General features: G+C 36.9%; 1 protein-coding gene and 1 pseudogene across 6 annotated transcripts; one reads left to right on the plus strand and one right to left on the minus strand.

Annotated features, from left to right (window-relative positions):
- The first annotated feature begins 7002 nt into the window (after positions 1-7002).
- Positions 7003-11168, plus strand: LOC100934665 (annotated as a pseudogene).
- A 1618-nt stretch (positions 11169-12786) lies between these two features.
- On the minus strand, positions 12787-111372 carry LOC105749276 (urea transporter 1-like). 6 transcript variants are annotated; one of them, XM_031946006.1, is made up of 10 exons: positions 50845-51646; positions 50452-50557; positions 43861-44014; positions 42264-42453; positions 39139-39267; positions 37019-37205; positions 28605-28752; positions 28321-28455; positions 19318-19367; positions 12787-15864 (listed from the first exon to the last, which is right to left on the minus strand). In XM_031946006.1, the coding sequence occupies exons 3-10, from the start codon at positions 43994-43996 to the stop codon at positions 15691-15693; spliced, it is 1149 nt and encodes a 382-aa protein (XP_031801866.1). In that variant the 5' UTR covers positions 43997-44014; positions 50452-50557; positions 50845-51646; the 3' UTR covers positions 12787-15690. The 6 variants fall into 6 exon arrangements, with proteins under 6 accessions (XP_031801866.1, XP_031801864.1, XP_031801863.1 ...); XM_031946004.1 differs by having other exon boundaries at positions 43861-44017; XM_031946003.1 differs by lacking the exons at positions 50452-50557; positions 50845-51646 and adding an exon at positions 111197-111372 and having other exon boundaries at positions 43861-44017.
- Between the last annotated feature and the right edge of the window lie 32807 nt (positions 111373-144179).

Raw genomic sequence — 144179 nt, forward strand, 5'->3', positions numbered from 1 at the left:
TTCAGGATCTCCCTTGATGTCTGTGATTACTGGAAGAAACCATTGACTGTCAATTTACTGATTGCCAGATGATCTAATTAACAAATTGATTATCAGTTACTCAGAAACTATTTCTCTGGGTTTTCATTCATTTTACTGACCCAAAATTTCCTTCATGTGCCAATTAGCTGTCCTTAGTAGAAGAAAAAAAGAGCTTTCTAATTTAACATTTATGTTAGAAATCTTTAAAACTTGAAGTTATGAAAAGGCCTGTTCTTTATTTGTCTCATTTACAACTCACAGTTAGCATTGTTTGCAATGAAGAAACATTAGAAATTTTTCCACTACAAATAAGTGTAAAGACAAGATGCCCCTTCTTCCCAGTATTAGTTGATATAGTTTTAGAAATGTTAGTCTTTGATAAGACAAAAGGGAGGGGGAGGGGGGGGAAGCAAAAGTAAAACATTGACAAAGAAGGAATGTACTTATTATTAATCCCAATTTACGTGAAAATTATTAGGAAGGCACCTCAGATACTTTCTCTTTCTTTTAAAAAATGAAGTTTTCAATGAACAAAAAGTTCTTTTTACTTCTTCTCACTGCCCTCACACCCTGAAAAAAACAAACAAATAAACAAACAAAAACCAACAACTTCAAAGCCTGCAAACAGATATACATAATCAATCAAAACAAATTCTTACATTGATCATTTAAATAAAAAACTTCTCTGTCTCTTTGGTTCATCATTTCTGTCAGGGAGTAAGAAGCATGCTTTATCATCAGTCCTGGGGAATCATGTTTAATAATTACATTGATAAGAGTTCTTAAGACTTACAAAGTTATCTATCTTTAAAATGTTATTGTTTAAAAGTTCTATTTGGTTCACTCTGCATCAGTTCATATAAATCTATCCAGCTTTTTCTGAAACCATCCCTTTCATCATCTCTTATAAAAAATAGTATTCTGTCATAGTCATATACCATAATTTGTTCAGCTATTTCCCAAATGATAGGTACCTCCTCAATTTCCAGATCTTTGCAGCGACATGAAAGAGTTGTTATAAGTATGTACCTGTGGTTCTTTCCCTTCTGTTTTTTAATCTGTAGTGAATAGACCTATTAATGGTACTGCTAAGTGAAAAGACTAACATTTTGGGCACAGTTCCAAATTACTTTTCAGAATGATTGCACCATTTCACAGATCAACTAACAGTGCATGAAAGTGACTGTTTTTCTAACAGCCCCTCCAGTGATCATTTTCTGTTTTTGTCAACATTGCCAATCTGATGTATGTGAAGTGCAACTTCATAGTTAATTGAATCTTCATTTCTTTAATTATTAGCTCTGTGGAATATTTTTTCCCTGTAGCTATTGAAGGCTTGGATTTGGAGACTTTCTTTTTTATAACCCATTCTTTATTTTTCTCTTTTAAAATTTCATTTTTTAAAAATAATAGCTTTTTATTTTCAAAATGTATGCAAATATAATTTTCAATATTCCCTGTTGAAAAAACCTCGTGTTCCAAATTTTTCTTCCTCCCTTTCCCTACCCCCTCTTCTAGACAGTAAGTAATCCAACATATGTTAAACATGTGCAATTCTTCTAAACATATTTCCATATTTATCAATGCTTCACAAAACAAAATCAGATCAAAAAGGGAAAAAAATGAAGAAAAAACCCAAGCAAACAATAACCCAAAAGGTGAAAATATTATGTTGTAATCCACATTCAGTCCCCATAATACTCTTTCTTAGTGCAGAAGGCTCTCTCCATCATAAATCTATTGATTGGAGTTGGCCAGAATGACCTCATTGTTGAAAAGAGCCACATCCATCAGAATTGATCATCACATGATCTTGTTGTTGCTGTGTGCAATGTTCTCTTGGTTCTATTCTCTTAATTTAGCATCAGTTCATGTTAATCTCTCCAGGTCTTTCTGAAATCATCCTGCTGATCATTTTTTATAAAATAATAATATTGCATTATATTCACATGCCATAATTTATTCAGCCATTCTCCAACTGATGAGTATCCATTCATTTTCCAATTTCTTGCCACTACAAAAAAGGCTGCCACAAACATTTTTGCACACATAAATCCTTTTCCCTTTTTTATGATCTCTTTGGAATATAAGTCCAGTAGAAACAATGCTGGATCAAAGGGTATGCACAGTTTAACAGCCCTTTGGGTATAGTTCCAAATTGCTCTCCTGAATGTTTGGATCACTTCACAATTCCACCAACAATGTATCAGTATCCCAGTTTTCCCTCATTCCCTCCAACATTCATCATTATTTTTTCCTGTCATTTTAGCCAATCTGAGAGACACATAGGGGTACCTCAGAGTTGTCTTAATTTGCATTTTTCTAATCACTAGTGATTTAGAGTATTTTTTCATATGACTTGAATTGGCTTTAATTTCTTCTGAAAATTGTTTATATCCTTTAACCATTTATTAGTTGGAGAATGGCTTGCTTATAACACATTCTTGAATAAAATCTCTTTGATATTCTGATGAATGGTTATTCAATTTCACTTGTTCAATTTTCACTTGAAGATATCCAGTGATATGGAACTTAATGTCCCCTAAGGTTGCTCATTCAGCTCTTGACTCTTTTTCTATTACACAAGAGCTTAGTCTTCCTGGTTTATCCATTGCTTCTGATTCTGCCTTTGGGCCAAGCAAAAGATCTACTCCCTGTTTCATATATGGTACTTCAAATACTTAGAATTAGTTCTACTAAGTTGTATTTTCTTTAGCCTGAACATCTCCAGTTCTTTCAACCTATTCTTATATGGCATGATTTCAAAACCCTTCAGCTTCTTGGTCACCCTTTCTCTTTCCCCATACTCTGTAGTGAAAGAAATGGTTACTTATATTGTTGTGGCAAGATATAGAGACATGTTGAGAAATATGAATTTTTAATTGGAGAATTTATTAAAGTCGACTTTGACCACACAGGGATTTGCATCCAAAGCACATGGCCCTGAACAAAAGGCTAGAGGGCCTTTTATAGGGTCTAAAGAAACCAGCAAACAGGTTAGCCTGCTTCCTTATCTGACATATTGCAATTCTTTGTTAAGGGGATATATTAAAATCAGGGGCAGGGAGATGGAAGTCTTATATGAGATTTCTACTCCTAATGTTATGCAGAAGAGAAGGACACAAGGTAATTGGGGTTAAGTGACTTGCCCAGGGTCACACAACTAGGAAGTATTGAGTGTCTGAGGCCAGATTTGAATTGAGCCCTGACTTCAGGGCTGATGCTCTACCCACTGCACCACCTAGCTGTCCCGACAAGAGTCTTTTAAGGTGTACAAAAGGGATTATGGGGATTTCTAGGTCATTTTAAGTTCTCAAACCTAGTTTTCCTGGGAGATTAGGGTTATGGTTGTAACAATATTAATAACCAATTGTTGAATTGTCAAATTTTCTCCCTATTTCCTCATTCAGATATTAGCCTTTGTAGATTATTCAGCCAACCTTTAAAGGCCAAGGCTAATGATAAGGTGAAATATTGGGCAAGACCTACTCTACCGGATCAGATCTGATCAAAGTTAAAGAAATTCTAGTCTTGGTGAGTTGCTGAATTATAGACCATTGTGTTTTAGTCAGGTTTGAGTGGAAGTAGATTTCCCCCTTTTTTTCTAGATTATACAGAGGGTGGTCTGAGCAGAGATAAATCTCTTTATCCAAGATTGTGTGATCAGAATCACATCCTCTAGCCCCTCATTAGGATAAACACAACTAAATGAGAGAGTATTTATTCTCTCATTAATTTTAATAGCTCTTTATTGACAGAACATATGCATGTGTAATTTTTATAACATTGTCTCTTGCACTCACTTCTGTTCCAACTTTTCCCTTCCTTCCCTCCACCCTCTCCCCTAGATCGCAGGCAGTCCCATACATGTTAAACATGTTAAAGTATATCTTAAATGCAATATATGTGTACAGATCTGTACAGTTCTCTTGTTGCACAAGAAAACTCTGATTCAGAAGGTAAAAATAACCTGGAAAGAAAAACAAAAATGCAAGTAGTCCACATTCATTTCCCAGTGTTCCTTCTCTGGGTATAGCTGCTTCTGTCCATCATTGATCAATTGGAACTGACTGAGTTAGATCTCCTCTTTATCAAAAACATCCACTTCCATCAGAATACATCCTCATACAGTATCGTTGTTGAAGTATATAATGATCTCCTGGTTCTGCTCATTTCACTCAGCATCAGTTGATATGTCTCTCCATGCCTCTCTGTGTTCATCCTGCTGGTCATTTCTTACAGAACAATAGTATTCCATAATATTCATATACCACAATTTATTCAGCCATTCTCCAATTGATACGCATCCATTCAGTTTCCAGTTTCTGGCCACTACACAGAGGGCTGCCACAAACATTCTGGCACATACAGGTCCCTTTCCCTTCTTTACTATCTCTTTGGGATATAAGCCCAGTAGTAGCACTGTTGGATCAAAGGGTATGCACAGTTTGACAACTTTTTATCTCTCATTAATTGTTAACCAATCAGAGCTGATTGCCACCCTGTTGAGGACATCCACTCTTCCACAGGCATATAAGTATGCAGAAGTCTCCATGATCTCCACTGATTATCCTTTAATTATTCATTAGCCATAATTAATAAACTGAATACCCAGAAATTATATTTCTTGAACATTTCCTATATCACAATTACTTATAAATATTCTTCCTAAATTATAATGCCTAGAACTAAATCTAGTGCTCTAGATGTGGACTACCCAGAGCAGAGTACAGATGTGCTTCATTCTCTATAATTCTTTGTAATTTTTTAATGCCACTTGGCACAGTTCAGTTTTTTGATTGTGGTTGTGAGCTGTGGCTCAGAATTAAGTGATGTGCCCATGGTTATATAACTACTAAGTATCATAGTTGGGATTCTGTGTCAAAGAAGACCCTATTTTCCAAACTTTTGCTCTTCTCATGCATTAGAACTGACTCTTGGGTTTGTTGCAGGGTGTGTACTCAGCTTGGCAGTTTTAAGGAATGATTTGAGCATGAGGTGTAGTCTGTACACAATAGCCTTAAAAAATGAGAAAGATTTCACAAACACTAATAGCTTCTCTTAAAAGCTCATTATGTGTATATTACCCATGAGGTAATTTAATAGCCTTTGATGACTGGTGCACAAATCAAGAATGGAAAATATACACAGCTGCTGTTATTGCCTAGTGAACAAATATATACTGTTTTGCATTAACCTAGATATATAAATAATGTCTTATATTTGTATAGTTCTTTGTAACTTTCACACAAATATTCATGAAAATGGAGAAAGGAGCTAACAATATTTACATGATTTGCTTCACCTGGTTGCTGGGAGGATGACATGAAATAAATATGTAAAATACTTTGTAATAACTAGAATGTACCATTAGAATGTAAGCTCCTTGCATGAATGAATGAATATATGGGGGGAAACCATTTATTAAGCACTTAATGTGTGCAAAGCTCTGTGCTAAGTCCTCAATATACAAATTGAAAAGTAAGACAGTTTCTGTTTCAAGAGCAGTTATTCTAATGGGACAGTAACACATATGGAAGTTTTCAGCTTCAAGTTAGATGGAAAAATCTCGTGGTCCTCTGTTTGTTTCTATGTTTTTTATTTAAAGTTTCAATTCCATATTCTGTTCCTCTGTCCTTCCACCTCCACCCCCTCCCCTTTCTGAGACAGTAAACAAATGAACATAGCTTTTATGTGTGCAAGTTATGTAAAAAATTTCCATCAAGAACTTCTATTTTTGTATAACTTCATCTATAGCATCTATAAAGCAGCAGCCAGGCTTCATCTCCATCAGAACTGTTACACAGGATGATGGCTGCAGATAACAGTCTGTAAGTATTGCACTTCAATGTCTCTTTGGTTCAGAATCTTGGACTCTCCTCATCAGGGTCCAGGAGGTGGTGGAGATTTGACCTACATGAAGCCTCCTGTTACCTTTAGGAAATCTTGCTGGTATCCTTGAGGACAGAAGATGATTTTCACTTTTATCTTTGGGCTCCTTAACAGTTGAGTGAATGCACAACTGCCTCTTGCCATCGTAGTTTCCTTCAGGTCAAATCCTTTGAAATCATTTTTCATTTCTCTCTCTCTCTCTCTCTCTCTCTCTCTCTCTCTCTCTCTCTCTCTCTCTCTCTCTAATGCATATCTTATCATTCTTTATTTCAATAATTTGCATTTCAATCATACAATATTGAATATATTGTATTCCCTCCAGTAGAAGGGAAGCTCCCGGAAGGTAGAGACTGTCTCCCTTTAGTCATTGTATCCCCGGTATGTAGTAAGCATTTAATGCATGTTTATTGACTGATAGGCATAGTAGGTATTTTAGGTATTTAGGTATTTTCCCTATTTTATAGATAAATACATTTTAAACTGTGGATCATGGCTAAGTGACTTGCATGTAGCTCACACAGCTTTTTGGTAGCAGTCAGTACGAGAACTCAGACCTACTGACTCCTACATTTTTACCATAACACACTGTAGATAATGTATGACTACAGGGATCTATAATTTTGTCAATGTTGGTACTCTGTCTACTGACGTGTATTTGTCACCCTGGAACTTCTCTCAGTATGTAGGGCTTCTTCACCCTGGAATATCCATTATTCCCTGTAGCCTTCTCATTTTGTGACATTGGCCCTGCCCAGTCCCCTTATCCCATCGGTCAATTCCTTCCAGAATCTTCATTTTGGAAAGGGATCCTGGCAGGCCAACTTTCATTCCTTTCTCCTGGCTTTGCTTCTGACCTTTGGGACTTTATGATTCTATAAGTGTACTCTCCCCTCCAGCCTGTTTTTCATTTCCTGTTCTTGTATTGTCTTCCCATATTAGAATGTAAAGTTTTTGAGGGCAGTGATTAAATTTCTTTTTTGTTTGTATTTGTATTCCTAGCACATAGCATGGATGTGTAGCACACAGTAAGTGCTTAATAAATTCTTCCTTTCTTGCCTGACAAAGATCTAAATCTCTGTAATTTAGTAGATGTTCTTCAAAGGTTGTAGGGCTAAAAAATTTAGCACTTGCAGCCAACCTGGTGTTAAGTTTTTATGGACTTTAGTAGGTTGGTCTTTGGAGAAGGTGCCCTATAAAGGCAGTCCATCAGTGAACCACCTTTCAAAATTTCAGGTAATTAAGAGTATAAGCAAGTGGTTCTGCAATATCTCAGTCTTAGAGGAATAACATAAGAGTCCCTTCTGCTTCCCTGATATCCCCTAGCCGAAGACATTCTTAGGAATACCTAGAGACCTTGACTATATGTCAGAGATGGGCCTTTGGCCACTGGTTTTACTACCCTGTCAGATATTGGACCTGATTGGGAGGCTAATATCCACTGGATGATTAGCACTCTCCAATAGGCAAGAAGATTATAAAGGCCCAGATCAAGAAAAAACCAGGCTATAGATGATGATGAAGATTTGAATGCATAACTATGATGAGTTTAATGGTTATGCTGGAAGTCTTCTCTCACATGGTCCTTATGAAAAAGATGATGAGAAAGCAGGTGCTATTTATGCATCAGTGGATGAAAAGATAGATAAAAGAAGAAAAGAAAGGAGGGAACAGAGGGAGAAAGAAGAAATTGAAAAATACCATATGGAATGTCCATATGTTCTCAGATCTGAAAAGAAAATTGGCAGAAGTTAACAGAAGAAGAGTGGCCAAGTATTCCTGAAGTTGGTGATGCTAGAAACAAATGCCAGCAGAATGCATGATAGGAAAAACTTACTTTTGTTCCCTTGACAGGAGGGTCTTTGTTTAAATTTTTATAGACTAAAGGAAACCACACTTCATTTAATCTCTGACAAGCAAAATTTGGAGATCTTAATACACCTTACCCAGGTGGAATGATACCTGGGCTAATGATACCTGGAGCAGGTGAATGGGACATGAGGGAGATTGGCCAAAACAGGAACACCTTGATGGATATGTGATCGAGCCAGGTATCTGATTTGGAGAGTGGGCAGAATATGGTGGATCCCAACAGTAATGTCACCTATTTGAAATTCATGATTCCCACTCATGGAAGAGATATCATGGATATATTTTAAAAGTCTGTTTATTTCTAAAGTATATGAAAGAGACAAATCCCCATTTTCCTCCAGCATGTATTGCTTCAGCTCACCTGGAAGAGATCACTGGAAAACTACAAAGAAGTCAAAACCTCATTACAAAAGAAACAGAAATATGACCCAAGACTGAAGATGTATGTCTAGAAGCAGTCCATCTATAGCCTGGTAATATAGTCAAGCCTGGGGTAGCACAAACTCTTTATTACCTCCTGCAGTTTGTCCAGTAGAAACAGACATCTGAGCAAAAGAAGCATATATTCAGGAAAACGCTGGAATATGTACCAAACTCCCTTCTGTGGAAGGCAGCTGTGGAATTGGAAGAGCCAGAAGATGGTAGAATAATGCTAAGCCAACTTGTGCATACTGCCCCACTACTGTGGCGCTTTGGCTGGCTTTGGGGAAGATGGAGACCTATGAGAACACCAGTGAGGTCTTAAACACAGCATGTGAGAACATTCCCAGAGATCAGCACATCTGGATTATGACAGTGAAACTAGAGGAAGCCAATAGAAATACTCAGTGGTGATGAAAGTCATTAACAGAGCCAGGATGCTGAGGAGTGTAATAAAGCTGGGGGGTGGCCACCTGCCAGCTTGTAATGCATGCAGTTAGGCATGGAATTGTGATTGAGGAAGAAACTAGAACACTTACCTGCAGAGAGGATGCAGATAGTTGTGTTGCCCACAATGCACTGGCGTGTGCCCAAGCTATTTGTCTTCCCCTGGGAGTTTTCCCTAGTAAAAAGAGTGGGTGACTGTGAGTTGCTTACTTTGAGAACCATGGGACCAGACTGTAATGTTCTTGGTGGGTTTTCCTGAGGTCTCTGGACCAGCCTTCATTTCCGTTCAGTATCACCACGAGAATAGCCAGGGATAAAGTCCAAATTCTTTATTGCCTCTTTGCCTGGGGCTGGGCAGCTTTCTGGAGAACCTTCAGACCAGCCTTGGTCTCAGTGAGGGAAGTGCAGGAGCCCAGCCACCAGTGCTGTGAGATGGAGTGAATCTGTCTCTGAGTGTGTCCCAGCTTATTTGCTTTATTTTAATTATATTATCATAGGTGTGAATCTTGTAGAACTATATGAAGTACTAAGTTCATATACTGAACTAGAGAACTATTAATCACCATGCTAAACTAGATAACCATTGTCTTATCAGTTCCACTGACTTAAACACTTTGTAAGAATTCTTGTTTGAAGTACAAGAGTTTTGGCCCATAACATCAGACATCCTTTCAAAGGACTCCTACACAGAGCAGTTGCCCATTAGTCCGAGGCTGAGATACTCTGCCTCATGGGTACCAAGTCCAAGTGTTTGGTGGGAGATGCACCTACCTCAAGGAGACCTTGGATTTCTAGGACAACTTCAACAGTGAAAGGATCTGGTTAGTGTTGTGAAACCTGAATCGGGGATAATAAATATGAGTGGGTCTCACTATTTGTGAAATCTGTGAAATATGAATGGGTGCTAGGAATATTGCCACTACTTAGAATCTCTAGAAAGAAGTCTTGAAGCACCAGGAAGATTTCAACAAACTGGATGATGAAAGGGCAGACTGTGGAGCAGTGAGAATTGACTGAAATATCCAGAAAGCCCATCACTGGAGTCTGAAGAAGTGCCCCACACTACATGCTAATGGCTTTTACTTTTTTTTTAAATTAAAACTTTTTATTTTTCAAAACATATATGTGGACAATTCTTCAACATTAGCCCTTGCAAAACCCTGTGTTCCAGTTTCCCTCCCTTCCCCCATGCCCTCCCCTAGATGATAAATTGTCCAATATATGTTGAACATGGTAGAAATATATGTTAAATCCAATATATATATATATATATATATATATATATATATATATATATATTTATACAATTATTGTGCCACACAAGTGAAGCAAAATAAAATGCAAGCAAACAACAACAAAAAAGAGTGGAAATGCTATGTTGTGAACCACACTCAGTTCCCACAGTTCTCTCTCTGGGTGTAGATGGCTCTCTTCATTAATGAACAATTGGAACTAGTTTGAATCATCTCATTGTTGAAGAGAGCACCGTCCATCAGAATCAATCATCTTATTATCTCGTTGTTCTTGTGTACAATGATTTCCTGGTTCTGTTCATTTCACTCAGCATCAATTCATGTAAGTCTCTCCAGGCCTCTCTGTATTCATCCTGCTGGTCATTTCTTACAGAACAATAATATTCCATAATATTCATATACCACAATTTATCCAACCATTCTCCAATTGATGGGCATCCACTCAGTTTCCAGTTTCTGGACACTACAAAGAGGGTTGCCACAAACATTTTATCACATGTGGGTCCCTCTCCCTGCTTTAAAATCTCTTTGGTTTATAATCCCAGTAGAAACACTGCTGGATCAAAGGATATGCACAGTTTGATAACTTTTTGAGCATAGTTCCAAATTGCTCTCCAGAATGGTTGGATTCATTCATAACTCCACCAACAATGTATCAGTATCCCCTCTTTTACTTTACTTTTACTTTTACTTTAAAGATTATAGAAGGTCAGAAAACTAACCAGAACAAGAGTTGTTTTGGAGAAATCTCATTTGAAGAATTCAAAGAATCCAAATTTGTGGCATTCTAATCTATGAGGTTAAAATGCCAAACTAGACTGAAGAATATTGCCAAATATACTCATGGCAAAGTATAAAGAACTTCAGGAATATCCCAAACCGAGCATCCTCTGGTCAGAAACAATGTTCTTTGAGGCAAGATTCTAGAGGAAGACCAAGAGGGCATAGATGCCCTGAAGAAGTGCAAACATGTGCCCATGTCCTGTTAGCTATGACTAAAGTGTTCTGGAGTGAAGGGAAGGTCCCAAGGCCAGGGAATGGTTCCACTGAATAGTGAAGATTGACTCGGGCTTGGGGGTGCTTGGGCTTTCCCCTACAAATTTGAATTACAAGATACAGAGGAGTAGCAAGAAGAGATAAAGAAGTATTGTGAGAACCCTGCCACTGGGAACTTCAGTGTGAAGTGTCCAACTACATTGAGAATTGGGAGAAAAAGACTGGGGAATCCTTGTCTTTGTAGCAGCCCAAATTAAAAACACTTTTTAGTTGTTGCTGCAGATGCTTTCCAGAAGAATTGTGCATACCACGTGTACATAATACAGAGGACTTTCCTTAGCTAGCTAGATTATTGTATGCATTTGGGAGAAAAAACCCCAACAGTCTAGTACAGTGGTTCTTGTCTAGAGAATCTTGGGGATCTCTGAAACCCTTTTAGAGGGTCTACAAATTCAAAAATAGTTTTTATTTCCAATATGGTAAATGTCTATAAACATAATCCAGATAAACAAAAACTCTTTGGAGAGATCCTCAATAATTTTTAATAGGATAAAGATACTGAAAACAAAAGTTTGAGAACCACTGGTCTAGGACTAAGGGTTTTCCAGAACTGAGACCCTAAAGCCAAGGTCGTTTGAGTAGAGACCAGAGATAGAAACCCAGTGGTGGCAGCAGAGAAAAATGAAGCCGTCTAGCAACTAGCATGTGGTGCAGAAAGTTGTTGTTTGGTAATTTTGCACTTGGGTCCTACACTTCATGACCCCACTTGAAGTTTTCTTGGCAGAGCTACTGCAGTGCTTTGCATTTCTTTCCCCAGCTAATGTTACAGATGAGAAAACTGGGGCAAAAAGAGTTAAGTGATTTGCCCAGAGTCACAGAACTACTAAATGCTCTGAGGCCAGATTTGAACTTGGGAAGATTCAGCTCCAAGGCTTCAGGCCTGGCATTTTACTTACTGTGCCACCCACCTACCCCAGGCAACAGAGAAAACAGGGCATACAAGTATTCTGGCTTGTTCAGAGACATCACCAGAGGATGTTGGAAGCTCTCTAATGCCAGAGATATGTGTTTGCCTCTGAGCATATGTCTTGGCCACAGGTGTATCTGGCCATATATGTTGCCTTGATCACAAGGACTCCATGTGTGTTCTTTACACTTTAATGGTATCATAATTAGTCAACTGTCAATTTTGTCAATTATCTTGCTATACTGTTTAATTTGAACAATTATGTCTTCAGGTTGAATTTTAATCAAAAAATGGATTAAAAGTAAAGGTAGGGATCATGTGCAAAAAGGTGAAGAGTGCTATATAGAGTCTTAGAGTTACCTGAGGGCCTTAGAAGTTAAATGATTTACTCCTGATTACAAGATTAACATTAGAAATAGAATTTGAACTGATGTCTTCATATCCTGTTCTCTAGCCATTATACTATCCTTTCTTGCTCTTTCTCCTTTCCCAATTCCTTCTCTCACAAAGTAAGTTTTTGGTTTTGTGCCTCTGATGCATTTATTATGTAATCTTATGTTATACTTATTAAGTTTTTGTGTCTTATCTTCCTTGCCATAGAAAGTACTTAATAAATATGATTGGATAAATGAATATTACATCATATCATATTTATCTATCTATCCATCATCTATCTATGCATCCATCATCTTTTTCTTTTTCTTTAAAACAAGCACATGTGACTGAATTGTGACTATATATATCTTTTTTATTATAGCTTTTTATTTAGAAGATATATGCATGGGTAATTTTATAGCATTGACAATTGCCAAACCTTTTGTTCTAATTTTTCCCCTCCTTCCCCCCACCCCCTCTCCCAGGTGGCAGATTGACCAATACATGTTAAATATGTTAAAGTATAAATTAAATACAAAATAAATATACATGTGTGACTATATTTTTTATTGTTATGAGCTCACATAATACATATATGATAGAAAAATACACACAAGTGCTCTTCAGTGGAACAAAGATAAAAATATATACATGTTGTTAGAATAATACTCATTATGTAACAGGAAACAAGAAAATTAACACCACTTTAGCTTATTTTATTTACAGTGCTTTCAAATGATTATATTTACAATTGTGTGAAATCACTTCATGAGAAGTTGCTCTATTCAGAACAGAAACTCACCCACCACGGATCCGTTCTGAGCATGAATCATGCATGGATTAGCTCCATTGTTGTTTATTCACATATCGGAGCACAGATTTCAGAACCTGTACATTTTTTTTTCTTTATTGTTTGTTGCTATTGTGTTGTTCTTCCTGATTTCTAAGGCTTTTATTTCACAAATCTTCTGACACAATAAATGTCAATTCAAACACTGAAAATCTTTTTTTTCCATAGGAAGGTATACACTTAGAATGACTTACTAGAGAGTAGGGTCTGTATTTTATTCTCTTTCTTTGTATGCTTTGAACCTAGAACATAGTAGGCACATAATAAATGCTGGTTGAACTGAATTGCACTTGCAAATGAAAGAAGTCAAAAAGCCTTGATCAGAAGAACCTCCATATCAGAAAAATTGGTGTATTTTCCTGAGAGGAAAAATAGTTATGACCTATGATCTCTTGAGTCATTGAATAGAAGGTAAATTTCTTGAGAGCAGAGGCTGTCTTAGCATCTCTATCTCCTAGCATATCGCTTGGCACATATGCTTAATAATGCTTCTTAATTAACTGATTACCTTTCTGCTACCAGTCCATCACTTCAACATTTTTAAATATAATTTTCCATTATAAACTGTAAGTAAAAAAACATTATTTTCTAAAACTTCCCCATTGACAAATTAATAGTTTAGTAAAAATGTCATTCCATTTTGAGTATGCATTTTTGATGGCATGCATGAACTGTTTTATAATGACCAATAAGGGGTAAAAGCACCACCACATTTCCTTGCAGAACCTTCCAGACTGTAACCAAATGGGATCACTGAGCCAAGTGCAGATGCTCTGTCTTTAGCTGGATCACCATAACCTCCCCTTTTTGAAATTCTTTCTGAAGTGATGAGAGCTAAACTATGCATAAGTTATTCTAGTGCTTCCTTCCTTCCTTCCCCTTCCCTCCTCCTCTCTTCTTCTTCTTCTTTCTTTTTCTTTTCTTTTCTTTTGGTAAAGCAATACATTTTGTGCCTTCTAGTTGCTACCTGAGACCTTCTTGTGTTGAAAAGGAGGACGTGTCCCAAAGAGCATACATCCGCTGCTTTCATTGTTCCTGCATTCCCCTCCACTAGCTAGCTGAGATGTCAATCTGTACCATGCTAGTCAACAAAAATATAATTAACCAATTTAAATGGTCACTGGATGGCTTGATGCCGGCAGACAGCTCAATCAACCAGTCACAGTGATGGGATCATGCTCTATAACTATTTCAGGAATTCTTGATGCATATTCTAGCATATAGATCCAAATGTCATAGATGCTATCATCTACATTCTTTTTTTTTTTTTTTCTATCATCTACATTCTTTTGGAAGTTTAAACTCCTTTGGTTTCTTAAAGCATAATAGTATCATTCTACATAAATTAATGAGAAAATGCTTTTTGTAAAAGTTATTAACTTAATAGACTATTAATTCAACAAGTAACATCAACAAGTAATCATACCCCCTGGAAAAAGCCTGTCTGAAAATATTTTTAAAAATGTTGATCTGGAAAATGTGACTGTAAATTGCAAATAATTACCAACTTCCTTTTACTCTTATTCATGGTGTATTCAAAATGATTTTTATCAATTTAAAATAAATTGGCTCTGTCAAGTATTTCAAAGGCAAATTCAATCAATGTATAACTTTTCTATGAATTTAATGAGGTATTGAAGTTGGGAAGAGAAATTCATTCATTTTATTCTTTTCAAAATGATTTTATTCTCAGGAGATGGAGTTTTTGAAATCATTTCCAGATTCCAACAAGAGTGATAATACAGGAGAAACATTAATCCTATCCCATCTCCCTCCTACTCTGCTGTCTGTCCTGAGAGGGAAAACAACTCAAAGCTAAAGAGCCCTGAAATTGGGAGAATATAAAGCAACAATGCACAAAAGCTTGATTTCACTTTTTATAATTACATAGAGACTCTTTTAGGTGTAGTGACTATTCACTAGGCCATGCCCACAATATTAGACTTCATTGTGTAGCCAACATTGAATTTTTTAAGTACATTCCTTTCTATTTGAGATGACCTTTGGGTCTTCTGCTGCTTTGGGTTCTATTAACTAAAGGCTAGTTAGATACAGGACTTAATGTTATTAATACTGTTAATATTTTTTATGTATCTGTTAATTATAACCATCCTATCACACAGAGGTGCAATAACACATTCTGCATTCACTTCCTCTTATCTTTGAGTAAGTGGAGGCTGTTAAACCTATGACCAATACATCCTTTATTCTACAACTCTCCTCCAAATCAAGTATTTATAAAACTGCAGCCCCTTGCTCCTGGTCAGAGAATAGGTCTATTGGATTTTGAGCTGAAAGGGAACCTAGAGGTCTTTCTCATTTTACAGCTGAGAAAATTGAGACCCAGAGAGATGTAGTTTTGCTGCTCTAGGTTTAGATAAGCCTAAATTAAAAGGCATCTTATTGACCTTTAACAGAAAGCTACATGGAAGAGAAAAGGATGGATTTTTTTTTTTTATCAAGAACAAATAGTAGTAAATTGCTATATGGTTAGTTTAAAAGATTCTACGACAGTAGAAGATATTAATTTACAGATACTGCAAGTTGATGGTATTGTCTGGTTTAAAATCAGACAGATTGGCTTTGATTTGATCCTTCTGTCACAAAGGACTTTCTGCTAACTTTTTCTTTGCTGTCAGGTAGAAGGTGCGGTTTTCTTCACAGTAAGTCACCTTGTTCAGTGGCAATTTGTAGATCGAGTGATTCTTTGTTGTTACCAAAAGGAAGATGAGTGTGGCTAAGCAGAAGGGCCAGGTGCATGATGGCAACCCCAACTGGAAAAGAGGAAACAGGAAACAGGTAGCTTGAGTCTTTCTGGATTGCTGAAATGTTCTCCTCAGGGATCATCCCATCTAACTCCCTCAAATGAGTAGTTAATAAATTGAGGTTAAACAGCCTCAGGAAGGTCAAAGGACTTGCCTAAGATCACATGGATAGTAAGCATCAGTGATCAAATTTGAACCCAGGTCCTTGAACTCCAGCTTTAGAACTTCCACATATATTCTACTTGGTCCATTCCTCTCCCTGACCTTGTTCCCTCTCCCACCATATTCAGGAAGCTCCAGTGATTTCCTATTGCCTCTATTCCTTATGACCTCTAAGATAAAGTATAAATTCATCTGTTTATCATTTAAAATTTGGTTCTCCCAATTTGGTTCTAACCTAGTTTTCTAGATTCAATGTACATTGATACTTTCAAGAATTGTATTGTCTAGCCATTCTTACCTTCTTGCAATCTCCATACATAATATTGTCTCCTATGCTTCTCCTGGGTTAGTAGGAGATCTTGGTATAGAATGGCACACATACTTGGAACTCATTCTCTCTTTACCACTACCTCTTCCTTTAGAATTCTGAGTTTTCTTCAAAACTAAACTCAAACACTAATTCCTATTAGTTTTGTTATTGTTATTTAATTGATTAACCATCTCTGAATCTTTGTTTCCCTAGTTTTGGATTTCTTGGCAAAAATCCTAGAGTTGTTTCGTGTTTCCTTCTCATTTTATAGATAAGGAAATTGAGGCTAACAGGGCTAAATGGCTTGCCCATTGTCACATAGCTAGTGTCTGAGGCTAAATTTGAATTCAGGAAGGTGAATCTTCTTCATTCTAGAACCAGCATTCAATCCACTGCATACCTAGCAACCCCTAAACACCTATAGGAGGCCTTTCTTTTTTTTATTTTTAAATTTTTTTTCTAGTTATTCATGTATATTAACTTTTTAAAAATACACAATGCTTTATGAATTATGTTGGGAGGGAAAAATCAGAACAAAGGAAAAAATCATGAGAGAAAAAAACAGAAAAAAGAAATGAACATATCATATGTTGATTTACATTCATTCTTCATTGTTCTCTCTCGGGATGCAGATAATGTTTGCTATCATAAAGTTTATTGGAATTTCGTTAAATTACTGAACCGCTGAGAAGAACCAAGTCTTTCATAGTTGATCATCGCACAATCTTGTTTTTACTATGTACAATGTATTCCTGCTTCTACTTGTTTTGCTCAGCATTAGTTCATGTAAATCTTTCCAGGCCTTTTTATAATCAGTTCAGTCATCATTTTTTATAGGACAATAATATTCCATTACCTGAAACTAATTCACCACACTTATTCAGTCATTTCCCAGCTAATGGGCATCTACTCATTTTAGGAGGTCTTCCCTATTTGTTAATACTCTTTTCCTCCTAATTCCTTCAGCAGATATTAGTTTGCAGTAATTTTATATCTGTTTTATATTTGAGAAGCAACTTAGCCTAATATAGAAAGAGCTGCTCTTGTAGTTAGAGAGACCGTGTGTTCAAATCCTACTTCCCATCTAAATTGTATGTGTGACCACGTACAAGTCATTTAACTTTCCCATGCTTCTGACAGCTCTCCAAGATTCTACTTCGCAGAGTGGATGGCAATCTATATTCTTACACATCTAAAAAAAACTCTATTTTTCATAACCAGACCACTTTCCTATTGTTCCAGTTTTCTTATGCCTTCATCCCCTCTACAAATTCGGTATCCTTGATCCTGGCCTTGATGATATTTCTCAAACAAGACACTCTATATCTGTGCATTGTCATCGGCTGTCCTCTGTACCTGGAACTTATTTTCTCTTCTCAGCTCTGTCTCCTGGATTTCCTGGTTTCCTCCAAGTCTTAGCTAAAGTCTAACATTCTACAAGAAACCTGTCCTGTTCCTTCTTAATCTTAGTAACATCCCTCTTGGTTTACTCTCAATTTATCTTGTATGTGTATATGTGTATGTATATGTATGTACTGTTTTTTAAATAAAAGATTATTTTATTATAGTTTTTTTATTTACAAGACATATGCATGGATAATATGTGTGTACTCTTAATTTACCCTGTGTATGTTTATTTGTTTATGTGTCAATATAATCTCAATTTATCCTGTGTGTGCACGTGTATATACCCACCCATTTATAAATTCATAGGATGAATTGAGAATAAATCAAGAGATAAGACGTGTGTGTGTGTGTGTGTGTGTATACATCCATACATTTACATATACACAGGATAAATTGAGAGTAACTAAGAGGGAAGGCATATATATATATATATATATATATATATGTATATATATATATATATATCTTTATATGTCTGTATATTTGTGTTTAACCACATATTTATATAAACATAGGCTAAATTGAAAGATTAATACATATATACGCATGCAGGATAAATTGAGAGTATACATATGCACATATACATATATGTATATACATAAACATATGTATATATACACATGTATTATATATACATATATACACACACATAGATGCATAAGCACACACACACATACAATTTGTATATAGCGGTTTGTATGTTGTTTCTTTCCCATTAGACCATGAACTCCTTGAGACTTTACCTTAGCATTCCCAGTGCACAGTGCTCAGCACATAGCAAACTCTTAATTTGCTGATTAACTTGACATATTCTTTCTGCCCAGTAGAATGTAAGGAGTCCTTGAGGTCTTTTTTTTCCTTTTGTGGGTACATAATATAGTTGCTAGTACACAATAGATACTTTTAAAAATTATAGTACAAAATGTATCTCAAGGAGCCACAAAACAGAATGATCAAAGTGAGGTCTAGGGAAGAAGTTTGTTCTGAAAGTTGTAGGATAAGGAAAGGAAGAGGAGGAATGCAGCTGAAGAAGGAAGGGCAGGAAGGACATTCCAGACACAAGGCAATCATTTGTTCAGATGTAAAATTGGTTTCGCTGAAAACACACTGCTTATTTAATGATTAAGCCAGACCTGTGCTTAATAAATGTTTATTGATCAATTGACTGATATAAACAAAAGTCTGGAGGAAAGGGAAATGATTTTTTTTAAAGGGAGGCACTATTTTGGAGGATTTGGATGACTGTTTATTTTGTTCATTCTGCCTTTGTGCTCCTGAGTACCAAAGACTACCATTTGGTGTGACCAAAGTGGAATACATGGAGGGTAGCTACTGAGAGCTCAAAGTTTGCCTATCTAACTAGGAGGTGGATTTGTGGCATTTCATAGATAACCTGAAAAATGGCATATATCACAATGGCATATATCACCACATGACTTGTATTTTTGACAGTCTTGATTAAAAACTTATTAAGATAAAAATTTGCATCCTTGAATTTGATATAAACTGGTGTAGAGAAGTTTGAAAGAGCTTACAGTATTTATTCTAACACAATAGCAAAATTCAAATAAAGGCATACTTACCACAGCCATGATGTGTGTTAACGCTATGGCCAGATAAGCAGTAAACAGAGCTACAAAAGAAATAAAAAACAAATCTTGGTAAACAGTTTTTGTTCAAAGGAAGTGTGGCTGCTTTCTGGAAACCCAAACAGCAATCAGAATTCTTTCTTCTTTGGATTCCCTTCTCATTACATATATGCCTTTTTTTTTTTTTTTGGTTTTGGTTTTTGATAGAATTTTACAACCTGAAAGGAAAGCGGGAATAATCTATTCTACTTTTCAAACCTTTTACAGATAATGAAATTTAGGCTTAAAGAAATGAAGTGTCTTATCAATATCTTTTATTCCCACTCCTTTCCTGCTCCCACTGCAAAGCCTCATAAGGTTGTTGTTGTTCAATCCTTTTCAGTCATAATCTGACTCTTTGTGACTCCTATTTGGGATTTTCTTGGCAAAGATACTGGAGTGGTTTGCCATTTCCTTTTCCAGCTCATTTTACAGATGAGGAAACTGAGGCAAATGCGGTTAAGTGACTTGCTCAGAGTCACACAGCTAAGAAGTGTCTGACACCAGATTTGAATTCAGGAAGCCAAGTTTTTTCCTATTTTGCCGATTAGTTGCCTCAGAAAGCCCTATTATCAGCCCTCGTTATTACTTATCTAGATTATAACAATAACTTCCCATAGACCTTCTCATTTCCTCTTTTTTTCCCTAACAATCCATCTTTTATGCCACCTCCAGACAAATTTTCTTGTGCAGAAATCTATTTGCATTATTTCTTGCTTCAATGTTTAAGGAAGGTGAAATCACTTCAGCTAAAGGTATCAAATAAGGCTTCAAGGAAAAGCTGAGCTAAGCCTTAAAGAAAGAGAAATATTTCAATGCTCAGAGATGAGGAGGAGGTGTATTCTAGGCATATGGGATCAGATATTATCTCATCTTTATCTCCTTTTTCATTTCTATTTTACCTAATTTTATAGTCTTTAATTATTAATACCACAATACAATGTACATCACAATGTTGTTGTTTGTACTTCATTCTCGAAGAAGACCATGACATCAGGGAGGTGATTACATGATATGCAAATGAACTGGATTTAAGTGAGGAAGGGCTGTGCAAGATCACCTGCCTCACTTTCCCTTCCAGAGTCATGTGGGTCCAGTGGCCAAATATGGATCAGGACAATTGGGGATGGCTCTGGATGCAATGGGAGACCTTGGACTTTTTAAGCTAAGATGTTCAAAAAGTCTCAGATTGAGTGAAACAATGCCCAATCAGTGATTGATGGCAGGAATTGAGGCAAAGAATGGACCCAAATCCAAATAAATAAATAAATTTGAGAGGGTAAGACCCTCAGGGTTTCTGGTCAAAGCAAATATGACTGTTATTTACATTCAAAATTAATCAGTCAGGACCCAAACAATGACCATAATACATATAATTTATGAAGGAGTAAATATACATATAGGTAGGTGCAATGGACTGACTATGGGGCCTGTAATCAGGAACAGGAGTTCAAATCCAGCTTCTGCCACTTACTACCTGTGACCCTGGGTAACTCACTTAACCCTGTTTGCCTCAGTTTCCTCATCTGTAACTGGAAAAGGAAATGCCAAACCATTCCAGTATCTTTGCCAAGAAAATCCCAAATGGGGTCATGAAGAGTCGGTCATGACTGAAGTGACTGAACAACAAATATATATATTTTAAAGGTATATGCTCAAAAATGGTTACTCATTGCAATAAATGATGAAGAAAATTTGGAAGACTACTAATCTAATCTAATGTTATAACTCTAATATTATAGGTTAGAAAACTGAGACTCAGAGAGATTTAATAATTTGATTGATTTGATTTGACTTGATTAGTAAGAAGTAACAGATTTGGGATTTTAATTCCAGTTCTTGTGCCTTTAAATCTTCACTGTGACCACATAATCCCCGCCCCATCCCTGTCAAAAAAATCAAACTAAAAAGAAATGTTGGGAGTGGAAAACAAGATCTTCTGTTTACCAAATTGTTAAAGTTATTATGTGGAAGGATTAGATTTGTTTGACTTGGACTCATAAGGCAGAATGGTGAACAATTGGTAATAGAGATGGATTTTAGTTTGGTTTACAGAAAAACCTCTCACCCAAAGTGAGAAATAGGCTGCCTAAGGAGATAATGGGAAAGTTTTCAAGAGAAATATGGATAATGCTTGTGAAGGATGCTCTAGAAGGGGTTCCTGCTTAGGCACAGATTAAACTCAATGGCCTGTGAGATCCATTGTTAGGTTGACCTTCTGGGACTCTGATGATACCTATAAAATAGGAATAATGCTAATTTATATCACAGAGCTATCATGAGGATCAAAGTAACATTGGATTTAAATCCCAAAGTTTGTTACTAGACACTCATAAGAAAAGAGACAATTTCTCAACAATCAGATTATTATAATTGTTCTAATTCTCAATTTTCAGTCATCTCTGACTCTTAGTGACCCCATCTGGAGTTTTCTTAGCAAACATTCTGGAGTTGTTTGTTACTTCCTTTTCCAGCTCATTTTATGGATGAAGAAACAGTCACACAGCTACTAAGTATCTGAGGAAGTATTTGAACTCAGGTCTTCCTGACTTCAGATCCAGTAGTCTATCCACTGAATTATCCAGCTGCCCATAATAAATGTATTATTCATTCTTTATTTCTTTCATCCATTAAGATAGTATAAGTATCATTATCCACATTTTGCAGATGAGGAAGCTGAGGTTAGGTGCCATATTTGAATCCACACAGCTAGTATATAGCAGAGTCGCAATGTGGATTCTAGTCTTTTGATTCCAATGTTTTTCCCTAGTACATGAAGCTGTCCTAATATTTCATCTCACATTGGTCCTTCCTTTTAAAAGGCTCCTCTAACAGTGTTTTCCAAACTAGAATAAACTGTAATACACTTAGCATTTTCTTGAAAATCAACTAATTCTAGGAGATGAATCAGGCCAATGCCCTTATTTCATAGATAATCCAAAGAATAGAAATGACTTGCACATGATAATATAGCAAGTGAAGTCAGATTGCAGGATCATAGCAATCTTCATTTGGAAGTAGAAGGGATTGCAGAGATTGAGTCCAACTTCCTAATTTTACAAATGAGGAGACTGAGACCTTAAGACATTAAGTGGCTTACCTACAGTCATCTAGCTAGTAACTTTGTCAGAAGCAGGATCTAAACCGACTTCAGCTGGTATTTCCAAATCCAGGATTCTTTGCTTTTTCAGTGGTGTAATGGACACATTTTAAAATTTTGTTGGGATTATTAACATTTTTCCCATAACTTTCTTAACTCTAGACAATCAAATCATATGATCTATGATTATAATCAATGGTTTATCAAATGATAAACCATGCCCTGATTTTGTAGCATCTGCTGATTTCCAAAGTATAAATGCTTACTATGAACATTTAACAATTTGGCTACCTCAAGCCAGTACATACTCCAGCACACGCCTGATATGAATCATACTACTGGGTGGTGGAAAAGATGGGGATAGAATAGGAGATTGTGAATTATCCCCAGTATAAGGGAATCCTAGAAATTTATTCTGTTATTTTTGAGCAAAACAGAATAAATAGATCCTTTTAAAAAAGATTGCCACACTTAATAGATATTTTTTAATATAGACACATAGTTGTTATTTTAGAGTAAAAAAATATAACTAACTTAGAAAATTCTTACTGAAAATCAGTTTACCCAACAATGTTTTTCAGGACCAGTCTGGGACATACTCTTTTTATACCCTGTGTCTGTCATGATAACAACTGATCCTAATTAGGTGCTATTCTTTGATTATTTTTTAGGATAAACTAGAAGCATTCCCAATAGATCAAGGGTGAAATAAAGTTGTCCACTATCACTATTACTATTCAATATCGTATTAGAAATGCTAGCTTTAGCAATAAGAAAAGAAACACTAATCGAAGGAATTAGAAGGTAATGAGGAAACAAAATGATTATTTTTTAGGGACATTTGTTTTTCTCTCTAGCAAGACTGTAAATTTCCTGAGGTCAGGAGTGAACACAAAGTAACTTATGAGTTTCAATACACTTGTTTGCTTAGTTAAGAATGACCCTAAAGGCAAGCAGGAATCCTTAATCTGTAGCCAAACTAGATGCAGCCAAAAGTCAGATGTTTTTTCTAGAAGCTTAGGACAGCTAGAGTCTAGAGTCAGGAATTCCTGAATTCAATCTGACTCCTGGGCAAGTCACTTCATCCCGTTTGCCTCAATTTCCTCATCTGCAAAATGAGCTGGAGAAGGAAATAGCAAATTACTCCAGTGTTTTTGCCAAGAAAACCTCAAATGAGGTAACGAAGAGTCAGACCGGCGTAAAAACAACTGAACAACAATCCAAGCCTACAAATGGTTGGAGCTACAGTTCTAAGCCAGGGACCAGTTAGAGCCATCTAGGATTTCTGCTGTTGATGGACATTGTCCCTTCCAACAGGCTAACATGGACAAGGATCTCTCTAATACAAGCAGATGAAAATCACAACTGTGATAACCCAGATAATAAAAGCTGCCAAGCATTTTCACATTTTGCACTGATAAATAAAAATTAATAACTTAATTATGCCAGTTTGTATGTAAAAATAGACACGGAGCAGATAGTATTTAAGGGATTTTACCTAAGTTATCTGAAGTGACCTTCCCAGATAAAGGCAAGGAAAAATTCTATGCTGTCTTGGTTATTTGGTTATTTATTTACTTGCTTGACTGGAAATGGCAAGTCATTTTATCACTGTGAAATGGGCACTATGAAACTGGATGCAAAATTTTACTTGCTAAGAATGTGCCTTACCTCAAAGCTTATGTAAACAACCTTTGTATTATTTCCCACCTGTGACACCTTAAAATTATCCCTCCTGGATCATTATATACTTCAACAACAATACTATATGATGATCAATTCTGAGGGACGGGGCCCTCTTCAATAATGAGATGAACCAAATCAGTTCCAGTAGAATAATAATGAACTGAACCAGCTACACCCAGGGTAGCTGGGTACACTGTGGGAGATGACTATGAACCACTACATAGAATTCGAATCCTTCTATTTTTGTCCGCCTTTTGATTTCCTTCACAGACTAATTGTACACTATTTCAAAGTCCGATTCTTTTTGTACAGAAAAATAACGGTTTGGACATGTATACATATATTGTATTTAATTTGTACTTTAATATATTTAACATGTATTGGGTAACCTGCCATCTGGAGGAAGGGGTGGGGGGAAGAAAGGGAAAAATTGGAACAAAAGGTTTGGCAATTGTCAATGCTGTAAAATTACTCATGCATATAACTTGTAAATAAAAAGCTATTAAAAAATTATCCCTCCTATTTAGAGCTCTCTCTTCTTGATCTTTATACTCTCTCCCCTCTAAAAAGTGCCCCTCTTCTCCTTAGGATTTAGACATAACCACCTCCTCCCAGACCTCTTCCCCAATTGAATTATAAACCTTCCTTTCTAATCTCAAATGTTCTGGTTACTCCATGCTTTTTCATGACACTAGGCATCCATATACACTTTAACACTGCTTTGAGAATTTGTGAGGTGATAGGTATATATATTACCTAATAATGAGGCTCATAATATTAGCTAGCATTTATATTGTACTTTAAAGTTTGAATAAAAGACTTTATGTTGTCTCATCTGATCCTTACAACAATCTTGTACTAATGTTGTGTGTGTGAATATTAATCCTATTTTACTGATGGGAAAATGGGTCTCTCAGAGCTTAAGTGACATATAGCTTTTACTTCCATTGATATACACCGTAAGATAATATTTCATTAGTTACTGGTAAAGATATTTGTCACCTGGTAGCCATCCTTTTGGTGATGGAACTCTCAGAACGTATCTGGGTTGGCCCGTGGAATATAGCACTCAATCCAATCTCAGGTAGGATTGAGTAGGATAGGATCTTCAAGAACTCATTGTCCTTTGGCATAGATTTTGAGAATATAGGACTTGTGATTTCTAGCTAAGACTGTAGTAGACAGGATTAAGAGGAGTCAGAATGTCCCTAATTCCTCCAAATTTCTATAAAAGTACCAGAAATACAATAATGGTAAAGGGAACCAAAGAGAAATGGTTATAAATGCCTTCATCTAGTCCAGAATTTTACAAGATTTCAAGAAATCCTTAGAGACTCTGAGTTGGTAGGTGGAGGGCACAGCAGGACAAAGAACTAGACTTGAAGTCTTATAGAAGACTTGTTATCAGTGGAAAACACAACATCTATTGGAGCTTTTTTAGAGTTATTGCTAAGGATGGGAGGTGAAGTAACTCCTAAGTTCAGGACCAGGCAAAGAAAGAGGCCAGAGAATGAACGGGGATCAAAACTGAGACTGAGCCCAAATCCAGAAATTGCTGCCAAGAATGTAGCCTTGTTTTAGCCCTTGAATCCAGGAGCAAACAGGATCTGCTCACAAACTCAAGAATAATGGAAGGAACAGTGTCTGATTTTTATCAATTGTACAACTATAAAAATGTGACTTGATTTAGAATATGATTTGTGAGTTTCATGACTGTTTTCTTTGCAAAACTTAATGATATCTTTGAGATAATATAAATGTATATTATTCTTATAAAGATTTCATAGAGATGTAAAAATTGGCATATGGATCAGTTGTTACTGATTTTTTTTCTTGATGACTTTTTTTGGGGGAACTAATAACATCTGAGATTTTTCTAAGAATCTGATATATTTCCTTCTTTCAAGGATCTTGAGAATCAATGTTTCATTGTCTTCACATTTGTGAACAATTCAGATCTTGCCTGTGTCTATTTACCTGCCTTTACCACCTTTGTTTTCTTTAATTTCATTTCTATATACATTGGAGTTTTGATGTTAGAGCCCAACTCCACTGTCATTGAAGAAAATATTTTGTTATTAAAATCTTAATTGATCTTAGCTATTATGCAATTGTTGATTGTTTCTCCTAATGTAATGTTGTAGAGCAATCAGGGAAGTCTGGCTTAATTGTGTCTCATTCCAAAAGTGGTATAATGAAAAAGGCACTGACTCTAGAATCAAAGGACTTGAGTTCAAATCCCATCTTATATTTACTATCCATATGATCTTGAGCAAGTCACAAGTACTGTAGGCCTCAGTTTCCTTATCTGTAAAATGAGAGGAGTTGGACTAGATGATTTCTGAGGTCCCTTCCATCTTTACTCTGTGATTCTCTACTGCTTTAAATTTTATGATACCATTCATGATCTTCCACCATTTTCTTCCATGCAATTTTGCACCTGATGTTAAATTTGAAATAAGAGTTGACCAATGATACCATCTTTTAAATTTATTTTTTTGTTATTTTGGTTGGCAAGATCAAATGTTTCCTGGTTAGAGTGGCTTCTAGATTCTTTTGGTGTTTTGAAAATTACTTCTATGTTAAAATAAGTCGGTTTCCTTTTTGTAAGATGATGTTTGCTGCTTTCATGCTTCCTGACTTCCTTCTTGAAGAAAGTATCTATTCATGACATATAGGCATGTTTTCCCTGTGGTCTAGCAAGTTTTTGGAGTCTGGACTCTTTCCTCTACTTATCCTATGACATATTCTCCAAAACATTTCCCACTTCCTGTCATGTATGGAAGTCACCAAATAGAAGAATATGTTGATTTAATTTGGATGATCTTAACAAGGCAGTTGGGGCCATAATGCATAGAGTACCAGATGCAGTACTGTGTGGAGCCAGGAAGACTCATCTTCTTGAGTTCAAATCTGGCTTCAGACACATACTGGTTGTGTGACCCTGGGCAAATCACTTATAACTGTTTGCCTCAGTTTCCTCATCTATAAAATAAGCTAAGAAGGAAATGGCAAACCACTCCAGTATCTTTGCCAAGAAAATCCCAAATAGGATTACCTGGAATTGGACACAACTGAAATAGCTGAACAACAACAATCATTTCCTGTAGGGCAACTAAGATGGAAGTTGAATTTTTCAAAAGGATTTTGTGAGTTGCCAAGATAAAGTTAGTAGAGTAAATGAATTTATAGGATATAAAATTGTTGAGTCACAGAGTATGGGAGAATCCTAGCCTTTATTGGCCAGTGCTGCTTCCTGAGTTAAGTAGCTCCATTTTTATCCCAAAAATGTCTGGGTCTTGTCCTGTTATGTGGCCAGATACCATGATAATTAAAGGGAATGCTATCTTACATATACACATATATGTATACACACATATGCATATGTGTCTGTCTCTCTGTCTGTCTATATATCTATCTCCTTGTGCACCTTTCATCCATCTTCCAGTTTTTTTATTCCAAAGAGATAACCTTCTCAAGTCCTTCTCTATTCATAAAGCATGACCATTCTGCCTTAAACAGTATATCTAAATATAGCATACTATATGGAATATAACTTTGAGTGGCAGGATCCTTTCTGCTTGTGACTATTGACTCAAGTTAGTGGATGAAATAGTATATGACACTTAGTATGGTATCAGGAACCCTGAATTTAGCATTCTGTGATCAAGTTGCTCAGCTGCTCTTAGACAACGTTTGGACAAATCATTTTCCTCATCTCCAAAGTAAGGGATGACCCATTATGACCTGAAATTCTTTCCAGCTCTAGTCTTTAGTTTCCTTATTTCAAGAATGAGCAAATTAGGCTAGAAAATCTCTAAAGTCCCTTTTAGGTTTAAATCTATCATCCTAAGTCAGGAGTTTTAAACCTGGGGCCCATAAAGTTGTTTCTTAAAAAACATTCTTTTTTGGATAATTTTCCCAGCATACCTGGTTTCTTTTGTAATCAGGCATATTTTATTTTATGTACTTCAAAAACCGTTACCCTGAAGTGTCTATAGACTTCATCAGATTGCCAAAGGAATCCATGACACAAAAGGGTTAAGAATATTTGTCCTAAATCTTCTAGATTTCTAGATCTAGAAATGCTTCTAGATCAGTGTCATATAGTTATTTGGTCTTCTCCAACCCATAATTATTAACCCAACCCTGGAACTTCTTTAAATACATACCACAGGCAAGTGATAGGAGATGAGTTTGCCAAGTGAGAGCCATGAACATCCCTCCTATTGCAATGCAGGCCAGAGAGCTGTTGAAGCCCCATAATCCAAGGTAGATATTTTCGAATGGAGCTGAAAGAGTCAGTCCTATTACATAAGAGAGATGGTGTTACTGTCTATTTCAATAAGGAACCTAATATCCTGAAAGGAGCTGGAATAGTAGGACATTAATGAGAGTCCTATGTATCATCCACTTCACTCAAGAGACCCATCCCCACTAGAGATGGTGGGAGTACCTGCTATTATCCCCAGTATTGATCCAATCGCTGCATGCAAGCCCATGAGTGGGGAGGAGATGAGAATGGCAAACAGGAAAAGGCCACCAGTCCAAGGATTATCACAGCCGTAGATCTGACCAATTCCCACTGGAATGGCTTTGAGTAACTGTAAAATCAATCCCCCAACACACACACACATACACACACACAAAAACACAAGGTTACTATAAATAGCCTCAAGTGAATATTGCTAATAGCTATGGCTATTGAACCAAGTCCCACAGGACAGATGAGACAGAAGGAAACATCTAAGACAGAATTTTAGTTCCACAGTTGGGAAGTTATGTAATTTAACATTGTGGGCACTCCTTCCAATGACCCCAGTCATTATCCCAGACAAGATAATTTCATGAGTTGTTAAGATTGATAAAATATGACTTTTGCTAATATTAATAATAATTTTTATTATTACAAACTATTACCCACAAGTGCCCAAATATCACAGAATCTCAAAAACAATATTTTTAATAGATGTTGGGATGTCACATGATTAAATTCTCCAAGGTCCATAGGATAAAAAGTTTTCAAATAGTAGAGATCTACCACAGGAGACAATAATCATGTTGGAAGAGTAGGAGGTGCATCTCTTCTCTGAAATCCTGTATACTGCTGGGGTTGGACTGAGGATATCTATGGTGAACCTACCAAGAATAAACTTCCAAACCTACTATTTTTATTTAACTTAAGAAAAAATCCTATGCTTTAATTGGTATATTCAATGTTTAATTACATTGAATATAAAGAAATAATAATGGCATAGATTCTTGTCCCAAGACTACTTCTGTTTAAATCCTGACAAAAAGAAGGGAATAATAAATATTGCTAAAGACTTGAACTTAATCTAAAATCTCTATAAAATTGGAAGCAAATAATAGTTAAACTGATTCAGTAGAACTATGCTTACAATTCTCTTGTTGACTATAAATATTTGTCTAATGTTTTGGGACAGTTAGGTGATGTAATGGATAGAGAACCAGGTCTGAAGTTGGGAAGATTTGAGTTCAAATGTGGTCTTAAACACTTCCTAGCTGTGTGATCCTGGATAGTACATTTAACTCTGTGTGCCTCAGTTTCCTCGTCTGTAAAATGAGCTGGAGAAAGAAATGGCAAACCACTGCTATATTCTTGACAAGAAAACCCCAAATAGGGTCATGGAGAGTTAAATATGTCTCAATAAGTCTTTCTTCATGTCAGTCATCACTGGCAATCAGCACATAATATCCTTAAACACTCAGCTATATATGTATTTCCTGATTCTTTTTCCTATGTGGATCCAAGCGCCAATTTTTTTCACAGAACAGGCATAGGGTCTGATTTAACATAATAAAAGTTTATCCTTCACAATAGAACTATTGATGGGGATCAAGTGATTAATTTTCTTGTGATTATATTCCTGTTTGTCTTGGTAGTTAAATGGTTATATAAACACACTTTAAATTTCAAGATGACATGTATATGAACTTCACTAAATCTTTGTGTACTTTTAACTGTAATAAGTTAAGTCTACAACTATGATTGAAACAAATTCATGACATTTAAAAGTAAATTTATATTAGTTGGAAGCAATCTCATTACACAACTGCACACAACAAAGTCATATTTCAGATTCCATAATAGGGAGAAAATGGTTACAGTCAAAAGGAAGGTGATCCAGTTGTGTCTTGGAAAAAAGGCATAAATCCAGTTGTGAGAAAGAAATATGACTGACTGAGAAGTAGTATGCTACCATGGATAGAGCACGGAATTCTGAGTTAATTGAGTTTGAATCTCAAATAAGACACTTATTAATTATGTGATGCTGAGCAAGTTACTAAACACGTCTCAGCCTCTGTGTTCTCATTTGAAAAAATAGGAATGATAAGAATACTTCTAGAACCTTTCTCACAGTGTTCTATAAAGTGCTTTATCAATCTATTTATCAGGACTATTCAAGATGTTGTAAAAATCTTAATGCAGTTTTAAGTTTTAGTAGCTTAACTTACTTGAATAGGTCAGCATTGATTTATTCCAGTGACACACATTATCTTTTAAAGCAGTTTTATTCTTTTTTTTAATTTCATATTAATTTTGACTTTTGATCTAGCTAGGAAATCTTATTGTTTGTCTTTCATTTTCAAAGCGGACCAATGATATCACAGATGATATCTTGACTTGCACATGAATTGGATTTAAGTGAGACAGGGTTGCATAAAGTTGTCAGCTTCACTCTTCAAGAGTCATCCAAGTGCAGTGGCAAGATAAATCAGGACACCTGCTAATAGCCCAGGATGCAGTAAATAACTTTGGCATCTTTGATATCTGATCAGACTCTAATGCTCCACAGCACCTGCTTCACTTGCCTCCATGGCTGTTGCAACAAATTATTCTCATCCACCCATTCTGCCCAGGGGATGTCTTCCCATACTTGGGGGCAGATATCCCCTAACTCTCTAATGGGTTTGAGGCCTTAATCTAGTTTAGACCATCTGCCAAGAGAGGTTTCCTGGGCTGTGGTTACTGCATTATGCTATAGCTTCTTGGAGTCATAGGTGAGAGTTGGATGATAGATGGACACCAAAGGTGGATGAGCTGCCCTGATAAGGGCTTAGCAAATCATCACACCTGAATACCATATACATCCTAGTAGAAGCTTTAATAAGATAGATTATACACAAATAGATGATTCAGGAATGACTAATATTAATAAAGAATCATTTCCTATTACTTAAAATACCAACAATATAATTTTTTGTGAGTTTTTTTTTCAGTGACTCCCTTTCAGGGTCCCACAGTTCTCTCATCAAAGAAAATATTTATGATATATAGGCATATATTACCATCTTAACTTTATCTACTTTTGTAGTAAAATCACCAAGTATCAAAGTATATGTTGATTTAATTTGGAGGTTCAAGTTCTTCATAAAATCCACTTTGACAAAATGAGTAATATGAAAAATGTTTTGCGTGATTGCATCTATCATTTATCTAAAATCTATATCAAGTTGTTTTTTGTTTTAGAGAGAAGGAAGAGATGAAGAGGGAAAAATTGGAACTCAAATTTTTAAAAATTGTCCTTTCATGTAATTGGAGAAAAAATAAAATATCTTAAAAACTAAAATAAAATTAAATCCTTGGCAACTCGTTTCATAAGCTAAAATTAATCTCAATGTTCTACAAATTTACTTTAATGATCACTGAACTATGAGATAACCAAGTGAACCATTAAATTATGTTTCTTGTTGTCTTTTAGCATACAATAAAACTGACTTTTCTAATTCCTTTATTCTTCAGGACATTTTCCTACTTAATGATATCTTAAAATCCTACTGTTAGAGGCCAACTAGTCCATCTCTTTCATTTTAGAGATGAGAAAACAGAAGCCCAGAGAGATTGTGACTTGCCCAAGCAAGGTCAAGAAGAGATTAAAGTAGAACTTGGCTTCCAGCCCAGGTACTTTGATTCCAAATTCAACATTTTTCTTCCTTCTCCTCCTTTAAGCGAGGATACAAAGACTGATAGGATTCAGTGGTTGTTGGTCATTGGAGAATGAACTCACAATCAAAGTACAAAAGCCAAATTAAATTGTACAGATGGTTTAAAAGATATGTTCTTCTTAACATCCTTTGTCCCTTTACTGTCATTCTGCCTCTCTAAACACAGAAGCAAAAAGGGATTTCCAGGCCTGAGGGCCATTTGGTATTCTTCTTTCAAAGGCTGCCAGCATTAGAGAATTCATTACTGCATGGCCAGCTTACTGGTGAAGAGCCTTTATATACTGATCCTCAGAAAGTTAACTATGTTAGCATGCCTTTCTGGCAATATTAATAGTTAGCATTTATATGTGTGATAAGGTTTACATGAAACCTTTCTTGATTACCCCCAACCTCAAGAGTAGTAGTCATGCCCTTACCAAATTGCCTTTTATTGATTTATCTGTGAACACATTGGCTAGATACTTGAAATAATTTCATTTTGTCTTTGTATATCTAGTACCTAACACTGTACCTGGTTCATAGTAAGTGTTTTATGAATATCTATTGAGACTAAATCCAGTGCACTTTTCCAGATCTGATCATATGACTCCCCTACCTCAATCAATTCCATCTGCTTCACATTGCCACTAAATTAAAATAAAAACATTTCTAATTAGCTTTTTAAGATTGAGACAACTTGACCCTAATTTATCTTTATAGCCTTATTGGATATTATTCCCTTTTTTACACTTGTCAATTCAGTAAAACCCTCAAGACATGAACTTGCCCAGTCTCATTGTCTTTTCACGGTCTGTCTCCTATCTCTAGAATGCATTTCTTGTTTATTTCTGGCAGAATGTCTCCTTTCCTTTAAGCTATGGCTCAGGCATCATCTTCTGCCTAAAAACCTTTTCAATCTCTGCAACTGTCAGTGCCTTCCCTCTCAAACCACTTTGTATTGAACTGATTAGCATAATTATAATACATATATATGTATATGTGTAATAAATACACTTATATACACATATATGCTATATATATTAACTTCATATAATCTATCTATCTATGTATGTATTTGTAAGTATTTGCTATCTTTTTCATTCATTTGATTGTAAACTTATTGTGGGCAGGGATTATTTTATTCTTTGTACTTAAATCCCAGTGTTTGGCACATAATAGGCAACTAATGAGTGCTTATTGACTGATCAATTGGTTGTATTATGTTGGCCCCTAGGTGATTGATATGTCACTAGGTTCACAATCTCAGCCCTTACAGGTTGGAAGGACCTTCAAGAGCTCCTGTTTCTGCTGTTATGGCTTTCAATTGCTCAAGATTTTTTCCATGCTATAAAGGAATGGAGAGCATTTTAAGGAACTTTAAAAGTAAAATAATTAAGTAGCACAAGAAGTTTACTTATGTTTTATCAACATTACCTTTTATTGACTTATATGTGAGTGATAAACATATAAAATTAAAACTGTAAATTTGTACAAAGTGAAAGTTAGAGCAGTCCAAGGGCTCTTATTCCAGGTCAGTGAACTTAGAAAAAAATCTGATAATTATATTTCACTATAATTGGTTTCCTTTATAATCCTGTGTGTGTTTTTTTTAATTGTTTGATTCACTGAAGTACTATGAGAAAAGCACCATAATCTTCACCAGATTGCCAAAAGAGTCCATGAAATAAAGAAAAAAGTTAAGAACTACTGCTCTATTGTTGTACTCATTTTTTATCATGTGTAACACTTCTTGATCCCATTTGGAATTTTTTGGCAAAGATACCGGAGTGGTTTGTCATTTTCTTCTCCAGCTCATTTTATAGATGAGGAAACTGAGGCAAACAGGGCCACATTAGAGCTAGTAAATGTCTGAAGCTGAATTTGAACTCGAGTCCTTTTAATTCCAGGGCTGGCACTTTATCTGCTGAGCCACTATTGGTTTAGGTGATCTCTAAAGGTCTTTCTGGCTTTCATGCTCTTATTCTTTGCTTTACTAAAGCATTAGCAGAGATTGGTAAATCAGTGGGTGAAGGGATGGGAGGAACCTGAAGAATCTCATGGGTTTCTGAGAAATACATAAAGGCTGTATGAAATTATTCACAAGGATCACTTACCTCATCTCATTTACCACTGCATGCATATTGGGGATTATTAAATATTGCAAAAAATCAGCTTCAAAAATTATGGTAACTAACTTTTGATCTAATTGTAGCATTGTTTAAAATCACATTCAATTGGACAGCGGTTTAACTGACTTTTTCTTTTCCTTTTATCCCTCAGTTGTACTTAGTAGTACTTAATCTGATAAGGACATTTTGTGCCTAGAGATTCATTTTTATGTTTATTGCAAAGTGACTAGTTGGAAAATGAAAAATTCAACCCCATGGCTAGAAAATAGATTCATTTATTGCCAAAAAATTGGTTTGACAGAATTGTTTGTCTTTGGGCAAAATTTGCCCAAACTGACTCATTATTGAGCAAGATTGGACCTACTATAAAACTCTGTTCATTGCTGGTGCTGGCAAAAAATTGATAATCATAATCGATAAAGTCATAATCATAATAATGATTGCTTACATTTAGTGCATTAGATAAAAACATTTGTGGTTTATAGCGTGCTTAAAGTCCATCATCCAAATGCTTAAAGTCCATCATCTCATTTGAATCTTGCAAATAGCTTTCTCTGGGAAATACATAACAGTATAGTATGACATAACTGGGTTGAAGGTTAGGAGACCTGGATTAAGGAGGATATTCCTCCCATCTGAGTGAATTTAGAAAGGACAGAGAAAATTTTCTAGGCCTCAGTTTCCATATTTATAAAATATAAATAATTTCCATTTTTCCTACATTTGCACTTCATCTCTCCCTTAGCCTGCCCTCCATGGTCCAACACCCTATCTCCACCCTATTTCCTTTCCTTCCCAATGCACCTTTCCCTCTCAGGATCAAGGTCTTGGCTCCTTTAGGGGTAACAATTTGTCAAAGTGATATACTTATTAATATGAATGTGCTCACAGGAGAGGCTTAAAAGAAATCTTCTCTTTCTCCTCATGACTTTCCCTTTACTTCCCTTTTAACAAACATGTATGTATTTTAAAAGAGACCTTCAGGAAACAATGACTTTAAGAGTAAGAAATTCAGTTGAGAAGAGGAAAAAAAGGGCAATGTCACATCAGACCAGGAAGTGTTATTTCTGGGTTCAGAGAGTGCTTGTTTAAGTGATTGTTTTTCTTAAGGTTATCTTTTATAAATACCAATTTATGCATGTATTGTCAAGCTTGGCCCTGGATTCTTTGCCCAAGAGCTGCTATTAGCAATAGCTTTGACTGGAGATTGGGAGCTATATATATAAAAGGGAGTTTGTTTCCAATTTAGGATAGTGCCAATATCTGACCAGTTCCAGCTAAGGGCCTGGATTACTCTGAAGACATCCTGATCACCCAGGGAAGCCTTTAGACAGTTCTAGTTTTCTTTGAATCACTAATGCAAAGCTTTGAAGGCTCCCAGATTGGGATTATTTTATAAACCTGATTGTACCCATGGAATATTTCTTTTTCTTTCTTTTAATTTCCCCATACTTGTGAAATCCTCTTCTTTAATTTCCTTCAAGGTCAATAACAAAGGGGACAAGTAATCACTCATAACAGTCTGGATAATAGCTACTTGGGATCTTTAGCTGAAAATTCATCAAAACAGTTTTCATAATTTTTTTAAAAACAAACATTTGTGGGTTAAAAAGTCAAGTTTTCTCTGATTTCTTCTTATATCAAATTGTCTCTCCTTCGCAATTATCAAAATGATCTTAATCACATTTGCCAAATAAATACTAAGAAGAACCAGAATTGACACCCTTTGGTTCTACTTTCAATGATTTTCTCTTCTATTTCTCTTTTCCCTGTTTTCAAAACTCAGCGTACATATATATGGAGGCAGCTAAATGGCACAGTAGATAGATCTGTGAATCAGGAGGATCTAAGTTCAAATCTGGACTCAGACACTTACTAGCTGTATGACCTCAGTCAAATCATTTAAATTGTTTGCCTCAGTTTCCGTATCTACAAAATGGGCTTAATAATGGGACTTATCTTCCCAAGATTGTTGTAAGGATCAAATGAGATAATAATTATAAACATATATATATATATATATATATATATATATATATATATATAGTCCCTACTTATGTCCTAAGCATTATGACAAGCACTATCAATACTATCTCATTTGATCCTCATAACAGCTCTGCAAAGTAGTTATCATAATTCCATTTGAAGAAACTGAGACAGACAGAGATTAAATGAATCACCAAGGATCACTCAACTAAGAAGTCTCTGAAGTATGATTCAGATCTTCCTGTGTCCAGGGTCAATACTCAATTCCCTCTGCTGTTTACCTGTCTCCAGGTATATTTTTTGGGGGCTGGAAGAAAGAGAAAAGGGAAATAGAAGAAAAAAGGTGGATGGTCGATCTACTACGCCTGTGATATAGGGAATGAAGGAATAATAATTACTAAGATTCCTTTCAGCTCCAAAATTCATTTTTGTCAGGGATCAATTTTAATGACATTCTTCAAGTCAACGTTTAAGCAATCTGTAAAATATTTGCCTTTACAGGCAACTACCCTGAATATTATCCCTCTTTTTGTTGTTCAGATAGAGTTCCATAAAAAAGTTAGGTGTTAGCCTTGAGTCAATAGACTCACTTCATATTGAGCTCTAGCTCAAAGGGCTTTACAGGAGAACTTTGTTTTGAACCTGATTTTCAACATTTCTTAACAATGACAATTATGATGACTTTAAAGTGATAATAAGGCACCTTGAACATACAGGAGCTCCTATAGTCATGCACAAGAAAGCAACAGACCTCTCACTATATTTTGTATAAGGAAGAACTATGAAAAGGGAATGTGACTCTTACCTCAGGGACATTGATATGAGACCAGGTTACATTGGGAACTGATGTTGCAGGTAATTTGGTGGGAAAGAAAGGATTGAAGTGTCCAGTGGCTGCCAAGTACATTGATAATGCCATGTTGAAAGGCAGGGTGAGGACAGGGAGGTCCCACTTACAAAGCACTGAGCCCAATGCACTGGAAAAAATTGGACTGAAAAACAAAACAAAAATAACAAACCAGAAAGACCAACTTGAGAGTTACTGTATAGGCAGATTTGACTTTATTTGGTAAACTGCAAAGTTGTATGTAATATCAGTTTGACAGAGTTAGGATATATATATTATATATATATATGTATATGTGTGTGTGTGTATATATATATATATATATATATATATATAAATGCATTAGGAGAGCTACATTGAAAAAAATAATCCTGGGACAGCTAGGTGGTGCAGGGGATAGAGCACCAGCCCTGAAGTCAAGAGGACCTGAGTTCAAATTTGGTCTCAGACATTTAACACTTCCTAGCTGTGGGACCCTGGGCAAGTCACTTAACCCCAATTGCCTCAGCAAAATAATAATAATAATAACCCTGGTGATTCCTGTTGCACAATGAAAGATATTGCTATACAGAAAATCGTTCACCCCATGATTTAATTTGTTAATAATTTGGATTTTCATACATTGAAGTTGCATACAAAAAAGTAAACCTTTATTTTGAAAATGGGTTTCATGAAAAGCAGCATAAGTAGTGGCTACTGAGCGGCCTTTAGCATCCAGAAACTCTTAATCCAAGCCCCACCCTCGACACATGTTGGCCAAGTTTCCTGACCTCAGACAATTTTCTAAGATTATAAATTGTCCAGAGCATTCTCTGAAAATAAAATCCCAAGGCTGGATATTCTGCCCACATCCTCTCCCTGCTAAGTTTTTCTTTTAGTTATTTTTATCCTCTTTTTTGGATTGGTTAGAGATTGTAGTACATGTGCCTTTGAGTGACACAGGTTTCTCCTCTCCATAACATAATAAAAAATCAAGAGGAGATATCTTTGTAAGCATACAACATAGAAGAAAAGGAACTAGAATCAAGCAATTTTCTCAAAAAATTATCTCATAATAATTCATTGAATTACTGAAAAAAAAAAGCCTTGAAAATCTTAAACATTACGAAACATATGTTTTAAGGTCCTTGCCAACATGTGGAATTTTCCAATACTGAAAACTTCTATTTTAAAATCATAAGCATGAAGGAGAGAGGCAGCAAAGGGGTAGCAGGCAGAAGGCTAGAATTGGAATCAAGATGACCTGGGTTCTATCCCTCTTCTGACACTAACTACACTGGTCCCTTAAATTCTCTGAGTCTTGGGCAGTTCCCTGGCACTTACTTGGATATAGTCCCACTGATTTGTAGTTCTCACCACAAGCAAAATCACAGTTCTTCATGTCAGGATAAAGCAAGAACCTTGCTAATTTTGACATTAGATATGCAGATGAGTTTGGGAGACAGAGGACTTGAATTGACATTCTTATTTTTCAATCATCACAATTGTGTTTGAGTCTTTTTGATCCCATTTGAGGTTTTCTTGGCAAAGACACTGGAGTGGTTTGCCATTTCCTTCTCCAGCCCATTTTACAGATGACAAAACTGAGGCAATCAGGGTTAAGTGACTTGCCTAGGGTCACATAGCTAGGAAATGTCTGAGGCAATTTGAACTCAGGAAGATGAGTATTTTGCCATTTTCTTGTTATTAAAATGCTTCGAAAGGGAATAGAATATATTCAGCACTATTTGATATATATTCAGAATACATATAATAATGTAGGATGCTATCGCATAGGAATTTGAGTTTGTGTTTGGAGCTTAAAATTGGGTGACATTTTAGCATAAATAGCAGTTGAATTAACTAAATGTTTAACATATGACCTCAAATAGCCAGTTGTATTAAATGTTAATTTTTTTCAGTTGCATACATGTTCTTGCAATGCAAATAAAAAAAAATGTATTCCTAACACTGTAGGAAGTGTTGAGTGTCTGAGGTCAGCTTTGAAATCAGGTCCTCCTGACTTCAGGGCTGGTGTGATATCCATTGCACCACCCAGCTGTCCCAAACATGCATTTCTAAAATCAGGCTATACTCACCATGTCATGGACATGACAATCACAGGAAATAAGAGCCACCAATAATAGTCTCCCTTGTAGCAGAAAAGAGCCATGAGTATTCCCACCAATGTGGCATTATAGCCATGAAGTCCAGCTGCTATTGCTGACCTGCAGGAAAAAGGCACTATATGTGATGGGCTGTAACATGGAGGAACAGAGGTTAGACCCCAGAGATCAGAATTGCCCAGAGCGATGGACAAAAGCTAATGATCTAATTTGATGCAAGGACATCATTCTACCAGATATAACTTTCCTTTTGGGAGAAGCTCAGTAGTACAGAGAGAACCCTGCTTTGGGAGACAGAGGTCTTGGGTTAACATTCTTATTTTTCAATCATTACAGTTGTGTCACTCTTCATGATCCCATTTGAAGTTTTCTTGGCAAAGAAAGTGATTTGCTATTTCCTTTTCTAGATCATTTTACAGATTAAGAAACTGAGGCAAATAGGGTTAAGTGATTTAACTAGGACAAGATAGCAGAGTAAAAGCAAGAATTTACCCAACCTCTCACCTGAACTGCTCCAAATTCATTTAAATAATGATTCTAACCTAATTTTAGAGCATCAGAACAGACAAAAAGCAAAACTGGCTGAGAAAAATAATTTCTTAAAATTAGAATTGAGCAAATATGGAGTTATGTGAGTCATCTGGCATCATCCTCAAATTATTTGTATTTCATTATCAGTTTAGCAAAACAAGTTCTGGAGGACATAGGCTGTTTCTGTTTCTATTGGGGTATCCCTGGACTTAGCAAGCTGGGTACCAGCTCAAAACAAACCAAAATAAGTTTAATAAATACTTGCTGAATTGAACTGATCAGGTACATAAACATTTACAGGACACAAAAGCCTACAAAAGCAACTGATGTACTAATTATATATTTGTGTCTATTATTGAGGACCCTCAGAGCCTAGCCCCAAACCCTGCATTGCTACAATGACTAGTACAAAGAGATGGGAAATGGTAGGGTGCTTGTGAAAGGAAAGGGGGAGAAGAATAACAGATTGGACAGGCCCAGAATTGATACTTATGAAGTATTCAAAGACTGAGAGCACATGAGAGGTTAAGGGCATTCCCTCAATCTTATGGTTCTCAATCTTTTCACTCAGATAGGCAGAAAGATTGTTTGCTATGAGTAAATGAAGAAGAAATAGATTGGTGTTTGAAGAAGAGAAAAATTTGGATAGTCTTTTTGAATAACATGAAAGAGATCAACAGCATATGAATAAAAGAAATGTCATTCTGTAGTTGTAAATATCGAGCATATGTTCTTATCCTGGATATTCATGAAATGGTTTTTAAAAAAATATTTTGAAAGCCAATATGATTTTTCTTTGTAATCTAATGTAGGACATTCTATGCATTAAAAAGCATTGTTTAGAGAAGGGGCCATAGTGTTTTCACCTTTTTTTTCATTGTTTGCTTGCTTTTTGTTTTCTTTCTTGTTTTTTCTTTTTGATCCTATTTTTCTTGCGCAGTATGATAATTGTGGAAATATGGATTACTTGCTATCTAAGGGAGGGGGTAGGGGCAAGGGAGGGAGAAAAAATTTGGAACATAGATTTTTGCAAGGATGAATGTTGAAATCTATGCATATATTTTGAAAATAAAAAGCTAAAAAAATTAATTAAAAAAAAAAGAAAATCAAATCTCCCTTCTGATACTTATTTCCTGTATAAGGTTGAGGATTTCTCATGACCTCAGATTTTTCATTTATAAAATAAAGGGATTAGACTAAATGACCTTGGAGACCCCCTTCAACTTGATCCAGCAGATCCAACGTCTGATCCAGTGATATCTACATATAGGAGTCACAGAATCATTATTTATCACCTTCTTAGGAAGCGACCCTTAGAGCTCATTAATCCTGCCCATTCATTTTAGAGAATACATATGTCTATATATCTACATGTAAATGTAGGCAGAGTAGTATAGCAGATATAGAGCTGACCTTAATATCAGGGAGACCTGGGTACCAATCCTATTTCTGATGTTTATTTATTTTATTACTTATATTTATTATTTTATTTATTTATTGTATCTTTATTATTTATTACATTACTTTATTTACTGGGGCCCAGGACAAGACATAACTTCCTGGGCTTCAGTAATATCACTGAAAAAATGGAAGGGGATGAACTCGGTGGTCTTTGAAATCCCTTTAAGGTCTAGATCTATGCTTTTTACATATTTATATAAAGTGTGTATATGCTTTTTATATACATAAAAGCATGCCTTATAAACCTTATATTCTGATAATATACCCCAAATAACTCACCCTTTAAAGGCTAGGTAGTCAGGAGGTATAGTAGAAAAAGTAATAGCTCTGAAATCAAAGTCAAAATCTGGTTTTAAATCGAGCCTCCTCTATTTGTGTGATTGTGGACCAGTCATTTATCTCCCTCAGGTTCTTCACTTTAAAATAAAAGGGTTGGATCAGATGCTGTCTAAAAGAGCTGTTTGATTTACATATGCAATGCTATGAGATAATTCTCAGCCTTTCATGGTACAGACCAGCAAAGTGAGGTCTGGAGATGCTCAGGTCTGCACGATCAGTACATTTGGCCGCTAGGTGGCGCCATAGTGCATAGAGTGCTGGGTCTGGAGTGTGGGAATCCTCAACTTTCTGAGTTCAAGTGCTTCCCTTCTAGCTGTGACTCCGGGCAAGTCACTTAATCCTATTTGCCTCCATTTTCTCAAAGGTAAGATGAGCTGGAAAAGGAAATGGCAAAATGCTGCAGTGTCTCTGCCAAGGAAACCCCAAATGGGATCAAGAAGAGTCAGATAAGACTGGAAACAACGGAACAACAACAAATAGCAGTAGAACCTGGGTCTCCTGATTTGAAAAGATTAAAATTTTAAAAGCCTCAGAAATGTGAAAAGTTCCTATAATTTGGCTACAACACCCAATATCTCTGATAAGAGGGGAAATAGTACTTTGGGCCCCGATTAAGAAAGACAATGGGCTTTTGAAAGTAAAGAATCACTTCATTTGAGAATTCATTTGCCATCCCTCTTTCCTCATGGAATCCTTCTTTCCTCACCTGCACAAAGGTTAAGGGTTGTAGCAAACAAGATGGACAGAACCACGTGGACGATCCTTACCTGTCTTGCTTAAGCAGGAGGGCTGTGAGTGTAGACACTATATTTCCCAGGCAGCCTGTGAGAGTAAACCAGGGACTCTGGACCAGCAGCCCAATTAGGATTATGATCCCACTGATGGGGTTATTAATAAGCACCACTTGGGATATGCCTCGAAGAATCCAGTCAAGGAACTGAAGTATGATAGGTTTGTCTGAAAAGAAACCAGAAAATGGAAGATTAGTCATTGTTAAGTATCAAAAGTAATCTCAGTGGGACAATGAACTCTGATCATCTAGTCCAGCTTGTACTTAAATGGGAATTCCTCCTGTGATATCCCTAATAAGTGGTCAGTCACCCAGCCTCCTGGGACCTGGAACCACATTTTCCACTTGGTTATCAAAGTGATTTTAGGTGTGACCATGTCAGTTTTCTAGTTGATAAATTCCAGTGGCTCCCCATCACCTCCGGGATCAAATATAAAATCCTCTGTCATTCCAAGTTTTTCGTTACCTATCCGCTTCCTGTCTTCCCAGTTTTCTATCCTGTAATCCCATCCACAAATTCTGTGACTGGGTGACATTGGACTGCGAGGGATTCTTTTCATGATATATTCAATTTCTAGACCCTAAGTATTTTCACTGGCTGTCCCTCATAATCCATCTTGTCTCCTTGTTTTCCAGGCCTCCTTCAAGTCACAACTAAAATCTCGTCTGGGACAAGAAGCCTTTCCTGATTTCCCTTAATGCTAGTGCCTTCCTTCCCTCTGTAGCTTTTCATCAGATTTTGAGTTCCTCTAATGCAGGAACTCTTTTTTACTTTTCTTTGTAGCCACAGTGCTTAGTGTTTTTTCTGGCATATAGTAGGCTCCTAGTAAGGACAAGTAGATAATGCAGTGGATAGAGTACTTAGCCTGGAGCCAAGAAAAACTGAGTTCAAATCTGACCTCAAATACTTACTAGCTCTGTAACCTGGGGCAAGTCACTTAACCCTATCTGCCTTCATTTCTTCATCTGTAAAACAAGATAAAGAAATGGAACTCCAGTATCTTTGCCAAGAAAACCCCAAATGAGGTCATGAAGAACTGGACATGACTGAAAATGACTAAACAACAACTTATAGACTCAGCAGTGAAAGTTGAGTTAGGAGAGTTAAGGGAAGTCTGTGGTAGGGGTGAGGAGGGGAAGAGGTGAAGACATTCTTAATAATAATAATTCACGTTCATATAATACTTTTCAACACTTCTGGGAGGTAAGTAGAGGAAGCATTATTATTTTGTAAATGGATCCTTATAAAGATCATGCCTTTATAGGTAAGAAAATTGAGACTTTAAGATGAAGTCATTTATTTGGTGTCATTGGACCTTCCACTGAGATTATTTGTGTATGTGAAGGATTTAGATGGGAAGGAAAAGGGAGAGAATGGGGTGCTTACAGGAAAGAGGAAATAAAGGTTGAAGGGGAAAAAGAGAGAAATAATGATAGGGGAAGAAAGTGAGAGATGAAAAGGGATTAGGAGAATCATTGAATGTTTCTTTCTCAGATAAAATGGAGAAGCAGACCTAAATTCAAAGGCTGATAAAACCAGAGAACTATGTCCCACAGCAGATATAGATAGATACCTTTGAGCCAGTCTGCATATTCTCTCATATCTCCAGTGATATAGCCAATGGCTCTAGGAATGAACTTTCTCCTTCGCCATGATGCATCTCTTCCTTCTGAAGTGTCTAGCTTAATGACAGTGGGGTTATCCTCCATGGTTATTACTTGCCCTGGCTCCTTAAAGAAAGAGGAAAGTTTATTATTATTTCCATTTATAAATGCGTCTTTGGAAGATCAGCTTGTTTAGGGCTTGAAAAATGAGATGATGTTCAGGAAGGAAAGCACCACTATTTTCCTTTTGAAAGAGAAATGAAGTTGAAGAGGGTCCCTTAAATTTACACTGTCACCAAAGTCCCATTGATACATGGAGAAGAGCAGGCCTTCATTTAATTGTGTTATTTCTCATGTGCAGGATACCTGCTTGTACAATTTTGCTTGTACAATAAGGTATGTGCTTTCAAGGATAGGGATGAGTTGCCGTAACATTAATGCAATTTAGAGATGGATAAAAATGCAGAAAATAATTAAATTTTACCTCAACTAAGAAAGGAAGCTTTCTTAGTTTAAGTTTCTTTTTTTCCAGAAAGGTCTTTTCTAAACGAAAAAGATTTTTAAATATCCCAATGTATAAAACTCAGATTAATTTGCATGTGTTCATTAGTATTGAAATTGGATTGATTATTTTGCAAAAGTATTGACTGAGGGAACCAGAGATTCTGATCTCCCTTAAGATAGCTCAAAAATGATATAAATGGAAAATTTATTTAGATGCAAATTTTCAGGTATATGCTCCAATATGTAAAATAGGATACACTTGTACTATTCTAAAGAAAATCCCCTTCCCTGAAAGTCAAAAGGACAAGTGATTATTTGAACTTGTATTTGAGTTATCTAAACATTTTGTGGCTGTGACCATGGGGTGCTGTTTTTGTGGACTATTTGAGTCCATGAAATAACCCAATAGCATCTTATATCCAAAGAGTTTTGTAGATACAGAAGGAAAGAAAGTGGATAACATAGGCAAGAATAAAACAGGAATACAAATGGAATAATCATGGCAAGAATGCAAGAAGCCAATACCAAGAGCATAATTGCGATAAATATGACAGAAAAATATTAATAACAAATCCATGGAACCGCACAAAAGAGGAATGCCAAATATATCTAAGTATTCAAATGAAAACCCAATGACATAAAGAAAACAAATGTGCAAAGGATAATGCCTATAATATAATCAAAATAATCACACAGAAGGAAAACTTCAATGTCTTACCCAGGAGAAGTATGCAAAGGAGAAGAGCAAAATCATAACTAGGAAAATTATGCAAAAAGAATGGCAGTGCCAACCAAAATAAATGTGTATATACTGTATAATCAGGATAAGTGTGAAGAAGGGAATGGTAATAACATAATGAAAAATGGCTAAATGTGCAAAAGAGAATGCCTTAAATATGATCCCACTAAATGTAAAGGCGAATGCTAATAACATAAGCAAAAGAGAATACTGGTAATATAACCAACAATAATATTTTTAAAATGCCAACAAGCAAACCACAAAGGAACAAAAATGCCAATAACCTAGCCAAAATCAGCATGCAAAAAGAGAATTATATATCATCATCTCAATCAATGTCCAAAAAGATCGCCAATCACATACCAGGAGAACTAGGCAAAATGAGAATGCCAACACCATCCCCAGTCCTAGTGTGTAAGAAGAGCAGACCAAGGCCATAGCCACAATCAATATAGACGAGATGAAATATTATGACACAAAAAGGTAATATATAATAAGAACCAAGTGTTGGATAATAGCATTTTTTTTTTTAATGTTCAAGTGGGGAAAGGCAGATAGGATACAGAACTCTGATTTCCTAGCTGTTGGGAATTCCTTGTATGAAAACTTCCCTATGAATAGGCAACTCTTCTATAATTAAATTTTCAGCCTAGGCAGTTACTTAGGGAATGAGACACTAAATATCTTTTCCAGGATCACACAACTTGTACCGGGGCATATTTTGAACTCAGATTTTCCTGTCTCCAATGCTCAGGCTCAATCTTCTGCCATACTATCTCTCATGTTAAGGAAAAATCAATAACATGCAAAGAAATATGGACAAGAGCAGAATTGTAATTACTTTGAAATAACATAGACATGGTAAAAGAACTATAGGAAAATGCCCAAAGTACAAAACCACAATTAGACCAGTAGATAACATCAGGGTGTTACAGTGATGACAGTTTGATAGCAGAAAACCGAGGGCAAGAGCAGGACCAGTGCCTGGAGATAGACACCTTTTTTCATGGGTCAGGCTGGGAACAGGTGCTATTAATCAATGTCAATCTGTGAGATTTACTTTTAGATGCCCATCATTCCATTTACAAAAACATTTACTAACAAGAGAATTACTAAGGGGAAATTAATCCTTGAGATTGCTCACTATTATTTTTTTTGGTATTGATCTTTTGGCTTTGAATTTTCTTTTATTTTCAGTGGAGAGTTAAACATTTACACTTTGACTACAGGTAATTACTTGATGAGTTACAGATCAGGCACATTTTGCTTTGATAAAAGAATGAAACTGTAATTAGCCACTAGAATCTGAGTTTCTTTCATAAAGCTGATTTAAGTAGAATGAAAGCTGCTTGAGGGCCGAAATTATTTTTAAAGTCTTTTTTTTTTTTTTAGTACAATGCTATGGGTACATAGTAAGCATTTAATAGATTGTTATTCAACTGAATTGATTTTTAAAGGAAGATGGTCTTAGACTCAAATTCCCAGAAGACAAGATATGTATTTTTAAAATTTTGTTTGTTTTGTTTGTTTCAGGACAACTAATGTCAGTTGTTCTCCAGGCACAGGCACTTTGAAAGTGCCTTTTGATAATGCTTAAAGAATTAAGCTACTTGTTGTTACCATCAAATAAGAGTTCAAATGCTTGTTTTTATAAGTCACAGGGGAAAAAAAAAGAGAAGAGACAAGTCAAAATTCCTCTTTAGTAATCCTCTCCTCCTAGAGTATGTCCTTTACAGAACTGGAAAATTTTATGTAAGTCACAGTACTCTGATCAAGACAAAGGGGATCAATCTGGTAACCTGGTTTTCTGTGTATTCAGAATCTTAAAAGGGAAGGACAGGTAAAAGACAAAAGTCAGTGTAATTTGTCCACTGATTAAAAGGCCATTTAAATATATGGCATATTACAGAATAAATATATTCATTCTCTCAAACTTGGGGACTTAAAGAAAAAGCCCCCCAAACCTCTGCTATTTTGGAACTTTGGAAATTGAAGTATAAATGAAACCAGGTAAGAAAAACCTAGCCAAGAACAACTGTCCAAGTACAGAAGTAAAAATAAAAGTCAAATCATGTTATCTTTTCTTCAGCTTGACAGCTTGATATATATTAGATTTATTATTATTATTATTATTTGCTAAAGTTTGCCTCTGGGAAGGAGGCTTTTTTTCTTTCTTAAAGATAACTGCTGCTGTTCCAGAGTCTTACAGTTATTTCTTCTAGATAACTGGAGTATCACAGAGCAGGTTTATATTGCTCAGCCTTTTAAATGTTTTGGCTGTAGCTAAGATAGATTTCACCAATTTAAACAGAAATGTTCAATTTCTGGTTACCCAAGAAACTTTGTAATATCAGAATACTTGTTTTGTGGCTCTGTTAGTTCCTTTATTCCCCCTTTAATCTAGATACTAACTGGGCAATTGGAAAACATTACCTGAGTAACACCCAGTACCATTTGACCAATATTCTAGATTGCAATAACAGACATTATAATCTTAGCTAAATTGCCAAAGGCAAAAAAAAAATCAATATTACACAAGATTTGACTGCATTAGGAAGTTGAAAAGTAAGGGGAAAGGACAATACATGAAAATTCATTCACTGAGCCACCCTGATATTTATCATACACTCACTGTGTATAAGATACTGTGTACCAGTTATGATTCTATGATTTTCATTTGTAGTCTGATTTTCCTTCTTGGTGGCCAATGACTTGCAGACATTATTAAGTCAATCATTTTGTCCCCAGATGAGTTTCCTTAACTCGCTCGATGTGATTTATGTCCCAAATTTCCTGGCACGCATTTCTCAGCCTGCCCACCTCGTTTCCACTGGTTTTAGAGGGTGTGTTAGGTATTCAAAGACTGCACTGATATGGGTCAGTTTGAGCATTTTTCAGATATCAGCCAAGAACTCCCAGGAATTCCCCCATAAATACTGCCATAAGCCAGATCCCAAAGATCATCCACAGAAAGGGATTATTTTGAAATAGGCATACCTGTTCCTCCAGCCCATCCACAAGAAGTAAACTTAGATGTGTGCCTTGGGCTTCTGCCTCAAAAGTTTTGTTTCCAAAATTATTTGTCCAAAGAGAATTATGTGGGGTGTCACCAATGCCATTCAAAGTATGTCCATTCATCCTTCCTTTCCTCCATATGACAAGGGGTAAAAAATATGTAAATCAGGAAACATGCTCTCTGCTGAAATGTAGATGGAGCCCAGAATGCCAGGAATGAAGTAGAAATATTATAATCTTACGTTACCGGGTCTAAGAACCCCCTGATCAAATCATGTACAAGACCAAAAGATAATATGTCCTTATATTTTTTACCAACAAAATGCTGGTCATGAGAAGAGTTGTTTTACTCTGAGATCCTACCCTTCATTCTAACATAGCAAATCAAACGTCCAATGACAAAAGAACAGATTCTGATTCCAATATTATTTCATAGTTCTTTTTTGGTGAATTGTCAGTGAATTCAGGGACTTTTTTCGTTCTAGCACTGAAGATTAGATTTTATGCCTTGAAGGAAATAAAGCTAAATTGTCACATCTCCATTTTGTGGTCAAATGCAGATATATGAAAAGCAGGCAAAATTATGGTGATCTTTTTGGTCTACCAAAAAAAGTGGAAAAAAAAAAAAAAGGTTTCTTGGAGGTGAGAGACAATTGTTTTTTAATTATTATTATTTTTTTTTAGACAGCTTTTATTCACTGCCAAGATTCTCACCCTTAGGTTAAGGAAATCTTTCATTTGTAAACTAGCAAAAAGCTTAAATGAAATCTGTTGATAACATGCTTTAAACCATTCAATAAATAACAGATAATTTTTAGACACTTCCACAAGATATTGTTCCTTCCTCAAGAGTAACAATTCTAGATTATATTAGAAAACAATAAAAACTTAGCTTATAGGACAAAGTCTGTTAACTGGGAAAAGCAATGAGTAAAATGCCTAAAATCCTTTTTTTTTATCTTTGGAGAAGACTTCATTATGTTTAAGAATACCATCCTTCCTTAAGAAGTTCCAGAGTAAGCTCTTTAAATTCATCTGCTGGGTTGGTCTGGAACTGAAAAGCTTCAATATAGCGATTAAGACTAGCTTTCCCCCAATCAAATCTTTTTCACAATTCCATAGTACTGTATATTTGAAATCCATAAAGCTGAAGACTGAAATTTCTCAACTCTTGAAGCAAGTGTCACTTATAAGTTACAAAGTCAATTGATGAGTTTAAAATAAAATCTCCAGTTGCAAAATTAACATATAGTTGGTTTTTTTTCCTAAATGAGGGATATTCAAATATTCATGTTCTAGTATGAACAGAATTTCTGTCATTAAGATATGCATTTGGTACTTACAAATAGTCTTTAATTTGGGTATTCTCAGTTCTGATGCAGCAGATGGACCCCAATTCCCTTTAAAGCCAAAGGCTGGAATAAGAAAAATGAAATTGTTCCGTATTCCTCTCCCTAGTAAGTCCTTTTCTTTCAATGATCTATGAATCAAAATCTGAAAGTTTGCACATATGTGGAAGTACCATCAGATTTGTCCTTGCAAGTGACTTCAAATGTGATAGAACAATTCTTTCCATTCCATAGGCTTTTGTAAAACAAACTCTCTCGGCATGACAGAACTTGTAGAAAAAGACATAAATCCATAATTAGGAAGGCTAATACCCTGTGCCTCACTTATTCCCATTGAGTCATAGAAATGTAAAGTTTTCTATGCTGTTTAACTATTTCAAGAACATAAGCTTCTTTAGCCTGGATAATGTTATGAAATCCAGAAGAACCTGGAATCACTGTTTTAGGTTTGGAGAGGGAGGGAGGGAATTTCAGAAGTCATCAAAGTCATAAGATCATATGTAGTTTTATACTTGGAAAGATCTTTGGAGTCCACTTAGTTCACCCTCTTTATTTACTATAATAATAATATTTAGTATTGGTAATAGCACTGGAAAATCCCAAAAGTTCTTTATACATGTTATCTCATTTGATCCTCACAGCAAAGCTGGAAAGTAGGTGATTAACAAAGGGTGTCTCAAAAATGCGGTTTAAACTTTGATAATTTAGTCTTAGTCATTTTTAGCTCAATAGTTAAAACTACATTAAGTTTTTGGGAATATTCTGTCTTATTCCCATTTTACAGATGAGAAAACTTAGGCTGAGAGAGGGTGATTTACCCCTGGTGACAGAGCCAACATTTGAACTCTAATTCTGAAGCTGTATCGGCTGGTTGAGAAAACTGAAATTTAGACAATAAGGAATTTGTCCAAAATGACATAGACAGTTAATGGCAGAGCTGGGTCCAAACTCACCTCTTTGATTCCAAATTCAGTATTCCACGGAAGGACAATTTAGCAGTCAAAGGGATTCCCTTGTCACATATCCTCTGTCACTTTTGTGCAAAATTATTCTTCTACTCTGTGTTAACCAGAGAGGAAGTAAAATGCCTCAATGAACAACAACAGAACATTCAAAGTGTATTAAAGAAGTTGGTGGTTCGGGTTAAAAGAAAACAAAAACCCCCCAGAAACTTACTGGGTCCCTTGAACTTTGCCTTTAGAACTAGTCTATTTCATTTGGGCTTACGGAGAAACGGCAGTTTTTCAAAGAGGGGAGGAGGAAATAAATACATTCAGATAAATAATAATAGAAATTATCCAGTAAGAAGGAAAACTCAAAATAACAGACATTAAGAGGGTACTTACAAATTCTCTGGCTTCTTGTGGACAGAAGGCAGTGACTGATAAAAGACTTGAGCAGGATCTTTGAAAAGGAAGAGTCTAAGTAGCCGCAGATATGGTTGAGGAGGGAATCATCTAACCGTTTTTATATATCCCATACCCCACTCTGCATATAAATAGTGGCCAGTGTCTCCTCCCACTCCTGGCACAAGAGGTCAAGAAATGCTGAAGAACTAGTCATTTGACTTTTCCACTTTAAGCCTTGTCTTTGACTCCGTGCCAGACACTGGACCATCTTTTCTACAGGTTTCTAGGGTGTTTGTTCTGTTGGCTTTCTTTCTTTCCAAGTTTCATCTTTTCTTTCTCCAGACTGTTGTCTTAGAAATAGCCTCCCCCTGTCCCATGCCATCTCTTTCCCTTTCTTTTCCCCTCCCACCCCAAAGAGTTCCAGACTCTTGGTTTGTTTCCCTCTCACTGGACTCCAGCTGGGAAAAGGCCAACATGATGCCGTTTTAACCAGAAATTACTACTTGGATCAGTCTGCTCCCCAGATGGCTCCTGGACAGACAAGGCAATTTTCCTGTGTGTCATTTTCTCTATGACACACTTCTGGACCAATCCATTCATGAAAATCCAGAATTTGGGATGCAAAAGCTGAAAGTGTGCAAAATCAAGACCCTTTCATCAAAACAACGTCTCTGCTGGAAAAGCACAACCCCATAGTCTTCCAGCAGCACAGTCCTGTCTCAGGATAAACTGGTATGTTTGCAGAGCTTGGAAGCAAACATTTCTTAACCAGGTAAAATTGAAAGCAAAGTTGAAGCTCTCTCTTTTCCTCACCCCCCCACCCTTTTTTTTTTCCTTCTCCAGCTTCAAGATTGTGGCATTCTTCTTCATAACACAGACTTCTTGACCTCCTCAGTCACCTGGTCTATACTCCAGCTGTGGATCATGATGGGGACAGAATTAAAACAAACATGAAAAAGGTGCCTGTAGCACAGGCGGCTGCAACTCCTTTGGCCCCTGCTACCTCACCAGAGTCGAGACTGTGATAACCCTTGTCAGCCTCCAGCACCGGTATCACATCTGTACAGAGTAAACTCTCTTGCACCACCCACTGGACAATGGCCAGACTTGGTTTGAAACGTCCCGAAATGACAATAATCCCTGTCCAGCCGGCATCCTCTCAGGTGGATTAGAGGTCATGGATTAAGAACTGGATTTGGTATAACTGTATGGACATGTAGACATATATTGTATTTAACTTATATTTAATGTATTTAACATGTCCACCTGCCATCTGGGGGAAGGAGGGGAAAAAGGTGGAACAAAAGGTTTTGCAACTATCAATGCTGAAAAATTACCCATACATATATCTTGTAAATAAAAAGCTATAATTAAAAAAAAATTCCCATAAAAAAAAAAAAAGAACTGGATTTGGTTCAGCCTTTTCATTTTACAGTTAAGGAGACTGAGGTAGAGAGATGTGACCCCGAAGGTCACACAGGCAGCAACAGGAGGACCTCAGCTCTCTGTTTTTAAATGTAATAAGCTTTCTACTCTATCTTGGAGACTTAATGCTGTGCATTCCCAAAGCAGCTGGGGTGGTGGACAAGGAGAAGGTCAGGAACATCACTGAGAGACTGGGCAGCTGGGCGACAGGGAGCAGCAGTCACACTGTGCACCATGCTCTTCACTTCCAACGTTTTGATCCAAGTAAAAGATTCAAAAGAACATCCAGGACTGAAAATGGGAAGCATTCCTAAAATATGAAAAGAAAAGGAGCCTTGACAGGGACTACTGGATGTATGTGAAACCCACTTAGTAGAGTTACATTCTTATTTTCCTCCAGTTTTCTCACTGGTCATAATATAAGAAACCTGGTGATAACAGCATTTAATTCCAGAACCTGGGGTCCTGGAAAACCATCCAATGCTCTCGATAAGCATAGGAGGATGGTTGTCATAGTATATAGGAGAAATAGTGGAGGATAGTGAAGAGAGCTGAAGAGGCAGGAGTTAGGAGTCAGGAAGACCTAAAAGCAAGTAACTCAGAGACATATTGACGTGAGATTTGGGGCAAGTCACTAAACCTGGGCAATTCAGCATAAATGTAAGTTGTTGAGCACAAGCTGATCTGCATAGATAGGAGCCTCCAGACCTTTATATCAGTAAAATCACAGGTCCTGATCCAAAATATATACATGCATACGTGTGTGTGACCTTGCTCACAAACATCCAAGGACTAATAAGATAATTTCCTTCCCCCTTTAATTTGCTTAGTTGTTTTGGACTTCAGATAGATAATAGTAAAACATTTAAAAAGTACCTACTATGTGCCGGGAATTGTGCCAAGTGCCAGGGATAGAAATACACAGAACCAAGAAAGTTCTTGTCTTTAAGGAGATTATATTCTAACGAAGAAGAAATATAAAGGCAAGCTGGAATAGTCTAAAGGGAGAACAAATATAAATGGAAGCTTGAAAGTAGGGGATGGGACACGGCACGAAGAACTGGCATGGAAGCCTGGTTCTATTAAGGTAAGAGGCAGATTCACCTATCAGAACCCCGAATCCCTGACATGCACTCACCCACTCTTAAAACAGAATGAGACTCTTACTCACATTATTTGGCAGACAGCTCAGCCTGGTGGTCTGTATTCTTGACAAACGCTTTCTTCCTCTTCCTGCCCCAGCTCCTGAATCCTTCTAGCCTTTACCTTCTACTGTCACAGAGGCTTTAAAGACAGAAGCCTGCTGGTCAAGGGATCTATTCACCTTGGTTGCCCAGCTATCTCGATTCACATTTTTCCTCCTGTTTCGTCCGGGGCTTAGCCCCCTGGGCTACATTCTGGCCCAAGGAATTCCACCCTTAGTTCTAAGCCAAGTCTCTATCCTGGTTCTTAGATGTAACTGCCTGAGGCACTGCAGGTGTATCCTTGGATTTCATTGCCAGAGGAATACACAAAAATCTAGCAGGTTTTAGCATTCATGTTCCTATAGTCAAGCAGGGCTCAGATGGCCAACTTAAATCTTGCAGTCCTGGTTTGCTATTGGAAAGCTTTAGAACAAAGACTTGGAAGACAAGGGTAATTTCCTCAATGCCTGAACAGGAGAATGTTAGTCTGGGGACTCTGATTCAATCTGGCCGGCCGAGGGGAGAGGACCAATATTCCACCTGGCTCTCCTGCTCCTTCAGCCAGAAGCCCATTTGCAGGCTTTCATCCTGGGGAAGTCACACTATCAAAGCAAACACATATTCCTTGTTGTCCTAGAATATCACCCTACACGAACAGCCCTTTTCTGTCTTACCTCTTCTAACACTTTTATCCCCACTCCAATTCATATACATCTCCAGACACAATTTGTGGCTCCACTAATCCCTTCCACTCTTTGGAGAGACAGGTAAAGGTGGAGGTGGACAGAGGACTAGACCTGCAGTCAAGAAGACCTTCAGATACTTATTGACTGTGTGACCCTAGGTAAATTACTTAATCTGTTTGCCACAGTGAAACGGGTTTAATAACAGCATCTACCTTATTGGGTTGTTGTGAAGATCCATAGAGATAATATTTATATATTCGCTTCCACCTTCTATTCTACTATTAGGAAACTCTATTATAAAAAGAGTCCCCTGCTTCTTTTCCTCAGTTGCTTCTTTTTTCATTGTTATTATTGTTATTATTGCCTGTATCAGCCAAAGTCTGGCTTTGCCCTTAGGACATTATATTTCGGGATAGTTTATCTGAGGGAGTAGACCCACCTTCTTGGAGTGTGACAAAGAAGTTAACATAATCTTTACTTTGGAGAACTCTAAGCCATCTATCTCTCGATGGATTAGAAAGATGACCTCTGAATGCTTTTACAACTCAAAGAATCTATGCTTCTAAATGTTTAAGCGTATTCTAGGTTTGAGAATGAGCAAGGTTGGCCAGTCAACTCATGGTAAAATTTTCCACTTTCCACTTGCTGTGACCCGGGAGAGATTACTTCAGGGGTCCTCAAACTATGGCCCGCGGCCAGATGCAGCAGCTGAAGACATTTATCCCCCTCACCCAGGGCTATAAAGTTTCTTTATTTAAAAGCCCACAAAACAAAGTTTTTGTTTTTACTGTAGTCTGGCCCTCCAACAGTCTGAGGGACAGTGAAATGGCCCCCTATTTAAAAAGTTTGAGGACCCCTACTTTAAGATCATTAAGTAATTTTAAGCGATGCTCTAGTTGTAAATCCATAGACCTTTACTTTATGTCTCATTCTCCTCAACCACTAAGTATCATTTACCATTGATAACTAATTTTTTCTTTCTTCTTGAAAGTCTCTCCTTCTTTGGCTTTTATGTTGTTTGATCACTGACTTTTTGTGATCCGAGTTGAGGTTTTCTTGGCAAAGATTCACCATATAAGTGCTATATAAGTGGTTCACCATGTCCTTTTCCACTCGTTTTACAGATGAGGAAACTGAGGCAAACGGGGTGAAGTAACTTGCCTAGGGTCACACAGCTAGGAAGTGTCAGAAGCTGGATTTTAACTCATATCTTTATGATTCTGGGTTTGGTCTTCTATCCTATTCATTTGGTTTTTGGAGCCCCCTGCATTTCTGGTCCTCTTGCTACCTCCTTTCATCCCTTGTATCTCTTTCATGGGTTCTTCTTTTTGCCCCATAAATATAGATCCTTTCTTAAGGTTTTGTCTTTGATGTATTCTCTTCATATATTTTCTTCATCCAAGGCATCTTGCCCTCTGTCGACTTTAATGAATTCCTCAAAACAGATGATTTCCAAATCTTTTTTTCTATCACTCTTAAATGAGTTCTCATTTTCCATCCCCCTATCTACAAATGCTTATTGAATTTTTTTTAGATGTCATACTACTGACTTCAGACTCAACATGTTTGAATTAAATTAATGATCATTCTTCTACAAACCAGCTTCCTTTTCTTGTTTCTCTAATTTATGTCAGTAGTGCCATCATTCTTACCAGTCAGGCTAAAAATGTCAGAATTATCTTGAATTCCTTCCTTCTTTCCAGCTACTCATATCCTATTGGCTGCCAAGTCCTGAAAATTCTTCCTTTTCAATACTGTTTCTCTTAAATCTATTCCTTCCTGTCTATTCTCAATACAATCATCCTAGTGCACACTCTTATTATGTCATACCTGGACCAGATACATAGAATCATAAAGCTAAAAGGGACCTCTTGGAAATCCCCTCCACCACATTCTGGACACATGGACATTCCATGTCTCCTTGAAAATTTCCCATTATGTAGAGAACTCAGGATATGTTGAACTCATTCCATTTTCAAACAGCTTCAATTGTTAGGAAGCATTTAATTGGGCTTTCCCCCTGAAACTTATAGATACTGGTTCTTGTATTGCCCTCTCGAGTAATTCATAAATCTAATTGCTTTCTGGATGGCATACCTCAATATCATGTTCTTCCTTCTCTTCAGATCTACTCTACCCAGTTTCCTCAACAGTTTTCTCATATGGCATGGTTTTGGGTCTCACCTTCCTGGGTGGCCTCTGCCTCTTTGTTCATGTCTCTCTTACTAATTGAAACCTAGAAATAAGCACAATACCTTTGATGTGCTCAGACCAGGACTAAGTGTCATAGGCACCTCCCTCATTTTAGATATTATACTTTTATTGATGCAACCTAAGACCTCCGCTTTTTTTTTTTTAATGTACTAGTCTAATTCTTTCACTTTGATCTTAATATTTATACAATTGAATTTTTCAATTTGACTTCACATTTCTATCTATTCAATTTCATCTTAAATACACTCTGCCCATCATTCTAGCCTATTAAGATCTTTTTTGAATCCTCATGTTGTAATTCAAAATATTTGCTATACTTCTCAACTTCATGACATTTTAAAGTGTCAGCAAAGATTTTCCCTGTAATTTTTCTTTCTTTTAGACAGTTTTTTAAAGGGGAAAAAGGAAAAGAAATAATTATGAAAAACTATACACTACTGGGGGAAAAAATCCAATTGTATATGGAGTATTTTACATTTGTGCCTTCCATGTTTGCTAAATATCCAGTGGAGGTGTCTTTTATAGCTCTTTTTTGGGGGGTTCAACCTTAATCTTCAGTATTTCACAACATGCAGTTTTTATTTCCCTTTAAATTGCTGTAATCATTGTGTATATTGTTTCTTGGCTCTGTTCACTTCATTCTGCATCATTTCATATAAATCTTTCATGCTTTTCTGTATTCATCATGCTCCTTGTTTTTTTCAGCACAATGATATTCCATTGCATTCATGTACCACCATTTGTTTAACTATTCTCCTGTCCTCTCCTGAGGGCATTCATTTCACAGCTCTACCAATAATTCATCTGTGTGTGCCTATCTTTCCACAACCTTTCTAACAGGGGCTATTTCCATCTTTTGTTATTTTTGCAAATTTGAATTTAAATTTTAAAATTAAATTAAACTTAATTTTCATTAACTAATTTTAGTGAATTTTAATTAAAATCAAACTTATTAATGACATAGAAAAAATAACAACAAAATTCATATGGAAAAACAAAAGGTCAAGAACCTCAAGGGAATTAATGAAAAAAAATCAAATGAAGGTGATCTGGCTGTACCAGATCTAAAATTATATTATAAAGCAAAGGTTACCAAAACCATTTGGTATTGGCTAAGAAATAGACTAGTTGATCAGTGGAATAGGTTAGGTTCAAAGGAAAAACAGCCAATAACTTTAATAATCAAGTCTTTGACAAACCCAAAGACCCCAGCTTTTGGGATAAGAACTCACTGTTTGACAAAAATTGCTGGGAAAATTGGAAATTAGTATGGCAGAAACTAGGCATTGACCCACATTTAACACTGTACACCAAGATAAGGTCAAAATGGGTTCATGACCTAGGCATAAAGAATGAGATTATAAATAAATTGGAAGAACATAGGATAGTTTATCTCTCAAACTTGTGGAGGAGGAAGGAATTTATGACCAAAGAAGAACTAGAGATCATTATTGATCACAAAATAGAAAAAATTGATTATATCAAATTGAAAAGTTTTTGTACAAACAAAATCAATGCAGACAAGATTAGAAGAGAAGCAATAAACTGGAAAAACATTTTTACAGTCAAAGGTTCTGATAAAGGACTCATTTCCAAAATATATAGATAATTGACTCTAATTTATAAGAAATCAAGCCATTCTCCAATTGATAAATGGTCAAAGGATATGAGTAGACAATTCTCAGACAAAGAAATTGAAACTATTTCTATCCATATGAAAAGATGCTCCAAATCATTATTAATCAGAGAAATGCAAATTAAGACAACTCTGAGATAACCACTACACACCTGTCAGATTGGCTAGAATGACAAGGAAATATAACGGGGAATGTTGGAGGGGATGTGGGAAAATTAGGACACTGATACATTGTTGGTGGAATTGTGAACACATCCAGCCATTCTGGAGAGCGATTTGGAACTATGCTCAAAAAGCTATGAAACTGTGCATACCCTTTGACCCAGAAGTGTTTCTACTGGGATTATAACCCAAAGAGATTTTAAAGAAGGGAAAGGGACCTGTATGTGCACGAATGTTTGTGGCAGCCCTGTTTGTAGTGACCAGAAACTGGAAACTGAGTGGATGCCCATCAATTGGAGAATGGTTGAACTAATTGTGGTATATGAATGTTATGGAATATTATTGTTCTGTAAGAAATGACCAACAGGATGATTTCAGAAAGGCCTGGAGAGACTTACATGAACTGATGCTGAGTGAAATGAGCAGGGCCAGGAGATCATTATATACTTAACAACAATACTATATGATGATCAATTCTGATGGACATGGTCCTCTTCAACAATGAGATGAACCAAATCAGTTCCACTAGAGAAGTAATGAACTGAACCAGCTACACCTAGAGAAAGAACTCTGGGAGATGACTGTGAACCACTACCTAGAATTCCCAATCCCTCTATTTTTGATTTCCTTCACAGACTAATTGTACACTATTTCAAAGTCCGACTTTTTTTGTACAGCAAAATAACTGTTTGGACATGTATACATAGATTGTATTTAACTTATACTTTAACATATTTAACATGTATGGGTCAACCTGCCATCTGGGGGAAGGAGGGAAAAAGTTGGAACAAAAGGATTTGCAAGTAACAATGCTGAAAAATTACCTTTGCATATATCTTGTAAATAAAAAGCTATAATAATAAAAAAAAGTAAAAAAAAAATAAATAAAATCAAACTTAAAATTTAAAAGTTGATAAAGTACTGAACACACCAGGGTCAAGCACAGAATCCTGGGCTATACCACTAGTGTCCTCTTTCCTTTCTGACTCAGACAGATCCATTAAATTAGACTGTTATCCAACTAGTTACTAATTATATTATTTTTCCAAACTGACATTTTCCATCTTACCAAATGAGTAGTTCCATGGACTCTTCCTTATTCTTTTTGTTTAGCTACATTTTTTAAAAGTCCAGTTTATTGCCAGTTCTATTTTCAGGGATCTAAAAATTTGCTGGCATTATAATTCTCCAACCACTTTTCTGTGTCCATTATGTGCCTCTGCCTCCATTTTTACCTACATTTTTTCTGTAATTTAGAATTTTAACTTCATAAAAACAAAAACAAAAACAAAAAACCAACCAGCTAGAGTATTACTTCTTCACACAGAGAGGTTCTACTTCTTTCCACCTAAGGTTCACTCACTATTCTTGTTCTACTTGAGTCTTGCTCTTGCAGTTTATTCTCTGTCTCCTTTAATCCCATTTATTGGTCAGTATGAAAGGTAGAGCTCACATTCATAGTAGCCAGAATCATTATTAGCTAGACGCCAAAGTTGTGACTGAAAATTAGTTGGGGAAGATGTTATTCTTATAAAAAGATGGGCCATATTGCCTAAATCTCAGCTCAAAGTCTTCCTTTATTAGCCCAATCCAGAGCTTGGCACAGTGCTTGGCACATAGCTTATTGACTGACTTACTGAACTACTTCACCTGCTCCTATCCCCCGATTTTGGACTCCTTAGGAAAAGAGCAACCTAACTGGTTTGAAGGATTGTCCCCTAAGCTAAACAAGTTTTCCTTTACTTGCCACAGGCAGTTGCCTTTAGTTATGGTTCCAACAATAAACAATTGCAGCACCCTGTCAAGAAAACAAACACTTCTCTTCTGTAAAATTTAATGGGTCAACAAATACCCAGGTCAAATCACTTGAAGGTAATTGATAGCCACTTGGATAAATTGATCTACCAATTAATTAATCCACTATATGTATTTCATTTAAAGCACATTCAAAAAGGCAAAGGTCCCATAGACAGCAAAATACTAATAGCAACACTTTTTGTGGCAGCAAAATGTTAGAAACAAAGTATGGACTCATTAATTGAATTTAATAAAATATTTTTATACTGAAAGAAATGATGAGTATGAAGCATTGAAAGAAGCAGGGAGAGACTTATATGAACAGATTCAAAATGAAAGAAGTAGAATCAGGAAAACAAAATATTCAATTATTATATCAATGTAAGTGGAAAGCACAGAGAAAACTAAACAGCATAAAATTATAGTGGCCAAAATTTTCTTTGAAAAAGATTGAAAAAAATTTGTTATTCACTGGTTCTAATCGCTCTGACTCTTTATGGCCTCATTGGGGTTTTCTTAGCAAGGATACTGGAAGATTTGCCATTTCCTGCTTCAGGTCATTTTTACAGATGAGGAAACTGAAGCCAACAGAGTTAAATGAGTTATTATACAAGGTCATACATTGAACTCGTCTTTCTGACTCCAGCCCCAATACTCTATCCAATGTACCACCTAGCTGGTACATTTGATGAGGAAATATACCACTTTATTTGCAGAAAAAGGAGATTATGGGTATGTAATATTATATATTGTTGTTCTTCCTTCTGGAAAAGGACCAATGACATCAAGGTGACGTCTTGACTTGCAAGTGAATTGGATTTAAGTGAGGCAGGGCTGTGCAAAGTCATCAGTCTCATTGTCCCTTCCAGTCATCTAAACCCAGTGACAAGACATAGAGCAAGATCACTGGCAGTGGTCCCCAATATTATCTATACTGACTCAATTGATGTCTTAATTTGATAAACTCTTCTACCCTCAAATTATTTTTATTTTATTGTTTTATTAAAAAGGAACTCCTTAGGGAGAGCAGCAGAAAGCTGCACTCTATCTAGATAGTGCAGTAAGATAAAACCACTGGGTCTGGAGTCAGGAAAATATGAGTTCAAATTCAGCTTCAAATAGTTATATGCCCTTGTCACAAGTCACATGGAACCTCTATCTGCAGAGATTATCTTAACTGTAAAATGGGAATAATAGTTGCTCCTACTGCTCAAGGTTGTTACTAAGCTTAAATGAGATAAAATTCTTAAAGTGATTAGCACAATTCCAGGCACATAGTAGGATTATATATCAATATATCTATATCTATTCTATATCTAGATCTCTATATAGATAGATATCTATATCTAGTTATTATTATTTGAGAAGTGAGGTGTTAATATCAATGAGAAGTAAAAATTTAGATTAATCCCGGCCCATCTCTCATCCTCCCACATTTTTTGTTGTGTTGGATACTAGGGATCAAGATAAAAAAGCTGTGCTTGCCCCCAAGGAATTTACATTCCAGAAATATCTTCCATCTACTTAACTAGTGGTAATGAAAATCCCAAACAGAAGCCTGATCTTTTCACCTAGTTAGATCACCTAGGTTTACTCCTGACCACACCCTCTGCAACAACCATAGAAGGTTGTGAACTCCTTAAGGGCTTTGCAAACCTTAAGTGCAATGTAAATTAAAGTGTTATTAGCTTGAAGAGTCTCAGAAAGGAAGTAGTTTTTAATGGAGCTCACTTCTCAGAAGAGAATTGTCTTAGAATGAGGGAGCTAGACAATTGATCTCTCATACCTCTCTTGGAGTCATCAAAATCAATCTTCTAATGATTACAATTTCTGAATCCCCCCATAACACTCCCCACTACACTTAGTGATTTATAGAAATAGAGGCTGGATAAATAATGTGCATTTTCATTTTAAAAAATAGACCAAGTACTTTATTATGGGTTACACACTATTCAGAAATTTTCCTGATACTGTAGTTTTGATTGATGTGTAAAAGCAATTTGCTCCTTGAAAAGTGTCTGTTCTATTTTTGTACCCCCTTGTTAGTGTCTGCAGAGTGGAATGGCAGAGGCATCGTTAGGAATTTTGATGAAGGTTTTCCTGAAGAAAAAAGAGCCTGCTAGGAAACATTTTGGCTTTCACCCCTACCCCTCAAAAGAAAAGAAATCTGAAGGAAACAGAATGTTCCTTTGTGGTTTGTTCTGGCCTGTCCATATTGGCTATTTATGAGAAACCTTTGAGAAATCAGTCAGACAAAACCAGAGGCATGCAAAGAAGGGTGAGGGTTCACACTGACCCAGAACAGAGCTAGGACAGTGTGGCAGCTGCACATCCCAGAGTGCAACCTTGACCTGGAAAGCAAAGACAGCAATATGTTTCTCTTACTCAAGGGTTAGAAGGGAGAGCTTTATCCCACCTTGTCCCCTCTAGACTTTATTCTACCAACTATTTCTATCTCTAGTCTTGGGTCATATGTTTTTTAAGCCCCAAGAGGTATTTGGAAAGACTTTTTACTCAAGGGAACTGAGGTGTGACCAGTGAGGCTCACAACTTTCAAAAATAATTTTGTATACTTTTCTTATGATTACTACAATTCATATTGAATGTCTTCATCTCATTTTTTAAAATAACCAAATATAGAGTTCCCTTTTAGCTCTAGATCTGTGAGCCTATGATCTCACAAACTGGAGATTTTTTAAAAAGCATAATCAGACTCCAAAGCATTCCTCCTGACACTTCACCTTTACATGAAGGTGACCCTATATTCTAGAAAGACCAAACCAGCATTTTGTCAACAATAACAAGAGCAAGAAAGATCTAAGATCTGCTAAAATAGGGACTAGACCCAAAACTAACTAGTCAGTATTCCTGGAGGACCTGTGAGGTTGTTTGGTCCAATTCTTTCACTTTAGAAATGAAGAGACTGGCATAGAGGGATGAAGTGTTTGGAACATAGCTAGTTTGTGGCTGAGGTGAGATTTGAACCTGACGCCTGATTTCCATTTTCCTGTTCTTACATCAAATAGTCATCCAAAATGATTGTCATTTCAGAAGATGCATAGTACAGTGGAAGGGGCAAATAGGGAGCACACTGGGCCTGAAATTGGGAAGACACAACTTTGGGAGTACAAATGTGACCTTAGATACATACTAGATATGATCCTAAATAAGTCACTTAATCCTAATTGCCTCAGTTTCCCCATCTGTAAAAAAAAGCTGGAGTAGGAAATGGCAAACCCCTCTAGTATCTTGGTACTAAAATCCCAAATGGAGTCATGAGGAGTCAGATATGACTGAAGCGACCAAACAACAACAAGTACAGTAGAAAGAGTAATGACTCTGGAGCCAAAGGTCTGCATTCAGATCCCTCTTCTGATAATACTTGTGTGACCTTGAAGTAAATCACATCAAATTTCTGAGCTTCAGGTCCTCATCTAGAATAGGAGGGGCTTCTGCTCACTGGCTTTTGAGATCCCTTTCAGCTCTAGATATATGAGCTTATGATCTTGTGAACTGGAGATGTTTCCACACAATCATTCTCGGCTGCAGTTCTCCTGATGCTTCACTGTTGGCAGGGAGGTGACCCTAGACTTTAGAAAGACCATGCAAGGATTTAACAATCAAAGGGAGATCTTGCCAAACTAGAAAGGGCCCAGGGATCAATACAGTGATTGGAGAGAGGCTCAGAGAGGTTCGTCACTGAAGGTGGATGCATGGCTTTGGCCATAGCAGAGATTCTTAACCTGGATCTAAAGGGTCCATGAATAGATTTCAAGGGTCCATGAACATGGATGGGAAAAAATGGACATTGTTCTTTTCACCAATTTCTGATTGAAGTTTAGCGTTTCCTTTCATTATGAATGCAGACCACAAGCATTATTCTGAGAATGTTCTTTAGGCTTTATCAGACAGACAAAGAATCATCACAAACACACACACACATGTTAAAATCCCTTCCTGGGCCTTAGCAATTCTTTATTGGTATATAGATGGCAGGGTTGCGTGTACTTACACATTTGATAGTTAAGTTGGATTTGGATAACAAAGTCACTTCAAGGTTGACCAGCCTGCTGGAGGACAAATACTGCTTATGATGTGAATTAAAAAGTGTTTCAATGGCATGGGGAACATACACTGTCAGGGGATAGTCAAGACAAATGTTTTTGGCAGCAAAAATGAGTCCAGTTGTGGCAGAAAAATAGCCTGGAGACTCTGGGCTCCACTGTCCATAATTTTATTATAGTATCCCACAGGGCCAAAATTTTCACCATGATTTTGTGCTAGTATGCGAACTGCATACCCATATTATTGGGAAACTCCAAAAAATATGGGTGTTTAGTATAATCATTACAAATATCATTCAGATTGATATAAATTTTATAGGTAACAATTTTTTCATAGTTGCATTGTTTGAACCTAGCCCTGCATAGATGGAAATTTTGCACCCAAAGACTCTTAATCAAGGACTTGTGTTATGCTGATCAGAAACTCAGTCAAACCTTAAAATTGATGCAAGGGGTTTTATCACAATTATACATCTCAAGTAACCCATGTCTTATTTGAAAACTGACTCTGTACTGATCAGTTAGTTATTGTTTTCATGTTCCTTTGATTGCATAGAGACACTTGGGAGAAATGGGACACTTCTTTTTCTAATTTTCTTGCTCATTGTACCTCTTGCTACTTATGGAAAACCCTTAATCTTTTGTTTGATTAGAAATCAGATTTCTTAATGTTCTATTATTTTCTCTTAATTAATTAGTCTTACTGTTTTTTTTTTTCCCCCAAGATATATTTGTTATTTTTTTGTACATTGCAGTTGCTGGTCAAATAGCCTCAGGCTAACATAGTCCATTATAAATCAAAATACCAAAACCCAATCACTTACAGTGTGACTATATCTCTGATTTCATAATTTCCTTTGTAATGACTGGCCTTGGAAATTAAATCAGGAATATCTTAGGAGAGAGAATGATGTTCTGGTTTATCTCAACATTAAACAGCCATCCTCAGGGCAAAAATTGACATGAGCCAATTTTATATTAGGCACAATAGACATGCTATTAAGTTTTTAAAAAATCACATTTTCATTAATATCTTCTGGTATCTGTTTCATAGAATTAGAACTAGAAGACCATCAAATTATATGGAAACACAAAGCTATGAATTTGGAATCAGAAATCTAGAGTTAAAACTGAACCTCTATTAATAAATACATGTGTGACTATGTACAAATCACTTAACCTCTCTGAATCTCAATTTTCTCATGTGTAAAATAAGGGGGTATGATATCAAATGTTCCTTCCATTCTAAATATGAGATATAGTATGATACTTATGATTACAGATGATTAAAAAAATAAAAAAATAAAAAAAAACAAAAAAAAAAACAAAAAAAAAAAACAAAAAGAGAAATGAGGCCTTATCAAAGAAAAAAAAAAATGATTACAGATGATTGTTTTTAATGTAAAAAAAAAGTCTGCCTGCCCCGAAGTCAAATGTTCCTTCCAATTCTAAATCTGAGATATAGTATGATACTTATTCTTATGATTACAGATGATTGTTTTTAATGTAAAAAAAGTCTTTCTGCCCCTGAGGAAAGGCAAAGTAGGAAGACCAACCAGCAGACTACTGTAGTAGTTCTGAGATGACATGGGCTTGAACCTGAGCCATAGCACTATGAAGAGAGAAGGGGAATATTAGAGAGATGTTACAAAGATAAAATAGAAAGGATGTTGCAACTGATTAGATATGGGAGGTGAGTGAGAAGTTGAGGATGAAAATGAGGTTTCAGGTCTAGGTGACTGGGAGGATGATGGTAACCCTGACAGTAATAGGAGTCAGGGAGAGAGGATGGCCTGGGGAAAAGGTATTAATCAGTTTTGGAGATGCTTATGAAACAACTAATTTGAGATATCCAATAGGCAGTTGAAAACTGGAGGTTAGGGCTGGATAAATAAATCTGGGGGTTATTACCATAAAGAAGGATGAATCCATGGGATCTGACAAGATTACCAAGTAAAATAGTATAGAAGGAGAAGAATAGGAACCATAGTACAGAATTTTGGGAGGTCCCCATAACTAATAAGTTGGATGTAGATCCAGTAGTCAGACAGGTAAGAAGAGAAAAACTGACTTTGAGAAAAATCTTACCATATATGACATAAATAATTGTAGCCCAGAAAAGTTAAATAGTATCTCTCACCTCAAATGAATATCAGGAATAGCCTTAAGAAGAAAGAGAACATCTTCAATAATGAGAGTATCCAAATCAGTTCCAATTGATCAGTAATGAACAGAACCAGCTACACCCAGCAAAAAAATGAGTGTGGACCACAACATAGCAATGACACTCTTTTTGTTATTGTTTGCTTGCATTTTTGTTTTTCTTCCCAGGTTATTTTTACCTTCTATCTAAATCCAATTTTTCTTGTGTAGCAAAACAACTCTATAAATATGTATACATATATTGTATTTAACATATACTTTAACATTTTTAACATGTATGGGACTACCTGCCATCTAGGAGAGGAGGTAGAGGGAAGGAGGGGAAAAGGTGGAACAGGTTTTGCAAGGGTCAATATTGAAATTGAATTGAAATTTTATTGAAAATTTGAATATTGAAAAATTATCCATGCATATGTTTTGTCAATAAAAAGCTATTTTAAAAAAAGAAGAAGAAAGAGAACAGAATAGTGACACACAGGGCTGCCAGAGGGAGGTGTGGAACGGTAAGAATAAATAATGAGTTAGAATAGGCAGTCCTATTGAAAAAGTCTAAGAAAAAAAGTGGTTTTTAAGTTGACTGTAACAAGCCCCACTGGTGACATCCAGACGCCTTCCTGGGTCAGTGCCCAGCAGCCCAGATTCTTGAAACCAGGCAATCATTTGAGTCCCAGAACTCTTGCCCCTGATCAGTAAAGATTACTTATAATCTCTACAACACTTTCTAGCATTTATTTAAATGCTTTTTCATTCTCTGTTTCATGGATACACTTTATTTCCCTAACTAAATGTTAAGTTTTTAGAGCACAGGGACTAAAGTTGTTCCTTTTTCTTGTTTTTGCCCATAGAGTCTAATATAGTAGGAGGCAGATGAGTTCTTGTTGATTGAGGTGGGATTGGGAAAAGGGATGAGCAGGACATACAGAAAGTTAACATTATAACTTTCAAGTAAATGGAGTCACACAATTCTTCAAGCATAGCTTGGACTAGATGCCTTATGGGTCCCTTCCCAATCATTATAGCTATGATTCTATATCATGGCTTGTGATTCTCTAATGTGATATGCTTTTTTTTAGTTGGAGGATCTTCATAGAGCTACCCCTAGACTCATGATACATCAGCAAATCACCTAGTTACTCCTTGTGTCAGCCTGGTTTGATCTCCTTGGTTTCACATTTCTCTAGTGTTTGATATAATCCTTTGTATAAGTTTTTTTTTTTTTCCTTTTATCTAATTTTGTGAATGGTTACTCCCATTTTGTTTTTTGGGTAATTTTCTAGTTAACTTCATAGTCTAGTCCAATTCCAGGTAAAGGAGTCTATCTGCAAAATCATATAATTGGCTCCACTTACTCATTTGGTTATAATTCACCTCGTTTCTCAACTGGTCTGCTGTTTTCTTCCATTCTTTTCTTTTTCTTTTGTAACTACATCTTGAACCAGCTCTTTTTTGTTAATATGACATTTGTGCTATAGACATAGGAGCAACTTTCAGCTCTTATTTTCTATTTCCATTGTAAATGAGATTTGAGGACTTTGAAATCTTTTTAATTTCTCTTTTCCTGTGATCATGTATTAAATTAAAAAAAAACCAAAACCTTTAAAAAAAATGGAGTCACACAAATGGCAGAAAAAAGGGAAGTGGGACTGGAACAGGTCAATGATAGTAATGAAATCTGACTCCTGTCTCCAGAATGACTCCTAGAAATGAGACCATGAGAATGTAGATTGCTTCCAGAGGTACTTCATTCCTTGTGGGAATCCCCAAGGCCTATTCTATACCCAAACTAAGTCATAGGACAAGAAGTGAGTGTGATAATTATAGGCTCTGTCATAAAGCTAGAACAATTGGGAAGTCCAAATGATGACATCTTTCAAGAAAAAATAATTTGGTTTTTAATTTTGTTTGTTATTTATTCTGTGACCTTGGGCAAGTCATTTAAAAATAATTTATTAGTTATTATTTATCTGTCATATTAGTATTAACAACAAATGAAGGGCAACTAGATGGTGCAGTGAATAGAGCACCAGCTCTGGAGTCAGGAGGACCAGAGTTCAAATCTAGCCTCAGACACTTCTTTGTAACTGTCTGACCCTGGGCAAGTCATTTAACTCCAATTGCCCAGCAAAATGAATGAATGAATGAATTTTCTTAAAAACGACAAATGAATATTGAAAAATATATTAAGCTTTTACTATATAGAGAGAATTGAGAATACAAATAGAAAAGCAATACAATATCAGGATGAAAAGGGTGAGATATAGGAAAGACTTGAAAAGTATGCAGGATTGTGCAAAATTGTGATATTGAATAATCAAACAACAGATTTTAGATCTGAAAAGAACTTTACTTATTACTTACTCAAATTTCTTGTTCTACAAAGGTTGTGTTTTCATCATTCCTGCCAGATTTTCTGGGAGGAGAGAGAGAGAGAGAGAGAGAGAGAGAGAGAGAGAGAGAGAGGCATATTTGGGGAGCTAACAGTTAATTAAGAAGAGTCTGAAAATAACATTTAAATTTCTGGACCTCAGCTTAAACTATAGAAGTTAGAGGCTCATCTCCAATGATGGAATGCACCTAATTGGAAGTAGCAAAAATAGAGCTGATTGTAGTTTTGCAAATTTAAATAAATGGTTTTAAATTGAAAAGGGAAAGGGAGAGAATGTTTTTGTATATCTAACAAGCTAAGTATGATAAACAATAGTTCTAACAAAGGAAGAAAAATAGAAATGGAGGCTCCTGGATATTCATAGGAGTTAAAATCCTAAAAAGGCGTCAATAAAACACCCGTGCTGCATGATTGCTTGCACTCACTTTCCCCCTACCCCATCTCACTCTCTTTCCTTTCCCCTCTCTCCTCCTCATTTTCCTTCTTTTCTTCCCTCACCCCTCTAAACCCATACATACACTCATATACATATGCCTGCACACACACAAAAATACATAGGAACCAAGTATAGGTAACAATTGAAAAGAAAACATAATAATTTAAAGACACAAAGGTCAATTTACAGATATAAGTGAGAATTAGTAGGATGGCACCTTTGACTAGAATGTAGCTGTGGAAAGCACTATGTTGTGTGAAAAGAATGGCATACAATAAAATTGTCAAAAAATTACTTTATAGAGCTAGAAAAAATAAAAACAAAAATTCATTTGGAAGAACAAAAGGCCAAGAATATCTAAGGAATTAATGAAAAAAAAAATGCAAAGGAAGATGGCCTATTTATATCAGACCCAAAACTATATTATAAAGTGGTGGATATCAAAACCATTTGGTATTAATTAAGAAGTAGAGCAGTGGATCAGTGGAATAGGTTAGCTACACAAGATTCAACAGTCAATGATTATCTAGCATCTGATAAACTCAAAGACTTCTAAAGAACTCACTATTTGACAAAAATTGCTGGGAAAATTGGAAAAAGTATCACAGAAACTAGGCAGTGACCAACATCTAACACCCTATAACACACTATGATTGAAATGAGTTCATGATTTAGACACAAAAGGTGATCTACAGGCAAATTAAAAGAGCAAGAGATAGTCTGCCTGTCAGATCTTTGGAGAAGGGAGGAATTTATGGCCAAGAAAAACTAGAAAATATTATGAAATACAAAATGGATCATTTTGATTATAATAAATTAAAAAGTTTTGCACAAACAACAACAATGCAGCCAAGATTAGAAAGGAAATAGAAATAACTTTAATAACTTCTGATAAAGATCTTATTTCTAAAATATATAGAGTACTGACTCAAATTTATAAGATTGTAAATCATTCCCCAATTGATAAATGGTCAAAGGATATGAACAATTTTCAGATGAATAAATTCTTTCTTCACTTGGGATATTCTGCTGACTTTTGTTTGGGAGCAAAGCAGAATCGAATAAGCTCAGAAGAAACATGAGAAGCACAAAGTCCACCCCAAATGTTCATAGGGACTATTTGTGTCTGACCTATGGCAGAACTTTCTGAGCTTGTATTGGTCTGATCACCATCAGTAGGGCTTTCTGTAATTTGACTCTAACACAGTGATATCATTTTGGTCTTCTCCAAGAATGAAGGATAATAACTTATTCTGATGACTTTTGATAGGGTCTATGTAGGATAGTTCAGTCACAACTTTACACTAAGGGAATGTCTAGTTCCTATATCTCAGGAGATGGGAGCAGAGAGCAACAAGTAACCCTCAAAAATTAAAGTCCAGAAGATAATAATCAGCATATCCCAGCAATGACCAGAAGTGATAAAACACCCTGCAAAGAAGAGGGGTGACTTCCAGCAGAGAGGAGCATAATGAAAACAAAGGGCATCAGTAGCTACATAGCTTCAGAGGTATAAGTTGGCCAAGTTGTGTGTATAGCCTGGGCACATTTATTCTGATATTTGTGCTTTCCAGAAATATACTCTTCACAATGTGGTTTCTGACATGTACATAAATGCTAATATATACACATGGCTAGTGTGTTGTATTTGAAAATATGCATATATGTACACACACATATACACACCCTTCAAATGTGCAAGATTGATTCTTGATATATCTTCCCTCACACATGTTTCTTTATCTTTTATTCAACTATCTATGTATCCTCCATATTTCTTCCTTGTTCATGTGTGTTTTATGTTTTTCCCCAGTAGTTATATGGTAATCCTTGGGAAAATGTATTCCATTGATGCATATGAAAATCTTTTCTTTCTTCTTATTTTATTTTATTTTTTTGCTATACTATTTGAATAAATATCTTTTTTTTTTTTTTTTTTTTAACTAGAAGTAGCATAGCATAAGTGGATAGAGAACCAGTGTTGGAACCAGGAAGACCTGGATTCAAGTCCCAACTCTGACATACTGGCTATATAATTCATGGAAAGTAATTTAATCCTAAGTACTCTAGATCAAGGCTTCTTAAACTGTGGGTTGAGACCCCCTATGGGGATGCATAACTGAATTGAGGGTCATGAAATTATGTTTAGTTTGTATGCCTTTTATTATCTACTTATATTCCTGTGATTGTGTTAAAATTTCTCAGGTGAGAAGATAACTCTCTAAAATAGGGATTTTGACCCTTTGATCCAGCAGTGTTACTACTGGGATTATATCCCAAAGAGATTATAAAGAAGGGAAAGGGACCTGTATGTGCACGAATGTTTGTGGCAGCCCTTTTTGTAGTGGCTAAAAACTGGAAACTGAATGGATGTCCATCAGTTGGAGAATGGCTGAATAAATTGTGGTATATGAATATTATGAAATATTACTGTTCTGTAAGAAATGACCAACAGGATAATTTCAGAAAGGCCTGGAGAGACTTACACGAACTGATGCTGAGTGAAATGAGCAGGACCAGGAGATCATTATATACTTCAACAATAATACTATATGATGACCAGTTCTGATGGACCAGGCCATCCTCAGCAACGAGATCAACCAAATCATTTCTAATGGAGCAGTAATGAATTGAACTAGCTATGCCCAGAAAAAGAACTCTGGGAGAGGACTAAAAACCATTACATTGAATTCCCAATCCCTATATTTATGCACACCTGCATTTTTGATTTCCTTCACAAGCTCATTGTACAATATTTCAGAGTCTGATTCTTTTTGTACAGCAAAATAACGTTTTGGTCATGTATACTTATTGTGTATCTAATTTATATTTTAATGTATTTAACATCTACTGGTCATCCTGCCATCTAGGGGAGGGGGTGGGGGGGTAAGAGGTGAAAAATTGGAACAAGAGGTTTGGCAATTGTTAATGCTGTAAAGTTACCCATGCATATATCCTGTAAATAAAAGGCTATTAAATAAATAAAAAAAATAAAATAAAATAGGGATTTTGAACAGTTTTATATGTGTAATGTCCTTTGACAGTTTGGTTAAGCCTATAAACAATTTTTTCAGAATAATATTTTTAAAATAATTGAAGGAAATGCTAAATGTCAGTGAGGAATTAGTGAAAATATTTATTTTTTCCTATCTTAGTTCACAGATCCCTAAACATGAGAATTATTAATTTCCCTTATTAAGAACTCCTGCTCTAAGACTAAAAGGTACAGAGAAGCTGTCAACTTGATTGACAGAGAAAGTTTCTTAATTGAGATGTCATTTCACTATTTCAGAAACATGAAAGATTTATTCCCTGTCCCTAGCCTCTAAATCTCTATGCCTATTTTCAACAAATGCCCTTTCCCCCCTCAGTAGTATTGTGTTTTTCAAATTACATGTAAAAATAATTTTCAATATTCATTTTTTAAAATTAATTTTAAAAAATTATTATAATAACTTTTTATTGACAGAACCCATGCCAGGGTAATTTTTTACAGCATTATCCCTTGCACTCATTTCTGTTCTGATTTTTCCCCTCCCTCCCTTCACCCCCTTCCCTAGATGGCAAGCAGTCCCATATATGTTAAATATGTCACAGTATATCCTAGATACAATATATGTGTGCAGAACCGAACAGTTCTCTCGTTGCACAGGGAGAATTGGATTGAAAAGGTAAAAATAACCCGGGAAGAAAAACAAAAATGCAAACAGTTTACATTCATCTCCCAGTGTTCTTTCTTTGGGTGTAGCTGCTTCTGTCCATCATTCAATATTCATTTTTGTAAGATTTTGAGTTCCAAATTTTTTTCTCCCTCCTTCCCTTTGCCCCTCCTTTCCAAGACAGGAAGCAATCTATTATAGGTTATACATGTACAATCATTTAAAACCTGTTTCCATATTAGTCATATTGTGGGGAAAAAAAATAGAACAAAAGAGAAAATCACAACAAAGCAAAATCAAACAAAAAAAGGTGAAACTAGTATGCTTTGATCAGCATCAATCTCTGAAATTATCTCTTTGGACACAGATGACATTTTCCATCCCAAGTCTATTGGAATTGTCCTGGATCAATATATTGCTGAAAAGAGCCAAGACTATCATAGTTGATCCTCACATAATCTTGCTGTTACTGCGTATAATGTTCTCCTGTTCTGCTTACTTCACTCAGCATCTGCTCATGTAAATCTTTCCAGACTTTTCTGAAATCATCATTTCATCATTTCTTATAGAATAATAATATTCCATTACATTCATGTACGATGACTTATTCAGCAATTCCCTAACTGATGGATATCCATTCAATTTCCAATTCCTTGCCACCACGAAAAGAACTGCTTGCAAATATTTTTGCACATATGGTTTCTTTCCCCTCTTTGAGATACAGACCCAATAGTGATACTGCTGGAGCAAAGGACGTGCACAGTTTGATGGCCTTTTGGGTATATGAACAAATATTCTTAATAATGTTCTGACAGGTTGGTAAAAATAATTTTACTGGCGGGTGTTCATAAACTATTGTCGAATCACTGCTGAGTCACATATTGTTCTAACTGGCTGGTAAATATATATTAGTGGGGATTCATGAGCTATATAATTGAGTCTATGCTGATTGACAAATTGCCTCAAACCCAAAGAGTTCTTCTAGGGGCTCACATTGGTAGGTGTTGAAAGAGAGGGAGTAGCTATATTAAAAACACAAAATCTTTGGTCATAAGCAGGACCAACCAGGTAAGAGACTCTGGGTAGGTTAGAACATATCTACCCCAATTATGGGAAAAACCACTCAAAGTTCTTCCATTCAAGCTGTCAAATGGATCTTCCTAAAACAAAGGTCTGACTATGTCAGCCTCTATTCAATAATTTCCAGTGGCTTCCTCTTATATCGAGGATCAAATGTAAAAATCTCTGGCATTCAAACCCTCTAGAATCTGGCCTCATCCTACCTTCCCAAGCTGCTTACCCTTTATCTCTTCCTTTCCCTTCCCTCATATACTCCTGTGACCCAGCATTACTGGCTTTCTCACTGTTCCTCACACAAAACTTCATCTCCCAACTTGGTGGTTTTTCATTGTCTATTCCCTATTTCTGAAGTTCTTTCCCTTCTCATTTCTGTCTCCTGGCTTCCTTCAAGTCTTAGTTAAAATTACACTTTCTACAAAAAGTTTTCATTCAATATTCAAGATATATATATGTACATATATATATCTTGTTTTATATGGTTGTTTGCAATTTAATCTTCTGCATTAAACTGATTTGAGTTCTTTAAGAGCAGACACTGTCTTTTGCCTTTCTTTATAACCCCAGAATTTATAGTGCCTGGCACATAATAGGTGCTTAATAAAGGCATATAGACCCAACTTTTGGGGGTGGGGCAGTAGCATTATTTCACAGATTATTACAGCTCTTTTAGCTACAGAAATTATCTAGTCTAACACTCTCCATTAAAGATGAGGGGATGTATGTTCACAAAAATCAAGTGACTTGCTTGAGATGATATAAATCAGTTATTGTTAGAGGCCCTAGAGTGGCAATGGATGATACATGTTTAATGCTATTAGGCATGCTAATGCTTCAGAAGCCCTAAGTGAATCATCATCTATTACTTACTCCCTGGCAGGGTAGTTGTTCTATGCTGTGTCATACTGAGCAAGGACAAATCTCGGGGTTCCATATAATTTATGGGCTTTGCCTTGTGCTAAGTGCTTCATAATTATCTTGGCTGCTCCTTCCCAGCAGTAATCCTAGGAAATTACTATTGGTAAGAGATGAGAACTAGAGGCACAAGAAGTTAAATCATTCCTTTGGCAACAGGGAAGAATTCTGGCAGTGGCAAAAATTCTAGCCACAGCCCTCTCCATCTCATAACACCCTGTTCCTCCAAAGCTGGTCTTGTTGGCAATTGGTTTCTTGCCCAAAGTTCACAGCACCCTAGTAAAAAGCCCCAGGATACCATGAGTTCTTTTATAATCCTACTTCAAATTTTCCACCCTCCATTTCTAGGCTAATTGGTAGTGTAGCCTTCTTATGCCTGGAATTCTACTACCAGAGACATGAACATCATCAAAATTCCACAGATCATTGAACAACAGGTTGTAAAAGGCTAGGCATAGGTTGTAATGGCAAGAAGTCATTTATAGTCAAAGGGTAAAATCTCAGCTCTGTACCTACCCATGTGGCCTTGGAAAATTCACTTCTCTAACACGTTTTCCCTACTTCCCTTATTATGCTGAAAAAAATCCTGGGGCAGAATGTTCTAAGGACCCTATGGAGTTTGGATCTAATAATGCATCAATTAAAAAGGACTTATTAAACACCTACTATGTTTAAGTCACTGCACTAGGCACTTGGAATTACAAAACCCAAATAAAATATAATCTTACTTCCAAAGACACCATAATTTCAGCAGACTGCAGGACCAACTTATCTGCCTGTTACCTGTGAATTTATAGGACTGATAGTTAGAGTCATGAGCAAGTAACTACATTTGGGACAAATTCAGCTGAGAACAGGGAGATTTGTAGCATAGAAAACAGCTTAATCATGTGTGCAATTCTGTCCATGGCCCTGGACACAAGATGTGTGCTGGGGTACACTAATGGCCAAAAGAACTTAAATTGAGGTGCAGCAGTTGGCCATGAGGAAGTTATTGGTGCCCTGGGACAAAATTGTATTCACTCTGTTAGTTGCTGCCCTACTGACATAATACTAGTTTTTGACCCCTGGTGGTCCCTTCATAAGATCAAAGATTAGCCAGAGGACCCAAAGATATCTTCAAGATGGAATTTGACATGCCATTTTTATATGCTAGTCATCAGTGACAACATGATGAAATCTGCTTAGACCAAAGGTATACGCTCTGGATCATTCATTGTGATTGCAATTCTTTTGAAATTAAAGTGGATGCTAAGTGAAATGAGCAGAACCAGGAGATCATTGTACACAGCAATAACAATATTTTATGATGATCAATTCTGATGGAAGTAACTCTTTCCAACAATGAGATGATTGAGGCCAGTTCCAATGATCTTGTGATATTTATACTAACCCTAATCCAGAGAGAGAACTGCAGGAACTCAATGTGGATCACAACATAACATTCTTACTCTTTTTTATTGTTCATTTACATTTTGCTTTCTTACTCATTTTCTTTCCTTTTTGCTCTGATCTTTCTTGTGCAGCAAGAGAATTGTATAAATATGTTCACATATATTGGATTTAACATATATTTTAAAATGTATAATATATATTGGATTGCTTGCCATCTAGGTGAGGGGGTGGGAGAAAGGAGGGGAAATATATGTGAATGGGTATAACTATACTAATCACTTGGATTTGTTGGAGCTTCCCTACTTCCCAAAGAACTTTGACTTCGAAAGTGAGGGTTGAAGGTAAAGTAATTAATCCTCTTCATTCATTTAACATGCTAACAATGTCCAGCATATAATCCCAACTGATACAAATCAGGTGCTCTGCTGTTGCGCAGTCTTAAGTCCCAGACACACTAACCCTGGTTTTGTGCTTCACTAAAAAACCACATGGCTCAGTGACTGAGAGAACAAGAACACCTGTATTTGTGTTTTTCATGCTTAAATATCCTACCCCTGAAGTGAGCAGGTGAGCCCTCCTTCTTAGAAAGGGAGAGTCTGCTTACAAGCTATTTTCCCTCATTGTACGCATTAAACTTCGGTTTGACTCCTAATTCTCCTGTCTTTTGCCTGCTCTGTTCATTTCTGATCATCCACAGGTTAGAGACCTATTCAGTCTGGTTAAGTAGTGTCTGAGTGGAATTGGGCGCAGATGGAACCAGGACAGGGTCTTGTCTGTGCAAGAAGGGTTGGATTAGACATCACTAGAGAGAATTCTTTGGAGTCTGTCCCCCTTATCTGATGAGTCCCCCGTCTTTTTCTCTGCTTCAATCCCTGAGCTCCTGCTTTGATTGAGGTCTCCATTCTTTGTGAGGAAAACTACATGGTCTTCTGGTGAACCAATTCATCCCTATTATCTCAGCAAGAATAACCTTTCCTAAATTACACATCTCTGTCAAATCATAACTGCATGCTTGTGTTGTTTCTAAACTGCATGCCTCTGTAACTATGTGCCTTCATTTAACTGGTAAACACATATTCTGTTAGGACTGTTAAAACTGTAACTCATTTTGTCTGTGTCTGTATTTGTCTCTGTTACTGTGAAATTAAAAATCTGGAATAGCATATTCTAAGACTAAGGTTGAGACAGGAGTTTCTGTTAGCTCATCTCCTGATCAAACAAGTGCCTCTCAAATGTATAAGAAATACAGCCCCAACCATCCTTCATATTGATTGTACAGGCTGGATGGATATAATTAAGGATGATCCAAAATTTCCCTGGGTTTTGTTGGGGTAGTTTTGATAAAACCAAATTTAGATGGAGACAAAAATTGATGAATAAAAAAACTCAGCCTCTTGAGTGGGATTGTTTCAACAAATAATACTAGAAAGCAAAAAAGAAAAAGAAAAGGAAAAATTGTAAATCAGAATTTGAGTCAGTATAGGAACAGATTAGAATAGTTGAAAATTTGTCCCTGGAAGTCCACAACTTGCCCAACTGCCAAAAATATATCTATCCTTATCCAAAAGACCTTGCTCATTCCCCAGTTTTTAAGTTCTCCTCAAGGTGGCCAAAGTTGTCCCCTGAAGATACTCACAACCTATGGTTTCAACTCTGGTAATTGGAGTAACTCCAAGCTATTGCCAAGGAATACCCCAACTCCAGGAAAGATCTTATAGGCTTTCCTGAGAGGGTCTGACTCACCCTGCATTCATACAGATTAGGGTCAGACATGTATCAACTCATGGTTGCCCTCATTGGGAAAGGGGAAATTAAAAACTGGTGCCAAAAAGCTGGCTGAAAGGAGTCAGATGAAGATTTTATGATAGATTGGGATGCTGAGCATCAGGAGCACATTACCAACTCACCCGGATTATTGCTGACAAACTCCTTAAAGTTCTATCCCTTGAGCTCCTTTGGCTCATTGATTTAATAAAGATCCAACATTACTAAGAAGCACACTGGGGAATCTGTCCACCAGTTACATGACAGATTTTACCCAACCTTCAGATGTAAACTGGTTTCAAGCATAATGATGTCATAGGTCAAATTTCTGTCCTACTTTGTTAACAATCTCTTCCCACCCCTCTCTAAACAAATTAGGTTGATTATTCCTGACAGGCAACATTCTGACAGCAGTTTCTCCTCAAGTCTGCAGCACAGCTAGTTGCCACTCTGGTGGAGGAGGAAAAAATCAATAAGAGAGAACTTAAAGATGTCAAAAAAGGAATTCTATAACACACATCTTCTAACTCCCCTGCAATTTGCAGCATCTCTCTGTGTCCCTTCTGTCCTCAGAAAGAGAAAGTATGGTTCATCTCACTAACCAGAACCATAAGCCAGGAGTCTATTATTACAGTAAAAGACCTGTTCACTGGAAATGGGCTCAAAAATGCTTTAGCAGGTTATATTTGTTGTGCAATGTAAAGCCAATAAAATGTTTGATCAAGGTAAATGTAAAGTAGATGGCCATTCCAAAGAGTTTAGCTACAAAGAGCAGGAGAGATATAGAATTATAGTGGGGATGGAAGAATCAAGTCACCTTTTTTTCATCATGAGGGAGACGTGGGCAATAGACAAGGAGAGACTGAAAATAAGTGAAAGATTGGAGATGACAGAAAATGAAATGGAATCACTTGAAAAACTAGAAGGATTGGCCTTGGTAAGGAGGAGAACCATTTATTTCATCATATAAGACTGGGGTGAAGGAGGAACAATAATGGAAAACATGAGAAAGAGAGGAGAATACTGTTAGTCCCTGCGGGCAATCTCTTGTTGTCTGGAAGCTCCAACCAGCTTAACCTGGTACCATCCCTTTATCTGTCCTTGCCCCTCCTTGTGTAATTAGGGGAATTTGATCTCCTCCAAAAAGTCAGCAAGCCTGGTGGTACTGATCCCCTAGAAAACATTATAAGAGGCAGAGGTATCCCATAAAACAATTAGCATTGCTTAATTGTCAGAGAGGGGCATGATTAGTCTGAGCTGAATGCCAACCCACTTTTCTTAGTATAGCTAATTATGACCACCAAGACCTCCTTCTTTCCTGCAGGTCAACAAAGCGGTCCTCCTATCTGCTTCTCAGTGAAGTCACTGACCTGACTGATGTATTCAGCTTGACCTACTTTGTTAACAGTTATATACATCATTGTCAACATACTGATTTTTCTCAGAGCATGTACCTCAGTTTATCTTTGTTAAATTTAGTCAGGATAAAACTCAAATTTTCAAGTCACTTTTCAGTTTGTTCAGTGATCTGTATTCCAACTTAAGATGCATTAGGAAACAAAGTTCTCTTTTAGGGTGGCCATAAGATAGAAATGGGAAATCTAACCAAATATCTACACAAAATAACAATCTAGAAATTTCTCAAACTCCTTGCATAAGTGCCTGGTCTGGTGCTTTTCCTATATTCATTGTGGGTCGGAAGGTCAAGTTACCAAGGCAAACAAATGATAGAAAGATCAGAAACTCTAAAGAGGCAAAATCCAATTCCAAACAATCATATCATTTTAGGAGCGTAGAAGATTTGTCAATAGGAGAGTCAGTAGTTTTTTCCCCTGGAACTTAGTAAAAAAAGTTAGCAGTGGCAAAATTAGTGGAAAATACCAGGGAAGTGGAGAAGCCATTTCCAATTGACAGAAATATCTAGGGCTCTGTAATTGTTAGGGAAAAAAATGTTTAAAAAAAAGAATGAAAATCTTTTCACAATGCTCTGATAGTATGAATGGTAGTGTGGATAGAGCACTTGGTAGAAACAGAAAAAGGTGGATTTAAGTCCTGCTTGAGTCATTTTTAGCTATGTGACCCCAGGTATATCTCTTAACCTCTGAGTCTCAGTTTCTTTAATTGTAAAATGGGAGTAATGATATACTCTATTTCATTTGGTTGTGGTGAGGATCAAATAAAAATACATATACATACACATACAGACATGTATCTATCTATATCTCCAACTAATTATAATAGTAATTATATTGGTTGACATTTATATAGAGCCTTGGATTGGCAAAACTAATATTATTATTATTATTATAACCACATGGTAATATGTAAGCTAGAGAGATGGGAGGGAACTTAAAATCTTGAACAATTCCTTTTTTCCCAAAGTAAGCTCTTGACTCTAAGAGAGGACTTAAAACCCTTGGAGTAATTTTTCTTCCTTCAAAGGAACCTTTAGGTTACCCCAAGAGGGATTAATATTCTATTTGGGGAAATCTTAAAGCTTAGAAAATTTTCTTTTTTTTTTAAGGGGTTCCTGTTTTTCTTTATACAAAGAGAGATTCTTAAATGTTAGAGGAGTCATTTCTCCTGAAGGAGACTCTTGACATTAGATTAAGAGAGTGCTTAAACCCTGAAGAAGTTCAGTCATTTTAGGTCTGTCTAACTCTTGATGGCCCCTTTGCAGGTTGTCTTGGCAGTTACTGTAGTGGTTTGCCAGTGCCTTCTCCAGCTGATTTACAGAGGAGGAAACTGAGGCAAACAGAATTAAGAGACTTGTCCCAAATCTAGGAAGTACCTGAAGCCAGTTTTAAACAAGGAAATAAATCTTCCTAACCCCACTCCTAGTACTTCACTTCACCACCTAGCTGCCCCAAAGGAGGGGTACTTTCTACTAAAAGATAGAAAAGCTTATCTTTCCAGTTGTGCAAAAAAGGGACATCCAAAATATAGAATAAATTTTCTTCCTCTTAGGAGTGCCATATCTGTGTTTGTGTTTCTCTGTTTCCCTTCTCTCAATTTAAGAGAAGACAAAGGAAAATTGAGATTTTGAATAACTCTTCTTTTGTTGATAAAGTACTTACCAAATCCTAATTAAGTACAGAAAAAATTAGCCAGTAAGCAAGACTAGATATCCATCTTAACCATTTGCTGCTTTGCTTTTTGTTAATCAAATCCTGTCAGATAGCAAATGGTTCTTGTATGTTTTTTGCTTCTGTTGGCTTTGAGGAATTTGAGATTGTGACCCTAGATGTGTATAAAGTTTGGAACAAAGAAAGGAAAAAAATAAAGTTTACAGTTTGAATTTTGAGAATTGCTTTTCTTCCTGACTCCCAAGAGAGATTCATTTGAAGGAAGGAAGGGGATTGACACTTGATCAATTTTATTTACTTATTTCGTTTTTGAGAATAAGTTGGGGTTAAGTGAATTGTCCAGTCACACAGGTAGTAATTGTCTGAGACCGAATTTGAACTCAAGTGGTCTTGACAAAGGTGCTCTATCCATTGTACCATCTAGCTGTCCCAGTCCTTACTTTTAACTAGTTGGAGTAGAATTTATTTTAAATATTAGAAATTGTAAATCCACATTTAGTTGGGGTTTTTTCCTCCAAGAATGATCCAGGGTATATGAGAAAGGAACTGACAAATTTAAAATATAAAGTCTGCTAGCTCTGAGGAGAGTTAGATCTAAATTATTGCTGTTGAGTTTGATTTTCATGTTGTCCTGTCACCCAATACATGGCTTTAGGAGAATATGTTTAATAACTTCAAAAATTAGTTTTTGTCCTAAAAAGCAAAATTTTTATATGGCTGTTATAGCAAATGATATAGCATGAGATGATGTGCTTTACGAGAAGCACCAAATGTAGAGGTTCAGTCATGTGAAGAATTCACAATGGCCATTCTCTTTGGTAAAAGGTAGGCTTATTTAGAAAAGGTAATAGACAAAATGAAGAGGTACAATAGACACCAGGAATGGTAATGATGAAATAGGTTGGGAAAGCATAGAAAGGGGTTTTATGGAAAGAGCAAGTTCCCTAGGGGAACTTGCCATTTACCAGGAGAAAGAAAACATCCTATGAGATTCGGGCATACCCTGAGCTGGCAGGATAAATCTTAAAAAGGACTTAGCACTCTAAAAGAGTTAGTTACCTAAAGAGAGAAGTGGACCCAGGAGAGGGTGACATCATAAAGCATGGGGTTAGGAGAAACATCACTTGGCATGGGGAAGGGGTAAAAGAAAACACATCATAAGACAGTGTCCTGGTGGACTGATCCAGGGAGACTAAGGTCTATGAGACATAAGCTATTTTATAGGGAATTTAGCCTCAGGGACTTGACTTAATTTGGATGTCTTATTGGATTACTTTCAGAGTGCCTAGGCCCGGGAGGCAGAGTGTGTGGACCCAGGAAGAAAAGAGATAAGGGCAAGAGAGAGGGGACGTGCAAAATGGAGGCAAGACAAATCATTCTGATCAAGCCTCATTTTAATGGGTGCAATAGTATAGATATATATAACAGATATATAGATATAGCAGTAGAAAAGAAGGCAGGGTTGTACAAACACAGTACAGGGTGAGGGTCCTAGACAAAGGATTGGTATCCCGCCCAAGGATGAGCTGCTCAGATGTTTCTGGTGGCAGGAAGCTCTATGATGTGATTAGGGGATGCCTAGATATCTGCCCATTCAAAGTTAGGATGTGATTAGGAGATTCCCATTCAGGAAGTCTTTGGTATAATGTGATTAGGAGATTCAACCTATTCAAGGTTGGCCTTATGTGGCTGTAGATTAGTGCCGGCTCCCCACAGGAGAGGATGAGATGCTTCAGTTTTTCTCTGTCAATCACACTCACCATTCAGAACATCATTACTTTGGTCAAGATTTCTCTATATTGGCCTTGAATAAAATCAATTTTAAAAAGTCATCAATTAATATTTTAAAATGTATTCTACTGAGATCCAAGGAAATCCCAATAAACTTTGGATAGAAAATGCTCTCTGCATCCAGAAAAAGAACTGTGAAGGTTGAATGTAAATCCACATATGCCATATTTACTTTTTTCTGTTTTTTTTTTTCCCTCTTGTGGTTTTCCCTTTTGTTCTGATTTTTCTCTCCCAACGTGATTCATAAAGAAATGTGCATTAAGGATCAGTGTTGAAAAATTATCCATGCATATGTTTTGAAAATAAAAAGCTTTAATAAAAAAATGAAATGTGCATTAAAAAGTTACTATACATGTATAATAAAAGAAAACTATAAATAAGTAAATGTTTTCTAAAATATATAGAGAATTGACTCAAATTTATTAGAAATCAAACCATTCTCCAAATGATAAATGGTCAAAGGATATGAACAGCTAATTTTCAGATGAAGAAATTGAAACTATTTCTAGTCATATGAAAAAGTGCTCCAAATCACTAATAATCAGAGAAATGCAAATTAAGACAACTCTGAGATACCACTACACACCTGTCAGATTGGCTAAGATGACAGGAAAAGATAATGATGAATATTGAAGGGGATGTGGGAAAACTGGGATACTGATACATTGTTGGTGGAATTGTGAATGGATCCAACCATTCTGGAGAGCAATTTGGAACTATGCGCAAAAAGTTATCAAACTGTGCATACCCTTTGACCCAGCAGTGTTTGTACGGAGCATATATCCCAAAGAGATCTTAAAGGAGGGAAAGGGACCCACATGTGCAAATGACAAGAAGCTGGAAACTGAGTGGATGCCCATCAGTTAGAGAATGGCTGAATAAGTTATGGTATATGAATGTTGTAGAATATTATTGTTCTATAAGAAATGACGAACAGATTGATTTCAGAGAGTCCTGGAGAGATTTACATGGACTGACGCTAAGTGAAATGAGCAGAACCAGGAGATCATTATGCACGGCCATAACAAGATCATATGAGTATCAATTATGATGGATGTGACTCTTTTCAACAATGAGTTGATTCAAACTAGTTCCAATTGTCCAGTAATGAAGAGAGCCATCTACACCCAGAGAAAGGACCATGGAACTGAGTGTGGACCACAACATAGCACTCTTTCTGTTATTGTTTGCTTGCATTTTTGTTTTCCTTCTCAGGGTTTTTTATTTTTCTAGATCTGATTTTTCTTATGCAACAACATAACTATATAAATATGTATACATATATTGTATTTAACATATGCTTTAACATATTTAACATGTATTAAACTACCTGCCATCTAGGGGAAAGGGTAGGGGGAAGGAGGAGAAATTTGGAACAAAAAGTTTTGCAAGGGTCAATACTGAAAAATTACCCATGTATATGTTTTGTAAATAAAAAGATATAATAATAAAAAAATAAGTAAATGTTGATTGAGCAAACATTAAAAAAAAAAATATATATATATGTTACTGACACTAGCTGTGTGATTCTGGACAAGTCATTTAACCCCATTGTCTCCAAAAAAAAAGTATGCTATTATGGTAAAACCATAGTATAAGAAAAGTTAATAATGTGAAGCAGAACTTTTAACTAGCTCATTCTGTCTTCATTATCAGGAATGAGCAAAGTTTTAATAGAGTCCATTCTGTTCCCATAGGATAGGCCATGAACTCCAGGGACTGTCTGAGTAGCATATTTAATTGTCATACTCAATTCTTCCTGCCTCATCCTGTAGTTGCTCACATAGACATAATGCATGCCAGTTTGTTCTTGATTAGGACCCACCCTAACTCCTCCCTAATTCTGTAGACCCTGCCCTTACTTCCTCCCTTCCCTCTGAAGCTTAAAAAGCTTCTTTACTCATAGCCCATTGCTAAAATAATTTTTGATTTTGCCAGTGAGCTTTTTTGCATCAATAAAGGCCTTTTGACTATGATAAATGCCTGTTGTGAATTTTTCACATTTCAAACTGTTCTCCCACAACCTGATATTTTTTCATTAAGAAATGAAAAATGCAACTCTCTTGCTTTGGAAATTAAGGAATATTATCAGGAAGAGAAAACTCTACTTAGATTCTGAAAAGTGAAAAGTACTATCAATGAAATTCCAAAGTGAAGAGTAAGGGAAAAAAGGGGGGGAATAAATAAAATTTAAATTGGAAAAATGCTTTGGGTTATTTCCGTGAATGATGTAACCAAATGTTATTAGAATAGTCCTGGTGTTTGTAAGCTATTAACACCCATTGTATCTTGGGCCATCTCTAGTGATCTCGACTCTTGCCTTGCCCTGGACTCTGTTGACTGGAGGAGATAGTGAGACCGATGACTTTGTGCAGCAAAGTCCTTTAAACTGACTTCACTCCTAAGTCCTTACCCTCATGAAAGGTCTTTTTCTAGAACAAAGGATGAACCACAATAAACATACTGAGAAAACTCAGAGCTCCTTTGTTGTGTCCCAGATGGGAATATAAACCACTGCAAGCCTCCTGCCTTGAATTTTTTTTACTATAAATTTCATGTACTGATGCTAGGCAAAACAAGCAGAACCAGGAATACATTGTACAAAATAACAGCAAGAATGTATGATGATCAACTATGAAAGACTTGGTTTTTCTCAGAGGTTCAGTGATCAAAGCAGTCCCAATTAGATTTTGAACAAAAAATGCCATCTGCATCCAGAAAAAGAATTAGGGAGACTGAATGTAAATCAACACATGCTATGTTCTCTTCTTTTTTCTGTTTTTTTTTTTCTTTCTCCCCATAGGTTTTCTCTTTTGCTCTGCTTTTTGTCTCCCAACATGATTCATAAAGCAATGTATATTAAAAATAAATAAATATACTATGAAAAACCCTATAAATTTCATGTTATGATTTTGATGAGGTCTTGGATAGCTAGGTGGGCATAAGCAGAGAAAGTATGAATCACTATATACAATCTCCAAGCCCAGATATCCCAGAGGCAAAGTGGAAGGAACACTGATTGAATAATCCAAGCCTTAAGTGGGCCTTTTGTTTTTAAGTATTATAGTCCCACATCAGGTCTGGGTCTCCAGAAATCCTATCTTTATTTATACAATCAGAAAGCCAAATTATGAGGTCAGTCCCCTTTCCCGCTCCCTCCCCAACCCCTTCCCATCCCCCAGGTTATATTTCACCTATAAAAACTCTTGGATTTAGCCCACTCTTATCAGTAAAAAATCTTTTGGGATGACTCAGGACACTGACTTGGAACCCCAATATGCTTTGGGGTCTCATCCTGTACCCCATCATTTTCCTGGCAAACCCCATAATTCTGGTAAACTGATATGGGAAGAGTGACTTTGACCCATAACCTTAACAGTTTTATAAGGGTTAAGAGCATCTTAATGAATTTTTGGAGGTTCTTTGTCCCCCAAACTTCTTCACAAATTGGGATAGAGATTGTATAGGGTAGACTTCTCTCTGGGAAAGTGGGAGAGATATGGGGTGCTTTGGGAAGCTTTCATCTGCCTTCAAGGCAGAGTTTCAATCACTTAGCAATGGTTCAACAAAGTTTAGTTGTGGGTTGAAATAAACTGCAATTTAGGAAGTACAACCCTTGGAATCCATTAGTTTCATTAATGAACATTTTGTGCTAAAGGAGAAATTCAGTGCAGTGAAGGTTTGTTCTATAGGCAGTCTGGGAATCATTGAAATATAGAAACTTAAGGAATTGAGCAAGTAAACAGAAGTTTAGAAAAATATGAAAGCAAGTTCCAATGATCTTGTCATGAAGAGAGCCATCTACACCCAGAGACAAGACTGTGGGAATTGAGTGTGGACCACAACATAGCATTTTCACCCTTTTTGTTGTTTGCTTGCATTTTTTTTCTCTCTTTTTTTTTCTTTTTGATCTGATTTTTCTTGTGCAGCATGATAATTGTATTATATATATAATTGGATTTAACATATATTTAACATGCTTAATGTGTATCGAATTACTTGCTATCAAGGGGAGGGAGTAGAGGAAAGGGAGGGAAAATTTTGGAACACAAGGTTTTGCAAAGGATCAATGTTGAAAAATTTTCCATGCATATGTTTTGAAAATAAAAGCTGTAATAATAATAATAACAAAGGATATGAAGGTGATAAGAAAGGTGTGGTTTTTGAAGACCACTGGAGAGGCATATAAAGAAAAGAAGGAAGAAATCTTACGCATGTCGGAAAAAAAGTTTGAGAAAGATTTTTAGTTTTGTTGAAATAAGATGTGAGAAAATATGTTTTTTTTTTTTTTTTAAATGTTATGGAAATTATAGTAACAAAATTGTAGCCTGAAGTTCCCAGGCTTCAAAGCAGGGAGATGGGAATGCAAAGCTACCACTCCCTGTCTCTTCCCCTCAGGGACAAACCAGGGGATTAAGAATTACTCTCTGTGATTTTAAATGGAAATAAGAAAAAGGTTATATCGACCTGGGAGTGCCACAGAATGTCTTAGAAAATGAGCTAATTGATAACTTAGTTAACTGAGTTTTTAAGTGCTGTGAAAAATGTTTGGATTTTAAATGTTACCATCAGAGGTTATAATATCCAGATTAGATTTGGTTGAAATCTACCCTGAAATGAAATCATATTGTTATCTAAGTGTGCTTCCCTATTAAGGTAATTATAGTAGATTAGAATTTTGTAAAAAAAAAAATTGTAAATGTGATTTGGCATCAAGATATTTATTAGTAAACTAGGATGAAGCAAAGGTCATGCAACTAACTATAAATTGGATAAACATAGTGACTAACATGAATTTGACCCTTCTATTAGAAATATTGTTAGAAAAGTAAATTCCCTTTTAAACTGGATTCTCTTGGGTTATATTGATCTATAAGTTTGAAATAAGCTTCCTGCTTTCTACAGGGGAATAATAAATAAGTTTGAAAACTATTTATTTAGAAATAGATAATGGTAATAATTTTCTGTAAATTTGTCCTAGCAAAATTTTCTTAAGATGTCCTCATCTATGAAATCCAAAGTCTCAAAATCTTACCAATTCTGCTAACCAATCTGCTGGATTAAGTTTGAAAAATAATGCTGAAGTCTTGCAGCTCACTGGCAACTGGGCAAAATGTCAGTACTTTAGTTTGTCAAAATCTAGTCTCACATCCAGGATAGTGGGTGGCAATTTAAGCTTAATTGGCAATAATAATAATATATTTTAAGGTTCCCCCACACCCATAAAATCATAGATCTATATAGAAATTACAAAAAAGAACAGATTCAATTCATATTTCTGCCCATTATATCTAAGAGCCACAAAGCTTAATTTCTTACTTATATAAGGTCATTGTTCTAAGATTAAAAACTATAGTGTAAATCTTGCTAATTTGTGAGAAGGGGAAACTGTTTCCACTGCATTAAGATAATGAGATACAGATTCCTAAACATGCCATTCTCTTGCTAATAAATATTCTTGAAATATCTTAGAATGATAAGGGAACAATTAGACAAAAATGAAGGAGTTTGTGGGACAAAAATATAACTCAATAAGGATAAACTCAGAAACATTTATTTTGTTTTAAATAAAAGAATTTCAGTGAAATTAGTTGTCTTAGAGGAAAGAAATTGAACATCTTTTAGTCTTTTGTTGTCTCTTAAGCGTAATTTTAGAAAAGCATCTTTCATTCAAGTTCACCCATCCAATGGAATTGTTTGTGGAAAACTGTAAAGCGTTTAGCACAATGCTTTGTCCATGTCATATATCTAGTACTATACAATCTGTAATTACTGTGATTACTTAATTCTCAGTGCTCTATTCTAGATTTAAATACTAGGGTTTAAATGCAACTACTATAGAATACCCTACATTGTTCAAGTTGGACATTAGATCTCTTAATGTTTCTTTGGCTCTATCCCTTAAAATGGCCATAGCCCAAGATAAATTTTCAAGAATTTTGGTTTGAAAAAGTGATGTCACACAGTGTCAGAGTGTGATCAGCTCCTAAGTGTCTTTTGCCTGGACCAAAAGCCATAATATCCTACTAGCCCTCTACCTACGAGAGTAAAATAAGAACACTTTAAAAAAAAAAAACAAAAACAAAAAAACCCCCTTATAATAAAGTCCAGAATAATCTGAGCTGAACTAACAACAATAGTCATGAATTTAAACTGGTATAGCCATATATATATATATTTCCTAATAATCTTAATGTGAGATTCATTTGTCTTATATGATTTCATTCACAGAGATTTGTATCTTCCTATCAAAATAATTGGTTATAATTTATTACCACTTTTTGTCATTTCTGCTTCTCACTCTAAACAGATAAGTAAAAATTTCCAACTGATGCAATACGGACTCTGTGTCTCCCTGATCTTTGTGGAGGGTGGGCCACTTTGCCTGGGGAAATTCTTAAAAAAGATCCCCACCCTCCTACCTGGTTCCCACGGGAATCTCCCACTTCCCAATTGATCTGAAAATCACTAGCCTGGGAATCATCACCTTTTTTCATCTGAAAATTAGCTCCTAATCACTTCCTAGTCCCAAACCATTTTGTATCCAAACCTTTGCTAATTCCTATCAGGAACTGAGTGGCTTCTCAGTGTAAACAACCCATTTTTAATTTTTTTTTCTTTTGCCAAAAACCTCTCTTGAAGATTGGGACTTGCCACACTGACCTGGGGACCCCATTGCCATAGGGTATCTTTCACCCCTTATTTTTCACCCCTCAACACAACCAATATATATTATCTTTTTGCTAATTCTTTTAAAAAAAGATTTATTTTAATAGCATATTATTTTTCCAATTACATGTAAAGATGGTTTTCAGCAGTCATTTTTGTAAGATTTTGAGTTCCATTTTTTTTTTCTTTCTTCCTCCTTTACTTCCCCCCTCCACAAGACAGCAAGGTAGTTGTATTTTTATCGAAATACGTTTTGTACTTTCCAAATTATAATGTCATTTGTGATACAATGAATGATTTTCTTTGTAAGATAATTTGGAAATGCATTTGATTAAATTTATATCACCTGACTGGTAATACAATTGTTTTATGTTTCAAATTGCATCCTTATATTGTGAAACTTGCTAATATAAACACTTTTAGAAAAATGACTTCTCTTACAATTCAGATACTGTTAAGTCATAAATTCAACGATTAAAGAATTATTTTTAAAAGCGGTTAAATATTTCACTAAATGTATGTTATTTCGTAAGGTTTATCATGATAATTTCAAGATTTCTCAAGTTGTTTTTTGATCTGATATGTTTTCTGAAATTTGTTATTTTGTCAGAAGTATGGGATCTTATCAAGAAAATTAGGTGGTACACTGGATAGATTACCAGGGCTGGAATCAGAAAGATGTGGATTCAAATTTGACCTCAAATACTATTTGATCCTGGACAAGTTATTTAATCCTATTTGTCCCAGTTTCCTCACCTGTAAAATGAGCCGGAGAAGAAAATAGCAAACCACTCCTGGTATATGTGCTAAGAAAACCCTAAATGGGATCACAGGGACTCTGATATGACTGAAAGGTCTGAACAACAACAAACCTATTGCAACAAAATGAGAAAAATAATAATTATATCCAGCCCCAAACTATGATTGATGAAACTTTGTGTTTAAGCTTAAATATTCTGGGACTGTGAATTTTCTTTTTGAGATTTATTTTTGAGCTATGTTTGTCTCATTAAATCAGTATTTCACTTAATCTTCTAGGAGGGGAAGGTCTGGCCTGTTTAAGGCCTGAAAAATATTTTGCATAATAAACCATGGATAATGAACTGAAAGCTAGATACACCAACTTCCCACTGCTTGATTTCTCTAAGTTAATAATGTTGTATGGCCCTTGAATGATATTATTGTTATCCAAATGACTCTTGGAGGAATAAAGGTTCTCCACCCCTGTTCTATGAGAAGCTGTTTCCTTTAGAACTGCTTTGAGAACAAACCCATTCCACAATGGTATGATGTGCTGATGACATGGACATAAATAATGGCTTACTAAGAAAAATTGATTGTTCATCCTTCCCCTTCATTCTTTCCCCATTTATCACTGTTCCTTTTAGGCTATCTCCAGTGGATCCTGTCAATGCATTGGTCAATCTCTTTCTCTCTGCTCTCACATTATTACCATCATAGTAAAACATCTTTTCTTCTTTACCATCATAGTAAAACATCTTTTCTTCTTTACCATCATAGTAAAACATCTTTTCTTCTTCTTCTTCTTCTTTCCTTTTCTTCTTCTTTTTTCCTTCTTTTCTTCTTCTTCTTCTTTATAGCTTTTTATTTACAAGATATATGCATGGGTAATTTTTCAGCATTGACAATTGCAAAACCTTTTGTTCCAATTTTCCCCCTCCTTCCTCCCACCCCCTCCCCCAGATGGCAGGATGACCAATACATGTTAAATATGTTAAAGTATATGTTAAATACAATATATGTATACATGTCCATAAAGTTATTTTGCTCCACAAGAAGAATCAGACTTTGGAATAATGTATACTTAACCTGTGAAGGAAATCAAAAATGCAGGAGGACAAAAATACAGGGATTAGGAATTCTATGTAGTGGTTCATACTCATTTCCTAGAGTTCTTTTGATGACATCCCAACTTCTTAATTAACAATCCTTATTGAAATATTTATTGCCTTCAGGTCTTTTTGTATCATGGTAAATCAGTCCTGAGAAAGAATTAGGAAGACATTCTAACTCAGAGGCCACTTAGAATACCAATCCTGGGAATCTGAGAGACTGGCTAAATCTCTCTGAGCCCCAAATGCCATATTTGTAAAATTGGGGATAACATAGATCTTGTTGTTTTGAAGATCAGATTAGTTAACATTTATGGAAAACATTCAAGTCTTAAAGCATTAGAAAAACTTAAGCCATTTTATATCTGAAGCATTGACCACATTTCAGTGAACATAGTGGGTGGTCAATAAAGACCCAATTGGTAGATGTAGTCTGAAAATATGGAACATTTTCCCTTAAGACTATTTGGCCTTACATCAGAAAGGAATGAAATCCCTGAGAATAAACTTCCTCATGGTCCTCTAGAACAGCATTAATCTTGGGAGTTTACTGGAATGATCTATAAAAGGTCTGTGGCCAAAAATTTCTATTTGGTCCTGGGTGGCCAGGTCCTGTCCATTAAAGGGGTATTCTTTTCTGGGAGTTTCTTAGATCCCATTCCAAAGGGATTTCTTCTGAAGTAAAGGCTTTTATCAACATTCATCTGATTAGGTATGAGATACCTCAGGTAGCCTATCTTGAGACATGATAGGTTCGAAACAACTTTTTACTATTCTAAGGTCTGGGGCACATGAAATAAGAAACAAAAATTTTAAAAATAGTGTTCAAAGCTTAGACTGACAAATATGACCAATTCTTTCCATGGGTTATGTATAGCTTCTCTGTGTCTTAGTTTCTCTTGATGTTCCCCTTTTTAAACACTGACAACCCTTTTGCCATAGAAGAGGTTGTTAAGTTTTACTTTTTTGACAATTCTAACACAGTGGAGCTGGTTTTCCTCCTAGCTGGTACAAAATGACAGTAGAAACAGATCAATAATATTTTGGCATCTGAACAGAAATAAAATGCCTTATACCCAATCATGTTTCATGTTTCTTTCCTTCCTCCCTCCCTCTCTCTTCCTTTCTTCCTTCTTTCTTTCCTTCTTATTTCTTTTGAGCCTTAGTACCTTCATTTCTAAAATTAAAGGATTCTAAGTACATGGTAACTTCTAAAATACTGAGCTCCAAAACTCTGTTAATTTATACTCTTCCTAGTTGAAATTTCAACTGCAGTGCTGATGCCCAAATGTGAAGACTGCATATTTTAAAATCAGCCAGAGTCAGGAATTCAGGTTAGCGGAAAATTGTCAATCTTTATTCTCAATGAAGAAAGATCAGAGGTGGAAGAGAATGGGCAATAGCAATGTGTGCAGCTGAGTCAAGAAGCTAGCTAGACCAGCAGCCACACAACCAGCAGCTACAAGCATGGAACCCGGCCTATCTCTCCCAGCCTCTCTTCCTGTCTCTCTGCCTCCACTCACCAAAATCGTCATTTCCTATACAACACATCAGGACTTGCACAGAGAGTGGGCCGGGGCCATTCTTTATCCAAGCATGTATATTAATAGAGTATAGTCCAATTACTATTTAGCCTCACGTGCTTGGGACCTCAGTGCATCAACTCAAGCCTCAGCCCATTACACCGAAATTATTTCTAATTCTGATCTTTCCTCTAAGCTTTATCCATCGCGTCAATGGGATTTAAAGGTAGAAGAAATGTTAGTAATCATCTAGAATTACAAAACCTGAGACAAATGCAATTGAAGGAAGAAACACAGTAAGGTCCAAGGAATGATTTTTGTGGATTGTGGTCTAGATAGAACGGAGATAAATGGCAAAAAAGTTGGTGAGGTTGAGGAACTAAGAGGCCAGAATGTTTGAGATGGCAGCTTTGGGATGGGATGACTGATACATAGATTGGATTATTGGTGAGAAGAGAAACTGAATTGGAAGTTTATAGATATACCAGCAATGAGGATCTGAACCAGTTAGAATAAATTTTAAAGCAAGAGAAGTGATTGCTTAGATTATAAATGATCTAAAGTTCCCTGAGGAAGCTCATTTTAGGTGAGCAGTGAGGGCCAAGGGGTATACCAACTCTCCATTCTGGGTCTAAGTATATGTGGATGAGTGGGGTTTGAAAGAAACATCTTGTCTTGGAGATGTTTCCATGAAATGTGGTATCATTAGGAGAAATCAGTTCCAGAGAGCCCCCAAAGATAGAAAGAAAGTGAGAGAAGATCTATGAAGAAGGATAATTTGTTAATAATAAACAGGAGATACAAAGGATACGCAAAGGGGATAGCCAGATCTGGGCTAGGCACTGATGAGAATGTAGGGAAAGATAGCAGAAAAAGAGAATACAAAGGTAAATTATGGCAAGTATTCCCTAAGGGAAACAGCCCAACAAGATGGTCAGTTTCAGGGAGAAGAGACTGTCCATTCCTCTTCCTTATCACATTTGTTAAAAATGATCTACTCCTTTACCTTCTTCATGAGCTACTTGCTCCTTCCACACTCTGCAGTGGGGAGAAAGTAATCATCTTTAAATACTGGAACTGAATCAAACTCCTAACTATCTTGACCTACTTACAGATCTGAATTCAACTTCTTAATTTTATATCTATGGGACTGAGGCCTATGGAGGTGGATTGTCATAAACAGTCATTCAAGTAAAGAACAGAGCTTAGATTTGAACAGGTTTTTTTTTTTTTTTAAATGCCAAATCTAATGTTCTTTCTATTATATTATTCTATTCTAGTCTATTACTATATCATTATTACAATGTTCTTTCTTCTATTGGTGTTGACATTTCCATTTAAATGGCTTCCCTTCACCTCATGCTCGAAATGTCAAAAACTTACCTCAGCACTTTGTCCCCCTGAAATGGATGTCTCATAACTTCCCTTCCTTTTATCAGTGGGATCACCCATTGTTTTAGTCATCCAAACTTAAAACATCAAAATCATTTTAGAATCATCTCTTCTATTACTTCCCATATTTAATCTGCATGTTCTATTGATTCTTTTTTTTCTTCAAATTCCTCTTCTAATCATTTCCTTCTTTCTCTTCATTTCTACTCTGAACAATCACCTGAGACCTGAATTACTATAAATAGCTTCCCTGCCTTTAGTTTTTCTTTTTTTTAAATCCATTCTGCACAGAATCACTAGCTTCCCATCTAAAAATACTATTTTCATATCATCACTTCCAAGGGAAAAAGCAATAACCCATTAGAGCTCCCATATCATCTGATGGACAAAATTCATATATATTCTGCTTTGGCCTAAATTTCTGGTCTTATGTTCTACTACACATGCTAAGTCTTTACTTTGGTCACCCTTGTCTATATATGATTCCCTAGATACAATATGAACATTTTTGCTTCTGTGTTTTAATTCATGATATTCTCTCTAGACTTTGAATGGTTTTTCCTTCTCCTTTCTAACAGCTGAAATTCTATCTTTTCTTCAAAATCTGCATTGTGCTCAATCATCTCCATGAAGCCTTTTCAGACTTCTGAAACTCACAAGATATTTGTCCTTATTCACTTGTCTCTCTTGCTTCTCTTTATTTCCCACTATGTGATATTGTGCATACCATTTTATTTTTTGTTTTATGTTACTTGTTCCCCTTGTGTTGGTATGATCCAAGGTTCTGTTCTGAACTTTCCTCTCTTTTCTCTCTATACTTTCATCTTTTGAGGTATCTTATGTGATTCTGATATACAAATGGGAGAGACCCCTCTACAGAATGAAATACTTTTTATAGATAATAATAAATAGAGAATGTGTGGTTTTATGCTATTATTTCTTAAATATTTTGATCTCAAAATTTCTCCAAAGAGTTTTGTTTTATATGAGTTATAACTACTGATAGTTACTATTTTAGAAATTATTGCATCTTAGTATTACTTTTATTTGGGGAACCTGCAAAGAGCATCTTGAAAGCCTTTAGGAATCTCTAGAACTTCCTTTTAGAAAGTTTGCATTAAATCCTCAGGATAATACCCAAATCTAAGAGGGAAGGAAGGAAAGAAGGAAGGAAGGAAGAAAATAATATCAGCTGTGAGTTTTGCCTACAAAAACATGTGATGCTGTTGATAAGAGAAATGCAAATTAAGATTGGCCTCTCAGATTGGCCAAGATGACATGAAAAGATAACGATGAAGGTTGGAGGGGATGTGCGAAAACTGAGACACTAATACATTTTTGGTGGAGTTATCCAACCACTCTGGAGAACAATTTGGAATTATGACCAAAGGGCTATCAACCTGTGCATCCAGCAGGGTCTCTACTGGACTTGTATTACAAAGAGATCATAAAAAAGGGAAAAGGACCCATATGTGCAAAAATGTTTGTGGCAGCCCTTTTTGTAGTGACAAGAAACTGGAAACTGAGTGGCTGCTCATCAGTTGGAGAATGGCTAGATAAGTTATGATATATGAATGTTATGGAATATTATTGTTCTATAAGAAATGATCAGCAGGATGATTTCAGAGAGGCTTGGAGAGACTTACAGGAACTTATGCTGAGTGAAATGAGCAGAACCAAGAGACCATTGTCCATAGCAACAACAAGATTATATGATAATCAGTTCTGATGGATGTGGTTCTTTTCAACAATGAAGTGATTCAGGTCAGTTCCAATGGTCTTGTGATGAAGAGATCCATTCACATACAGAGAGAGGACTGTGGGGACTGAGTGTAGACCACAACATAGTATTTTCACCCTATTTGTTGTTGCTTGCTTGCTTTTTGTTTTTCTTTATCATTTTTTTTTCCTTTTTGATCTGATTTTTCTTGTGCAGAATGATAATTGTGGAAATATATATGGAAGAATAATACATGTTTAACATACATTATATGACTTGCTATCTAAGGGAGGGGGTGTAAGGAAGGCAGAAAAAAATTTGGAACACAAACTTTGCAAGGGTAAATGTTGAAAACTATGCTTGTGTTTTAACAATGAAAAGCTTTATATATATATATATATATATATATATGTGTGTGTGTGTGTGTGTGTGTATGTATATATATATATATATATGTAAATGTGGCATAAGAAGAACAGAAGAATAGGAGTAAGAAATTTTTTTTTGTTTTACTCTGGTACTTTGTTAATTAGTTGCTTGTCTTTTAACAGGTTGCTTAACTTATCTTTCCGTATCATTGAAATAGGACAACAATATTTTTCTAGAGAACAATAACCAGGAAAGTAAAGACATTAAAAACTGTGCTGTAGTATGAAAGATTGAAGCAATTGTAGGTAGAGAAAAGAAAACATAGGGGAATAACAAATAATTGAAATGTTGAAATATGTCACATGGAAGAATGACTAGCCTTGTTTCATTTATTTCTGGACAGAACAAAAAACATGGGGAGAAAATGAGTTAGAGAGAAATAGTTTATATTAGTATCAGGGAAAAAATCCTTTCATATCATAATATGAGTTCCTTCATGAGGTAGCATGTAACTAGAAGTATTCAAACAATGGCTAAATGACCACGTAGGCATGTTCTAGAGTGGATTCTTTTATCAGATAGAGGATTAGACAAAATAACCTGCAAGGTACATTTCAAATATTTGTTCTTATGATTCTATATGAAGAGAGAACTTATGTGATAGATCTGGGGGAAAAGATATTAGATGAATTTATGATCATAAAGTTGAAAGAGACTCCTGAAAGCATCTATTTCAAGTATCTCATTGTTTAAGATGTAAAAATGGGCCCAGAAAGGACAAATGTTTTTGATCAAAGGGAGATGTGGAAGGAATTTGTTTCAGGTGTGGATTTTGTGGTGACCTACACAAATGAACATAAGCAAGAGAATACAGAAGAAATTTGGATGGTATTCCAATTTATTTGGAACATACACTGCATGAAGAAATAGAAAAGTAAATTGGAGCCAGACCCTGCAGGATTTTAAATTGCCAGGTTAAAGAATTTACTCTTTATCTTAAAGGCAATGGGAAATTACTGTCATGGTATGGATCTAGCAATGCATTTGTGCCAAGGACACATTTCCTAAAGATAGTGAGGGCCTCTAGATGCTCCTGTTTACAGATAACATTGTGTTATTTACATCAAGCCCTGGAACACCAAAGGGCCATTTGGATGAGAATCATAACCAGTCAAAAGATTTGGTCTGTACACTCAGGAAAAACCACGTGGATGAAGAATTCATATAACTGCAGAGTGAAACAAACAAGATGAGGGAAATGATATATGCAACAACAAAATGAAACAGCACACTCTATGAAGATCATACTTTAGAGTGGGGCGATTATGGGTACTTTTAGATATAGTTAAGAGGTTTCTTTGTTTTGGTTAACAATTTTTTTTTCTTCTGTTACAAAGGAATACTCATTTGCAGGAGGAAAGATGTAATTGGAAATGAATGTGATGTAAGAATAAAGGCATCTATGAGATTTTAAAGAAAAAATATTAAAATTAATGGATGTGGTTCAGATAATAATACTAAGTGGTATAAATAAGCTATAGAGCTCACCTGTCAATACATATAAGATAACTCTGAAAAATAATATGAAATCAACTCTGAAACTTGTACTTCCTCCACATTCCTTGTGCTCCTTGAGCAGAACCAGGAGATCGTTGTACATGGCAACAACAATACTATAGGAGGATCAATTCTGATGGACTCTTTAACAATGAGATGATTTAAATCAGTTCCAATTGTTCAGTGATGAAGAGATGTGTAGAGGATAGACATTGGAGAGTTCCTCCCAATTCCTCTACCATTTAAGGAGGGCACCCAGGAAATTAATTTCATAATTTCCCACATGACTACTTTTCCTTGACTTAGAAACAAATCATTTTGTAGATGCAATAAAATTCTCCTCAAAATTCTTCTCCTCAGGTCATTTCCCATTCGGGCTATAGAACTTTATCATGCCTTCTGCTGGGAACTTTCCCTAACCTATTCCCTTCTCCTCTTCAGTTTTTTTTCCTAATGTGTTGTCTTTCCCCATTAGATTTAAAATCCCCGAAGGCAGGGATAGTCTTATGCCTTTCTTCGTATTTGAAAATTTGTATTTAACACAGTGCCTGGCACATAGTAAGTGCTTAAATATGTTTTGATTGACTCTGAAAATCAATAATGAGTAGTTTTCAGAATCGAATAGAGGAGAGTGTGTACTGTGATGTCATTGAAAATTCACAATCCTTTTAATTATCACAGGCTTCTTCCTGAAACAATGTCTATTTTTTTAGATACATATCCCTCCATAATGATGTATGTCTGCAAGATGTGGAATTCTTCACTTTCCAAAGAACAAAGTTGAAAATTATCCAAAAGACAATAAAAATATACATGATGGAAGCAAGTAGGCTATAACGCACTCCAAACGAGGAATTAGACAAAGGACTTGTTATAAAGGAGGTCATTAAAAAGGTATTCCAAATCACTATTTATTAGAGAAATATAAATTAAGACAACTCTAAGATACCACTACACACCTCTCAGATTGGCTAAGATAACAAGAAAAGTTAATGATGAATGTTGGAGAGGATGTGGGAAAGCTGGGACACTGATACATTGTTGGTGGAATTGTGAAGGGATCTAACCCTTCTGGAGAGCAATTTGGAACTATGCTCAAAAAGTTATCAAATTGTGCATACCCTTTGGTCCAGCAGTGTTACTACTGGGCTTATATCCCAAAGAGATTTTAAAGGAGGGAAAGGGACCTGTATGTCAAAGAATGTTTGTGGCATCCCTCTTTGTAGTGACCAGAAACTGGAAATTGAGTGGATGGATGCCTATAAATTGGGGAATGGCTGAGTAAATTGTGGTATATGAATGTAATGGATATTATTGTTCTGTAAGAAATGACCAGCAGGAGGATTTCAGAGAGGCCTAGAGAGATTTACATGAACTGATGCTGAGTGAAATGAGCAGAACCAGGAGATCGTAGTACATGGCCACAACAATACTATATGAGGATCAATTCTGATGGATGAGGCTCTCTTTAACAATGAGATGATCCAAATCAGTTCCAATTGTTCAGTGATGAAAAGAGCCATCTACACCCAGAGAGAGGACTGTGGGAACTGAGTGTGGACCACAAAATAGTATTTTCACTTTTTCTGCTGATATTTGCTCGGATTTTGTCTTCTTTTTCAGGTTTTTTTTTTCCCCCCTTCTTGATCTGATTTTTCTTGTGCACCAAGAAAACAGTAAAAATATGTATACATATACTGATTTAACATATTTTAACATATTTAACATGTATTGGACTACCTGCTACCTAAAGGAGAGGGTGGGAGGAAGGAGGGGAAAATTTGGAACAGAAAGTTTTGCAAGGGTCAATGTTGAAAAATTACCCATGCATATGTTTTGTAAATAAAAAGCTTTAATAAAATTAATAATAATAATAATAAAATAAAGGAGGTCATTAGATAAATGTCTGATCTGAGAAAAATAATTGGTCTGTATGTCTTGTAGCAAGCCTGAGAGCCAATTGTGCACTGCTAGGTATTCCATCCAATATTAAGAATGTAAAAGTAATGTTTCTTAACACGTTAGGTATTCCCCACCCTGCCTGTCCACTTTGTGGTGAATTTATGGGAAGACATGCACAAGATAGCACAAGTTGATGATTCAAGGCACAAATGCTTACAATGTACATTTGTTGCAAGGTCTGCACACCTACAGCAATAAAATCCACTAGGTAATTTTAATATTTTCTTTGTGGCCCCCTAATTGTTGGAATTCTATAACTCTTTCTGGAAAAAAAAAAAGGCAAGAAAACCAAAACAAACTCTAAGTTTTGTACCCATTGATAATAGGAACAGAAGGAGCATGAAGGGAAATGCCCTATTCCCTCTGAGAGACAAGAGGAATTCAGAATTCTCCCAGGAATGCCAAGGAGATTCCAACAGCTTCCTTTTTATCTCAGCAGTTAGATTTGGTGCTACAAAGAAAATGGCAATTTCTCTTACGCAGTATTACTGTAATCACAGTTTGATAAGTCAGAGAATTGTAATTCATTCTTTGCAACTGGATCTCTACAGCATTGTTAAATGGCTTCTGTAGTCTTGGAGTGGAGAGAAGGATGAAAGGGACAAGAGAAATGACCAGAGTAAACATGAACTTGGCAGTTTTTAAAAGGCTCTGGTTCCCTCTAGTGACAATTTTAAGAAGTAATAATGAGAATAGAAGTAACAATAGTAACAACTAACATATAGTATCTCCTAAGTACATTAAAAAAAAATGCGATGTTGAAAAGAAGTATCAAACACCACAATCGTCCCCAACTCATCTATATTTCGTGACCACATCACCAGGCACCTTTCAGTACAGGGATGGGAGAGGAAGTAGGGCTAAATGAGGGACCAAAGCAGGAAAAGATAAAATCAGAAGAAAGAATAAAGATGGAAAAGGATCACTTGGGAGAGAAGAAAAAAGGTCGAGCAAGGAAAAGAGGTCAGAGAGGATCTGAGAACAAAGTCCACAAAGACAGAGGCAGCAAGGTGCAAGAAGGGAGTCTTCTGGATCTGGAGTCAGACATGGCTTAGAATTCTAGTTCTACCACTTTCTAGCATTGTAACCTTATATAAACAATGTGGTCTTCATAAGCTTCAGTTTTTTCACCTTTAAATTGAGAGATTCTGCCAATTAACTCATTTTTCATTAGTTTTTTTGGGGGGGATGGGGAGGTCCTTGGTTTCTATTCCTTGAACATCATGTCTTACCCAATACAAACTCACCACCTGAAATTTCATCCTCATAAAGATGACTCAGCTTTGATACCTAATATTTACCTCAGTACCTTCAGTTGCCTCTTTTCTCTGTTTGGAGGGAAAACCAATAAACTCCTTCCCCCCCCCCCCACCCCCAGCTTTCCTTTAAAGAGGGTTCAGAATTTTCCATCCAAGGCTTCATTTTTCCCTAAGGCTTGATTTTGACTTCCACTACATCATGCCCCCATGTAAGGTGTCCTCTCTCCTCTGAGTCCCACTACCTTTTCAACTTTCTTTTATGTATTGTCTTCCCAAAGTAGATTACAAGCTCCTGTCTTTTTTTTTTTTTTTTTTTTCTTATTTATATTACCAGACCTCAGCACAATACCTGGCATATAATGCTGGTTAATAAATGTTTTTTGAATGTTGATTTTACCTATGGGGTCATGTAGTTCCTGGTACAATGTGAGTGCTTTAAAATGCTCTCTCTCTTTACACACACATACACACACACACACACACACACAGCTAGTATTTTAAGCTTTCAGAGAACTTGATATAGAAAATAGCACAGTTTCTCAACTGTCCATGACCCCATCTGGGGTTTTCTTGGCAAAGATACTGGACTGGTTTGCCATTTCCTTTTCCAGCTCATTTGACAAATGAGGAAACTGAGGCAAATAGGCTTTCCCAGAGTCACACAACTAAGTGTCTGAGGCTAAATTTGAATTCAGGAAGATGAGTCTTCCTGACTTCAGACATGGCATTCTATCCACCGGGCTACTTAGTTGCCTTATACATTGTTGTTTGCCTTTGTTCTGAAAGAAAACCATGAAATCAGAGAGGTGATGCTATGACATGTAAGTGAATCGGATTTAAGTGAGGGAGGGCTGGCCAAGGTTCCCTGCCTCATCTTTTCCTCTAGAGCCCTCTGGGTCCGGTGGCCAGATAGAGATCAGGAGAAGTGGAGATGGCCCTGGATGCAGTGGGAGACCTAGATCTTTTTAAAATTCAGGTCTTCAACGGGTCACAGTTTGACTGAGGCTGCACTCATTCAGTGATTAAGACTGGGTAGGGACTGAGGTTTTAAAAGCTTCCTCGTTATCCCCTCAGTTATACCTTTGCTCTCTCTTACTTCTCATTCTCCTCCTCCCTCTTTCAGCTTCTCCCCTAAATTAGTCTTTCCAAATCCTACCCATGTCTAAGATCAGCAGGTCCTTTGAACTCTATGAAGCATCTCTAGACCACTTTACCTCAAAATAATCACTCCCTACTCCAATAGCACTAATTACCATTGCCTGTGCTATTCATCTGGTAATTAACCTGCTGCCTTGTGACACCTCCTATTCTGATTTTCCTTTTCCAGTCTGTACTATAGTTTAGCTTTTCATTTTATGAAGCTTTTCATTTACATCTTATTTCCTTTACCACACTGTGAACTCCCAGAGCACCCAGCAGTTGGGCACAGAGAAGATACTCAAAGACAATAATTTTGTTGATGGGAATAATTGTAATGTTCTGGTTAGCTTTCTGGAGGTCTCGGGACCAGCCTTGGTTTTAGCAGAGTAATCACGGCAAGAATAGTCAGGAATAAAGTCCAAATTCGTTTTTGTCTCCTTCAGTCTCTCAGTCTGAAACTGTATCTACCAAAGTGCAGGAAGGCAGGAGAGCCACCACTATGGAGATGGAATGTCTCTCCTCCAGTTCTTGTTGGTTCTTATATACTTTATTATAAGTACATCATCATAGGTGGATATCTTGAACTATATTAAGTACTAAGTACATGTAAACTAGAGAATCATTATATTAATTCCTCTGAGTTAACACCTTGTTTCAACTATACTTCTTCAGAGTTCTGCCCTTTACAAATAATGAAAAGAGGTAAGCAGCTCTCAGCTGAGCCCAGAGCCTCCCTCATTCCTTCACCATCTACTCTTCCAAAAACTAGAAAGACAGAATGCTTCTAGATCCCAGAGAGGGGAGGAACAACACCAGGAGGAAAAAAAAAAGATAGATTGAGCTATGAATGGATAGGGTAAGAAGAGGAGGCATTTAATAAATGCCTAAAACATTTTAATGGGGATTAGGAGGAGCACAGATATATATATATAAGCATACTTAAATATAGGGAAAATCAACACAAAATAATTCAAATAGTTGCAGAGGGAAAGGTACTAGCAGTTGATCATAGAATATGATCTATAAGCTACGTCTTAGTAGAAGATTAAGGATTCTATGAGACAGATGTGAGGAAGGAGGACATTCTAGGCATGAGGAAGAACCCCATGGGCATGAAGGCATGAAGATGGGAGATGGAGCATTACATGTGAAGGGCAGAGAGAAGATTAGTTTGCAGATTGTGAAAAGGGGAGTATGATGAGGCTGGAAAGGTCAGTTGAGGCAAAAGGGTGAAAAACTTGAAAAGATAAAGTAGTTTATATTTTGTTCCAAAGGAAATAGGAAGCCACTAGAGTTTATTAAGTAAGAGTCATGGTCAGATCTGTACTTGAGATGGCGATCAATGAAAAGGTTGTTGAAATCATCCAAGTGAGAGATTATTTAATGACTAAATTAAAGTGGTAACTGTGTGACTAGAGAGAAGGGTACAGAGGCAAGAAATGTTGTGTAAGTAGAAAATGCAAGATTTGACAATTGGTCATATGTGAGGTCAAAGAGTGAGGAGTCAAGCATAACACCAAAGTTATAAAGCTAGGAAAATGGGGAAATGGTGGTATCTTCAGCAGAAATTGAGAAGCTTGGAAGTTGAGGTTTTTTTGGAGGAAAGATAACAATTCTGTTATGGACTTGTTAATATGAAAATGTCTCAGGATATCCAATTAGAAATATTGAGTAAGTAATTGATGCTACAAGTTTAAAGAAGAGTAGTGACTAGGTCTGGATATATAAATCTGAGAGTACTTAGTAGATAGTTGATGAGGTCATTGAGAGAGATGATCAGAGACAGAGAATCAGACAGAGACAGAGAGACAGAAAGAGACAGAGAAATAGAGAAAAAAAGAGATAGAGACAGAGAACGAGAGAGACAAGAGACAGAGGGACAATTAGAACAGAGACAGATAGAGAGAGAGAAAGAGAGAGAGAGAGACAGACAGACAGACAGAAAAAAGAATAGAGAAGAACTGGGTAACAGTCATACATAAGTCACCATCTAGTTAAGATTATGTGCAGCTAGTGGACAGAATACTGTGCTTGGAATCAGAAAAACTCAAGTTCTTTTCAAATAAGAACCTCCTATGCCTTTAAAATAATCCCACTGGAGGTTCATAATACACTGTAATGGAGGCATATTATTAACATTTTTTTCTTTTCTTTTAATAGCATCTTATTTTTCTAAATCCATGCAAAGATAGATTTTAATACTCACTTTGCAAAATTTTGTGTTCCATATTTTTCTCCCTTTATTACCTTTCCTTCCTCTCTAAAACAGCAAGCAATCAGATATAGGTTAAATGGTTAACATTGTTTTTCAAAGGAGAAAATTGAGAATTAGATATTGAGTTGCCTAAGGTCACACAGCTGGCAAATAAATGTTGGAGACAGGATTAGCTTCTAATCCCATAACCTTTCTACTTTATATACTTCAGGGCCTCAGAGCTTTTTGTTGGAATTTTAAAAATATATTTGTATTTTTAGCTAAAGATGAATTTATCGAAATATTCACTTGTAGATTCAGGGCAAGCAAGTATCTATCAGCTTTTCTGATCTGATACAGAGATACAGGGGCATGACATGAAATGCCTAAAAACTCCTCTTTCCAAAACTTCAACATCATGCACAACCTCACTGGCTACTGAGGATTTCATCTCTCTGCAGATGACTCTCAGAGCTATTTGTCTGATCTTCATTCTCCTGAGCTCTAGTCCCACATCACTCACTGCCTGCTTTTCATCTCCATCTGGATGTCCTCTATGGGTCTCAAATTTATCATGTCAAATATAGAATTAATTTTCATTTCCTCAAATTCACCCAAAGGTAGTTTGGTGCCACAGAGCATAGAGCATCAAGCCTGGAGTCAGGAAAACATGAGTTGAAACCTAGCCTCAGATACTTCCTGGCTTTGAGACCTTGAGCAAGTCACTTAACTCAGTTTGCCTCAGTTTTCTCATCTGTAAGCTGGAGAAGGAAATGGCAAACCACTCCAGTATCTTTGCCAAGAAAACCCCAGATGGGGTCATAAAGAGTCAGACATGACTGAAAACCAACTCTATTCTATGATGGTACCAAAAATTTTCCCTTTCTTTTCAATTCCCAACTCCAGGGCCCATGACAAAAATGCCAGTATTTTTGCATTAGCCTTTCAATGTTCTCCCTTTTTCTGTTTTCTCAGTGCAACAGTAATGTTCTCAGAATGCTACTTTATCATATCACTCTCTTATTCAAGGACTTATGTGGATTCTCTATTGCCATCCCTCATGAAGCTTTCCCTGATCCTCCCCAAGTTGTTCATGTACTCTCAATCTTAAAATTACCTCATGTACATTTAAATGTGTGCATATTGTATCCACTTAGTAGAAGGTTGCGTGGTTCAGAAGAAAGAGCACTGGATTGGGCCTGAGTTTGAGCCCAATAAATAATTATTTATTAATTGTGTAACTTTTGGCAGGATACATAACCTGATTGGGTTTCCTCATCTGTAAAATGAGAGGATGATCTCTGAGGTTTCTGAGAGCTCTGAATCTGAGATACTATTGTGTCCCCAGTTATTAGCATTGCGTATGATAACCTTGATCACAGTGAATATTAACACTGTGTAGCACTGACTTTTACTCTGGTCCCACTCTCTGGTTTTCTAAATTTGTCTCCCTCTACTTTCCAATCTATGTTTTCTGCTGCAGGCAGACTGAGGTCCTTGTTTTTGCTAAAGTTGCTGTTCCTCTATCTCCTGACTGGGAGTATTTTTTCCTGCAAGTCCCCCATGTCTGGAATTCTCTCCCTCTTCATCTTTGTCTCCTGGCTTCCTGAGCTTCCTTCAAGTCCCTTCTAAAAATCCCACCTTCTCCAAAAAGTCTTTCCTGAATCCTCTTAATGCTAGTGACCTTTCTCTATGGATTATTTCCAGTTTATCCTGTATGCATCTTGTTTGTATATAGTTGTTAGACTGTGAGCTCTTTGAAAACAGAGACTTTTTTTTTCAAATTTAATTTTTTTTTGTTTTCCCTTCATTCAGCACGTTTGGAAGAGAACAGGAGCTTAAACTTCTGATTTGTCAGAGATGCCATGCTTATGCTTGCTTCTTTTCTCCCTACTCACCTGTTCAAAACCTGATTCAATTTCTAATTCCTCAATAAAACACTCTCAGATTTTTTTTTAGCCAACATTGACTTTAACCTTTTCTATTGTATTTAGAGTCTGTACCTATTTAGCAAGTAACTTTTTTTTCCAGTTATTTTATTTATCAAGATTGTGAACTTCTTGTACAGTACCATAAGAACAGTACCATGGACTTCCTTGTTCCCAACTATCACAGGATTACACACAATAAACACAGAATTCATATTGGTTGATTTAATCACAAAATTAAAATTAGAAGGAGATCTTTTAGTTCAACCATGCTTATCTATGCGATCTCTAATTGTCCTGACAAATGATCACCCATCCTTTTCTTCTCTTTCCTACTCCCCTCACCCCCACTTGAAGGAAATATTTGAGGTTGGATTTGAACTCAGGTTTTCCGGACTCCATGGCTTTTTTTTTTTGGAAGATTTTTAGTGACAAGGGACTCACTACTTCACACCATTACATTTTGGGAAAGTTCTAATTGTTGGGAAATATTCCCTTCTAGTCATCTGTATTCTGTCTCTCTGTAATTTTGCCTTTAGTCCCAACTCTATTCTCTGGGGCCAAGCAGAATGAGGAGCATCTTTTTACATTGATCCACTCATGTTTTTGAAGATCACCATCATGTTTTTCTCTAACTCTTCCCTAAGACTCTTTCTATACTTTCTTACCTCTATGCTAAACATTTACAGTTCCCTCAATAAACACTGGTATGGGATGATTTCCAGTACCTTTATTGCCCTGGCCAATGTCTTTTCTAACTTGTGGTATCCAGAACTAGACACAATACTCCAGATGTGGTATGACCAGAATAGAATACCAGGAGACTATCATTTCCTTCACTCTGTACATGGTGCTTCAGTTAGTAAAAACTAGGTGATATGGTGCATAGAATGCTAGACCTGAAGTCAAGAAAACTTCCTGAGTACAAAATCTGGCCTCAGACACGCAATAACTCTGTGACCTTGGGGAAGTCACTTAACCCTGTTTGGTTCAGTTTCCTCATCTGTAAAATGAGCTGAAGAAGGAAAAGGCAAACAGGTATATGCTAAGAAAATCCTAAATGAGATCATGAAGAATCAGACATGACTGAACAGTGACAACAAAGATTGAATTAGCCTTTTTGCTGCTATATGGCTATAATTTACACTGAACTTGCTAAAACTGCCAGATCTTTTGAATATTTGATGATTGACTTAGACTTGAAAAAGACTTGGTCTTCAGGCTCAATGCCTTTGTTTTACAGATGGGGAAAGAGAGCCCCAGAGAGGTCAAGTGACTTATTCAGTTATACAGATAAAGTTGAGCTGGGATGAATTGTCTTTTGAAAGTCAAATGTTTTCTAAAGGGAGTAGAGGCCGAGAACTGTTTTCTGCTCTACTCACAAATTGTTCTCTTGTTTCTGCTCATTTCACTTTTCATTATTTAATGCAAGACTTTCCATGTTTTTCTAAGATCATTGCGGGATCATCATTTGTTTTTTGATTTTGATTCTAAGCAGTTGGGGTTAAGTGACTTGCTAGGGTCACAGTTTGAAAATATTAAGTATCTGAGGTGGGCTTTGGATTCAGGTCCTCCTGAATTCAGGGCTAGTATTCTATCCACAGCTCCATCTAGTTGCTCCTAATTCATCATTTCTTATAGCACAATAGTATTCCATCATAACCATATTCCAAAACTTGTTAAGCAATTCCCAAATTGATGGGCATCTCTGCAATTTCTAGTTCATCACCCCAAAAAGAACTGTTGTAAACATTTCAAAACATATAGGTTCTTTTACTTTTTCCCTAATCATCTTTGAAAATAGACCTAGTCTTGGTATAGCTGGGTCAAAGGGTATAGATATTTTAATAGCTTCTTTGGTTGGATTAGTTCATAATTCCACTAGGAATAAATTAGTATCCCAATTTTCCCACATCCCCTTAAACATTTATTTCTTTTCTTTTCAATCATTTTAGCCAATCGGGTAGATATGAAATGACATCTCAATGTTTTAATTCATATTTCTCTAATCAATAACTTTTTTTCATATAACCAACAGCTGTTTTGATTTCTTCATTAGAAAACTGCCTGTTCATTTTCTTTGACTATTTATCAATTAAGGAATTATTCATATTCTTATAGATTTGACAAAGTTCTTTATATATTTTATACATGAAATTTTTATCTGATAAACATAAATATTTTCCTTTTTTTTTTTTTTTTTTGGCTTTTCTTCTTATCTTGGCTACATTCGTTTTATTTGTACAAACCCTTTTAAATTTAATATAACTGAAATGATCAATTTTACATCTAACTTTGCTTTCTGTCTCTTATTTTTTTATAAATTGTTTGCCTATCCTAAAGTCTGGTAAGTAAAATGTTTCATATTCTTCTAATCTTGTAAAATCTCTCTTTGTAGCTAGGTCACATAGCCATTTTGATCTTATCTTGGTAAGTAGTATAAGATACTGGTCTATTTACTCCTGACATATTGCTTTCCAGTTTTTCCAACAATCTTTACCAAATGTATTTTTATTTCGAATTCTTAAATCTTTGTATTTGTTAAATACAAGATTATTATATGTATTTGCTGCTGTAAATTGTATGTCTAATTCTATTCCATTGATCTACCTTTCTATTTCTTAGCTAGTATCAAATAATTTTGATGATTACTACCTTATAATGTAGTTTAAGATCTAGTACCATTAAATCTCCTTCTTTTACATTTTTCATTATTTACTTTAATATTCTTGATTTTTTTATTTTTCCAATTCAATTTTGTTAAATTTTTTTCCAATTCAGTAAAAAAAAAAATGGTAATTTAACTGGGATGGCATTGAATACATAAATAAGTTTTGGTAAAATTGTTGTTGTTGTTTTACTATATTGGCTCTGTCTAACCTTAAATAATATTTCTTCAATTATTTAAATTTAATTTTATTGGTATAAAAACTTTTTTTTATAATTTTCTTTATATGGTTCTTGAATTTATTTTTGACAAGAGTGCTCCCTGGTATTTTATACTGTCTAGAGTTATTTTAAATGGGGTTTCTTTCCTTCCTTCCTTCCTTCCTTTCTCTACCTCTTCTTGCAGAGTTTTGTTTGTAACATATCGCAATGCTAATGATTTATATGGATTTACTTAATATCCTCCTACTTTGCTAAATTATTGTTTCAATTAACTTTTTAGTTGAGGATTTGCTGAGTGCACCATTATATTGTCTACAAAAAGAGATAGTTTTATTACCTCATTCCCTATTTCAATTCCTTCTATTTCTTTTTCTTTTCTTATTGTTATAGCTGGGGTTTCCAAAATAATAATTAATAATTATAATTATTTATTAAGGATTGTGCTTCTGAAAAAACCCTACCTTCATTTCCTAATTTGGATGTAGCCTTATTTGCACTAATACCCTCTTTTTTTGGTTAATTAACAGCAGAATTAAAGGTTTTTGATGTTGGGAGGGACCTTAGAAAACATCTATTTCAAACCACATACAAAAGAAAAAAGCCTTCCTGACAAGTGGCCATATTCTAACCTCTTGAGCACTTCTAAGTAGCAGGGAACTCATTTCTTCTGAAAAAAGCTCTTGGAATACATTAATTTTTCCCAGTAAAAATAACTAGCATTTCCCTTCAAGGAATGTCAAATGAATTTTTTAGGTGGCAAGATGTAAAAGGAAAACAGCAGTTACTATGGAAAATTGTTAAGATATTTATTAGTACCGTCTATTTTATTTCTTTATATTTCAGCCCAGAGCAGTGTATATATTGACCCTAATATGTGACATAAAAGAGAACTTTGTGAAAAAATTGCACCAGACATAAGTTTGACCCTCTTAATCATTTTCTAAATAGAAAAGTGCAATTGACTTCAGGGAATGCTAATGGAAACCCCAATATCACTATACAGCACAGGAGAAAAAGATCATCAAAGTGAAGGTTTCTACCATCTGGTGATTACATAACTTTACAGCCTAAATCTTACTTTATATTACATGCCTTTATACACTCTAGGTTCTAGCCAAATTGCACTGTGGCTGTTCCCATATGCTAGTGCTGTGCATCTATAATGTCTCCCACAATCCTTGGCTTTCTTCAAGGGTTCAGTACAGAAGCCATCTCCCTTCTAAAGGCTTTCAGTTATTAAGAACCCTTTTCCTTCTTCTATTACCTTGCACTTACTAACTTGGTTACACTGTCCATCTCCACAGTAGAATGTAAATTCTTTGCATCCAAGAACCATTTGTTTCTGTAAGAACTTCTGGCTTTTCTTAATGTCTTGAGAATAGTGAATACTTAATAGATCATTGTTTGTTTTAATATTTATCTTTACCTGTGATTTCTTTAATGTCAGGAGCTCTATGGAAAGGAATTACCTTTTACCAGTGTAGCTCTATATAACATGCTATAAAATAATAAGACCAACTTAGAGCAAAGATTCTTAACATCATTTATGTCATAGATTCTCCTAGCAGTCTAGTCAAGTCTAAGAATGTTTTAATACAATTATCGAAATACATATCTTGAAAGTTAATGGATCCCAGTTTAAGAACCCCTGTTTTAGCTGCCTCAGGCACTGAGAAGTGAGCTGACTTATCTAGTGTTAGAGAGCCAATATATATCAGAAGTAACACTTGAATCCAAGTCTTTCTGTTGCCAATATTATTCTCCATTCATCTTAGGATCTTGTAAGCTGAGTTGAATTACAATTATATAGCAATGAATACTTTTAGAAGCACATTCACGCCAGTTTTACAGATGTTTCAAGGGCAGCTGGCCACATAAACATCAAATATAGCCAGGAAATATTTAAATTACCACAAAAAGTAAAGGGGAGTGCTGTGAGATAGTGTCTTTCTTTTAATTATTTCACCAATCTCCTTTTCAACTCCTTGTCCCCAAGGTATAGTTGTCTAACCTTAAATCAAAGTGTAGCTATCAATCAGTAATCAAATTCCTACCTCTAGGTGTTCAAACCACACCTTGTCAGGAATGCTTTTCCTGGGTCCAGTTAGCCATGCTTTGTCTTCCATCCTCAAAAACAACTGGAGGTTTTTTCTTTGCCACAAAGCCTTAGTTAGTTCTCTAGAAGAGAAATGGGTCTGCTCCTTTCCTAGCTATCTATCCAGATGCCTAAGACTGTACTGGGAATGGTTAGTTTCAGAGGAGGTTCACATGAAAGGGGGAGGGCAAAAAAAGGGAGAGCTAGATAAATCACAGCTTGTACTTTCTACTCAAAATGAATAGCCAGCTAAAAGGACAAAGAAGTCTCAGAAAAGAGTTGGAAAAATGTGTACTCTTGGGGAGGAGGGGCAGTCCCAACCTTTACCTCCAGGAAGGAAAGGAAGAGGTGATTTAAGTATTTGAGTCTCAAGTCTTTAGCATTAGCTACAGAACTACCCATCTGTCACATCCTTTATCCCACCCTTTCCTCATTCTTCTAGAGGACAAAATCTTATGCTTAGTGGCACCTGAAAGATATCCACACTTATTTATTCCCTTCTTAAGTAGAAATACTTGCCCTAATCTTTGCAGTTCTTAAAACATCCTTCCCCCTCATTTTTTCCCCACTTATCACTGTTTCTTTTAGTCTATCCCCAGTGGACCCTGTCAATGCATTTATCAATATCTCTTTGCTCTCACATTATTACCATCATAGTACCATCATAGGGGGAGGAGCGGAGGCGTTAGATGAAACTGTTGTTTATCTATTGAATGACATAGTTCAAAAGTGATTTGGAAAAGTACAAAATGAGAATTGGTTGTGTCCAACTACATATACATTTATTTACAAGAGAGATTTCTATCTGGAAATTTGGAAAGGAATTAGTAGGTAGTGATTGCTACACAATGTCTACCCCCCAAAACAAACAAACAAAGAAACAAATACAGTATCAGTTGTTGGAATCCTTACAAAGTGTTAAGTCATTAGAATTGATAGAGACAATAATTATCTAATTTAGCATGGTTCAGTATGATTGATCTGATCCTACAAGGAGATGTTATGGGCCAGAACTTGAAACAAGGTACTAAGTCAAATTAAGGAAACAATGGTTAAATCTAGTTTAGCACTGATTTAATCCTACAACAAATAATGGTTTCCCAGTGATATAATGATTGGTGTGTACTCAGTGTACAACATATAAGCAAGAAGCTTTCAAGGCCAAGGAGCACTCTGGGAGACTGAGAGCCAGGAGTGAGTGGAGGCGACAAAGGACAAGCTGCAAGAGCTCTTGGAACCGAGGAGGGAGAGAGGCCTCTAAGAAAGCTAACCGGGCCCAAGGAAAGAGACAAGACTTGGAAGGAGAAAATAAACTTTTGGATTTTATCAGCTGGCTGTATTTGAGGTGATTATTACACAGAAATGAAACTAAGGCTGCCTCCAGAAACCTCCCCAAGAAACCTGCTCCCAGAGAGAACCATCATATATTATAGAAAAAGAAGAGAACACCACATTTTGGTGCCTGAATGTGGGACTGACAGGACCCTGATTCCAGTGGAAAAGTCTCCTCAACCCAGAAATTAGGGTGAGTACAACAAAGAAATTTTGTTAAAAGAGTTAAAGTAGAATTTCAGCTAAGATGGGATAGATGTTTAGAAAACAGCCTTCTGTTTCTGTTCAAGGAAAATGTTTAGAGACAATTTCCAGACTTATAAAAAATCAAGGTTTAATTATAACCTGGGAGTATATCATTGATCTTTTAAAAACTGTACAGTACACATCTCCTTGGTTCTCTACGGAAAAAGAATTGGATCCAAATGAGTGGAAATTAGTAGGAGAGCAACTAGGTACATACTACAATTCTAATCCAAACTCAAATTTCCAAAAATACACTTTATACATACAATTTAATACAACTGGCTATAAGAAATTATATAAGTGTTAGAATGAAGAAAAAGAAGAAAGAGCAGGAAGGGAAAGTGCCAACTAAACTAGGTGGAAAGGAGGAAGAATCAGATAAGAATGGAGTTAAGTACAATTTTGAGTGTGATACTTCACAGCAGGAGAAATTAGATCATTCCACATCTCATGACCCTCCCCCCTCAATTAACCCTTCATGGGTGGAAGGAAAAGGAGGAGGGGGAGAGGCAGAAAGACAATCAGCATCTCCTGTAAAGCAGAACATGACAAGATTAGAAAAGCCATTAATTAAGGCAAAAAATGAAGAACAAGATGTATCTGATTTTATAAATGCATATCCTGTGATTGAAGAGCTTGACTCTTCAGGTCAAAAAGGGAGAAGATACACTCCTTTCAATTTAGAAAAAATTAAGGATTTGAAAAAGAGTTGCACTCTTTATGGGGCTACATTCTCTTACATGAAAATGTTACTAGATAATTTATCTTATGAAATCTTAACCCCGAATGATTGGAAATCCATAGCTAGGACATGTTTAGAACCTGGACAAAATTTGTTGTGGCTTTCAGAGTTTCACAAATTATGTAGGATTCAAGCCCAACACAATAAACAAACAGGAGCTATTGTACAAATCGCTTTTGACCAACTAGTTGGTGAAAGTCAGTACGGAGAGAATTCAGAATACATTTATTATCCCATACCAGTGTATAAGCAAATTTCTAAGGCTGCAATAAAAGCTTGGGGTTCCCTTCTAGGACAAAAAGATCAAGGGGAAGCCTTCACAAAAATAGAGCAAGGTCCCAGTGAACCTTTTGCAGATTTTGTGGGACATTTGCAAACAGCTGTAATAAGAACCATTAGAGATAATGCAGCCACAGAAATAATGACCAGACATCTGGCTAAGGAAAATGTCAATGAGATTTGCAAAAGAATTATATGGGGACTACACAAAGATACTCCTTTAGAGGAGATCATAAAGCGCTGTACCACAATGGGCACAAATGCTTGTTATATCCAGACTATAATGGACATAGGAAGACAGGGTCCCTCTTGACAAGGGACTTCTAAAGAAACTCATAGATGCTTTCAGTGTGGAAAAGTTGGACATCTTAAAGCTCAGTGTAGATATGGAGATAGAGTGAGAAGACAGGGTGAGAGAAAACCCCAAACCCTATGTCCAAAATGCCACAAGGGTTTCCACTGGGCCTCAGACTGTAGATTGACCCAGAGAAATGAGAGGCAGAGCCCAGCTCCTAGATATCATACAAAAGACAGATGGGCATGATAGCAGTTGAGGTTACACCCAGAGAGTCTTTAGAAGGTCAGGACTCTGATGTGATCAATCAGCCTAAAAGTAAACACATGGCACAAAGAGATTACATGATCAACCAACAGAAAAGCAATCAGGATTACAGTTGGGGAGAATACAGGTTTTTTAACGCAACAGGGCAGTGTGCAAGGCAAGCAGCTCCAATATAATTGCCAGTTGATAAGGATTTCTCCTTATCAGTGGTAAATAGAAGGGAATTAGATAGGTTAACTGCCTGGGAGAGAAGGTTTGCTTGTGTTCCTACAGATAGAGAAGGAAACAGATGGAGGAGGCATCAGATGGGTGCTAACAAGCCATATTCGCCTTGTCCATCAGAGAGAAACAGAAAAAGAGAAAAACCTCAAAACAAAGGAGAAGATTTAAGAAACATTTGACACCGAAAGAGCATGGATGATAATGAGACTGTTAAAAGGACTTTAAAATCTTCAGGAATCACTGGATTCCCTAACAGAAGATGAGACTATTTTGAGGATTTGAAAACCAGCAGGAATCATTGGATTTCTGGAGATGAAAAATTGTTGACAGACTATTGCAGTACTTCAAAGCTAACAGGAATTATTGGATTCCTGGCACATGAACTAATGGACAATGGATTCTAGGACTTGTGGACATGTATAAATTCTCATGTTGATTCATGTTATTTGTTACATTACTACTAGTCTGTCCTATATTGCTATGTGCTTATGTAATTATATATAATACCTCCCATATTGTTGAATCTGTGTATATCTGTTTCAAATGAGCCCCTTTAGAAACCTGCTAATCTGATTTGATTTCCCATTTACTTTGGTGTGCTCATCTCTCTTCCTGAGATATCAGGGAAATCATGGGAGGTCACCACCTTCTTTTTATGGTGTTTTCACTTCTTTTTTGAGCAGTCAGGGAAGGTGTGATCACCTTCTTTTTGGGGTTCTCATCTCCTTGAGAAGTCAGGGAGGTCATGACCACCTTATGTTCTAAATCAAAAGAAAGCCGGAGATGTTGGAATCCTTTCAAAGTGTTAAGTCATTAGAATTGATAGACAATAATTATCTAATTTAGCATGGTTCAGTATGATTGATCTGATCCTACGAGGAGAAGTTATGGGCCAGAACTTGAAACAAGGTACTAAGTGGAATTGAGGAGACAATGTTTAAATCTAGTTTAGAATTGATTTAATCCTACAACAAATAATTGTTTCCCAGTGATATAATGCAATCATTGGTGATTGCACCACACACTTGGTGTGTATTCAGTGTACAGCATATAAGCAAGAAGCTCTCAGGGTCAGACACAGAAGCCCACTCTCGGAGGCAGAGACAGAGTCATTCCATATTCCACCTTTGTGCTGGCTGGAGACATTTGGAGGGAGCTAGGGGCTGAAGCTCAAGACTTAAATAGGACACAATAAAGGACTGGATTTTAACTCCTGGCTATATTTGGGGTGATTATTATGTTGAACTGAAACTAGGCTGCCTCCAAAGAATCTCCCCAAGAAACCTGCTCCCAGAGAACCATCATATTATAGAAAAAGAAGAAGACCACAATCAGTAAAAAAAAAAAAAAAAAATTTGAAAATGTACAGAAAAAATTCAATTCCCAAAGTGGACACACAAAGCTCTTTTGTTTCTATTTTGTTAAATTTAACATCCTCTCTCTCTCTCTCTCTCTCTTTTTCTCTTTCTCTTTTTCTCTCTGTATCTCCTTCTCTCTCTCTCCCTCTCCCTCTTTCCCTCCCTTTTCCTCTGTCCCTCCCTTTTCCTCTGTCCCTCCCTTTTTGAGAAGTGGGTGGTCCTATTACCAAACCTGAAGGGAGACCTCAGAGTAGAAGACCTCCTGACAAGCATTGCAGCAAACTTTTATCATGAAAAACCACAAAAACCACAGTACCACCTTAACCCACCCTGTTCCTGTAGACCTTTAATTTTATTGGCTGGGCCCTTGCCTGCAGGGAATAAGGAAACTCATAGACTTCCTACAAAGTATTTTTGCAAGGGTCTGACAAGAATGTTGTCACATTATTGCAAAAAGGTTAGTAATTTCCCGAGAAATGGGAGCTGGGGCCCTCAGGCTTCAATTCCGTTAATAAACTGTCTCTGAGAGACTTCCACTCAATGTCCCACTCAATCCCTCCTCTTTTATTTGGTAATGGAACTCTCCCAAGATTGTTCAAGTTTCTTTAGCAGTTCTTCACACTCTCTATCTCCTTCCTTCCCATCCAGGTCTTCCTTACTTACTGATAACCACCTTTCTTTCCAGAGCAACATCAGCCTAATGTCACCCTTTTCTTGTATTAAATTAATCTAGATAATGAACTGTGGACAATATTAGTGATTAGCTTTATCATGCAGGGTGGACAAATTGGAAGCAATATCACCCCACTAAGGGCAATGAGTCTGAACCATAAGAACTGCTCCACCAGCAGCTCCCAAACCATGACCACCAAGAAGTCTGCAATGGGGACTTCCAAGTCTGTACTGGAACGTGGGCCAGTTTCCTGATACTTTCACTACTCATCCATTGTCATTAATCTTCATACAACAATTGGATAGATTAAGTTTTCCACAAACACTTCCTTCCTCTGCTAACAGACCAATCTTGTTGTAGAACATTCCCTGGTTTGGGTGACCTGGTCAGCCGAAAGATCTAGGGCCCTGGCAGTTTGATTGGTTATAATTTCTACCATAGCTTGAAGCCGAATTAACCTATTTAAAATATATATTGAGGTTCTACAGACCCAATTCCCATCCTGAGCCCAGGTAGTGGGCCCATGCTCTCGGATTATCCTCTCAGGGGGCCAAGCATCCTCCCATCCACTGGCATCTCCAGCAGAAGTGAGAGAGGTGTCTATACTTCTGTTTTCCCTTTTTAAATTATCATACAATGGGACCCCTAATTGTCCTCCCTGTCCTGGTAGGAAAAAGAATTTAGGTCTGACTAGTCCAACATAACAGCTCCCCATCCAGTTCAGAGGTAAATGGGTGTAGGCTGTTGAGCCACAGACGCAATAATGTCCTTTCAGAGCTGGCTGTGCCTGAAGGAAGATTGCGGAAGATTAGGAACTACACATAGTAATACCCACCTGTATATCCCAAAGGCACACCGGTACATTTTCCATACTGACAGCTCCATGCCCCTTTACCTTTTTTCTAACTACAGCTTGTATTGCAATAATCATCACTCTGGTTATCTCTATTCCAAAACTGTTTGCAAGTATCCCTTCCAGGTAGAATTCTTCCATTGCCAGATATAGCTTAGGAGGGAGTCTATTCCTGTTCTGTTTCTCCTTTTGCACCCTGCCACCCTGGTGGCTTTCCTCACTCCTGTTGCTGCTAACTATGGTTGACAGAATTTCAAGTTGTCTGATTGTTCATATGATGGGTCATCCGCACATTTTGACCACATCCCGTCTGGTAATTGTAGGTGCATGTTAGTCCATTTACCCTTATATCTGGTAAAATTTACTTTATTATATTGGACTCTAGTGATCATATAAGTCCAGTCACATTAACTCATTCCCATATTTTTACCATTTGTCCTATTCTGGTGGAAGCAATATTTCCCTTGTCTTTCTTCTGTTAGGAGCTAAGAGTGTTCCCCCTCATCTGGCCAAAAATCAGTACCGTGTCGGACAAGAGATTCATTACTGAATATCCAAACGGGGTCTAAGGGAATAGGAACCCATGGCCATTGTGCCATGTATGGGGGCCCCCCGCATATCCAGCAATCTATCAAATTAAAACTAGAGGCTACAGTTTGTATCAGGGTCTGAAAGGTATTCTCCAGTTGTGGGGCTGGAATGGGGGCTTGTGTGTCCCAGGGAAAGAGAGGATATTAACCCTATGGATATAAACAGCAGTCCCCAGTGCTTCGATTCAGGTCCTGGTCCCATGTCAAACCTCTAAAGTTGAACAAAACAGTCCAACAGAATCTCTTTTTAGCTATAAAAAGAAAAATACCTAACAATGCTCCCCAGATTAAAATTCTCAGAAGAAGTCTAAGTACAAAGTCCATTAGTCCTTAATTTTTGTTGTTAGTTTCAGTTTCAATTTATCACCAGAATCTTCTTTGACGATAGTCCATTTCCTTGGAGCCTCCACTGGGCCTTTTACTCTGGCATGATGGATCCACCTCTTTCTCTCTCTGGATTGCAGTATCAGATGTCAGAAGGATCTGGAAAGGGCCTTCCCAGCTTGGGGTTAACTTGTCTTCCTTCCAGGATCCAGTCTCCTGGCTTATAATGGTCTACTGTGAATCCTAAAGGAGGGGTCTGAGCAATAAGACCTTTTACTTGTAAATCCTTCAAATGAGTCACCAGCACTAAAATATATTTCCTTAAGAATAAATCTTCGGTTTCAAAAATTAGATCTACATGTTCTTTGACAAGCATCCCCGAGTATGGATGACCAAACAACAATTTATAAGGTGACAGCCCTATGTCCCTACAAGGCTTAGTCTTTATTCTCATGAGGACAAGAGGAAGGCACTTGGTCCAAGGTAGCTGAGTCTTCAGTGCCAATTTGGTTAGCTGCCTCTTGATTTTCTGATTCATCTTTTCCACACTCCCTGAGGAAGGAGGGTACCATGGAGTATGGAAATTCTAAAGTATTTCTAAGGCTCTAGCCAGGGATTATAGGATTTTAGCTACAAAATGGGTACCCTGGTCTGAATCAATATGTTCCACTACCCCATATCTTGGAATAATTATTTTAGGATAATTTGTTTTAGGATTTTGACCATGGCTAAAGCTGTGGCTTGTTGAAGGGGATAGGCCTGTACCCAGGATGTCAGATGGTCCACTATGACCAGCAGATATTTGACATGCCCCACAGAGGGCAACTTGGTGAAGTCCACCTGTATGCCTTGAAAAGACCTGATAACTAGGAGGCTGTCCTAGGGCTGCTTTATTTGTCCTCGAACAGACCAGGTAACTATCCACTATTTGCCGAGCCAGTGTATATAAACCGGGAGTTATGAACTTTCTAAGTATTGTATCACACAGGTTCTGAACATTCCAATAACTGTCCTGGTGTAAGTACCGGAGTACCTGTCTCCAACCTGCCTTGGTCACTACCCCTCTGCCATCAGGCAAGAACCAGTAGCCCTTTGTGTTCTTCTGGGCTCCAAGAACCTGAAGCTTCTGCTTCTCGTCTGGGTATAGGATGGCAAAGGTATATGCTGGGGTAGAGCCAGTGTTAACACCATCCTTTCTTCAGGATTAGTGGGATCTCCCTCCCCTGCTCACTTTGCTTCCTCATCTGCAAGGCAGTTTCCTCTGGCTTCAAAGGAATTCTGGAGTTGATGTCCTTTTACATGGCCAACAGCTATAAATTTGCACAGTGTAAGATTAGTCCACACATCTCAGCTATCAAAGCCTCATGTGCCAACCCATTACTGTTATTGCTGACCATGCCTCATTCTTCCCAAATTTTCCCAAATATGTGCACTATTCCTCAGGTATATTTAGAATCAGTATAAATGCTTCCGCTCTTTTCTCTTAGCTTCCTCAGTGCTTGGTAAGGGCGAACAGCTCACAAGTCTGGGCAGACCAGTTGTTGGGTAAAGACCCTGATTGAACAACTGACAAAGTTTTCTCCTTTTACTCCAGATACTATTAATGTTTTAGCAGATAATTTGGTTCCTTTTGCCACTTGCGTGACTGAAGTTCTAGCTGCTTCCAAATTGACTAAAAATATTAATTCTTCCCTTGGTGTGCCCACCCTCAGATTTATCAAGGGCTCTGGGTGGGACTTGTCAGTGAGCCCCTGACTTCCCTAATCCTCCAATTCCATTAAAGAGACCACCTTTTCCTCCTTCCTTTTTCAGGAACACTCCCTTGAGAAATGTTCCTGCATATGTCCAGCAACCTGAGTCCTGATTTCTCAGTGCTCCCTTCCTCTGTTGGGTCTGACTGGGTTTCCAATCTCCCCTGGCCTCCTTGTACTCTTTACTGGGGACATTCTGATTCTGTGCTCTTTGAATTGCTTATAACATCATCTTGGTCCTCTGGTGCTCCCGTTTCTCTCTCTCTCTCTCTCTCTCTCTCTCTCTCTCTCTCTCTCTTTCTCTCTCTCTTTTCTTTTCCTCATCCCTTCTCAACATATACCTTAGTAGCCTCTTTCAATAAGTCTCCCAATGACTTTTGACTCCACGTATCAATCTTTTCTAACTTCTTATTAATATCTGTCCAGGAGTTGGAAACAAAATGTACTCTGAATACATGTTCTGTTCGGGATGCTCAGGATTCATTCCTGAGTACTTTCGCATCCCTGTTTTGAGATGCTCTAGGAACTGTGTGGGTGATTCCTCTTTCTTTTGTCTGATTGCTAGAGCCTTATTTATATTTTGTTGTTTAGGGAACGAATCTCTAATTCCTGTAATTATGAATTCCCTTAGATCCTGTGTATGTTGTCTATGTCCCGGGCCCATTCCAGATTAGCCAATGGATATTTCTGGTCTGTGGGCATCACCTCAGTAGCTGATGGGTGCCACCATTCCCATTCCCTCATAGCAGCAGCCCTAATAGATGTTCTTTCCTCCTGGGTAAATAACATATTTAAAATATGCACGAACTAGGACCAAGTATATAGACTGGGTCCTAAGAACTGATCTAATTGCTTAGCAGTTCCTACTGAATCTTCCATAACAGATACCAAATCTTTCTTGAAGTTCCTGATTTCATTCCCAGATAAGGGGACATTTACAAGCCTAATTCCCCCTTGTACTCTGTGAAGATCGCGTATTTTTAAATCAGCAGGAGGCAGGAATTCAGGTTAGGGGAAAATCGTCAGTCTTTATTCTCAGTGAAGAAGGATTGGAGGTGGAAGAGAATCGGCGATAGCAATGTGTGCAGCTGAGTCAAGAAGCCAGCTCAACCAGCAGCCACACAACCAGCAGCTAGGAGTATGGAACCCAGGCCCAATCTCTCCCAGCTTCTCTTCCTGTTCCTCTCTCTGCCTCCACCCACCAAAATCGTCATTTCCTCTACAACACATCAGGACTTGCATGGAGAGTGGGCAGGGACCATTCTTTATCTAGTCATATATATTAATAGAGTATAGCCCAATTACTATTTAGCCTCATGTACTTGAGACCTCAGTGCATCAACTCAAACTTCAGCCCATTACAGTACTCCTCCTAATGATACCTCCCTGAGGAGAAACATAGTGGCTTTTCTTCTTGATCCCTTCCCTGATTCTTAAAGGGGAGATTTCAGACATCTTGCCTCAATTGTTCTAATTCTTTTTGCAAATGCACATACCTACCTTCTGGGGTCTTGCCACCTTTCCACCTAAATCAATAAGGGGGGTGTTTCTTCAGGTGGCAGTGCTTGGCCGTGATTGTCACAGAGCCAGACCCAAGACGGGGAGGTGCATAAGAAGGAGGAAGAGCAATGAGACGGATCCACTGGTTCTTGAATTCCTGAACCTTCTTGGGGCTTTTCCCTTCTCCATTCCCCTTTATATTGCTCAAAAAGATTTTAGAGGATACATTAAGCCAGAGATTGACATATACCGACTCTTCTGGATAAAAGGGATCTTTCCCATTAACAAACAGATTTAGCTGTTGACACATCCAATCCTTGGAGGAGCCACATTTTGGCTAAATCACTCTTCTGCCTATATTTTAATTGCCTCATACAAAGCAGCAATATTAATCTTCTTATTATTTTTCCCTTTATTCTTTGGGGCTTGGTCCTTGTTCTGAAGCCTATTTCCCAAAGGGTTATCAGCCTGGTATCCCCTATCCTAGATCTTGACCCTGTTCTTTGGACTGCATTCTCCCCATATTTTAATCTGGGTCCCAGACTCAGATTCCAATGACGATTGCCCTCACGTGAGCATTCGCCCAAGAGCATCCCTGGAGAGTCCTTATTTTGGGGTCAGAGCAGTCCCAATAATTTCAAGAGGGCTAGTCCCTTGGGTCCCCTTGACCCAGCCAATAGACCCCCAGACTTCTGAGCGCTTACCTTGAGCTACACGTGTAAGTTTTCCAAACTGCGCCGGCCATTAGGATTGCTTTGAACAATTGGTGCTCTTCTAATTCTGTTTTTACCGAGTTCCTCTGCCTCGGATCATTTGTCTCCCAGGAGGGAGGCAGCACTCTCAAAGCCAGAAGCCATTGGAACAACTGGTCCACAGGTGCCTGCTTTTGATCTGAGACTACTACCATCCTACCATCTTCCTGAAGACCACTAATCCCTGACGAGCCCCCAAAACTGTGTGGAGTAGTGCAACCCCTACCCAAATTGACTACTCAGAGGCATCTCAAGGTATAAAACAGAAAGCTTCTTTATTAGAATCTCACAAGAAGTGGGCAGTCCTATTACAAAGCCTGAAGGGAGAGCTCAGAATGGGAGGCCGTCTGACAAGCATCGCAGCAAGCTTTTATCACAAAAACCCACAAAACCCCACAAAAACCACAAGACCACCCTAACCCACCCCATTCCTATAGACCTTTAATTTTATTGGCTGGGCCCTTGCTTGCAGGGAATAAGGAAACTTGTAGACTTCCTATACGGTATTTTTGCAAGGATCTGACAAGAATGTTGCCACATTATTGCAAAGGGTTTAGTAATTTTTCAAGAAATGGAAACTGGGATCCTCAGGCTTCGATTACTTTAATAAACTGTCTCTGGGAGACTTCCAATATGTCCCACTCACATCTCTCCTTTTTTACCTCTCCCTCTCCCTCTATCTCTGTGTCTCTGTATCTTGGGGTCTCTGTATTTCTCTCTCTCTCTCTCTCTTTTTCCTCCCCGCCTCTCTGTCTCTGTATTTCTCTCTCTTCATCTCCCTCCCCGCCTTTCTCTCACACACAAATGCACATAACTGTTAAGAATAAACAACTATACATAACAGAAGTTCATAGTTTCTTATTCAATCCTCTTGTTCTTTGTACTTTGGAATGTTTTGTTTTAGGATGATTATCAAAATCATGATAAGAAAGAAAAAAATTATATAAATGCTATACAAAACAGGTAAGGTTTTATCCTGGTGATAGTCACAAAAAGAGGAGAGAGCATGAATTTACATGTAATTTGCATGCAATATACTTATGAATCCTTACATCTCCTTATGTACTTTGCCTTCTTGGTTCAGGAACTGGGAGAGAGAAAAGACTAGACAGAGCCCAAAAAATATTGACTGCATTTCACTGCCCCTAGAGTTGGAGTCCTTCACCTGCAATTCATTGATTCTAAGGTACTTGTAAAATAGATTTTAGAGGGGTTTGTGAATTTGGGGTTTGTGAACTTTTTTATTTTTAGTACATCTAACTGAAATTTATTATTTTTTTTCCATTATAATTGAAAGAAACAACACACAACTACTTTGAGAAGAGGTCCATAGACTTTAAGAACCTATTTTATGTGGATCAAAGTATAGTATTTTCACCTTTTGCTGTTGTTTGTTTGCTTGTTTTTTTTTTTCTTCTTCCTCACTTTTTTTCCTTTTTGATCTGATTTTTCTTGTTCAGTATGATGAATAGAGCAATATGTTAGAAGAATTGCAGTTATTAACCTATGTCAGATTGCTTGCTGTCTTGGGGAGGGGAGAAGTAAAGGAGGGAGGGAGAAAGATTTGGAACACCAGATTTTGTAAAGGTGAATGTTGAAAACTGTCATTGCATGTATTTGGAAAAATAAAATCCTATTTAAAAAAAGGAATCCCTATTCCTTAGAAAAGTGAAATGCTATCTTGTTACATTTCCTGTAAACACAGGGAGATAGACCAGGCCAGGGGCTAATAGCAAACCAGAGTTACTCACTTTATATCATATGAGGATGTGGTTTTCAGAGATAGTCATAGGTATATTGTACCATACTTCCTTTTTTTTTTTTTCCTGAGGCAATCAAAGTTAAGTGACTTGCCCAGAGTCACAGGTAGGAAGTGTTAAGTGTTTGAAACCAGATTTGAACTAAATCCTCCTGACTTCAGGGCTGGTGCTCTATCCACTGCAGCTGCTCCTATACCTCTCTTTTTAGCACTCCTTTCCATATTCCCACTCATAATTCCTCTCTCTTTATATACTTTGTCCCATTCTTGCTTTTAAGGATCCATTAAATTCATCCTTATATTAATTGATCAAGGCTTAAGAAACTACCAGTTCAGATTGTTTAATATAGTTTGATGTTTCCCTAATCCATTTCCCATTTTTGATTTTCAATAACTTATTTAAAAAATTTAATTTTAAATTATAATTTAAAATTTAATGTACTTAATTGTCCAACATATCTTTTTGTTGTTTTTATTCTTTCTTATTTATTATAAATTTTCATCTTAGACTTGACAAGTTGATGATCATACTGAATACAGGCAGGTAAATCAGGGCTAATTCTCATGTCAACAATAGTTGTAAATGCATATGTTTACATAACATATAAATGTTATGATATCTATAAAATTCACATCAGGGCAGCCAGATGCCATAGGGCAAAGTGTGATGGACCTAGAGTCAGGAAAAATCATCTTCCTGAGTTCAGATCTTATCTCAGACACTTATTAGTTCTGAACAAGTTATTTAACCCTATTTGCCTCAGTTTTTTCATCTATAAAATGAGGTGGAGAAGGAAATTTAAAGAAGTGACCTAATAGCTGAGTGGAAAGAGTTCCAGAGTTCAAAAGATCTGAGTTCAAATCCTGATTTTGACATTTGATAGCTGTGTTGTAGGAGTTATTCTGTATTGGAGCCTGGGCTTCTCTATTATACCATGTTGTTTAATATATATGTGTGTGTTGTACAGTCAGCCACACACCCATATACAGAATACACATTTTGCATACATATGGATATAGAGCAAGTTAATTAACCTTTCTAACAGCTAATCTCAGGCTCAAAGAAAAAAATATATATTTTTAAATTTAGTCCTCAAAGAATAATAAATGCTAACACATATTTGCTGAATTAAAAGGAAAATAATATGGCTTTAGAGCAAAATTTTAGAATCATCTAGTCCCAGTGCCTGTTCTTTTACAGATGAAGAAAATGAGGGCAAGAGAGGTTTAGTTACTTGCCTAAAAATGCCACAGATAGTAAGTAACAAAGCTGGCATTCAACCTCAACTCTCTAAGGGTTAAATTCAAAGCTTTTTCAACTACTCCCAGGCCCCTGGGAAAGATGAAGGATAAGGGATTCTTATCCCCAAGTTAGGAAGACCTTATGATGCATCAAGCATTGTGTGAAGAACCTGGGGATACAAAACAAGGCAAAAATTTAGACTCTGTCCTCAAAAAGCTCATTTTTCTAAAGTGAGAAACAACATGGGGGCAAATGAGTTTGTGTGTATGTGTGTGTGTGTGTGTGTGTGTGTGTGTGTGCATCCTATGTAAAGGAAGATGAGAAAAATTAGAAGGGTCAGATAATGAAGAAGTCAAATAGGATTTTATAGTCAATTCCTGCCAGACTTAGTGTTAGTAAACTTCTCTCTAGCTGCTGATAACTTTATGATCTTTTAGCTATATCCCAGCTTCTTCTGGCCTAACTGGTAGCTGTTGTAGAACTAGAAGAAAGGGTTCTGACTCTGCCCTCACACAATCTGACAATAACTCCATCATGCTTATATTTCATTCTCTTTTCTTTCCTGCATTGCTAAAATAAACTTTTTTTTCTTCCACAACTTCCCTCTCCTGAAATTTTAGCTATCTTTACCACCTGTCTCATTTCTGAAAGTTTCTCTTTTCACCTTACCAATTCCCTACTGTTTCCCTACCAAATTCATGGTTACTATCTCCATTACTGAAGCGGCAAGAGCATATACTTCCCCATGTCTTCCTGGGTCTCAGAGCAGATTTTATTTTTGTTAATCTGAACATTTAAAAAAACAATCAAATAAATCTTTTAGTTTCTCAATTTTGTTGGCATGTAATTTAACAAAAAATGTGTTCTTTATGGGAGCTGGGGAAGAGGGAGGACACTCCCAGCCATTGAACCTGAAAGAAAGATCATATTTTTCAGAGGCAACAGCCTAGTCCAAAGTCCCCGTTCCCCAAGAAGGAAGCTCCTTACTCCAGACCTAGAGATGTCCTATAGTTCCTAAAAGGCCCTTCCAGCCTTGTTTCCTGGCTCAGGGTCTCCCTTACCTCATTGTTGAGCTAGCCGTCAATTCTGTTAGGGCTCCTTGCAAATCCAGCACCAGGGGCTTCTGCTCCCTAGTGCAAAGTACATCCTTTCAGCAGATACCAACACAGCCACCCTTTTGCAACCGCCTTCTCCCTCTGGGAGGTGCCCCCTGCTGTGCCTCTGCACCTGCTAACTTCCCACACCTGCTGCTCCTCAGTCCCAGCAGAGCCCCTCAATCAAGGGCTGGCCCGGCCCCAGTTGGGCTGTGATACCTCTGACAGTTATGCTGCCCAGTCTCTCCGCCCTTTGTTGTCAACAGCTCCCTCAGCCTTCTTCCGGGGGCCCCATTTATTTAGCATAGATGTTTCTGGTTTGGGTTTTTTTTTTTTTTCTTTACACTTGTTCTTTTTTCTATGGGTAGGATGGGCTCTCAGAAAATTGAGAAGTAGCTCAAGTTTGGTTTTGAGCCTTTCCTTTCTGGTTCCCTTTTACTTGGGTCCCTCTGGTGGCCTTTTGCCTGCCTAGTATCTCCAACCTGCATGTTCTCCAAGATTCCTCTCTCCTTAAGATCCTCACATTGACATCACAGGTTCTGGGTCTCTGCCTTCTGCTAGTGGGTCATAATAGATTAGTTACTCTGAAATAACTCGGTCATTGAGTCTCAAAATAGAAATCCCCTCTAAAATAGTCCTGCAGAGTGTTCCCCTGGAAGTGTTCCAGTGATGGCAAAAGGAATTTCAGACATCTGTGGCAGGTGGGTGTCTAGGGAAGGAGTTGAAAATGGAATTTTGAGAATTGTAAGGTTTCTAGTAAAATATAAACTCCTGAGGTCAGACTTTTAATTTTTTCTCTATGTACAGCACACAGTAGGCCTTTCTAAATATGTTAAAATGGAAAATCAACCTACATAAACCATGTGATACAAACAATCCCCCTATTATGCCCTGAGGCTGGGGTTGGAGCAAAGGACGTACAGTGGAGGACTTTAAAGGAGATTAAAGATGTTTTGTTGTTACTAACTCCAAGAGATTAAAGTCTTGGCTTTCAGAAAAAGTATTCTCCATCTGTGTCCTTTCTCTTTGAAAGCTGTTTTTCTTATTCTGTTTACCTTGATGAAAAGGGTGTGTATGATAGCAATCCCCAGAATGTGGATTTTGAGTAGCTATTAGAGAAGATCTCTGAATCTTGAAAGGAAGAGAAAATGGATTTTAACTTTAATTTGAATTTGGAGCCTTTATGTGTAGGATGTTGGGGACTTCACCAGATGCTTGTGAAAATCATAAAGTCATATGACCAAAGTGAGTTCTTTCCTGTTCTTGGGTCTATGAGGTATTTGTAATCCCTTGTACCTGGCTGAAAAAGGAACTGGAAGAAAGAAAATTGGAACTAGGGGTCAGTTACGTTGTATCAGCAGTGGGAAAGGTAATGTTTGCCACTGTTGGATTAGGTCACTAGATTAGAGAACAGAAAAAACTGGAAGGGATCTGAGAGAGCCCAGGGCCCTCCCCTCCAATCTGTTTCCTCTTCTGGATGTTGCCTTGCTAAAAAATCTTCAAAGACTCCCTTTTATCTACCAAATACATTCTGAAGTATTTAGCATGGCATTTGAGGCTGAATGGGACTGTTTGGATGAAGTTTTCTCAGTTTATGAGACTAGACCTAAAGTCACATGATCCCTATACCCAGAATCGGGGGATCAGGCTTTGGACCCTGGGTCCAAGGACTCTGGGAAGTCACATGATCTCTAAAAGATCAGCCCTTAAATTACAGGAGGTGACAGCAAGTGAGGTGACTTATGGGAAACAGACAACATTGGTGACCATAGGTCAAGGATGGTTACATCCTTTTAGTCTATCCAATGAAAAGACTTGGGTCTTTTGCTTTTTAAATCCTCACAAGCTGGAAACTGGTCAGGTTCCATAGGCACATGGCGGGATGCCTCCCAGGTGTGTGTCTGGATCTCTCCCTGCAAGGAATAAATAATGCTTTTTCTTTGTACCTGAAGATGTCTCTGATTAGTTAATTTGGGAAGGGGGGTCTTGCACTCACCCCCAAAAGGCCCTCCACAATCTGATTATGGCTCATTTTCCCCAATCTTATCTAATGTTATTTCTCTTCACATATTATTCTCTCAAACTAGAATATAGTAATTATTCCTCTGATAATATAGGATGTATTCCCATTTTTGCTCTTGCCATTCCCTATATTTGAAATGCTCTTCCCAACTTCATAAAATTCCTTAATCTCTATTGAAAATTTATCTCTCTTTTAAGCCTCATTTTAAATATTATGTCTTCAATGAAACTTTCACTGTTGTCTCCAGCAGGGAGTGATCTCTCCCTCTTCTGAAACTTCATAGTATCTTATCTGAGTCTCTCAGCTAATTAGCATATTCTAATCTATGTCATAGTCATTTGTAAGGTCCTTGAAGGCAGGGTCATGCTATATTTACCTCTGTGCCCCGTGGAGCAGAAGTGTCAAAACTCATGACCCTCTGATTACATGTAATTGGCACAACTATAACCAGAAGCAGATAAAAATGTAATTGAAAAATGTTTGACAAAATAAATAATAATGCAATGCAACATAGACAATGCTTATTTGTACTTTTCTAAGTTAATAGGCTGCCCATTTGGATCTGTTTTTAATGGAGTAGAACGCCTATTTCCCTGTAGCACCTGCACAGTAGCATGTCTAAACTTTTTCTACTTGCTATTCCTATTCCTAGACATTTTTTTTGGTGACCCTGGATATGTAGATGTATAAAATAAGTATATAAATCAAACATTTACTGACAATAAATCATAATTTCACAATCCCTACATTCAGTTATGAGAATCCACATATGGTCATGACCTACAGTTTAAGAAGCTAGGACGTAATGGATGTCTGTAGATCACATGTACTGAGAAAATACATGATGTCAAAAATGACTATGAATTTAATGAGACTTTTAAATCAATTAATATTTTAATAATGAAAGCAGTGGCTACATATGTTTGAAACACAGTGGATTAAAAGAGCATAGATTTTTGACTACAAGGGTCATTAGAGGTTATCTAGTCTTCATTTCACAGGGATAAAGTGATTTGCCCTAAATATAAGATTTTTCAGTCTACAAAAGGTTATTCATACTGTTCATACTTTGAAGCTAAAAAATATATCCAAATAACCATGCTTGGCATGCTTACGAATCTACTGATTTCTTGCAACAACTTCAAGGCCCTGCAGTTGATAACCACTTATCTAGTCCCATAAACCATCTTCAATTTACCAAGAGTTTTATGTGCTAAATGTTTCTTTACTACTTGGGTGTTGCAAGCTTGGGATATATTTATTTATTTGTTCATTTATTTATATGATTATTTTCTAAAGAAACAATGTTATATACAGCTCTCTGGTCAAACCATAAGAATCTGTTTAACTCATAACATGCATAAGTAGGAAAGAGACACTGAGGTGTAGTGAATAGAGAGATAGCCTCAAAGCCATGAGTTTGGTTTCAAGACCTGCCTTAGACACGTACAAGTTCTATGCCTCTATAAAACACTTAATCTCTCAATATCCTAGGCTCATGCCAAACCAGATTAAAATGCAATTGGTTAAATGCTTTAAAAAATGAATAAAAATATAATACAACAGAGATAATGTTAATTTGTAGTTTTCTAAGTTGGAAATGCCAGCCAGGTATCTGTTTTTATTTGAATTTGATGCCATTGGCTCTTCTAAGCAATTTTCTTAGAGCTCCTTCCTTCACCTGGGAGTTCCTCAGTGAATCCCAATGGTGAATCCCAATGCCAGGCATTGAACTAGTGAATACCAACGAAATTGCAAGTCCAGGATGAATTCTTATACTATGCTATACTGATACTTATACTATGTATGTCTACTTATATATGTTATACTATATCTATATATATACTATTTATACTATACTATTCTTTTTTTAAATATCTATTCTTTTTAAAATTTTATTATAGCTTTTTATTTACAAGTTATATGCATGGGTAATTTTACAGCATTGACAATTGCCAAACCTTTTGTTCCAATTTTTCCCCTTCTTTCCCCCATCCCCTCCCCCCGATGGCAGGTTGACCAATACATGTTAAATATGTTAAAGTATAAATTTAATACAATATAAGTATACATGTCTTAACAGTTATTTTGCTGTACAAAAAGAATCGGACTTTGAAATAGTGTACTATTAGCCTGTGAAGGAAATAAAAAATGCAGGTGGACAAAAATATAGGGATTGGGAATTCTATGTGGTGGTTCATAGTCATCTCCCAGAATTCTTTCCCTGGGTGTAGCTGGTTCAGTTCATTACTACTCTATTGGAACTGATTTGGTTCATCTCATTGCTGGAGATGGCTACGTCCATCACAATTGATCATCATATAATATTGTTGTTGAAGTATATAATGATCTCCTGGTCCTGGTCCTGCTCATTTCGCTCAGCATCAGTTCATGTAAGTCTCTCCAGGCCTTTCTGAAATCATCCGCTGGTCATTTCTTACCAAATAACAATATTCCATAATATTCATATACCACAGTTTATTCAGCTATTCTCCAATTGATGGGCATCCATTCAGTTTTCAGTTTCTAGCCACTACAAAGAGACCTGCCACAAACATTTGTGCACATACAGGTCCCTTTCCCTTATTTAAGATTTCTTTGGGATATAAGCCCAGTAGAAACATTGCTGGATCAAAGGGTAGGCACACACGGTTTGATAACTTTTTGAGCATCGTTCCAAATTGCTCTCCAGAATGCTTGGATTATACTATACTATTCTGAAGAACCTCATTGTTATTGGAAATATTTCTATGGAAAAATTAATTCATAATTCCAATTTGAAATGTCTATAACATTTTTCCTTTTTTTGTTAAGGATCACATCTAAGTGTGAAAGGGCAGCTCGATTCTTCGGAAAGTCCCCATAGCTGTGAATCATAACACACTTGAAGGAATTGCAAATCAGCCTTTATTGACACAGATGTTGTTTGTGAATTGGGAATGAAATAAATCGGAGGCAAGAGGGAAAAAGGAGAGAGGTCAGAGAATGCAACTGCCTCTCAGTCTCCTTGTATCATTATTATCCTCTCACATGAAGAGATCTATTTTGCTATTCAGAATTAGGTTCCCAGAAGCCACTAACAGGTTGCTCCGGTAACACTTTTCCCACTTCCTACAATCATTCCAATCCCCCTGGCGCCTAACTCCAAGGGGGGAATCTTTTTGGGAGATTCACATATACATGTATAGCTACATGTATGTATATGTATACATACACTATATATATGTACACATGTGTGTATTATACATATATACTGGAACACACATAGTTTCTCTTTTTTGTATTTCTTTGGTTTAGGAACATATTTGTCTCATGAAAGGAATTTAGTTAGTAAGATATCTTCTTTTTCTTATAGCCTTGGGGAAAACCCACATCCTGCATTCTATTTTTGCAAATAATTTATCTGATGTTACATAATTTTTTTTGGAATAGTTGATAGAATTTATTTGTTAATCCATCTGGACTTGTTTGTTTTTCTCTACCTCTTAAGGAGTTTATCTGTTGTTTGTTCAATATTGTTATTATGATTATAGTTATTTTAACTCTGTTTTTGTTAATCTAAACATTTAAAAATATAATCACATAAGGCTTTTAGTTTATCAGTTTTGCTGGCTTGTAATTAAATAAAAAATGTATTCTAATCAATTTGTTCTTCCCTAGATCATTGACCATCACTGGTGTGGTAGAGGGGATATAGGACAGGTCATAGTGGAGAGTTTTATCTGGAGAAAGAAATGCAAACCACTCCAGTGTTTTTTGCCAAGAAAATTCCATGGACAGTATTAAAATGATAAAAGCTAAGACACTGGAAGACTGACACCTCAGGTCAGAAGGTGTCCAACATGCTACTGGAGAAAAGCAGAGTAACTACAAGTAGTTTCAGAAAGAATGAAGTGACTAGATCAAAGCCCAAAGAAAGTTCAACTATGGCTTTGTCTGATACTATAAAGATCAATAGGAACCTGCAATGTAAATTCTATGAACCAAGGTAAGCTGGATATAATCAAATAGGAGATGAAAAGATTAAACATTGCTATCTTGGATGTCAGTGAATTTAAATGAATGGAAGTGGCTGGGTTTAATTCAGGTGATTATTACATATACTACTGTAGGCAAGAATCCCTGAGAAGAAATGGAGTAGCCTCCATAGTCAATAAAAGGGTGAGAAGAGCAGTACTGGGGTATAATCCTGAAAATGACAGTATGATATCCATTGAAATCCAAGGCAAACCATTAACCATTACATAATATAAATCTATGCTCCAACCACTGATGCTAATGTGGCCAAAGCTGATCAGTTTTATGAAAACCTGCAATATTCTCTAGAAATAATTGTTCCCTCTCCCCCCCCCAAAAAAAACCAAACAAACAAACAAAAAAAAACGACACATTCATTATAGAGAATTAGAATGATAAAGTAGGAAGTCAAAAGATAATTGGGCTAATAAGCAAGTTTGGTCTTGGAATACAAAAGAAAGTAGGTTGAATAATAAATTTTTGTCGAGATAACTCACTGGTCATAGCAAGTACTCTTTTCAACAGACCAAAAAACAACTTTACACTTAATCACTATATAGTTACTATCAAAATCAGATGGAGTATATACTTTGTAGCCAAAGCTAGAGACACTCTATAGAGTGAGTTGAAACAAGACTTGGAGCATACTGTGGCTCTGATCATAAGTTTCCTGTTGCAGAATTTAGAAACTGAAGAAAGCATGAAAAATCACCAGGCCATATATGTAAGACCTAAATAACATCCCTTATAAATATGAAATGGAAATGATGAATACATTAAAGGAATTAGATATGGTAGATAGAGTGCCTGAAGAATTATGAACAGTGGTTTGCAATATTATACAAGAGGCAGCAGCAAAGACCATTCCAAAGAAAAAGAAGAGCAAGAAAACAAATTGGCTCTTTGATGAGTTTTTATAAATAGCTGAGGAAACAAGAAAGTAAAAGTGAAAGAAAATAAGGAAAAAATATAACTAACTGGTTGTAGACTTCAAGAAGATATCAAGAAGAAATAGGAAAGTTTTCTTAAATGAGCAATGCAAAGAAATAGAAGAGAATGATAGAATGGGAAAGATGAGATTGCTTTAAGAAAATTAGAGATACCAAGGGAATATATCATGCAAAAATGATCACCATAGAGACCTTAATAGACATAGAAGAGATTAAGAATGGTGGCAAGAATACACAGAATTATACAAGAAAGATTATAACATTGATAACCACAATGGTGTTACTGATCTAAAGTCAGACATCCTTCACAATGGAGTCAAATGGGCCTTAGAAAGTATTGCTAACAATAAGGCTAGTAGAAGTGACAGAATTTCAGTTGATTGAAAACCCTAAAATATGATGCTGTTAAAGTGCTGTGTTCAATATGCCAGGAAATTTGGAAAACTCACCAACAGCCACTGGATTGGAAAACATCAGTTTATGTCCCAGTCCTAAAGAAAGACAATGACAAAGAATGCCAAGCAATTGTGCTCATGTCACAAGCTAGCAAAGTTACACTTAAGATTTTACAAGCTAGGCTTCAGCAATATATAAACTGAGAATTACAGAAGAGAAGGCTATTTTTTTTTTTTAATCAGGGAAATTAGAGATTAAATTGCTAACATTCATTGAATTATAAAGAAAGCAAGGGAGTTCTGGAAAAACACCTACAATTTCTCCAGTCATAGACTAAAGCCTTTGGCTGCATGGATCACAACAAAATGTGGCAAGTCCTCAAAGAGATGAGAATACCAGTTCATCTTATCTGTCTTATGAGGAACTTGAATGCAGCAACAGTTCGAACCAAACATAGAACAACTGGTTTAAGACTGAGAAAGAAGTAAAACAAGGCTGTATATTGCCACTTTATTAATTTAATTTATATGTAAAATCCATTATGCGACATCTTATATATGCAGATGATGGCACTTTGATAGCAGAAAGTGAAGAAGAATTAAAAAGCTGCTTGATGAAGGTGAAAGAGGAGAGTGTAAAAGATGGCTTGAAGCCTAACATTAAAAAAGCTAAAATTATGAAAACAAGTTCTATCACTTCCTAGTAAATAGAAGGAGAAGAAATGGAAGTAGAATTATATTTTATATTTTTGGGCTCAAAGACCATTGCAGACTGACTGCAGCTATGAAATTAAAATATTTTTTTATTCTTGAAAGGAAAGCTATGGTACATCTGGACAGCATACTAAAAACGCAGACATCATCTAATGAACAAAAGTCTAACATATGCCTACAAGAGATAGATTGTTAGGAATGCTGAACACTCACAAAATTGACACATTCAAATTGTGGTCCTGGAAACTACTTTTGGGAGTCCTGAGAGAAATGATTATTTCTCTTTCACATTAATAACCCATTATTAAAATTGGGGAGATCCACACCTTTTTTTCCTCTTTCCTATTTCCTTGTCTAATTTCTCAAGGATAGGGCTAATGGAAGATAGGATTAACATTCTCTTCATTCTGGATATTGCTACTCCACCCAACTCTATTAGACTTCTAATCTAAGGTGAAGTTCACTTCTGCTCATCTTTGGGTTGGGAATATAGATTATTTGAATAGATTGCCTAAAGTTAGGGTGATCTGAGTAAAGGGATAGTCTCTCTTTGGCAAGATGTTACTCTTATATGCTCATTGTAATATGCATTCTTCTTTTAATTGTTAACCAATCAGAGTTGATTGCCACTCTCAGGAGTGGCATTGGATACAGATGGTATGATGATCAATAATCAAAGTGTTCTCTCATTGGATACAGATGGTATTTTCTATCCCCCCTCGAATTGTTTTGGATCACCACATTGTTGAGAAGAGCTAAATCTGTCATAGCTAATCATCCCATAATCTTGCTGTTGCTATGTTTAATGATCTTCTGTTTCTGCTCATTTCAATTTCGCTTAACATCAGTTCATGTAAATCTTTCCAGGATTTTCTGAAATCAGTCTGCTCATCATTTCTTATAGAACAATAATATTCTATTACATTTATATGCCATAACTTATTCAGCCATTCCCTAATTGATGGGCATCCACTCAATTTGCAATTCTGTAGGTGGCTGTATTTTCTCAACTTTTTGGAGCCATGTTTGATTATTATAATGACAGAATTCAGTTTGGGAAAATACATTTTTCTTTTTTTTTATTTTATTTTATTTATTTATTTATTTATTTAATAGCCTTTTATTTACAGGTTATATGTATGGGTAACTTTACAGCATTAACAATTGCCAAACCTCTTGTTCCAATTTTTCACCTCTTACCCCCATCCCTCCCCCAGATGGCAGGATGACCAGTAGATGTTAAATATATTAAAATATAAATTAGATACACAATAAGTATACATGACCAAACCGTTATTTTGCTGTACAAAAAGAATCAGACTCTGAATTATTGTACAATTAGCTTGTGAAGGAAATAAAAAATGCAGGTGGGCATAAATATAGGGATTGGGAATTCAATGTAATGGTTTTTAGTCATCTCCCAGAGTTCTTTCTCTGGGCGTAGCTGGTTCAGTTCATTACTGCTCCATTGGAAATGATTTGGTTGATCTCATTGCTGAGGATGGCCAGGTCCATCAGAACTGGTCATCATATAGTATTGTTGTTGAAGTATATAATGATCTCCTGGTCCTGCTCATTTCACTCAGCATCAGTTCGTGTAAGTCTCTCCAGGCCTTTCTGAAATCATCCTGTTGGTCATTTCTTACAGAACAATAATATTCCATAATATTCATATACCACAATTTATTTAGCCATTCTCCAACTGATGGACATCCACTCAGTTTCCATTTTCTAGCCACTACAAAGAGGGCTGCCACAAACATTCGTGCACATACAGGTCCCTTTCCCTTCTTTATGATCTCTTTGGGATATAAGCCCAGTAGTAACACTGCTGGATCAAAGGATATGCACAGTTTGATAACTTTTTGAGCATAGTTCCAAACTACTCTCCAGAATGGTTGGATTCGTTCACAACTCCACCAACAATGCATCAATGTCCCAGTTTTCCCGCATCTCCTCCAACAATCATCATTATTTTTTCCTGTCATCTTAGCCAATCTGACAGGTGTGTAGTGGTATCTTAGAGTTGTCTTAATTTGCATTTCTCTGATTAATAATGACTTGGAGCATCTTTTCATATGACTAGAAATAGTTTCAATTTCTTCATCTGAGAATTGTCTGTTCATATCCTTTGACCATTTTTCAATTGGAGAATGGCTTGATTTTTTATAAATTAGAGTTAATTCTCTATATATTTTGGAAATGAGGCCTTTATCAGAACCTTTGACTGTAAAAATAGGGAAAACACATTTTTCTAGTGGTTATGCTCTTTGTTAATATACTATTTGACTTTTCTTTCAGTTGACTTTTTTTGGCTGTTGCCGGAATAAAAAAGTACAAAGAAAAAAAATCAATTTAGATTATTGATGGAGAGGACAAATACTGAAGGTAAAGCTTAAATACTTCAACCACATAATAAGAGAGGATTTGTTGTGAAAGGAGAAGGAAATTTTATTATTTCATGGCATTTTAAGCATAATGTAGTTTCTTGTGTTTATCTCTTTTGGCTGTGTCTATTTTTATTGTTTTCTTGTCTGAGATTATTGTAATGCCAAAGGTCACTTTTAATGGGGTGACCAGTTCCTCCATTTGTCCTATTTCGTATTCTGCCTTAAGGTTATGACCGTCCCCTCTTAATGGTTGAGATAAAGGTTTTATAGACATTCCTTAATGTCATAGTAACTTCTATCTATGAGGCTATCCCCACCTAAGTCTCTGCATTATGTCAATGTTCTTGTAATTCCATAAAAGGCTTGCTATCCCGATACTTGTGGCTAGACTCTTTGAGATGATAGTCTCGTCTAGCCCGGGGATCCATTGGTCCCAGTATTTCTCTCTATTTAATAAACTATTGAATTGGTCTCTAATCTCTGTCTTGCTCAGTTTCTTTTGGCATTACATTATCAGCCCTGATTTTTAAATTTATCTAAGTCATAACAAACATTCCATTGATACTTCCTTTTATCTCTTTGTGAATCTTGATGTTTTAAATACATTTCTTGTACACAACATATTGTTGAATTTTGCTTTCCAATCCATTTTGTTACCTTCCTTAGTTTTATGGGCATGTGTTGGGGGCCCAGAGGTTTGGGACTCAGAGGTCAGAGGTCTCTGTTGAATTAAGAACAGGAAAGTATTACATGCAGTTCCCCTGATAAACATGAGACCCGGGGCATGCTGAGCTTGCTGATTTAGGTTTAGGTCAAGAAGATCACAGTGACACAAAATATGCATGGTCCGAAAATTGGCTCTGTTATCAGGAAGCGAGCTCCATGGCTTTCCTGACTTACTCCTGTCAGCATAAGCTACTTCCTCATATTGGGTGTGGGAAGCTGAAGAAGAGGGGAAAGAGGTAAGAATGTTGCTGTGACCAAATGCACGACAATAAAGAGCACCTTGATTTCATCTCTTTTGGCTTGCGACTCTCCTTGGGGAATATGGCTGATTTGTGTCCAGATGTGCACTGAGGACTGTGGGAAGGTAAGACCCGGCTGCTCTCAGGTGTAGAACCTGACCTGCCAGGTGTAGCATCTGGTAAGTGGCGCCCAAACAGGGGTCTGAAGGTGTATTGTGCAGGAAGGGACCAGGAACCTGTAGGGAATGCAAGAAGACAAGGAGAGTTCCTTGCTGACATTGTCAAGTGGGAAGATGGAAAACTCAATACCATGATCAAGCCAGAGGAAAATGAGATGTGGGCTAGGTAATTTTACAAGGCTATTAAAAAAACAGGGAGTTACATTGCCATTTAGGGATTTATGGGTGTTCATTCTAAAAATTCTGACTGTTTCCCTGTGGCTCACTGACACAGGGATGCATTAGGTAAAATGGAAAATTGTAGGGGAACAAATGACTAGTTATGAGAAAGACACCCCTGGGTTGTTGGAGGATAAGGACTTTATAATATCCAGTCTTGTAAGAGCTTCATTTGAAGGGGCTAGCTACCCACAGTGCAGCTTTACTATGGAAAGCCAAACTGAAAGTAAAACAAGCTTTCCTGAAATAGCCTCAGAAGAAAAAGAGGAACTCTGTTCCCCCCTCCCCCCAGTCAGGGCACCCTCTTATAAACAATTATACCCACACTTGAGAGAATTAAAAACTTCTTTACCTGACGAAGGACTAAGTTCCCTACCAACTGGCAAAAAAGAAAGAAAAGTCTTAATTAACCCACTCTGCACTCCATACATACCAGCAAAAGTGGAATCTGCTAATGTTATATGTCCTGGTAGCCGGTTGTGCTAGAAGGCATGGACTGAATTAATAGGAGAACAGGGTGATAGGAAAAGCATGGCACAGGTAAAGCACAATCCAAAAGAGCCTTTCCCAGGTTTTGTTGCCCACATGCAGGAAGTTGTGGCCCAATGTGTGGGACCAGTAGAAAGCGCAGAAAGGGTACTCAAGATGATGTTGAGGGAAAATGCTAATCATGACTGTAAGAAGGCTATGATTGGCCTTCCTTCAGAGGTGGAGCTAGAGGATATGGCTAAACAGATGTGAAAGGGTAGGGTCTGATGTTTATCAAGCTGGGCTGCTTGTGGAGCAATTCACTAATAAACATGAGAATGAGAGATGCAATAAGTGTGGCCAGTCAGGGCATATAAAAAGGGATTGTAAACAAACACGACCTACAGACACTTGTTCCGAATGTGGCAAGAATGGACATTATGCCAAATAGTGCAGAACCAATAGGAAAGAGGGAAATGGGGTGAGGGGTCCCTTGTGGGCCCTATATCTATACAAAACAGGACAAAAGCCTCAGGTTTACCCAGCCTGGACCCTGGAAGGAGAATACAAGCAATTACGGGATCAAAAAACCCCACAGAACCCCTATACAGCCCAGGCAAATATCGAGTGTCTCCTCATGCTGCAGTAGAAGTCCCCATTAACCCTCTTCCTTCCTCTGTCTTATTCTGTGTCAAGCTGATTATGTTCCTGCCATAGTCCACCCTTACATTCTCCCAGCAGGGTTGTCCTCCATCATATTACCAACCCCCATGACGAGCCTGCTTATATAGATAACAACTACTCTGCTGCGGTGGCTGTCCCTTTATCCTTGCTCCCAGAACCACCTCTTGAGGCACTGAGTCAAGTAATTGAACTAGGGAAGCCCTTTGCCACAGTCTTACTGAATGGGTGGCCTTTCCAAGGCCTACTAGACCCCGGGGCAGATCGAACAGTAATCACTGTCTCTTGTTGGCCCTCTGACTGGCCCCTCGAGCCAGCATCAACCCACATATATGGCATAGGAAGCACACAAAGTGCCACGCAATCAATAAAACTGGTAGAATGGAAGTTGGATAATAGAATTGGCCAATTGAAAACCCTGGTGGTACCTGGCCTTATAGTAAACTTTTGGGGCAGAGATATAATGAAACATTTAAGTTTGAAGCTTACAAGTGAGTGTTTTTAATGGGGGCCAATGAAAAGTTGGGTGAGCACATGCCCTCCTTTGATCTGGAAAACCACTACCCATCTGGAGGGAATAGTGGCCCCAGACTCCTGAGAAGCTACTCGCTTTATAGGATCTAGTCTGTGAGCTGTTAGCCTGTGGTCACATCGAGCCAACCTTTTCCCTGTGGAACTCCCCGTGTTTGTTACTAGAAAGAAATCAGGAAAGTGGAGGATGTTAACTGACCTGAGAGGGTTAAATGCTGTTCTTAAGCCTATGGACGCCTTACAACCTTTCCTCCCATCACTTGATGCTATTCCTTAAGGATATGCAATATGGATAGTAAATATCCAAGATTGTTTCTTTAATATTTCCCTGCATGAACAAGATAGGGAGAAATTTGCTTTTTCAGTGCCCCCAGGTCAATAATAAAGCACCCATGTTAAACTATTAGTGGAGAGTCCTCCCACAAGGCATGGTTAACAATCTCACATTATGTCAACGGTGTGTCTCACAGGCATTACAAGGCCCAGGAAGTAAATGGCCAGAAGCCTACATCTTAGTAGCTCATCCTTCTTAAGTCACTTTGAGAGAAATAAGCAAAGCTATTATAACCAAATTACAGCAATTAGGCTTGCATATTGTACCTGATAAGGTTCAAACACATCCCCCTCTGTGGCAATTCAATGGGATAATGTAGCCACCTTAAATGATTTTCAGAAATTAATAGGTTCCATCCAGTGGATCAGAGCCCGCACCCCTATTCCTGCTACTTTAATGAAACCTCTCTATGAATTACACAATAATTCACACAAACAATAAATAAAATTTTGATAAAATTTAAGTTTTATACTATGTCAGTATTAAAAGTTTTGCAATTTTTTTTTCATTTTTCTTTTTTTTTTAACTTATAAAATAGATGAACCAAGGTTTTGGTTTGAAAGATGGGGTGCCTATCTAGTTTATAAAGTTTATAGGATATTTAAGGGTCCTCTCTATGAATTACTGAAGGGGGCTGACCTCCCCTCGAATATGGACACCTGAGGCTAGAAAGGAGTGCCAAGATATATTGTCCTTATGTACCAGCCATTCCCCACACTGGGTAGATCAGAATGCTCCCATAGCCCTTACTTGATAAAAAATGAAACACTGTTGCCATACATCAAGGACTTAAGAATTTTTGAATGGGTACATGGGACCAGAACATCACAAATTATTGTCCCGTATTTGCAGAAAGCAGGCAGAATACTCCTTGAGGCAGCAAAGAGAACAGCCATGGTGTTTGGCCACCTGCCCATTGCTTATGTGGCTCTAACAAAGGAAGAAATAAAAGAGCTAGCCCGGCAGGACTTTATGTGGGCCACTCTCACTCAACTGGTACAGGTGGCCCAAGGCGCCTCCCTGTTATTAACTAAAATTGTGTGGGAAAATTGGGCTACAAACCCCCGAAAGATAGTATAACAGCAACCAGTCTGAGGGCCTAACATATTTATGGATTCAACTAAGAAATACAGAGCAGCCATGGTCCATGGTAAGAGAAGTCACTATCCTAGACACCCCCTAGAACAGTATGCAAAAAAATGAGCTCTGTGCTTATAGTTCATGATCTCTTATTGTATCCCCAGGCTATTAATGTTATCTCTGATAGAGTCCAATCTGTCCAAGCTATGCACAAACTGGAGAATGCTGTCATTCTAGATCAGAAGCCCACTATGGGCGCCTTACTCTTGCATGCTCAGCAGACCCTTTCTGCCTGCACAGAACCAGTTTACTTTTTGCATGTCCCCTCAGATGGACTTGGCCCCCTATTTGATGCTAACAGGTTAGCTGATGCTGCTGTCTCCCCTTCTAACTCCCTCTCTGCATCCTTCCTTCTCCTGAAGAACAGGCTAAGGCAGCTCACTCTTTACATCTCTCAGCTCACTTCTGTATGGTGTCACTGAAGATCAGGCTAGATAAATAGTCAAACAGTTCTTGCGTTGTGTTCCTTTTACACCCTCTGCCCCCCAGTTTGGAGTGAATCCCCGAGGATCCTCAACCAATGAAATGTGGCAAATGGATGTTATGCACCTTAATGGCACCTGTGTTCACTTATGCATTGACACTTAAAGTTCTTAATGGCCACTGCACAAGGAGGCAAGCAAGTGCGCCATGTCAAATATCATTTATATCATTGTTTCCCCATAGCTGGGACCCCTTTAGAAATTAAGACTGATAATGGTCCAGCTGATACTTTACAGGATTGATGAAAGAGATTGGGATTGTGCACATTACTGGTATCCCTGTAATCCCACTGGGCAAGTCATTGTGGACCGTGCTAACCGAGCCTTGAGAGCGATCCTTGCAAAACAAAAAAGGGGAAGGAGGAGATTAACTCAAGAGTACCTGGATAGGGCCCTGTACACATGCTATTTTCTTCAGCTCTCACCCGTCAATGACTTGTCCCCTGCCATGAGACACTTTGTCTCAATTAAATGCACCCTGCGCATGCCACCAGGCACAAACACAGGTGACCCTAACAGACCACACTGGATTATGTATAAGAATCCTGAAGGGGTTTGGTCAGGTCCATACAGAATACTAATGTGGGGTCCAGGTTCCCTTTGTATCTCTACAGAAACCAGAGACCAGTTGGTGCCCACCAAACGCACCCGGAAAGTGGCTAACAATAGGAAAAAGGAGAAGACACTGCAGTCAACAGGACGAGGCAATCCCAAAATGAAAGCAAGCCTGACAACACTCCTGAGATGGCTGATGAGCCTGACCCCACTCCCCGCCACAGGGAGTGACCAGCACTGGGCATTACCCATAACCCATCCTGGCCTGAGCTTGTTGACTGGGGTAAAGCCCTCCCATCCCTGTACACACAGAGTAATACGTCTGCATGGCTAAAAAATGACTTTATTATGACACCCCCCCCCCCAGGTGAACTGGAAGAGCATCAGTACAGAATTTTAATTTTTCTGCACTGTCTGCTGGGATTCCTTTTTATGTTACTAAAGCATCATGTGGTTTGGAGTACTGTGTGCCTTTGATTAGTAGCACCCTCAGACATTGGTTTAAATTGGGACATTCCTCTATTGAGGAAGTTGTTCAGTTATTAAGCCCAAATACTGTGCCATGCCCAGATCACCTGCCAATCCACTTTGCTGAGGAATCTCTGTGTCCTGCGCTGCACCTACCGTGGGGACCTATCCTACGTATGGGACATTATCACCAGGACAATTGGACATGTTTCAGGAGCAATAATAAGTCAGCCCAGAATATTTTTGAGTATTTTCATGACAATCCCCTTCATCATCAGGTGCAACATATGCTTATATATATATATAATTGTATGCCTTACTGCTTTTGGTGCTATGCTTAGTACTCACCCTGACAAAAGCTTACATATACCTGCTTAAAAGTGAACTTCATACTATGTATACCTTACTCCCCATCACCTGTTCCCCCCAAATCTGTAAGTGTTGCACGCTAAACAAGAAAGGGGAGATGTTGGGGTCTAGAGATCTGGGACCCAGAGGTCAGAGGTCTGTGCTGAATTAAAGAACAGGAAAGTATTACTTGCAATTCCCCTGATAAATATGAGATGCAGGGCATGCTGAGGTTGCTGATCCAAGAAGGTCACAGTGACCCAAAATATGCATGGTCCGAGAACTGGCTCTGTTATCAGGAAGTAAGCTCCCTGGCTTTCCTGATTCACTCCTGTCAGCATAAGATACTTGGCGTGGGAGACTGGGGATAAAAGAGGGGCTGGAGAAGACGGGAGAGAGGTAGGGATGTAGCTGTGACCAAATATGCCACAATAAAGAGCACCTTGATTTCATCTCTTTTGGCTTGTGATTCTCCTTGGGGAACACAGCTGGTTCGTGTCCAGATGCGCACTGAGGACTGTGGGAAGGTAAGATCCAGCTACTCTCAGATGTAGAACATGATCTGCCAGGTGTAGCATGTTCATTTCTTTTCGATTCACCATTATGATTATTAATCCCTCCCTACCCCCCTTGATTATCTTGTATTATTAATATTTTTAGGCTTTATTTTCTTTCTAATGCTTTGTTGACAAAACAGAAGAAATTGGAGGTGATAAAGGGAATACAATCAATACTAATTTAAAACCTTGTCTTTGTTTTTTGTAATTTTTCTCTACTTTTTATCCTTTATAATTCACTCTCTG

The sequence above is a fragment of the Sarcophilus harrisii genome, chromosome 1 (genome assembly GCF_902635505.1).
Source record: "Sarcophilus harrisii chromosome 1, mSarHar1.11, whole genome shotgun sequence".
Classification (NCBI taxonomy): domain Eukaryota; kingdom Metazoa; phylum Chordata; class Mammalia; order Dasyuromorphia; family Dasyuridae; genus Sarcophilus; species Sarcophilus harrisii.

Excerpts from the sequence above, each read along its gene's own strand:
- LOC105749276 (XM_031946002.1), bottom strand. The coding sequence starts at position 48,272 with ATGAATGGACATACTTTGAATGGCATTGGTGACACCCCACATAATTCT. Across the intron at positions 37,206-39,138 it reads ATTGTCATGTCCATGACATG|TCCAATTTTTTCCAGTGCAT; the intron begins GTGAGTATAGCC and ends TTTGTTTTTCAG. Across the intron at positions 28,753-37,018 it reads CTCATATCAATGTCCCTGAG|TTACTCAAAGCCATTCCAGT; the intron begins GTAAGAGTCACA and ends TTGATTTTACAG.